Source organism: Xiphophorus maculatus, chromosome 3 (assembly GCF_002775205.1).
Source record: "Xiphophorus maculatus strain JP 163 A chromosome 3, X_maculatus-5.0-male, whole genome shotgun sequence".
NCBI classification, from domain to species: domain Eukaryota; kingdom Metazoa; phylum Chordata; class Actinopteri; order Cyprinodontiformes; family Poeciliidae; genus Xiphophorus; species Xiphophorus maculatus.
Window position 1 is genome coordinate 12,266,818 of NC_036445.1, and position 121,896 is coordinate 12,388,713.

The 121,896-nt window shown below is 37.5% G+C and overlaps 10 protein-coding genes and 1 long non-coding RNA gene across 13 annotated transcripts; 6 read left to right on the forward strand and 5 right to left on the reverse strand.

Annotated features, from left to right (window-relative positions):
* Positions 1 to 11,406: 11,406 nt before the first annotated feature.
* On the reverse strand, positions 11,407 to 15,553 carry LOC111608182 (C-type lectin domain family 10 member A-like). Its single transcript, XM_023331446.1, has 6 exons — positions 15,451 to 15,553; positions 14,088 to 14,171; positions 13,106 to 13,354; positions 12,693 to 12,838; positions 12,497 to 12,600; positions 11,407 to 12,347 (listed from the first exon to the last, which is right to left on the reverse strand). Exons 1-6 carry the CDS (start codon positions 15,467 to 15,469, stop codon positions 12,191 to 12,193), a joined length of 759 nt encoding a protein of 252 aa, XP_023187214.1. The 5' UTR covers positions 15,470 to 15,553; the 3' UTR covers positions 11,407 to 12,190.
* A 13,024-nt stretch (positions 15,554 to 28,577) lies between these two features.
* LOC111608200 (dromaiocalcin-1-like) lies at positions 28,578 to 32,155 on the reverse strand. Its single transcript, XM_023331537.1, has 6 exons — positions 32,129 to 32,155; positions 31,669 to 31,767; positions 29,929 to 30,102; positions 29,680 to 29,831; positions 29,476 to 29,591; positions 28,578 to 29,036 (listed from the first exon to the last, which is right to left on the reverse strand). Coding segments are annotated over exons 2-6 (603 nt in total). The 5' UTR covers positions 31,670 to 31,767; positions 32,129 to 32,155; the 3' UTR covers positions 28,578 to 28,876.
* Positions 32,156 to 36,143: 3,988 nt separating this feature from the next.
* On the reverse strand, positions 36,144 to 43,274 carry LOC106700253. The gene is made up of 4 exons (XR_002752516.1): positions 43,205 to 43,274; positions 42,407 to 42,445; positions 36,463 to 36,651; positions 36,144 to 36,208 (listed from the first exon to the last, which is right to left on the reverse strand). It is a non-coding gene; the product is annotated as an uncharacterized LOC106700253 (long non-coding RNA).
* LOC111608058 (CD209 antigen-like protein E) lies at positions 38,115 to 49,033 on the forward strand. 2 transcript variants are annotated; one of them, XM_023330405.1, is made up of 7 exons: positions 38,115 to 38,313; positions 42,296 to 42,373; positions 43,970 to 44,062; positions 44,137 to 44,310; positions 44,414 to 44,574; positions 46,657 to 46,775; positions 48,367 to 49,033. In XM_023330405.1, the coding sequence occupies exons 1-7, from the start codon at positions 38,244 to 38,246 to the stop codon at positions 48,512 to 48,514; spliced, it is 843 nt and encodes a 280-aa protein (XP_023186173.1). In that variant the 5' UTR covers positions 38,115 to 38,243; the 3' UTR covers positions 48,515 to 49,033. The 2 variants fall into 2 exon arrangements, with proteins under 2 accessions (XP_023186173.1, XP_023186174.1); XM_023330406.1 differs by lacking the exon at positions 42,296 to 42,373.
* Positions 49,034 to 49,810: 777 nt separating this feature from the next.
* LOC106700350 (C-type lectin domain family 12 member B-like) lies at positions 49,811 to 57,680 on the forward strand. The gene is made up of 8 exons (XM_023330340.1): positions 49,811 to 49,966; positions 50,208 to 50,273; positions 51,016 to 51,123; positions 52,974 to 53,168; positions 53,593 to 53,747; positions 53,869 to 53,984; positions 54,340 to 54,455; positions 56,705 to 57,680. The coding sequence occupies exons 1-8, from the start codon at positions 49,900 to 49,902 to the stop codon at positions 56,752 to 56,754; spliced, it is 873 nt and encodes a 290-aa protein (XP_023186108.1). The 5' UTR covers positions 49,811 to 49,899; the 3' UTR covers positions 56,755 to 57,680.
* Positions 57,681 to 58,683: 1,003 nt separating this feature from the next.
* On the forward strand, positions 58,684 to 63,037 carry LOC106700272 (natural killer cells antigen CD94-like). Its single transcript, XM_023330341.1, has 6 exons — positions 58,684 to 58,800; positions 60,230 to 60,337; positions 60,658 to 60,831; positions 61,295 to 61,446; positions 61,576 to 61,691; positions 62,336 to 63,037. The coding sequence occupies exons 1-6, from the start codon at positions 58,731 to 58,733 to the stop codon at positions 62,481 to 62,483; spliced, it is 768 nt and encodes a 255-aa protein (XP_023186109.1). The 5' UTR covers positions 58,684 to 58,730; the 3' UTR covers positions 62,484 to 63,037.
* On the forward strand, positions 62,355 to 73,597 carry LOC102224988 (C-type lectin domain family 4 member G-like). The gene is made up of 8 exons (XM_005816368.3): positions 62,355 to 62,424; positions 65,515 to 65,564; positions 67,050 to 67,148; positions 68,754 to 69,236; positions 69,658 to 69,812; positions 69,926 to 70,041; positions 72,063 to 72,200; positions 73,514 to 73,597. Exons 2-8 carry the CDS (start codon positions 65,516 to 65,518, stop codon positions 73,521 to 73,523), a joined length of 1,050 nt encoding a protein of 349 aa, XP_005816425.3. The 5' UTR covers positions 62,355 to 62,424; position 65,515; the 3' UTR covers positions 73,524 to 73,597.
* A 7-nt stretch (positions 73,598 to 73,604) lies between these two features.
* Positions 73,605 to 84,575, forward strand: LOC111608042 (CD209 antigen-like). Of its 2 annotated transcripts, none has more exons than XM_023330339.1 (7): positions 73,605 to 73,687; positions 76,161 to 76,213; positions 78,983 to 79,084; positions 79,948 to 80,394; positions 80,861 to 81,015; positions 81,122 to 81,237; positions 84,474 to 84,575. In XM_023330339.1, exons 2-7 carry the CDS (start codon positions 76,162 to 76,164, stop codon positions 84,511 to 84,513), a joined length of 912 nt encoding a protein of 303 aa, XP_023186107.1. In that variant the 5' UTR covers positions 73,605 to 73,687; position 76,161; the 3' UTR covers positions 84,514 to 84,575. The 2 variants fall into 2 exon arrangements, with proteins under 2 accessions (XP_023186107.1, XP_023186106.1); XM_023330338.1 differs by lacking the exon at positions 84,474 to 84,575 and adding an exon at positions 82,174 to 82,400.
* Positions 84,576 to 84,600: 25 nt separating this feature from the next.
* LOC111608043 (CD209 antigen-like) lies at positions 84,601 to 93,260 on the forward strand. Its single transcript, XM_023330342.1, has 7 exons — positions 84,601 to 84,671; positions 88,209 to 88,279; positions 89,509 to 89,622; positions 90,489 to 90,935; positions 91,402 to 91,556; positions 91,663 to 91,778; positions 93,054 to 93,260. The coding sequence occupies exons 2-7, from the start codon at positions 88,210 to 88,212 to the stop codon at positions 93,199 to 93,201; spliced, it is 1,050 nt and encodes a 349-aa protein (XP_023186110.1). The 5' UTR covers positions 84,601 to 84,671; position 88,209; the 3' UTR covers positions 93,202 to 93,260.
* A 6,911-nt stretch (positions 93,261 to 100,171) lies between these two features.
* Positions 100,172 to 108,233, reverse strand: LOC102237690 (dromaiocalcin-1-like). The gene is made up of 9 exons (XM_023331377.1): positions 108,202 to 108,233; positions 105,537 to 105,607; positions 103,906 to 103,962; positions 103,525 to 103,623; positions 102,058 to 102,183; positions 101,356 to 101,510; positions 101,149 to 101,264; positions 100,657 to 100,893; positions 100,172 to 100,347 (listed from the first exon to the last, which is right to left on the reverse strand). Exons 2-8 carry the CDS (start codon positions 105,604 to 105,606, stop codon positions 100,746 to 100,748), a joined length of 771 nt encoding a protein of 256 aa, XP_023187145.1. The 5' UTR covers position 105,607; positions 108,202 to 108,233; the 3' UTR covers positions 100,172 to 100,347; positions 100,657 to 100,745.
* A 1,937-nt stretch (positions 108,234 to 110,170) lies between these two features.
* On the reverse strand, positions 110,171 to 121,405 carry LOC102226487 (killer cell lectin-like receptor subfamily F member 1). The gene is made up of 7 exons (XM_005801806.2): positions 121,330 to 121,405; positions 118,548 to 118,618; positions 114,873 to 114,980; positions 113,278 to 113,403; positions 112,605 to 112,759; positions 112,413 to 112,528; positions 110,171 to 110,401 (listed from the first exon to the last, which is right to left on the reverse strand). The coding sequence occupies exons 2-7, from the start codon at positions 118,615 to 118,617 to the stop codon at positions 110,260 to 110,262; spliced, it is 717 nt and encodes a 238-aa protein (XP_005801863.2). The 5' UTR covers position 118,618; positions 121,330 to 121,405; the 3' UTR covers positions 110,171 to 110,259.
* Positions 121,406 to 121,896: the final 491 nt, after the last annotated feature.

Here is a 121,896-nt window from a genome sequence, read left to right on the forward strand (position 1 = left end):
TTAATATTCAGACGCTTGTTCTCTTTCTTCAGGTCGTCCAGCCTTCCCTTATGGCTCATCATGTCAACGCTGACTTTAACGAGAGGAAACAACATGAGACACCAGGGCCGGCCTCAGGGTATCAGGGGCCCCGGGCAGAATTTGACTCAGGGCCCCCTCTATCTGTTGATGACGTCACCAAGGCCAGAGGCGGGTAGGGCAGCCAAAACAAGAGTAGCTCTACTGCAACATGTTTAACTCAAGTAAAAATAAAAATTAGCCGTCAAAGAAATAATTCAAGGGAAAACAAAAATGTATTTGATAAAAGAAAAATTTACCCAAATACTGAGTAACTGATCAAATGATCAATCATTTAATATTTAAGAATTACATCATCAAACTGACCAAAATATAAAGTTAAGTGGAATTTTTTTTTGTCATAAGGACAAAAATGACATTAATTCATATAAGTAACAAAAAATAAACTCAGAAAATGTTTCCAAATCAGTTTCCTTCAATAAAAACCTTATGAAACTTTAACAGCTGTTTCTATTTCTGATGGACTTTTGGTTAAAACATGTTTATTTTTCATTCAGTCGGCAGAAAATCCAGAAACTCAAATAAGATAGAATACTTCATAATAAAATTACTCAAGTAAAAATAAAAGTACAGTGTAGTAAAAGTACTGATAAAAGTATATTTTTTTTCCAAAAAGTTACTCTAGTAAATGTAACTGAGTAAATGTAATAAGTTACTCCTGAACTTTGACCTCCACTAACTCATTTAATACAGATTTAGTGCCTTAGTTTGTCTGACTGAGCTTAAAATGAACCAAGAACGATTGGTTTTTATTTGGATGTACGCACAAAAAAAGATTAAACTCATAGCATCATACTGTAACCATGGTAACACAACAATCAATCAATGAAGATAATTTGTCTACACTTTTACAAAGTAAAATTACCAACATATGAGGGAGTAACTCTAAGAAAATAAATAAAATGAAATCGTAAAATAAAGTCATAATAAAATAAACTATAATATTCTGGTAATATTATAGTTTTATTCTAGTAATACTTTGTTAATACTTTATTCTGGTATTTTTTTCTTACTAATGAAATTATCCCACATTAAAACACAAGCCAGTTTGATAAAGACTGATTTGTAACAAACTATTGTTAATAAAAATGAAAACAGGAAAGTAAAGTTAAAAGTCACAGATATTTAATGGAGTTTCACAAAGTGTTTAACTGGTTTGAAATGGTTTGATTAAAATTCAGTATGAAGAGAAACAGACTCACTCCAGGCGATGACGGCGATGCTGGCCAGCAGCAGGACGGAAACAATCCCCAAAGACAGCAGCTGGAAGGAGCAGTTCGGTTTCTTCCCTGATTATAAGGAGAAAATTATCGTCAAGTTGCTATAAAATTTAGCTTTAATTTTGCCCTTAATGTGTTTTTGGTTTAACTTAAACTTTAAACTCATTTTTCCACTAAAATCTCACATTTTATGGCTTCATTGAACTCAGAAAGTTCAATAAGTTGGAGTTTTATTATTAGTTTTCTTCAGGTCATCATCACAGGACACCAGATTTTTATGGAGGCATATTTGGTACAAAAGTATTTGTTTTCTTTTGCACCAAATTATTATACTGAAGAAAAATGTAAAAGCTCCATGTCAGATATTGTTGCCATGTGGAGTTAACAGCTGTAAATGAGCATTTGCTGTACAAAAGTAATATTTCTCTTGATTTGTGTATAATCTTTAATCACCAGTCATAAAGCCTCAGATGTTGTGCTGGAGCCACTGGGAGGCTGGATGCAGGGACGTCCACCAGAGCAGCAGCTGCACGGCTCGGTTATCGGACCATCGGCCGACTAAGAGTTGGTTTCCAACAGACTGGACTGCTGCACATCGACCTCATCCTCGTCGGCCACGTGTGACCGACACAAGATGGCCACATCCGGCTCGTCCATCTGAGGATCGGTTCTGACACGCAGCTGATGAGATTATCGGTCTGAGCAACAGACGCCTCACACCTCCGACTGTCTTTAACCGCCTTCCAGAAGCCAACTGGGTCAAAATCTAATTCCTCAACCCGACCCCTATCATGACTGTCAATCTGCTACAATCGGCCAAACCACGATGTTATCAATGCCAATATGAAGATCAGTAATTACTGAAAATATAGTTTGATTTTTCTATATATTGCGTAACCCAAATGTTCATAAAACTCTTGTATTTGACGTGGGGAGTTTATATTTTTGTTCAGTGTATATTAAACTCCACAGGATGAGCAGGATTTTCCCAGAGTATGGAGTATGATGAGTTTTTGTGCTAAATAATTAATTCATCTTTCTTTAGTGAAGCCCAGATGAAATGTTGTCATGGAGTCTTACCTTCTTCCAGCTCCTGTGGGTTTTCATAAATCGCTTCAGTGCTCTTGTTTGCATCCATGGCTGGAAAAATGACAGCTGGAAAAAAAACGCAGAGAAAATGAGAAACTGCTGATTTAAAGACGATTAAAAGATCCTGCAGAAACTCAGAGAAGATCGTCTCCTCGTCTTCTACAGCCTGAACTCACAGCCGGTCTGTTTGCTACCTGAATAGTTTGAATTTGAATTTGTTTATTTAAAATATATCTGATGATTTGCATTAACCCCAAATAAATCAGTTAAATGGAAACACATTAATATCATCTTCAGTTCTTATGTGTTTAGGTGGAAACTAGACTATATTTATTCTGTACTTATTCTTTCCTTCACTTCCATGTCCTGATATTTTTCAGCTTTATCTGCATTACCTGTGGTCAGTAGGTGAATAAGTTAGATCATCTTTAAATAAATAACTGATAATAAGCAGGAAGGTGATGATCACTTCATGGCTTCATGTTCTCTAATTAATCTGTTTTTCTCCGATCAGATCCTATGGATCCCACCAGCTGAATCCACTGGCCAAACAAACTGAAACACAGGTGAGTTATTCATGCAGGTTAACTGCAAAAAACAAGATTTGTTTTGTTTTAAATTGGATTTGCTTGTTAAATAGAGTATTTTGCATGAATCCAAATATAAAAAGTTTGATATTAGATGTTTGTGAGCCAGTCAAATTAGTAGTGATGTTGCTATGAAACGTCCCTTTCTTCATGCCATTACAAACTGAATATATTTTTAGCTTAATTTTTAGCACAAGACATTTTTAGATGACAGATTTTCACTTGTAAAATAACGATAAAAAGCTTAAATGCTACACATATTGCATTTTGTTACATGAGTAGTGTCACAACAAAGATTCTCTCCAAAGAGTTAATATCAGAGAGGCATTTGGTAGCAAGTGTATAGAAACAATCTTCTATATTTTATTTCCATAAAATGTAGAAGATTTATTGCATAATTATTTGTTTTGTAAGGATTTACATCCTCTGGTTCTGTTTTAATGCTAATGCTATAAAATAACACTAGAGACACACACTGCCTGCGTTTCCAGTACAAATGTGTGCAAACACAGCTGCAGTGTTTCGGTTCAATAAGAAACGCAATTAAAATCACATGTGAATAAGTTTGTTCACATGCTAAATCATTAAAAAACACGTCGTGTCATCATCCTAAAACCACTTCCTGTCGTTTTCTTTGTGGTTTGCTTTAGTGCCGACATCCAGTCACATGATGCAAAAATGTGTTTCTACAGATTAATTTCAATATGGCCAAAAAAATCATCTCAATTTTAAACTTTTTAATCAAACAACAACTGTTTTTTTTTAATAGGTGTTTTTTCTTTAAGTGAATTTATTTTTGAAATGTCGAATTGTGCAAATATGGCCAATAGAAACGCAGCTAATGTTTCCTCTGCAAATGTATTTATCATAAAATTCATTTTAATGTTCGTCTTTTAATAACAGTACAAATTCTTACATGTTTATCCAGTTTGTTTGCATAATGACGGACGATTGTATTCGTTCACACTGAGGAGGACTTGAGCACAGAAACAGGAGCTGCTGCTTTAAAGACGTAACGTATGTAAACATCTGGTTGATAGTTCACAGGAAAAAAGTTTCCTCTTCCACTTAAATCCAAACTTTCTGTTTGGAAACCAGGAACAAGAAAAACAGAAACTAAATCAGAAGTTGTTCACAGAGGATTTACATGGACTGGAAAACAAATGAGATATTAAAGTACCTGAGTTTATGAAACAGATCATTTCCATCTGGAGCCTATAAACAGAATAATTCAGTTTAATACACAAACAGGTTCTTGTGTTTCTCCAGTATTTCAGTGAGAAATAAAAGTTTCACTGCAGTTTTCCTGTGAAAAGCAGTCATTGTGTCTAAAATCTTCATTTAATACTGCATACAAACACAGCAGGAACAAAATATTTACTGACACTGTTATTATGAATAAGCCATAATTAAAATCACTACAATCATAGAATACAAATAGAAACAGCAGAATATGACTAACTGCACCAAATAAATGAAACCTGAAACACAAACATCTGAACGATGATATGTTGTAGACAAGCTGTTCCAGCACGAAGGAGTGGAAAACTGTTTATTATTATTATTATTTATTATTAATATATTTACTTGGTTTTGCTCCAGCTTGCAGGAGTTTCTTGGCTCCAGCTCTCTGTGTGATGCAGACACACGATATTGTCTCTGCATATAAACCAGCAGAATTAGCATTAAACTTATCTGTCCTTCAAATGAGAAACACAAAAATCATTAAGAATTAAAATAAAATCTCATGAAATGTTTCATAAACCAAGTAACCAAACTAACAAAACAAACATTACTTTTATTAACGCTAATATTAATATCTTCCTTCCAGTTTTACTGATTTGATAAACTTTTATTATTTCAGATATGCAGAAATGTGGCTTTAGATTATTCTCATCTTATATATTTTAATTACAATATTTAAAAAAAAAACAGCTGCACCTGCATTCCTCACCTTCACACTGAAAATGCAGTTTGAGGTTCAGCATAAAGCTCCTCAGACTCCATCCTGGCTGGGCTTCTCCGAAAACAAACATTTCTTCCAGTTTTGGTAAAAACTTTAAACCTAAATATGTCTGGAGTTTTAGGTGGTTTTCACACCTGATAGTCGGGTACACTCGGTTTGAATGAGGACGAATATTGCAACATTTGGCAAATTTTCAGCTGCTGCTGTTTCCCTCCTCACCTGTGGTGGTGCTACACCACAGAACTACTGCAGGAAACGACACGAAAACCTGTGAAGAAATAAAGAAATACTTAACGCACTTTCCTTCTTCACAAAATGAAAACAGAAACGGAGTAGCTTTTTTCAGATTTTAGCTTTAGGATTTCTCTGTAGACTTTGGTAAAAGACAACAAGCCATTTCTCCAAGTGGCCTGCTTTGGTCGTATTTACCCAGAATGCACCACACTTAAGTCCACTTCCTGCTTTTGGAGCGATCTCCAGTCCACGTGGCGAACATGCGACAGTTCACTTTGACTGGAGTTGGATTAAAATGGAGTTGAATTTAAACAGACTAAACCGGGTTGGTGTGAATCCAAACTTAGTCATATTGTGTAAATTTGTAAACTGATGATTTGTGACTCATATCTCCACTAGATGGCGTCTTTGCCTCACACATCCATTCCTTGTCTCTGTACCCACTTTTTTTTTGGTTAGTTATCCAAAGGCTGAGCATAAAACACCCATAAAGATATAATATTACAACAATAATTTATTTCTCAAATAAACCACATAGAAAATCACATTTATAAAATGTACAGAACAGCAGCTTGTCCATGAAACTATGAAGACACAAAAACAAATAAACAGAACAAGATTACCACTTTAAATGTAATTAAATTATCTGGACTTGATGCCAGAGAAACTGTTCAGCCTTTAAATTAAAATAAATCTCCTCTAACCTGTTGATGCAACATGTCACTCATGCTTCACTCCCTTCATACGTGAACCGCTCACATTGTAGTACCGGCTTCAGCCACCAGAGGGAGACAAACCACTTCCTATCCAATGTGCCTTAAAAATCATTTTGACACTAAAATTATGTATTTTACACCCTTTAAATGAAAGAATGGGGTTCCAACTTAAAACAAAAAGAGTTAATTTGTCAAGCTTAATTTATTTACTTTTGTTTAACGTGACAAATTAATAAACTTAATATATTTACTTGGATAAACATAACTAGAGCACTTGTGACATGTTAATTTAAAAAAAAAATTGGATCACATTTTTTCAGTGTTACAATATATAATGAGAATCTTCACAAAATATTAAGCTAAAAAGGGAAAATTATTTTGAGAGTCTGGAGTCAGAAAGAGCCAATAATGTTCTTCCTGTTGTTGATGTGTCAGCAGGAAATAGTTTAACTCTTCAGTTGATTAAACAATCAGGTCAACGGGATTATTGGCATAAAAACAGAAATGATATAAAGCATAATAAAGCCACTCAGGTCTGTAGAGACTCTTCTCACTAGGATGAAGAATATTATTTATTTGCTGATTTGTTTATTTACACTTTTTGTCCAATGAAACTGAGGAAATCCAGAACTGTGACTAAAATAATTGGACATAATTTTGTAACAGATGACAGAAATTCAGGAACCCAAACACCAACAGAATGCAGAGTGATTTCTGTGACATGCATCAGTAAACATCAAACTCTGCATGAAACTCTGCATGAAACTCTGCATCACATGCAAATATCTGCTGCAGTTTCTCCACAGTCCTTGCAGCAGTTTTGTCTCTTATCACATAAGATCCTTTCTGGACATTTTGGGTGTAAATCACATGAAAGATCGTCTGAAACTGATAAGGAGATTTTCTGATAATGTTTGTGGAAAATAAAGTCAGGTTTCATGAAGGGTGAACACAACTTTTATTTCAGAAATGTAAAAAGCAAAACCACGTTACTTAGCAGTGACCTCCGTCATTTTGAGTCATCTGATCACATCTGGGCTTCCTGAGTCTGAGATGTTCGGATCAGACTTTCATGATGTTCAAAACCAAAAAGTTATGTTTTATTTTTAATAATTGCATAAAGTGATAACAGAACCTAATCAAGATCAAGTGGAAAGTTTGTTTACATCATAACCTAATGATTCATTAGCAGACATCCAGACTTATTTGGTACATTATGATCCAAAACTTCAAGTTATAAATCAGAACCGGTTCTGTTCTATGTTTCATTTTCATATTTTTGTTCCTGACTAAAAATAATAAATTATTTGAGCAGGTTAGTTAGATTAAAAGTTAAAAATAAACATGGTGAAACATCTGTTGAAATATTAATATTTATCTTTAATTCTTACAGTTATTAAAATAGAATCGGACCATAATAATTCTGCTGCATCAGGATATAATTACCCACATTTACACTGTTTTCCTCAAGAATTTAATAAAAACAATTTGGAAATAATTCATCAATGTCTCATTATGAACTGATCCAGTTAATAAATATCAGTTATTTATCTAATACATTTATTTAAATTGTGTTTGTGACATTGTTACTAAATTTCTCCCTCATTTTATAAACTTTTTCCTCTTTGGTTCTTCATCATTAAAATATCTCCCAGGAGTTTGTTTCTGTTTTTCTGTAAATCCTTCAACTTCAGATCAGAAGCAACAGAACAAAAAGACAAAAAGGTTTAAAGATGTTTCGTGATCTGGTTGATACTTTCTTTGAAAAATGTTCCTAATTATATTTCTAAGGACAGCAACAAACAGGCCCGTTTCTGTTTGGGGTTGTCATGGAAACCACCAACAGGGAAATGACAGACTGAACCAAAACTTATTCACCATCAGTTTGTCAGTTGGTTATTTTTTATCCAGTCTGTTGACATTTTAATTCAGTTTAATAAAAGTAACCAACAGATGTTTCATGATCCTGAATCTGAGTGAGGATGAGGAAATAAAGTAACAGCTGGCAGCGAAGTCTGTTATCAAACCTGCATCTCTGAACCTGGGAAGTTTTGTCACGACATTCTGTGCATTGCTCTTGGGGAAAGTTTCATGAAAGGACGACCTTTCAGTGTTATCTCCAGATCAGGCATTAATGGCTGCAGGCGGCGCTGGGACTGATGTGCATATCAGTACTGGAGAGGACGGCAGAATTTACTGCATATCAGGATGAAAATCAGGATGGCAAGAAAAAGCAGATCAGATGAGAACAGAAACTGTGTCTCCAAACAAACCTGGTGGAACATCTGATCAACAGGTTTACCCCAGAACACCTGCTCAGCCCGGTGGTCGGGGCACCGAGGCGGTCCACTGGGTTTGTTTTCAAAGATGTTCATTTGACAGGAAATGTAAAATATTTCTGGGTAATTATGTTACTGGAAGACACTGCCGACACTTAAAGCCACAACTACAGAGTCTTAGAAACATCAAATAAAAAATACAATTAAATTATTACAATTATCAATTATTTGCACTTCTGTTAAATCCACATTAATTAATCAGTTAGTGGATCTAAAAACACCATGTAATGCTGATCACATTTAGAACCGGCCCAAGGCATAAATGAACTAAGGCTGCTGAATTTGATTCAATGGTTTCAGCAAAAATAAATTAAAATATTTTAAATAATCATTAAATTTCATATTTTAAGAAGCTGGCAATTTTATAAAAGTTCAAAGAACAATCTTTATAGTTAGATTGTTTTGTTACCATAGCAACAATCTGATGCTCTCATTAATAATTGAGTTTTATCTGTTCATAAATACATCTTAGAAAACTACAATTACATTTGACTGCCCAGCCAACTAAACTTCTGCCAGATTTCACTAAATCCTTGGTGAAATGCTGTTAGAGCTGCTGATGTTCTTAGCAGCAAGAGGGGCCCCTAAATCAAATTCTGCACAAGGCCTCATTGAGCCTTGGACCGGCCCTGCATGCTGAGCTAAATCTGCTGCACTGAGCATCTCTGCAGCTGGATGAACAAACTCTGCTGACTTCAAAAAAATAATGAAAATATAAAAAAATACATATATTTTTATTTATTTAAAAAATATTTATTTAAAAACACCAAAAACACACAATGCGTAGCCTGGTGGGAGGGACACGTAAAGCCTTGCAGCCCGCCAGGCTTATGATGCTCTGGGGGATCAAAGTCTCTCATAAGTCGTTTTTCCACCAAACATTTTTATGCACATTTTGTTGTATCACATTAGAAAAACTTGATGGAGACGACAAAATGCAAAAAACGTGTTAAATTTTACAAACAATTTTCAGGAAGAGAGATCTCATTTGCTGAATAAGTTCTGAAATAGTGAACTTTCATCCATAAGAATTTTTAAAATCCCATCTGAGTCAATTCTGACCTGAAACTTGAACTAAATGCATGTCACTGTCTGGGAACTGACAGCGTGTTGAAGAGTCATGGAGGCTGTGAGAGTTTCTGATGCAGAAGGAGCGGATCCTCCCTCGCTCACAGAGTCTTGTTGATTTCTGATCACTTCAACTTCAGAGATGTTTATTGATTTCAAAACTTTAGTTGCTGCCTGAAATTCCAGCAGCTGCAGAGTTTGGATTAAATATCAAAATCCTGAGCCATTTGATGGATAATCTATTAATACCAAGATCTAGTTTTGGTTGAATAATTTACATCTTTTCTATTTATTGTTGCATTTTTGTCCTGAAATATTTGTTGAAGTTGGAAACATTTGGTCTGGGTCCGGTTTGCTTCCCTGCTGCTGATGATCCCCTGGACTCCATCTTGTGGTTCTCTAGTGGAGTTAATATTTGTTAGTTATGAACCTCATCCTGTCAGGGGGTTTAAGTCGTGATGGACTCAAGTTCAGACATTAAAATGATGAACTCATGTTGAGGGCAAATGAATTTAATCCATGAACAGAAACTGATGAACTTGTTGGAGTTCATTCATTTTTGTCTCTGTTCTCCACCAGGTCTGTTAACCAGTTTCAGAACCCGACCAGAACCCCTCAGTGTAAATTACCTTGAGAAATAATGAGATTTGGTTCTATAAAATGGCTTTAATGCAGAAAAATGATCAAATGTTACAAGCCATACATGTCATACAAGTGGAGCAGAAGCAGAGTTACATTCACCGTCCAGCGCTGGGCCTCACTGAGCACCTGGTGGATGGAACCAGGTGAGACAAAGATTGTAGAGTTTAGCTTTTTATTCTTCTCTGCAACCTGTTCCCTCCCTAAAGAGTAGAGTAATCAGTTCAGTCTGTTTACAAAGACTGTGGCAGTCACACATAAACATGGTTATGTAAGCTGCATTGTGTGTGTAAGCAGTTAGAAGAGGAAACGAATCTACAACAAACTGAAGAAAAACAGCAAAGCAACTTGAAGTCCAGTTTCATTAGAACCAGGTGTGACTGATCAGGACGATGGTTCACAGATCTGTGAGGATCTGGATTTTTGTGTTTTTCTGAGTTTAGTCTCTATGTTGTCCAACCCTTGATTTCCCCCAGCTGCTTCTTCTTTCCCCTGATTACCTCCCTCTATATTTAACCCCACCTGTGTCTCCTGCTCCCTGTAGGATCCTTGTCTAGTCGTCTCCTACCTGCCTGAGTCTTTGTTCGTCTCACCTGAGCTTTCTGGCTTTTGTGAACTCCAAGACCATAAATAAATTAACTTTGCATTTAACCCTAAAGCTACATCAGTTTGAGGGAAGAAGAAGAAGAAGAAGAGTGGAGTCTGTTAGTGTGTGAGGGGAACCGACCCGACCTCAGTCAGGAAACGAGTTTTCTGAGGCAGATCTGGACCCAGACTGGTGGTGTGAACCATCACTGATCCAACTGGGTGATGCTGCCACCCATGAATGAAGAGGCTGAGACACGACATCAGCATTTCACTTTATTTGTAGATAAACAATATTATCATGAAGCTCAAACAGCAGCAGGAAAAATATAAACTATCAACTAATTACAATCATGTAGTGACAGAAAACACAAAAACATTTTAGTAAATAATCAAAGACCCCATGAAATCCAATTTTTCAGATTTTAAATATGACAAAAGTTTTTTATACAGAAAAGTTTAATAAAGTATTAAATAAAAATATATTACATAAAGAAGAAAAAATATCCTTTATTGTCCCACAGAGGAAATTCTGGTGCAACATTAGCAAAGGGAAACAACTAGAATAAAGAATTCATCTAAAATATTTTTCCATTACAAATTGGCCTGATGCAATAAATCAATGAAATGCCAATAAATAAAAATGAGCTCAATAATTTCCAACTGCATGATTTATTATTTTTCTCTTTTCTTTCTCTCTTTCTACCAAAAACAGGATGACAGACGTTTCATTCTGCTGCTTTCGTCTCAACCTTTTATTTCAGGGACAATTTTTGGACGTCTCTGTTTTATTTATTGTTTTGTTTGTATATTTTAATGTCTTCCAGTTGCAGTGTTAAATATTAATTAGAATCTAAAGTTTATTGATCTATGAATGGTTGTATTTGCATAATTTTGCCATTACCATTTTTGGTTTTGATTTTGCAATCCAGGCCAAAGATTATATTGTTGTTTAAGAATAAAACAAAGTTTACACTTTTTACAAAACCCAAACATAAAAACAATGTTTCTAACTGTAACTAAAATCAAGTCGAGATAAAAATCTATAAAAATCAAACTTTCATTGAAGGAATTCACTTGTAGGATAAAAAAATGTTTCAATCATTTTCATTTAATGTGTCAATGAATAAAATATAATCTGTTTTAATTTTCTGAAAATTTTATTAAATCCTTCATCTGGTGGGTTTCTGCACCTTTAATGACACTTTGATTAATTGTTTTAGTAAATTAATAAAATATATTGATATTGACTGAATCAAACATGATTATAGTAAAGAACAGCCAATCTTTGAGGGGGAGGATTTTTGACCACACAGACTTCAATAGTGTCTTTAATAAATATTAATTTCCAGTATCAGTAAATAAATTCAAAAAAATAATCACACTCTAATGAAGCATATTTACAATATGGAAAAATATCAAAACTTAGATCAGATTATAATGAGTGAAATTAATCATTTTAGTCATTTTGAGTTCTTGGAGATTTTTTTGCTAAAGTAAATATATTTATAGAGGTGAAAAACATAATCTGTACTGAATAAACAGTAAAAGGCAACAGAAGTAAAGACTAAAGATATTCATGGTAAAGATGAAACAGAAAAATCTGATTTGTCTCAAATCTGTTGATCTGGAAAAACTGCAGCAGAAAAAGGAGGAAACAGCAACAGAGTTAATTAAGAGACAATTTCAAGGCTTTCTGCTCACAGAGGGGGCGGCGTGAGTATGTGTTTGATCCTGAGCCCCAGCTCGCTGTGGGACTCCCAGTTCGATACATGAATGCATATGCATTTGAATAAGGAGAGTACTGGTAAGACGAGCTCCAGAACCTTTAAATGAGAAACACAAACATCAGAAAAAGTAGAATTAAATAAAGTCTCTTTTGACTGAACTATTTTAACACAATGATATGTAACAGATGCAATAACAACTAATAGTTTAATTTACTTTACTTTGTTTTCTGTGTGAAATCTCTTACCCAAGTGTGTCGATACGACCGTCAACCCAAACCCAGTTGCTCCCAACTTTCCGTAGCCCCAACCAGTAGTATTTGTTTGTGTTTAATTTGTAATAAATGAATTCCTGTTAATTACGACATTGAAAATCATCAAGAAGATAAAGTTTTGTCCCATAGTGAAATGTAGAATTTGTAACATGATTGTGTCATAGCTCACCTGTTCCTGCTGATTATTAATAACAATCAGATCAGCAGATTTTAACTGACAGAAGAAACGACTTTCATTCCAGGTCAAATAATCATTACTGATAAAGTAACATGATTCACTGAAGAAGATCCAACCTGTCTGACACAGCAGACACTCTGGAGACAGAAAATAACAAAAATGTATTAATTTAAACTAAAAACAACAGTTTCTCTTTGTATCGTGTCTCTTCTGTTAGACTGGGATTTTATCTGTACATGTATCAGGTCTTCCTGTCCGATTGCTGATATAATTAGAATTTTTTAAAAACTTTGTACTATTTTACAGTGTTTTTTCATTTTTTCTTTGTTCATAAACATCTCAGATGTTTAAAGACGTATCTCAATGTCTTAAAGAGACAAAACATCTCAGAGTTAGAGACTCACCTGGGCCGTTGCAGAGTTCATTGAACAGGAAGGCCTTGAATTTCTGGATTAACTGGATTGTCTGGTTCAGTTTCTCAGTTTCTTTATGGGATTTATCATCTAGATTCTCAATTTGCCTGCTGAGTTTCTCAGTTTCTTTCTGTAATTTTACATTTTCAGTCTTCAGATGTTCAGTCAGATTCTTTAAATCAGCCGTCTCTTCTGAGTGTTTATTAGTCGCTTCATCCTGTTGGTTCATTTTCCTGCTGCCTGTAAATGAGAGGAAACAGATTATTCAGAAAAAAATCAGTTCAAGGATCTTTACTGTTCATAACTTGTGTTATTTCTATAATCTTCTGACTGTCATCATCTAACATGTTTGAACGTATTAATCTTCAACAAGGAGTCTTTTTATCATCTAAACGTTAATCTGACAAAAAGCAAAGTGTGGACTAGAGTCATGTTACTTGGATCAAGTCATTAATGATTCATCTTTATAAATTCACTAATCATTTATTAACTGACTTGGACTTTTGTTTCAAATCATATTTGTATAAAATCTGTTTGATTTGAAACCAAACAGGAAGTGTGTTCCAGTGGTAAAATGATGCTGGGTGTTCAACGCAGCATGAAGGCGCCTCGTTTGTCAATGTTTCCTCCTTTTGCTCCTAAATGTTTAACTAACTTTAATCTGCGTCCCACAATGACAGGAAACATTTTACAGTAGTAGAGAAATCCTGCCATCCAGGAAATCACTGAGGTGAGCACAACGTTTGAAAAGGAAACAAAATCACCAAATAACAGCTACGCCACCATGCAGCATCTCCACACAATGATCCTGATGATCTTATCTGAGCATCGGCCTAAAGTACGGGAGGCCAGAGCTGCCATAAGTTGGTGGACATTGGGTTGGATGGTGAAGGCAGAGAGCAACTGGGCTGTCATCCCTAAAGTCATACAGGAAATGATGAAAGTGTTTGTTCAGAGGACAAATAGGACTTACCCCAAGAGATTACCCCAATGCACCCAAACAGCAGCAGGACACACAGAGCCCCAACAAACACCAGGACCACATGGACTTTGGTCCCTGCAAAGAATAAAACTAGATTCATTCCACTGCTGCTGCTACGACGGGTTAGACACATAATATTTCATCTTTAAACTAAGAAAATATATCAAAAAACATATAAATAAAATACATTCAAAGGAAATTCAATCAAATATTAATACAAGAAATAGAAAATACTAGATAGAACAGACTTTATGTTTTCAGTAAATATTGAAAACATAAATGTGTCTCATTTTTAAAATAAATTGATTTATTGAAGTTAAATCAAAACAACTGAATTTTCTGAATTAAATAGTTTAATAATTTATCATAAACTTAACATTTGTATTTACAATCCAGTCCAAACATTACATTATTGAATATTAAGACTTGAAAACATATTTTGATATAAAATTCAAATAACCAAATATAAATCAAAAAAGGAAGAAAAAGCTGGAAATCAAGTAAAGTTAAGTGTGAATCTGAAAAGAACTTAAAGAAAAATTATTTGACTTTCCCGAGCTCGCCGAGCAGACTGCCTGCTCCCGGCGATCCTCGGCTCATGGTCTTCTGCCGGGTCCGTGCGCCAAAGGAATTGTACCATTAAATCTTTTTAACTGCTATTTTCTTCTCTGTGTGAGTCTCTCCAGATAGAAATAAGAGAAAACTAAATTATAAGTAACTTTTCATCAAAATATAAGAACTTTGTTTTATGTCAATATTTTGTTAATTTGGATTAAAAAATATTTTAAATGTTTCTTTTTCCTTTATTTTTTTTTATAATTATTGATTTTGTCATTTTGTTAATAATTTGAGGTGAGTAAAGTTACCAGGATTTATACTTTGGACTAGCGTTACATTAAAGTGCTGCAGGTCAAAAATCTCACATTTAATTCATTCATAATTTTAAAATCAGTCAGGAAGTCGACATCCAAACACTTTTATTCTGAAAGTCTGATGACAGGATGCTACCTACAGTTTTAAACATCTGTTTGTGTTTCAACCTTTAATATAAACAACACATTAATTTATGTTAAAAGTCCTAAATGTGGCTAAGAGGAAACAAAGATAAATAAATGGTGTTTAGTATTTTTTGGTGTTAAAATCCAAATGGAGTTTTTTCAAGCAGCCCAACAAACTTCAGTTTTAATTAAAAACACTTTTCTTTAATTTCAGACATTAGACTTTCTGTCTAATTAAGCTAGCTGCTAAATAGTAACATAACAATATTGTGAATGATAATCTGATTCCTGACATAAGTCTTTAATTATTTTCTAACAGAAAATCCAGACTGAAATGTTTTTCAGGACTTTCTTACCCAGGATGTTGATATTCATCACTGACGGCTGAAAACGCTCAGAGAAAATCAGAAACTGCAGCCGATGATTTAAGACGAAGATCCAGCAGCGAAGAACGTCTCCTCTTCCTCTGCAGGAACCAAGACTGAACTCAGGAAACAGTTTCTGTGTTTTATCACTGAAAAACAGGAACTTCAGGAAAATTATTCTGACTTTTGATTTGATTATTCAAGAACTACTGATTTGCATCAGACCATAAGAAAATAAGGCTGAAGGAAAAACATTAGTATCAAATGTTTGATCTTCAGACTTTATCTGATTAAATGGGAAGAATAATTAGCATATTTTCTATTTTCCTGTCCTGTTGTTTTTGGATTTTGCATGTCTTGTCTTGATCAGCATGTAAATAAATAAACATGACATTATATTGTGTTGAGGGAAGAATCCACTGGCAAACATACAAACAATAGTTAAAACATTAAATAGTTAAAAACATTAAATAGTTAAAACATTAAATAGTTAAAACATTAAATAGTTAATGAACAACAAACTACATAGAATGAAATAATTCAGACAATATGTGTTGGGAACGTCAGACAGAGGTGGAAACATATTGGCCCTGTTTTTGGGTCTGTTCTCTGGTTTCACCTCTTTGGATTAAAATCTTGGCTCGGCTCAGAGATCCGTCAGACTCCAGAACTGGGTTCACTAGGAGACGGATCTGAAATGCTAAACACCCCAGAAGGATTCTTTACGGTGGTCGGTGTGGTGACAGCATGCAGGATCATCATCAGACAGTGGAGGACCACAAAGTGTCCCGAGTTAAATGAGTGGATTAAATGGATGCTTCCTGTGAAGCCATGCTCAACAACATGAAGGGGAACCAGGACCGGGGCCGCTTTGGACTCACTGAGCAGAATTTGGTCCTCCGTGTGAAACGTCAGGATGAAGCTTCTTGGATTTCCTGGACAGCTAGTTTTTCCCTGCTAGCTGTTTTTGAGAGCTGGAGCTTCATGATTGGACAAAAATCCTCAGCCTAGTTCAGCAGAACAAGAAGAAGGTCACCATGACAGAGACTCAGATGTTTTAGTATCCATCCCCTGACTGATACCTTTCATTAACCTTGTCTTTGATTGGTTGGAGTGTTCTTTAGTCTTTGTTCTGTAATGGTAGCCAGGGATACTGATTAACCAGTGAATGGACCTTCCAGAACCAGAACCGACTGTCTTTATACTATAATCACTGGAGACACTCAGACGACTAGCACCACTTGGCTGGACCTCTGTTGAATTAACTCACTTTAAAGAGGTTGAATTCACCTTGTTCCAATTTATTATCCAAGTGATATTTTCTCAGATTTTCTGAAATGGTCAATGCAAATGATGGTCAGTATAATTTTCAAGTCATGAACTATTACAGTATAAATCAAATGTTACTGAACAAAGCTCCCCATCAGAACAGGAATGTTTTCAAAAATAAGAAACTCAAAATGCAAAATGTTCCAAATTATTATGCACAGCAGATTTTCTAAACATTTTATGGATTATAAAGAACTGCAAACAGTTAATCTTTGCATGTGCAGCATTAAGTGTTCACATGTACTAAAATAAAAAAGCTAATTCAATCAAAACATCTTAACAGACCCAGTTCCATGTTAACATTGGACCTTCTCTGATATCACAGCACAATTCTTGATCCATTGAACTTGTGAGTTTGTGGAAAGTTTCTGCTGAATTTCTCTGCAGGATGTCAGAAAATCTTCCCAGAGCTGCTGGTTGATATGAACTGGATTCAGATCTTCTGCTTGAGGAAACTCCAAAGGTTCTCAATAGGGTTGAGGTCAGAGGTCAGAGGAGGATGGTGACCACATCAGGAGTTTCTCCCCTTTATGCCCATAGCAGCCAATGACACAGGGGTTTTCCTTGCAGCATTCATTGTCATGATGAAGATGATTTTGCTACTGAAGGTTCGGCTCTTCTTTTTGAACCATGACAGAAAGTGATCAGTCAGAAAGTTCAGATACTTTGCTGAGGTCATTTTCACACCTTCAGGGACTCTGAAGGGGCCGACCAGCTCTCTCTCTCTTTCCCCATGATTTGGCCCACAGCATGACTCCACCAACTCCTTGCTGCTCACAGCCTGTTGGGACGTGGTGGCCGTCCACCACCAATCCACTACTGCGTCCATCTGGACCATCCAGGGTTGCACAGCAGTCATCAGTGAACAAGTCTGTTTGAAAATTAATCTTCATGTCCGGCTGGGCCCACTGGGACCGGTTCTGCTTGTGAGTTCTGGTTAGGGGCCCAATAGTAGGTTGATGCACCGCAAGCCTCTGGAGGATCCTCCACCTTGAGGCTCCAGAGGCTCCAGTAGCTTCAAATAACTGTTTGCTGCTTTAAGGACATTTTAACAGCTGCTCTCTTAATCCCATGAATGTGTCCAACAGAAACTTTCCTCATTCTGTCTTTATCTGAATGAGGAAGATAAAGACATGGTTTCAGAACAAACCATCTTTGTTCTGAATCAGCCACAAATCTCTTCACAGTATGATAACAGACTAACAGACTAACAGACTAATAGACTAGACAAAATCATCAGGAAAGCTGGCTCTGTACTGGGACTAAGGCTGGAGTCCCTGGAAACTGTGGTGCAGAGGAGGACACTGAAGAAGGTTCTGTCTATGATGGACAATAAACAGCCCCCTCTCCACCACATAGTGGACAGACAGCAGAGCACCTTCTCACATAGACTGCTCCAGCTCCGCTGTCGTAGGGACAGATACAGGAAATCCTTCCTGCCACATGCCATCTCACTGTACAATAAAAGCTAAATCATTGTTCTGCACTAATCAGTCCAATTTTGCACAACTGCAATGTGGCACACTTGCTGTACATACAGTATATTTACATATACATACTGTATCTGCATTTTTTGAATCTTTGCAAGGTCTGCTCTAAGTTGCTTTTATATTGACAGCATGTTATATTTTATTTTTATTCTGTCTACAATTGCTACTCAGTGGTGGTTGTTGTGTGTCTTGTCTCTATGCTGCTGTAACTGCGAAATAATTTCCCTGCTGGGATGAATAAAGTAATTCTATTCTATTCTATAACGCTTCAGGTTTTGTTAAATATCTAATGTTTTCATATCTTGCCATACGCAGTGGTGGGAAGTAACGAAGTACAAGTACTTCGTTACTGTACTTAAGTACAATTTTCATGTATCTGTACTTTACTTAAGTAGATTTAATAATGGGTACTTTCTACCTTTACTCCACTACATTTTACAGTAAGTATCTGTACTTTCTACTTCACTACATTTCTACAAAAGTGTCGCGTTACTCGTTACATCCAAGTCGCACTGCTCTCTTTTTGTCCGTTAAAATATGAAGTTCAGGGACTTTAAGGTGGCGCCGTAAAATCCCAGCAATAACGTGACTTGGTGTCTGTTGTCACCCATCGCCTCCCCCTTTACTAGCACGCGGAGCTCCAGACATGCGCAGTGGTTTCCTCTGAGCGGGAGAAGATGTCTAACTAATCGATAATAGCTGCATAAATCATAAGATATGACGACATGTAAAACCAGCAGCGCTTCGCTTTCACAGACGGTGGGACTTTGTCCAACTTTTAGCGTCACTTGGAAGGAAAGCTTAAAGAAAGGTAAGATCTGTGGACGTGATGCTAGCAAAGCTAGCTGTACTGAGACACATGTTGCATCTGCGATGAAAAAAAGTTGTCACTCATGCGCTGAATTATTGTGTGGATTCAGGAACGATCCGATTCTTCTGGACGGATCTTTACTAAGGTTGATGGGACTGAAGCCTCACTGAGAGCCGTTCTTTGTTCTTGTATACACTGCAATAGCTATATATAGCTATATATATATATATATATATATATATATATATATATATATATATATATATATATATATATATATATACACACACACACATTTATTTAATTGCCGAATAAGTAAAAGTTGAAGGTATGAACACAGAGCATGCTCATTGGTTGATTTTGTCTCCTGTCATGGTGGCAAACATGCAGTGGGAGGGAGGATGAGAACAGTCATGGTGCTCCTTCTGACAGTGTTCATAGTGTTGTTGTAATGTTACAATTACAACTGTAATTGTAACATAGCAATTACAGTTAATTGCTATGTTTCATGGTTTAATGGTGCAGACAGTTGTGGTTTCTGACATGGGCAATATGGGCAACCGCCCAGGGCGTTATTTTTATAGGGATGGCAGGCGACCTCTGCGGATTGTAGCACAGCGATGAAAGCAAAACAGAATGAAATGAGTTGTAATTGATACTGGTTAAATATATTTCAGCTCTAAGTATTTATATCTAGGTGTTTTTATGGAAATGTGGATCTTTCAGATCAATCTGAGAACCAGTTTTGATAGGTGCACTTCATTTTATTGTGTCATGTAGCGCAGGGCGCTGGTCTTGGTCTCGTGTTCAGTGGTCTTGACTACAACTCTGCTACGTGGCTCCTCGATTGCATGTCTTCCCCCCCACACCTTCGTTCCATCCCCTTTCAGTTGGATTTCTTTCTAAATAAATGTCACTAATGAAGTTCATGCTACGTTAGGACAGGAAATAAGATGTTTCCATCCCTGAAATTATGATGCATAGAATCACATATCTAAGTCTAAACTCTTACAGAGAATAAACACAATAAGAACATGTTTAATCTGTGACATTGTTTATTAAAATGGCACATTTATGATGTATTCAAATTAAATAGTATCGGCACACTTAATGATATTAGCGATTAGGTTATGTATTCAGCAAGTACTTTTACTTTTAATACTTAAGTATTTTTAAAAGCCAGTACTTTTTTACTTTTACTTAAGTAAAATGTTAATGTGGTACTTTGACTTTTACTTGAGTACATTTTTGCCTGTGTATTTGTACTTTTACTTAAGTACATTTTTTGAGTACTTTCTCCACCACTGGCCATACGGCACTACACTATCTGATGATTTTCGTCAGCAGAGATTTTTTCTTTTTCCCATATTGCTTGAAACCTGTGGCCTGTTTAATAATGTGGAGCATCCTTCTTAAGTAAATTTCCTTTAATTGAGCTCATCTGACAAACTAATCAACCAGGTCTCTGAAATTAATTATAGTGATTCAAAGAGTCCTGACACACAATAGCATCTATAAATTTAATAGCAAAACAAAAAATTATCTTTGACACTTAAATCCAATTTGCATAATAATTTGGAACATGGTGTAGTTTAACCTTTATTATGTTAAATAAGTGCTAAGTATCATTTTAAGTCAAACTGACTTAACATTAACATTAACCTGAGAGAGATTTAATTATAATTAGATTTAAATTTGTCCTGAATGTTTTAGATAAAAATAATTTTTTTCTCCTTGATGACACAAATTTATCAAGGAGAAAAAACAGATTTACTCCCATGAATGTAATTAAATTATATAATTAAACTGTGTGATTGTGAGTGTGAGTGGGAATAAAAATAGCAACAGGTATTTTGTTCCATATAACGCAGTAGGTGTGTAACAGGTAAACCTTCTATGGATGCAAACTCGACTAAAAACCCACCTGTTTAGGATTGTATTTGAAACGTAATCAATTACAAATTTATTGATGGAACCTGAATTAATGTCGTGTTTTGATTGTTGATTCTATCTTGCTTTGTGTTTCTGTGTTTGTTATGATGTAAAGCACTTTGAAATGCCTTGCTGCTGAAATGTGCTATAAAATATGATTGATTGATTGATTGATTGATTGATTGATTGATTGATTGATTGATTGATTGATTGATTGATTGATTGATTGATTGATTGATTGATTGATTGATTGATTGATTGATTGATTGATTGATTGATTGATTGATTGGATAAACTTAACTTGAACACGTGTGACATAATAACCTTTTTTAAAAGGGTTGATTGGATTTAAATCAATAAATCCAATCCATTTTTTTATTGTAACACTGAAAAAATGGATCACATTTTTTCAGTGTTACAATATATAATGAGAATCTTCACAAAATATTGAGCTAAAAAGGGGGAATTATTTTGAGAGTCTGGAGTCAGAAAGAGCCAATAATGTTCTTCCTGTTGTTGATGTGTCAGCAGGAAATAGTTTAACTCTTCAGTTGATTAAACAATCAGGTCAATGGGATTATTGGCATAAAAACAGAAATGATATAAAGCATAATAAAGCCACTCAGGTCTGTAGAGACAGTAGAGACATCCTAGTGAGACTCGTCTCACTAGGATGAATATCTGCTGCAGTTTCTCCACAGTCCTTGCAGCAGTTTTGTTTCTGATCACAGAAGATCCTTTCTGGACCTTTTGGGTGTAAATCACATGAAAGATCGTCTGAAACTGATAAGGAGGTTTTCTGATGGTGGTGTGGAAAATAAAGTCAGGTTTCATGAAGGGTGAAAATAACTTTTATTTCAGAAACGTAAAAATCAAAACCACGTTACTTAGCAGTGACCTCCGTCATTTTGAGTGATCTGATCACATCTGGGCTTCCTGAGTCTGAGATGTTCGGATCAGACTTTCATGATGTTCAAAACCAAACAGTTATGTTTTATTTTTAATAATTGCATTAAGTGATAATAGAACCTAATCAAGATCAAGTGGAAAGTTTGTTTACATCATAACCTAATTATTCATTAGCAGACATCCAGACCGAAACTTCAAGTTATAAATCAGAACCGGTTCTGTTCTGTTTCATTTTCATGTTTAACTCATTTATTTTTGTCCCTGACTAAAAATAATAAATTATTTGAGCAGGTTAATTAGATTAAAAGCTAAAAATAAACATGGTGAAACATCTGTTGAAATATTAATATTTATCTTTAATTCTTACAGTTATTAAAATAGAATCGGACCATAATAATTCTGCTGCATCAGGATATAATTACCCACATTTACACTGTTTTCCTCAAGAATTTAATAAAAACAATTTGGAAATAATTCATCAATGTCTCATTATGAACTGATCCAGTTAATAAATATCAGTTATTTATCTAATACATTTTTCTTAAATTGTGTTTGTGATATTGTTGCTAAATTTCTCCCTCATTTTATAAACTTTTTCCTCTTTGGTTCTTCATCATTAAAATATCTCCCAGGAGTTTGTTTCTGTTTTTCTGTAAATCCTTCAACTTCAGATCAGAAGCAACAGAACAAAAAGACAAAAAGGTTTAAAGATGTTTCGTGATCTGGTTGATACTTTCTTTGAAAAATGTTCCTAATTATATTTCTAAGGACAGCAACAAACAGGCCCGTTTCTGTTTGGGGTTGTCATGGAAACCACCAACAGGGAAATGACAGACTGAACCCAAACTTATTCACCATCAGTTTGTCAGTTGGTTATTTTTTATCCAGTCTGTTGACATTTTAATTCAGTTTAATAAAAGTAACCAACAGATGTTTCATGATCCTGAATCTGAGTGAGGATGAGGAAATAAAGTAACAGCTGGCAGCGAAGTCTGTTATCAAACCTGCATCTCTGAACCTGGGAAGTTTTGTCACGACATTCTGTGCATTGCTCTTGGGGAAAGTTTCATGAAAGGACGACCTTTCAGTGTTATCTCCAGATCAGGCATTAATGGCTGCAGGCGGCGCTGGGACTGATGTGCATATCAGTACTGGTCAAACGTCAGGATGAAACTTCTTGGATTTACTAGAAAACTAGTTTTTCCAAGTTACTGGGAAAAACTGTAAACTCTGCAACATGCATGTGATGTACAGCTGGGGGAGTTTTCAGCTTTTCTGTTTCTGTTTGTGCTTCATATGTGATAATATTCAGAATATCAATAAAAACGTTAATTACAAAAACATTTTATTTATAAACAACTTTATAATTGCCATATGTTCAAGACATACACAGGATAGAAATGGTGTTTCCCTCAAAAAGATTTATATGTATTTAATAACATTACAGTATTTTACAAGAATTAATGAAAAAAAAACTTGGCAGCTGTAAAAGACAAAACTAGTAAAAATATAACAATGCTGTGTAATGTAAGCACAATATTTTAAATCGCAATACAGAGCAAAACAAGTTTAATTTATATGAGCAAACTGTCATCAGAAAACTATATTTTCTTATTAGTAAGTAAAATATTCATCATTTTCCTAGTAATTTCTGTGAAATAAAGTCTGAATCCTAATAGATAAATGGCATAAAATAATCTAAAAATATTTAAATTTAGTTTATTTTTCATTCCTTACACAGTGAGCTGTGATGATAAAATCTAATCTGATTTATTTCTTTACTTTAGGTTGAGTTTATGAAGAACAAGTGGTTTTCCCTCCACCAAACTCTTAATAAAACAAATTATATAGGATAGCGCCCTCTGGTGGCAGCAGGTGGGAGCAGCTCTGCTACATTAGATTAGTTTTGTCTTTTCTAGACTTTAGTAGAAAAGACTAAAGTCTAAAGAAAACTAAAGAAAAGACTTTATACCAGTATAATAACACGTTAACATGCAGAAGTTTCTGTTTCCTGCCTTCAGTTTTGTGTTAAAATCTCATGAAAGCCACAAATATGAAGAATCTGCAAAAGGACAAATTATGTTCACATATTTTACACTAAAAGTAGTAAGAGTAAATAATTTACTGAAAACTATGAGCACATCAAGAGATACACTGTAAAAACAGTAGCTGCGGTTGAAACAAATCCACCAAAAAATAAAGGTAAAACATTTTTCTTTCATTATCATTGTTTACTTTAGAGTTTAAAATGGTGCTGGTGTAAATGTTTTACTGGAAAAGAAAATGTTTTCCCTAAAATGAACATGAATACAACTCATAAAATTAATGTACAATTTACTGTTTTCACCGATTATTTAAGTCTTGGTTGCTGAGATTCTTTTAACTGATATTTTCTGTCATTTTACTGTTTATTACTATTGAATACATATTTTTAGGTGTAGTGGCAAACAGAAAAAAAAACATATTTTTAAAACAACAACAATGCAAATATAATCTATACATGATCATGAACGGATCAATAGCCGATTTATTTCCTCTAATTAGCAGATGAGGTCATTTAAAGCACCAATGAAAGGCAAGATATTTAATATCATGATGAGACTTTAAAATATGATGTGTTTCAGTTTAGATGGTGTAAATATCCCGGTGAAGAGTGAGAACAGAAACTCTTTAATTGGAAACGTTGAAGGCTTCCAGCTCACAGACAACCTTGCTGAAGGTCAAAGGTCAAAGATGTCGTCGGCATCCAGCCGTCTGTGAGATCCCTCCAGCCCAACACCTCCGCATACGAACCCAAAGGGTTGACATCTTCCATCCAAAACCTGTAGACAGAAACACCATCAAAGAAAACATCATTTTATTTCTTTGTTTCTTTATAAACTCTTACCCTGAAGTGTCTTTACATCCGTCGATCCAGACCCAGCTGCTGTCCACGTGCTGCAGGCCGAGCCAGATCCAGCTGCAGGCCGAGGTTACTGATGGAAGCCTGTGGAGAAACATTGTCATTAAAGGCTCAGATTACTTTAGTTTTTAAATTATTCATATTGGTGTTCTAGCTCACCTGTTGCTGAGGATTATTAATAACAACCAGATCTGCAGATCTGTCCTGACAGAACCGACGACTTTCTTCCCAGTTCAGCTCGGTGTCGTTCCTGAACCAGTAGCACTAGCAGAGTTCATCTTGCTGTGCTTCTTAAGGTGACCTATTACGCTGCCAGGTTAGGAGACGTTTATGGGCTACAGAAGATGTTTTCCTCAGAATCACTCTTAGACAATGAGATTTCATTCTGCTCAGTTCTGCCTCTATTGAACTCTTTAAGGCCTCCGTCACTTTAAATCCAAATGAGCTGCTGCTGGGCACACTTACATGTGAAAATGGCTGCAATTACACAACTGTACCTCTTTGAAAAGCAGAAGTGGGACTTCCTGCACAATCAACAAGAATACAGCAAGTGGTAAGTCAACAGCAGCCACTGTACAGCCCATACTCAGGACCCTGGCATCAGCCATCAGCATCTACAAAAACTCTTTGAAGGATCTGAATTAATGAGCTGCATTATTTTACTTTCCTAAACTATTTCTGAATTTGAAAACCAGCTGACCAAATGTGCTGGAGCTCAGCTGGGGTTACTAGGTAACGGGTTGGGCTTGGCTGGAGTTGCTGGGTTACGGCCAGAACTCAGTCGGGGTTGCTAGGAAACATTAGTTTTTTCTTCAATCAGCATTAAGAAAGATAAATCTGTGAAAAGCAAATTTTCCTCAAATAACTGAGTTATGTTCCAGAGAAAACAATGGTGGGCTGCTGCACTTCATTATTAAGGTAACTGTCTTGCCGTATCCACTGTAAATATGGCAAGATATTTTACACTTAAAACTACAGCAACTGTTTACATTACATCAAATTTCAGTCTCCTCCTAGTTTAAACTTTGATTAATCATCTAATCGTATATAATCGAGTTTCTCACGTCCAACAGGACAGAAGTTTCTCACGGAGAAGTTTGTGGATGTGAGGATGAATCTGAGCTTTTCCTTCTCTCTGCACGTCCGCTCAGACGCCAGCTCCAGCCTGCTGACTCTCGCTTTCTGTTTCTCTATTTCCAAACAGCCTTCAAACGACAGAAAGCACCACAACACACTGTCATCATGTGACCTTTAACCTCTCATAACTGCACGACGCTGCAGAGGAGCACTGAAGCTAAAAACGGGATATTAGACGATAAATACGAGGAGAGAGAGACTCACTCCAGCTGATGATGCCGATGCTCAGCAGGACGAAGGTTACCTCCAACACCAGCAGCAGACAGAATCGAGAACAAACTTATTTTTTACTGTCTGTTGGTGGGAATAAAACCAGATATAAATATTACTGCTTTACAACCACTGGTTACGTATTACAGCATAAAAGTTTCCAAAGCAGCAATTTAATAAATCTGTTTATTTCACAAAGCATAAAAGTTTAAACTCTTATTATCTGAATATGACAGCAGATCATTATTTCTGCACCAAATACTGATTTATGATGTTAAGAAATTGTAATAATTTATCTTTCAATCCTTAAATCGTATTTTTTCAGATTTTTCTGGCTGATGTTTAAATCAGAAAAAATATTTGAAGGCTGAAACATGAGCCTGTTTGGTTTCTGATGTTTTTAAAAATATATATAATAATTGTTATCTTATCCCTCCTATTACGTTGTTGGTTGAATTGACCCATTTTAAAGTGAAATTAAAATATTGGAAACATTTCTTCTGTTTGGTTTAATAACCACAATCAGAATTTATAATGAAATTGAACAGTTCATTTAAATATGCAGCTTCTTAAACTGACAAAACAGAAAAATGTTAAACTCATTTTAAATGAAGTAATTTAATGTGCAAGTATTTAGGCTTTTCTACACAAAAAAAGTTAAATGCATTTTAAATAATTTGGTCTGTTATCATTAAGAGGTAAAAAAAAAAACATTATTTCACTAAATATTTACTGTAATGGTTAGAAATAATAATAGTTAATAATTGGATACAAACATGTTTTTGGTAAAAGTTTGGGATTCTGACTACTGATCATTTGACCATAAATCTACGTAACGGTTAAACCCAACAATATTTTAGACAAAACTGAAAAAATTAATTATGAATTAATCATTTATTCTTGTGTTTATTGTTTTTATGATCCGATTGACTGGTTTTAACTAGAAGTCCAGTCGTTCCGGTATTTCTCTTTGGTTTTTAATCATTTGTTGCTTTTATGTTTTTCTGTGTTTGTCATCATAAGCTGTGAAGCTACATCAGGTTTTATCTGTTCATCTGTCATCAGAGTTTACTTCCTGTTTCCAGTTTTTCAGGTTTTATTTTGTGTTTTCTAGTCTTCTAGTTTTTCCTACAGGCTGTTTAACTTTCTCTTGGTTTTCTGCTCATGTCTCTGTAATTAACTAGATTATTAAACCTTTCTGAATCGTTCCCTTTAATCAATCAATCAATAAAATTTTATTTGTATAGCACATTTCAGCAGCAAGGCGTTTCAAAGTGCTTTACATCAGATCAAACACATAATCAACAATCAAAACACGACATTAAGTCAGGATCCATCAATAAATTTGTAATTGATTACTTTTCAAATACAATCCTAAACAGGTGGGTTTTTAGTGGAGTTTTTAGTCAAGACTTGTTGGTTTCCTGTTGATCTTTAGGTGCAAAAACTTTTAGTTCTTCTAAATCTTGCTGATCATTCGTCTGAATCTTGAGTCTTTGTCTTAAACACAAATTAAGACACAAGTCGTGCTGTAAAATCCAATGTCTTTTCATTTCTGCTCCTTAATGTTTACATAAACTGTACAAACATTTTTTTAAGTGAAACCGTGAAAGAAGCAGAAAATAAATGCAGACGTTTTGAATCTGTGAGAGGGTTCAACTTCAGAAATAAATAAATTACTTCCTCATAAACTCTTAGAAACCAACGTCACAAATTAACACCAAGATATATTGACAGTGTGATTTCCTTAAGTGGAATGGAAACTATTCTCAGAAATACGTCAGTGTCCAAACCGACCAAATGGTTTATGAATGTGATGTTAGAAATGTTTTCTCTGTAATGGATCTGGCTGAAAACTCAGAAATGAAATCTACACCAGTTCTGTCAGAAAGAACCGGGCTAAATAAAAACAAAACAAAGTTTTGACCCAAGTCAGTCGGAAAAGTAATTCTGGCAAAAAAAAGAAGAAAAAAGTTTCTCTCCTAAATTTGTGGTATTTAGCAACAAATAAAATTCTTCTGTATAACTGACCCAAAGCAGAAATAATTTTTGAATATTTACGACAATATTTTAATATGCAGCCTGCCATTTAAACAAAATAAATTAAATTAAATTGATGAACTCAGTTCAATAAAATAATTAAAAGCATATTTGGGGGCAGTAAAGTCTGATTATGAGTGAAAAACTTTGAATATAATAAAACAGAACAGAAATTCCTTTATTGTTTGTCAAATTTTGTTACATCAGCAAAGTAAAAAGCAATCAAAGCAAAAAGATTCATAAGAATAAAAACACATTTTAAAAAACTGAATAAAGAACACAATGCTAATCTGTGCAGATATCAGCAGAAATATTATTTAAAATGAGTAGAAGCTGTGAAAACCAGCATGCATGTTAACACATATTCACATAAATACGATGCAACACTTTTTACAAAGACAAATTCAAAGTTCCAAAATGTTAAAATGTTTTTACTTTGTCTCTATCTTGTCTGTGGTTGTAATTTCAAAGCAACACATTTCTCTGTCATAACCACAAACAGACTTACGAGCTGCTGCGCCTAAACGAGCTGCTGCGCCTAAACGAGCTGCAAACTCTGTTTGCTGTTGGAGCAGGAGATCAAGAAAAGCTCATTTAGGTAGCAGACATTTGAGAAATGTTTCTGAAACCCCCAGCGTCGGGTCAAAGGTCAGACAGTCACCCTGCTCTAGTTCCAAGCTTCAGCAGGGCTTCTTGCTCGCAGATGAATTTGTTCAGAAAGGCGTTATCTGATGTGTCCCAACTCTTTGTCGGAGTTTTGTCTGGGATCAGCAGAGCAAACGGACCAGAGAGACCATAATCTGATCCCATCCAGAACCTTCAAAACATTAGTGACTGTTAAATTCTGCTGGTTCTAAACTGAATGAATAAAACAGAAATGATAGAGAAAAATTACAAGGTCACGGCGAGAACTGATATTCAGACTGCCGAAGAGTAGAACCTCACATTTTGTGATTTTTCTGAGGAATGTAACTCCAAAATACTTAAGGAAAATGACTTAATGTGGTACCAAATACTTTTATACTTTTACTTGAGTAAAAGTTTTATTTGCTCTGTCCACCTCTGGTCAATGTTCTAATTATTTGGTTTCAATATAAACTCTGACCAGGTGGATTTAATCTTGATTTAAACATTCATTCAAGTTTTTCCCAAAAAAATGGATTTCGGTGATTATTTGAGGAAGGTGACGACAAACAGTCGGTGTTTTATCTTATTTATTTCTTGTGTTTATTTCACTTTTAATTAAAATTTCTTACCCAAGAGTGTCATTACGTCCGTCAGTCCACACCCATCTGTTGTTAATTTCACGTAAGCCCAACCAGTATCCATGATATTCGTCATAGTAATACTTAATCTGTTTACTGAGAAACTCCTGAAAGTCATTTGGTTTAAAATCATTACAATTATATTTTAAAAGTTAAAAATGTAATTTTAGAAGATGAAGCCGTCCTAGAGCTCACCTGTTCTTGCAGGTGATCAATAACGACCAGATCTGCGGATTTACTTTTGCAGAGCTCATCGCTTTCCTTCCAGGTTTTCCAAGGGTGTTCATCAATAAACAGATAGCACTTTTTCTGAAACTCAACCCATCCTTCCTGACACGGCTGACACTCTGTCAACGTGAAACAAACAGGGAGACGGAGCGACTTTCAGCATCAATTAGGAGTAATTTGTTTTGTTTTCAGGAAGGTCACATGATACCAACTCACTTTCACCATTGCAGTATTTTGAGACTTGAACATTTTTGAATTTCAGAAAAAAGCTCAGCCATAAGTTCAGGTCATTATTCTCATGAGTCAGCAGTTCACTGTAATTTTGTACTCTTCCCATCTTCATCTCCAGCTCCTGGAAAGTTGCTTTCTGTTTGTACATCTGAAGACACACTGCAAATGACGGAGGAGAATTAAGTGAATTTAGTGTTGCAACACAGGCAGGTTGTTTGTTTTAATCCAAATGCAACCGTACATTAGAAAACTCTTAAGTGATTTTTAAGTAAATTGTCAGAGATGTGCAGTTAGGATATCAGAGGATACGTCAAATAGCTGCAGATGCTAAATGCTAAATGCTAACACAACCTGAACCTTTTGTGTCCGTGTTGCAAAGCATGGCTGTCCGCCCAGGGAGCCGGGAATCCTTTTGTTTTTCCATTATTCTTCATATTATTATGTCTCTCTGCTGAATATTGTCAGGTTTAACAACTTTTGACATGCTTTTATTGTCAGTATATTTAGGCTGGTCTGACTTTACATGGAAATCAAAGTTGAAATGAACTAATTAAGCATCATATCTGGCTGCCATCTGCAGCAGTTATACAGTTTGGGTTAATTTCATGGTTTTAAGTTGGTGTAAACAAGTTAAAGTGATGTAAAATATTTTGTGTTTAAAGGTTGTACAAATGTTACCAGAGTGGAACCAATGTTTAATTTGTTGTTTCATTTAGGCACATATTTATAGTTACTTTAGTTCACTTGGTAGAGGGCAGCATGCTTAGTTTTCCTAGTTGGTGGAGAGGTTTGGTGAGGCGCCGAGGCTGTAGCTGGGCTGGAAGAAGACGCTACACAAGGTTTCTTTCTTAACCCTTTCAGGTTGAAGCGGCCAATGAGGTACACATTTTTGTATTTTAGTTTTGTGTGGAAATAAAATATTTGAAGAATTTGTTGAATTTCTTAGCCACGTGTTTTTAAAGGTGACGTAATGCGCCTGTTTCTGGTAAGTCAAGTCACTTTATTGTAAATGTTTTGCTGTGTAATAGTTGTCTATTCTCTATGAGAATGTCTTTCTATAAAACTGTATTTTGTGTTTTGTACAGTTCTCACGGCATCGTTATTAAATACCTGGAGGGAGTTATAATATCTATATAAAGCAATGTTTATTTAGCTGTGGTATGATTTGTATACTAAGTATTTGTCTGTGTTGTCTCATTCCAGTTTCACATATTTTTGCATTAAATCCTCACCCCAGCCTGAAGTGACACAGTTTAGCAGCGGAGGACGCTGGCTCACCCCGGCTCACCCCGGCTCACCCTGGCTCACCCCGGCTCACCCCGGCTCACCCCGGCTCACGCTGGGTGCAATACCACATTTCTTTTAAAGCTGCCCTGCCTTTGAAATCTTTGGTGATGAAAAAGCATCATAAAAAATTCCCGACTCAGTTGACCAACACAGAGCGCCGGCGCAGGGTGGGAGCGGGCGAGGAACCCATTATAACTGCTTGCAGTTCCATTTCAGTTTTGTGTATTAATCAGTTTGAAAACCATAAATAATTTTCCTTCCACTTATGGACAACTTTTCTGCTGGCGTGTCACCAAACATCGGAATAAAATGAGTAAAAATACTGACATAAACACAAGTAATTAGACAGGTTTGTGCTTGTAAGGTGACGGCTGTAGCTGCACAATAATCCCTCTAGTAGATTAAAATGTGATAAAGGAAAAAGAAACGGAGACTTACTCCAGATGTTGACTGCAATGCTTCCCACCAGGAGGAAGCTAATTATCCACAAACACAACAGACGGCTGGAACAAGTTTTTGATGGTTCCTTTTTTCTCGCTGCAAAAAAAATTCAATAATCACAATTTTGCACAGACAGAATGGTTTCTTGCTTTTTAAAAGAAAGAAAAAGCTAAAAAAAAAACACCAACACTAGTTGTTTTAGGTGAAGGATTTCATTATTTTTACCGTAAAACAACATAGATTTTAAAAAAGAGGAAAATGGAAGTTCAGTTGAGAATATTTTTTGACCAAGTTTACCACTAACTTTTAATTACCCAAAAATAGGTTCAATAAGAAATCTAAATATCATACAAAACAGTTTTAATAATCTGCTTTTCCAACAACTTGATTGGTTCTAAACAAAATGTACATTTATATTTTTGTATTTTACAACAAACATTACACACGAGTAACTCACCTTTTGGAATTGTATGAACATTTTCATAAATCATTTCAGGTGAGTCTTTGGCCATCTTTAAAGTCTCAAAGGTCTGCAGATAAATATGTTTTAATAATTTTGTCTATGACCTCGATAAGTCTCTGTCGTTAAACTGGATCCTGATCCCCTGAGTTCAGCAGAGACACTGAAAGCTAAAAGCACTTTTGAGCAGTTTCTCACTTCAACCTCATCAGTTTTCACACTTTTTATTTTTAATAGTGTGATCTCGCCTTAAGCAATGAAACTGCCGTTTAATCACAAGTTCTCGCAAAAGCTAAAGTTACACGAATGCCATTTAAGACTGACAGTCTAAGCTGAAAAACAGCCCAACTATGCAAAGCGTTTTTTGGCCAAACCACACAGGAAAAGGTGAAGGAGAGCAGAAACAAAAACCCAGAGCATCCGTCAGTCTGTGGTCTGAGCACATCCCGTCTACCAGCCTAAAACACACAGAGACTAAAATACACCCTCTCACTGTTAACGTATTCACATGAGCTAACGGTCCTGACTGCTTTATCCACAGGGGATTTCACTTCTAAGGTTCATTTAGTCCACTTGGATAAAACTCCAGTCCGTTTGCATAGAAGGTACGGTTCGTTTTCCGCAGTGTTGTATAGTAACGAAGTAAAAATACTTCACTACTTTACTTAAGTATATTTTGGAGTACTTCATACTTTCCTGGAGTATGAAAATTTTTGATGACTTTCACTTTTACTTCACTATATTTCCGAACTTAATTGCGTACTTTTACTCCGATACATTTTCAATGTGTGGTTTAGTTACTCGTTACAAAAAAGCGAGAGAGAGAAACGCAAGTGTTTTGATCCCACCTACTGATTAGCAAGTAGCAAGCAGGCTACCGAACAAAGTCCGTATCCTACTTGCCTGGGCTTGTTCATCACCACCAATAGGATACACCTGTTTCGCTTCTCCCATTAAACACAAAGCAAGTCTCGCAATCAGCAGCAGCCTGCAACTACGTCGGACACGGCTCCAGGGGAACCACCAGCTGGTGATGAGAGCCCATGGCCTTATTTAAACACAATATACTCTGTCGTGGGTGTTAAAGATTCGTCGTACCGCATGCAGTTTATGTTATTCCTGCACTTGGTTGGGTACATTATTTTAAGTGTATTTGACAAGTTTACCAAAATATAAAAAATGTCATTCAAACTGCATTTGCTTTGTTTTACTTTTTACTTGTACTTTTCATTACATTACTTGAGTACATAAAATTTTAAAGTACTTTCCATACTTAAGTACAAGAAGTTTCAGATACTTTAAGACTTTAACTCAAGTAACATTTCAGTCAGTGACTTCGACTTTTACCAAAGTCATATTTTGGAGAGGTACTTGTACTTTTACTTGACTCTGAGATTTCAGTACTTTATACAACACTGGTTTTCCGAAGGTGTGAATGCAAAAAAAAAAACTGAACTCTGGTCTACCTACAAACTGGGGTTAGTGGGTAAAGTTTGTTCGGTTGAAGTGAACTGTGCTGTAGTTCAAATGCATATCTGAACACCAAACGAACCAGAGACCTCTCCAAGAGCAGAAAATAGGCTACGGTGTAGGGCATTCTGGGTAAATACAACCACAACAAACTTGAGAGCCTAGCCTAGCGAGAGAAATGACTCACCGTCTTTCAGCAAAACAAAAGAGAAATCCTCCAACCACTAAGACGCTGCTCTGTTTTTGCTTATGTTTCATCAATAAGAATGAAGAACATCAAAAGGCTTGTACTCAAGTCCAGAGGAACCCAAAGCACTTCACAATACAGTCATTTACACACACACACACACACCCACACCCACACACACACACACACACACACGCTGATGGTGGCAGGCTACTGGATAGTAGCCACAGCTGCCCTGAGGCAGTCTGACAGAGGAGAGGTCAGCAGCGCTCTGACCAGAGGTCAGTAGACAGAATGTGTACTCAAGTAAGACTAAAAAAGTATTTGGTAAAAATCTTCTCAAGTGCTGCATAACTGATCAAATAATCAATCCTTTAATATTTAAACATTACATCATCACACGGATCAAAATATAAAGTTAAATAGAAATTTTGGTATTTTAAGGATGAAAAGGACAATAATTTATATGACTAAGAAAAAATAATAAAATCAGGCAACAGAACCAGCAACCCCGTCGACTGCGGCGCGAACTCCAACCACCGATGTCCCACTGCGCTCAACGTCTTCAGAGGTTTGGTGTCGAATCCTTCAGTAGTTTTTTTGTACAGCGCCACCACAGGCGAGGAGGGGAACAGGCTTTCTAATGGGTTTTGGTCGTTTGACAGTGCAATGTGAAAGCAAACCGCACCAACTGAAAATTTAACAAATGTTTCCATTTTGGACTGGAATGGAGCCAAGTCTACCGGACCTTCACAGGAATGTTTCACAAAAGGATCAGAGATGAAGCCGGACGTAGTTCATCCCGGCTTTATCTGTTTCACAAAGACCAATTTAATATTCTGGATAACGTCTTGATTTTCCTGTTTTTAACTGCTTGTTTCCAGCATTTAGGTCCTCTGACTTAAAAACAGTTGTGGTTATAAATTTAATAAGACTGACAAAAATAGCAAAAAAATAAAATAGAGTGGCCCAGTTGTAGGTTAAAATATGATTTATTTTTGAAAGGATGATGCTTTTTCAACACATTATGTGCAAAGTGGAGTTTTAAAACAGTCCAGTGAATCCATGTTTTCATCAGGCACCATGTTGCAACATATTTCATCAAGAAGCCGAGTTTTACCAGAAGAGTCAAACCTCTACAGGTCATGACAGAGGACACAGAAACACGGCGATTATAAAACTGGTTTCAACATTTTCAGAACATAGACACAGATTTGCACACATTTGTAAAGGAAATGCTGCCACAGATTAAGTTTTATCTGTGTTACAAAGACTAATTTCTGTTTAAAATAAGCAAAGAGGAAGCAGAAAGGAAACTTAGTTCCTTTTTTAAGTGACACCAAACCCAAATCAAACTGAAACAGCGTTGCACACCTTTTGACCTCCAGTACAGGCAGAACAAGATCTCTGAGTAAATAATTTTCTTTAATTTATTTTATTAAAATAAAAAAAATAAGCAGAACAAGCAACCTGAGGCCAAACAGGAAGTTTCTGCATGACTTTTTAAATGAAAAGTGATGGAAATCCTGATATGTTGAAGCTGCTATGACCTTGTGAGAGCTTTTCCCTCACAGATGAATCTGTTTTAAATTCAGAGTCGGCTTTGGCCCAGCTGGTTGTGGGATTCCTGTTAGGAACCAGCAGCGCATTTTTCCCAGGAAGAAAAAATGTCTTCTGCACCAGAACCTTAGAGAGCGAAACATCAGGATGTCAGAACATTCACAAGTTAGACTAAAATATGAGAAACATTTTCATTTCTCACAGCATTTCTGCTTCATTTTAAAGAAACTCTCAATTTGAGGCTAAAATGAAGATTTTTATGCAACATTTTACTCTCAGTGGCAGCAGGTTTTATATTCCCTTTGTATGAAAAGCATTTTAACATTTAAAACTTTTAGTTTTAATTATAATTCCTTTTTTACTTTTCAATATTTACTCTTTTTAACTGTTTAAGTTGGACTTTTGTAAACATGGAATCCCTTTTTACTGTGCAAACCTGATAAAATGTGATGAAAGTGAAATCAAAATCACTTCCTTACCCCAGAGTATCAACACGTCCATCAGCCCAGACCCAGCTGCCGCCAGTCTGATTCAGTCCCAGCCAGTATCCGTGATTTTGATCAAAGTAGAAGTCTGTTCGATTACTGATAAATTCCTACGAGTTTAAAAAACACAGAAACAATCGGACGAGACGTTTCTCCGTTTTGTTTTGGTTGGTTTTCTGAAGCGTTGGTGGTTAAGCGAACCTGTTCTTGCAGATTATCGATAACCAGGTCTGGTCCCGGTCCCGGCATGGCAGTCCCGGCATGGCGGTCCGGCATGGCGGTCCTGGCATAACTGCTGATCTTCCTGCCAGGTAAACCAGCCGTCTTCATGAAACAAGTAACACCTGTGCTGGACCAGAGTCCAGCCTCTCCACTCTGCTTGGGAAAACACAAAACAACGTTTACACAGAAACACAACCAAAACCGTTTGCATGTTTTCAAACACAATCCCAGTTACAGTTTTCCCCATTAACTAGTTTATTTATTTCAGCTACGGAAAACAAAAACGTTCTCAATTTCAGTTTTTATTTTGTTAGATTTTGTTATTTTGTTAGTTTTTGTTATTTTATTAGTTTTTGTTTCAGTTAGCTGTACTAACCTCGATCTGAGCTCCATATAAACGTACTCACTGTTTTCACGACAGAAATCTCTGACTGGAAACGGGTCAAAGGTCAGGATGACTCCCAGCGTCCAGTTGAGGTCGTTTCTGTCTCTGAGGAGAATCTCGGCCCGATTCTCCAGGATTTCCATCTTCATCTTCATCTCGCTGAGGTTCACTTCCTGTCTGTACACTTCCTGTCTGTACAGAACGGCGCTCACTATGAATAAACCAACAGAAAACATGTCAGAGACTTTATTTACTCAGCTGGAGCTTCAACGGGTTCAGGCCAAAGTTATTATAGTTAACTAAAACTAAAAATAACTAAAACTAACAAAATTACTAAACCTGAAATGGAGAAACACTTTGTTATCTGAAATGGTAATTAATTAGGAGAAACTAAAACTAACTGGAACTATGCTGTGGGTTTATGAAACTAAAACTAGATATATTTTTCATTTTCATGTTTATGAATCTATTTATTAGCAGTTCACTTCAGCTGTCTGCAAATTACGGCTCTACAATTTAGTTAGTTCACAAAATGACAAAATCAGAAGTTGGAGGAACACACCAGAGTCAGTTATTTTAAATTTTATATTATTTATCATTTACTTCTAAAGGCAAATGGTGGTAATTCCCTTTTACCATCATGACTTATTTTGTACTGATCTATCAAATAAAACCCAAATAAAACACATTAGTGGGAGAGTTTGGCTAAGATGCTAATGATAACACGCTAACAGCTCTACATGCTACTGATAGCCCCCATGCTAATGTCAACCTTACAGCTAAAAGAAGCATTTTAGCTAATTTTTATTTGCTAGCAACAGTTAGCATGCTGAATGCAGTAAGCTAATGTACGACCACATGCTAGCTGAAGCTAGCGTTAGCATTTAGCTAATCTTTAGCATCAGAATGAAGGATTCTAACGACACAAACTTTGGCAGGCCCATTTTAAATTTATTTAGAAATTTTCTAGCTTTTCATGCAATTTTAAAACTCTGAAAGCTGATTTAAAAAGTTCAATATTTTACCTTTGTCACAATATAATTAGAAATCAGCAAGAAATCAGATTTAGTACATTCTGACGTAGATCTTTAGGAACAGATCCACCCTACAAGCTGTTGGCTCAGATGTTTTCCTGTTACGTTTGTTTCCTGTTTTATGTTTTTAATAATCAGTAGAGCTGAGACGCATTTATATGATTATAAAATACATGAAAAAACTGAATCCTTCTCATTGTTTCTCTTAAACCAATACATTTTCTAAATCCTTTCTTGTAGTGGAAATGTTCAACTCTGACCTTCTTCTTCTGCAGCTGATAATAATAATAAAAATAATGTGTGCAAAGTTCAAATTGTTTCCTTCCTAAAAACATTTTTGCTTTGGTCATGTTTTGGTAATGAAAATGAGTTATTTAAAATCATTTTTGGTAAAAAAAAAAAAAAAAAAAAAGACTTTAATACTTTAGGAAATGTTTGTTTGGATTGAAATTATGAAAGTTTTTAATGTTCCCTTTAGAGAACTACTAACTATTCCCTCTGATGTCATCCCTAGAATTTGCTGATTTTGTTGCTTTCAGGCCAGCGTCACCAGAAACAGTTTCTTCCCTCCCAGTTTTTCTCTGATGAACATTTAGTCTAAATTTCTCTTTGGTTTCTTAACTTTGTCTGAAAAGAAGAAGTGAACATCCTGTCTCCACTCAGAGCCTGAAAACACTCAGAATGACGTTGAAACGTTTCTGTGGAGGTTTAACTTCGTCCGACTCTCTGGGAGATTTAACGGTTTTCTGCTGGTTGCAGGTTTTTAATCATGGAAGAAGAACTGAATTATGCAAATGTGACTTTTAAGACTAATGGTGTCTCCACACAGATGGACTCAGGTAAGGTTTTCGTTTTACCGGTTTGCTTATTTTGATCGGTTTTATATTCATTCAACACAGCAGAGACGAAAGTTTAAAATAACAGTTTAAGAGCGAATACTGCTATTTTATCATCTATTGAATTTTACAAATAAACTTCTTAATTAGGATTAACACATACAAATATCTTCTGTTAATTAAAAGGCAGAAATAATTATTTACTGCCAGGCACGTGAAGAGGGGGGCAAAAGGGGGCTTGAGCCCCTGCCCCTTTTATCCTTGATGCCCCTAGTGCTGTTTTTGAGGTTTTTTTATTTTTATTATTTATTTTTAATCTGTATGTCAGAAGGCCTGTTTGAGCCCCTCAGCAATAATATTCAGCTAAATATAATAATGTAGTAAAATAAACTAGTCTGGCTGCCCTCAGGCTGATAATGACTCTCAGAGCCTCCATGTTGTTCAGACTCCATGGTGAGGAGGAGGAGGAGGAGGAGGATCTGTTCCTCTATCTATCTAATTATGGGCAAGAATATTTTCATTAACTGGTTTGTGAATAAAAACGTAGGTCTGATGTTGACGTTAGAAAAACTGTTTCTATTTATATTTTTATAATCGTCCTGCAATAGCAGGACAAAACCCGCCTCACCACTAAACTCAGAAATGCTGCAGAGAAACTTCTGACTTTAACTTCATCATTCTGCTAAAAGCCCGGTTCGCTACAGGCAGTCTGGGTCGGAACCACTGACAGATAGAAAGAATGTCTGTCTTTATATCAGACATCCTGATATAAGATACGGTACCGACTGTCACTGCGATAACGCAGCTCAAAGCCCTGGTACCACCCGGTACCACCTGGTACCACCTGGTACCACCCGGTACCACCTGGTACCACCTGGTCTCTGTTCGCTCTGCTTCACCTTCACGTTTCTACCAGGCGGGTTAAAGCCGCTGCTGATCTGGGCTGGAGGTTCTGGGCTGTAAACAGAAGTTACTGCAGAACCTCAACTGTTAAAGGAAGATTCGGCCCAATTAGAGTCACAAAATAAACATCAGAGAAAATATTGTAGCAATAATCAGAACCGCAGCATAAAGCCAAACATGCCGCAATGAAATTAACCAAAATGTCCCAAAATATCGGGGGACTGACAGGGGCCACCGGGGGATTCCAGGTAGATTCCAGGTAGATTCCAGAGATGCTCATCGCAGCAGCTGTTCCTCCAGGGCCGGCCCAAGGTAATATGGGGCCTTAGACAGAACCGCCCTCCCTCCAGAACCCATCCTACTAAGAGCTTCAGCATCACTAACATGTTTAAATCTAGATCAATTGAAACTGTGTGAGGGAGACCAGGTTTATTGGCAGAGTTTAAAATCAATCACTGATTATTGGTTATTGGCTGTCATGTATTTGTGAACAAACCCAAGTCAAACACAAAGATTACACCATATTGTAGCCATGGTAACACAACAATCAAACTATCAAGATGATTCTTTAAACTTTTACAAAGTAAACGTCCTAATTAAATCCTAAATGTAAATTTTTTCTCAGCTGATGCATTAAACAAAATTTAACAACATTGTTATTCTCTATAAATGATGCTACAGGTTTTGATCTATGGTCTGTTTTACAATTAAACCATTTCTAGGGGCCCCTGAAATCTAAAGGAGCAGTTACATGTTTTACAGTCATCTGAAGTCATCTCGGTGGTTTCCAGGCAGCCAACAATTTCCTCTAATAAGCTAAAGTACCTCTCTTATGGAAGTTGGTCCACATGGGAGGGCGAGCTCACAAAGGTGTAGTGTTTTTATTTTTACAGCAAAATGTCTGGGGCCCCTGAGTGACTGGAGGCCCCTGAGTGTCTGGAGGCCCCTGAATGTCTGGAGGCCCCTGAATGGCCCCTACCAGCAGCTACTGAGTTTTCTTTGCCTTGATATCTCAGTCTTATAATTCTAGATCTAGAGGATTAACATCTAACTATGATATAGTTTTAACCCCTTTGAGTTTCTGATCTATAAATCAGTCTGCAGCCAGGTTGTTCTAGAGGTTAAATAGATATTATTAGGGCTTAATTAGTAAAATGGCAGCAAATTTGCTTATTTCATAACTTCATGACCTTTGACCTTCTCTCCTCTGGTCTGTTTAACAGCTACAGTCTCAGATCAGCTCAGCCCTCCAGGACTGTCAGCAGCAGAAACAGAAACTTTTTACCTGTTGGGGAAAATAGAGACTAGATTTGCTTTGCATTTCCTGCATGATGGCGATGATCCAGTAGGATCCAGTTAGATTCTTGGTTAATATGGGTTGTTGCTTTGTTGTTGTACGGAGTTTTTGTTCAATGTGCCGCTTTTTAAAATTTGAGCCCCTGCCCCTCCATAGGTCTCTGCACGGCCCTGTTTACTGGTCACCTCCCAGTAAAACTCAACTGGTTTTAGTGGGAGCTATAATTGTCTCTCCAGTCTCAGCTCAGTGAACAAACACATCAACTTCAACTGAGTCATTTATTTCCTTCTCATTTCTGCAGAAACATGAACAGCAGAAATACACATTGTTCAAACACAGAACAAGAAAACAAAAATACATTTTCTCCTGATATAATCCTCACAACTACAGAGCAAAATGTTTGCATTTTTCTGCGTAGTAACAGTTAATATAATGAATGAAGTTCATTCATTCATCACTTAATGAACTTCAGGTGAAACATCTGATGCAGGTAATTAATCATGATGATCTCTGATCGATACCAGCGGATTTAAAGGAGCGACTCTCCGCCGCTGTCAAACAAAACGGCATCAGGATCACAGCAGATTAAAGATTTCTGCAAAAAAACTCAGAAAGTTTTAGATTAATCTAAAAGAAATCTACCAAAACAAGAATATTTCTTAAGTAAAAAAGTTGAACATTTAAAAGAAAAAATAAATTAATCTCAGAAATTTCTAGAAAAAACTTGGAAATTTCTGAGTTTGAGAAGGTCAACATTTTGAGATTAATCTCAGAAATTGTTAATTTGTGAAACTGAGAAATTTCCACATTTTTGAAGAACATTTCTGAATTAATGTCACAATAGAATTTTTTAAATTGAATTTTAGAACGTTAGATTTCTGGAGCTCAGAAATTTCTATGTTTTTTAGAAAACTCTTGAGGTTAATCTCAAAATCTCAGTTTTTTGGCAGAAATTTATTCTTTTTTATCTACTTATATCTATCATGGCGGTAATTCGCCGTTGTGCAGAAACCATTTGGTTCCATCGGCTCGTTCTCTTCTGCTTTGGCATTCTTTCTCTAAATCATTTTAGAAATTTGCCTTTTTGCACATTTTGCAGCTCTGACCAAGACTTTTGCAGAAGTGTGGCGCCCCTAAAACCGTTATGTATCCATGGCAACGTAGAAACAAACGGCTCACCATTCATGTGAGGTTTTCCTCCAGAAGAAGACTGAATGAAAAATGGCAGTTCCTCTTTCTGCTCCAACAACTGGAGTTTTTTCTAATCACATCTGGATTCTGCCCACTCACTGCCTTCTTAACTGACATTTTAAGTTACATTGATTTATTAGTTTATTGATTTTTTGTTCATACTTTATCATTCAGAAAGAAAAAGAAATAAAAGTTTTCCTTTAGAATGCATTGATCTGTGACCTTCTTTCCCCCCAAAAATGTTATTTTCTTGTTTAAAATTAGCGGCTTTTACAGTAAACGGGTACAGACATTGGATGGAAGTGACTCAAATGACATTAGGAAGCGATTCTCAATGAAAGGCTGAAATTTAACAGAACTACAGTAAAGCTTTAGCTACAGTCAGAATGTTCTTCCTTTAAAGTTTGAAATGTTATTATCGCCACTTACTGTTCACATTTGTCATTAATTTCTAAAACAAACACAATGTTTAGGTATTTTTAGGTTTTAGAGAACAAAAAATATGTAAATGACAGAAAAAAGCAAAACTTAAAAAAAAAAAAAGCCACACATTTATATACTATTGTTTTGTTTTCTGTTTTTTCTTTTTCTTAGAAAAATCGAGCCTCAAAGAAATAATTTATGATGAGGTGAAGACAGAGAAGACGCAGGACACACATCTGATCATAACAGGTCACCTACGTTCCCATGTGACGTCACACTTACCTGAACTTCATAACTGACAGCCATTTTGGCAGGCGGTTGCTATGACAACAATAAACAAGACAAGTTTAGAGCTAGCTCTCGCCTCTCTGTTCTAAACAATACAAGTACATTACAACTGTTGAGTACTCTACCCACCTCTGTATCATACTAGGATAAAAATCTGTGATATTTACTGTAATACTTACTGCCTGCCTGGCAAAATTAGCTTAGCTGATGTAGCTTTTATCTGCTAGCTAAGACGGGCATGTAGCCTATCACAGGAAGAGTTCCTGCATCAAATGTAAATAATTACTTTTACTTGAGCAACTTTAAATGTACTTTTAGGAGTACTTTTTACTTTTACGTGAGTAATGTTATTATGAAGTAGCTCTACTTGAGAAACAATTCTGGATTTTTTACCCACTGAACAAAAAACAAACATGTTTTAACCAAAAATTCAGCAGAAACAGAAACACACCTCCAGTTTCTGTTAAAGTCTCAAAATTTTAACTGATTTGGGAAAAAAATATTTTGCCTGATTTTGTTATTTTTTGTTACTTATATGAATTTTATGAATTATTGTCATTTTGGTCCTTAAAATACTTAAAACTTCAGAATTTGTTCCAACTGACGATGTAATTTTAAAATTTTAAATGATTGATAATTTGATCAGTTTTTCAGTATTCAAGTAGAGTTTTTACCAAATACTTTTTTACTCTTATGTAATTTCTTGGACAGATACTTTTTACTTTTACTTGAATAAAGATATGTTGAAGTAGTACTACTCGTACTTGAATAAAAGTTTTGGGTTCCACCCACCTGTGTGTACGTCCTTTAGAAATGCGATGAAACATTGATCAGGTCTTCATGTTCACTATTAATGTCAGGTTTATGCACCTAGAACATCAAATTCAGACACAAGGAAAAGACAAGAGTTAAATTATTTTTACTCGTGAGGAGAACGGACAGAGACGTTCTCCAGTTACAATCTCTTCCCGCTCTGAAAATATGTCCTGCCGAGGCCCCTCTTTTTATCGAAACAGGGAATGCCCTACCCACAATGCACGTTGCTTCTCTAAGGAAAATAGGTCATGCAGCTGCAACGTGATGCAGAGTTACACAGCATAACTTCTGGAACACATGTCCATGTACGATTAAGCAAAAACAAGTTATACAGCGTCACAATCTTTCATGTCAAGGCTCAGGAACTTCTTGCCGAGCGATTATCTGCTGAATCCGGCTGCAACCGCTCCTTTACTCAAAACATTCATGTTGACCGCTCTCTTCAGTGAGGCCTCCTTAAATATAATGATTAGTGTTTTTATAGGTTATTATTTTAATTCTATCAATTAACCACATCGTCAATATGTTTCCATTCTCCATTTTATGCAGGTCGATCCGACAGCAGAACCTTTTGTTGATATTCTCTTACATATTGGTCAAGAGTGTTAATATACTTCCTTTTTGTTGTCTCAATCGTTGTTTGCCTTGCCTACCAAAATGGCGCGGATCACTTCCAGTTCAGACTTGTATTATGTATTAAAACAGAAAAATGTTTATTCTTTATTTATCTGTTTTTCATAGAAAATGAAAAGAGAGCTCAGTTTCACCCTCTGCTGTTTTTGGGGATGATCTGCTTCACCCTGCTCCTGGCCATCATCATCCTCAGTGTCTACTGTAAGTCTGCCTGTTTCTGTGGACGACTGAGCGTCTACCTGAGCGGGTAAAACATTTTAAACATTTGACTGCAGTCACATACGAGCAGAGGAGACAGTCGGACGTTTTAGCGGAGCAGAATCTGAAGCTGGAGGAGGTGAGTGCAGATTTACAGAGACGAACAGCAGAGAGAAACCGACTCAACTGGACTCTAGACGTCATCCTGGATTACGACACGTTTCCTGCGGCTGATCGCTGCCCACAGAAACGTTAGAAAATACAGATTTTAATAAACCATTACTGCAAAATGTTTTACATCCTTTAAGTATTTGAAGTTTTTTAATCTGTTTTTTTTGTTTGTTTGTTTTCCAGAGTGTAAGCCTTGCCCGAACGACTGGGCGATGTTTCAGTCAAACTGTTACCTGTTTACAAAAGGTGAGTACAGCTACAACTGGAAAACCTGGGAGCAAAGCCAAGAGTTTTGTGTGAAAGAAAATGCGAAGCTGGCGGTGATCGACAGCCAGGAGGAGCAGGTAAAGATTTTAACAATAAAAATCACATCCAACGTTTTTTAACTATTACATTTTTAGAGTGTGAAAACAAATGGATTTCTATGGGATGTCGCTTGTAAAGTTACACAGTAAAAACTTGATAGCAATGTTTTTGTTTATTTAGCCTGTCACAGAGAAAAACAAAAGTTTTTTCTAAGTCATATTTTCATCCTGTTACTCCTACATCTATAAATGTAAGATTTCCAAACTAAATATTAAACTTACAAGCTAAACTAAATATTTAGTTTTCAAATTAGATATTTAGTGAGGAAGCTAAATGTTTTATTCAAAACAAAATGTTTAAGCGTGAGCTAAATATTTAGCTTTAAATTAAATATCTAGCTCTGAATTAAATATTTATTTTGCTAACTAAATATTTAAGTCTCAATCTAAATATTTAGCTAATATGCAAATTGGTTTGCCGATAAGCGGAAGTGGAATATCAAATTAAAAGCTTGGTTGTGTTGACCTCTACATGAACTCCGCTGCTTGCAGGACTGAATTGTTGCAAGTCACGGTTTTTTTAAGTCATAGAAACCCAGCTTTTATTTTGAAATCCCACTTCCGCTTATCAGCCAGCTAATTTATTGTCCAGTGTAACAGATGGTATCAATGAGTCTCGGAAGTCGTTCAGGTGGGTCTCAACCAGATATTTTATTTTTTTTTATTCTGGGGGAAGAAGGGAAAACAAATGAACAACCTCCTCAACTCCTTCTCCCTGCACTCCAGCTCCACAGCAGCGCAGAACAACGCTCTCCTAACATTTTTTCTCTCTCTCAGACTTAACAAAAGTTAACAAAAAAAGAAATCTTCTCACAAAAATCGTAAACTAAAAACAAGAGGAGAAAAACGCCACCTGGTGGCCACAACAACACAATACAGTGGGACAGAGTTAAATAAACAGAGATAAAAAGTATAAATTAAAAATAAAAACACATACCTGGGGGAAGAAGGGAAAACAAATGAACAACCTCCTCAACTCCTTCTCCCTGCACTCCAGCTCTAAAAATGTGAAAATAAAAACAATGTTCAACCGAGCTGTACTGGACTAGCACCGGTCGTTCGCGCCAAAATAAAAAAAGGAAATTATAATAAAACTGTTTATAAAAAAAAACCTACAATGACGGTCAAAACTGCAAAATAACACACTAACAAACAATAATAAACAACATATGGTAAAGACATCAACATGAACAACATCCATACAGAAAAACAAACATATCTCAGCAGCTAACTTTCCTCTGACTTACCCACAGCAGCGCAGAACAACGCTCTGAGGGAAAAAGGGGGGGCAGAGGAGCTATGAGGGCTGGGATAGACTACGGAAGCCCAGGAAACACAAACGAGGCGGAGAGCAGAAGGGCGACCCCCGCAGGCAAAAACAACAAAATAAATAAAAATAACTGAATAAGATAAAATTCACAAATTCTCAATATAAAATGAATAAGAAATAATAATTTAACAAAGAAACACATTTGTAACTCTGTTACACCAGCTCACTTGGACCTAAATATTTAGCAATGACATAAATATTCAGCAAGCTACCTAAATATTTAGTTTTAAAATTAAGCTAAATATTAATCTAGTTTAATTATATACTTTTTATAAAATATATAACTGATGTATTTACACATTAGATATATAATATTTAGCCCAAAATATTTAGCTATCATGCTAAATAAATAGGTGTGAGCTACATATTTAGTTTAGAAAATATTTAGTTTGAAAATTAAATGTTAAATTAGAAAAAGGCATTTAATTTTGAACTAAATATTCAGCTAGCAAAGCAAATGTTTAATTTGGATCTAAATATTGAGCTAAAAATAAATATTTATCTTGGAGCTTAAAAAAAACATTTTGTTGGAAACTAAATATTTAGCTTCCTACATAAATGTTTAATTTGTGAATTAAATATTTAGTTTGGAACTCTGAAATGTATAAATGGGGGAATAATATGGTGAAAATATGATTTTGCTGCTAATTCTTTTACTGTGTAATATTACAAACAGGTTCGTTTTTTGTTTTGTTTTTAAGATTTTTAATTTATTTTTATTTCAAATGCAGGAATTCATAAACAACAAAACATTAAAATACAACGACAATAAGCACGGCTACTGGATCGGGTTGAAGAAAGACACGGAGGACACGTGGACGTGGGCAGGCGGCAGGAACCTCTCTGTGACGTAAGCACCAGCGCAAACACAAGAAAAACTTCTGCATTTCGTAATTTCCTCTCAACCTTTTGATCTCCAGGAGTCACTGAAAACCCAGAAATACCCTCAGTAGTTTTCACAAGTAGGAGGTGAAAGGTTGCAGTGAAGAAATCACTTACGTCACTCATCTCCTTCTGCTTCACTGTACCGCAAACATCTCAACATACAAACTGCAAAACGGAGCAGTGCTGCCACCAAGTGGTCTCACCGCGCACTGCAAGGCCTCTTTTCAAACATACTTAATTCACATAAAATTAAAAAGTTAAGTCAAATTTATGTGAACAGTTTTACCTCCCAGTGTTTCTGTAAATCAAGCTGAACTATTTTTAATGAGGAACATTTTTAAAGATTGTTGGATTTACATTTATACAGACAAACTTCTTCTTTCTTGTAACCTCTAACCCTTTTCCTAACCCTTCCACCTTTAAGAAAATTGTTGTTTAAAACTTTTTGGAAATGGCTGCACAATTTTAGGATAATTTGGCTCCTCTGTGTTGTTGTTTGTTATTAAGGTAAGAACATTTTCACCAAACTCTAAATCAGAATGGAGAAAATTTATCAACTTCAATCGATTTCAGTTCATTTACACCCAAAATATAAACTGGAACAAATACTACATTAGTGTCTTGATGGTTTTAACTACATTATTAATATTGCTTAGGGCTGAAACAATCAGATTAATAATTAATAATCAATTACTGAAGTAATCCTCAACTAATTTAGTAACTGATTAATGCTTAACTGGAGACTACAGACTTAAAAAACAAACTATTTCTGGAAGAACATCACAGTCAGAGCAGCAATTTAGCCAAAACTGTACAAGATATGAAAGGTGCAAATAAAAAATTCTAGGTTGGTTTTAAGTGACAATGCTCCCGATCATAAAAGCAGATCTATTCAGTCTATTTCTATGCTTTGAGCTGTGAGCGACATCATGCTCTATAATTTATTTTAGAATATATTTATAATTCCTCGTTGCACTTTCTGAATCATTTGAAAGGTTTGTTGCAGTTTATTTTTACGTTTGACCAAGACAGACAACCCATTGTTTTGTTTTGGTTTCTCTGTTTATTTCCACTTATCAAATACATTTTTAATTCTATAAATTTATGTTTGTGTTTTAAAAGTTTTAAGTTAATTCAGCCGTCTTTGTGTATTGGATCGATATCAGCCGATACTGAACCTCAGATATCAATATTGCAAGCAAAAAAGTGGATCGTTGCATCCCTACAACAAAATGTTTGTTTTCTTCTTCACAAAATGAATTTGATAGTTTGATTATTTCCATTTGAATCTATTTCTAGTCATGGATTAAAAGGCTTTAGTGGTTAAATGAAAAATCTGCAGAATGTGCCAATTTATCAGTCAGAAAATCATGAATAGAACAATCAATCACTTGAATTGATTGGTTTCAGTCCAAACACTGTTCATTCAAATGGCATAAAGAGCTGCAGCATTACAGAAGGTTTCTCTTCTGACTAGCTTACTAAAACAAGCCGCTGGTTGAAGTGTTTTAGGTTGGAGCAGAACCGAAGTGACTTTATGTGTTTTCACTCTTCAGCTTCTGGTCGACAGAAAAAGCTGTGAATCGGCTCTCCTGTGGTTTAATTAACCCGCATCTCAACCATTCCTCCAACTGGGCCAAAAGCAGCTGCGACATGAAGAACCGCTGGATCTGTGAGACCAGAGTCCTGATCCGACCCGATTAGGATCCACAAACTGAACCCATATTTATAACTATTTAAAACTTAAACTGTTAAAATCTTTCCGTGTTTCCGGTTTGTGTTCAGTGTCGTTATTATTGTTGTTATTTAAAAGGATCTGATGAAACGCCTCAGACAGGATCTCTGGATTTACTTCTGTTAACCATAAATCCCATTTCTGTGTATAAATATTAAACCAGGCACATGATTTATACCTAGAAGATGAAGCTCCCTTGTTTCCTGCAGACACTGATGATGTATTTTACATTAGCTCTGCATGTTGTCCCATCCTAACAGGATATCTGATGCTAAACTTTGGCTGAGTTTCTGGATTTCATCTTCATTCTGACGAAGATCTTCTGATAAAATATGTTAAGTTTTTGTCTAGCTGTTCATTTTGTTCATGTTCATAAAATAAACAATTACATTTTCTAAAAAGCTTCTGAATTTACCTCATAATTGTTTCATGCAGGGAAGTTCAAATTGTGGCTCAGGGGCCATTTGCGGCCCTCTGGATGATTTTGTTTGGCCCCTTCGCCCATAATTCAAGAATGTAGCAATAATTTCTGATTTTGCAAATAAAATCTTCTTAAAACATTTATGTATTTAGGTGCAAGACAAAGTGTTATTCTTTAATTACATTTTTTTTTTTTTTAAATCCTTAAAAAAAGTTGCAAAAAATATTTACCTGCCAATTAAAACAGCAACTCTGCAAGACCCTGTTCATGTTTTGGATCGATGATGATTTAGATTACTTTTATAGAAAAATTTTATAACTTTGCCTTATGAAAATATTGTCTATTTATTATGTTATCGAAGACATAAATGCAACAAAAGTCTTAAGAAATAAATGTGACCCTAAGAGCGAATCAAACTCTAATGCGGACCAAAAAGCGAACTCTGCTTCGTCTAAAAACTTTTCTTCTGAGGTTTTGTGTCGATTCCTTCAGAAGCTTTTGGTGCAGCGCCCCCACAGGCGAGGCGGAGAACAGGGTTTTAAACTAGTTTGGATCGTTTGACACAGTGTAGTGTGAAAGTGAACCACAGCAGCTGAAAATGTAACAAATGTTGATATTTTGATCCCCAATCAAACCAAATCAAACCGCAGTATCAGCTGTGAAAACAGCCTTAGGGTTTGTCTCCAGCAGCTTTGCAAATGTTGAAATGTGTCGGCTTGTTGTATCACAGCGGCGAGGAAAGGCTTGTTAGAGAAGGAGGAAATGTTTCCCAGAACAGCTTAAGCAATAAAACATCCACAGGGCGGTTATCGTTTCGCATCAGACTCTCGGGTTGCTTTAAAATACGTGAAGAGGAAGAGGAACCGTCTGAGCTGCAGCTGATGAGATTCAAAAGCTGCTCTGATCAGTTTTCAGTTATTTTCTGTGTGAAGGATGGAGGACAACGGGAATGAAGTCTGTTATTCTACAGTCAATATCAAAAATAGCAAACCTCCGACAGGTAAGAGACTCCACGTTTCATGAGGGTTAGGGGGCAACATTGGTACCCAAATGCAAAGCGCTTTGTCACCTCTTTAGAAAGTTAAAACTAGATTTTTATTATATTACATGTAATAAGACTTAATCATGTTTTATCAGTGAAATCTCTTATTGTTATACAAAAGAAATCATTTGGTATTTTGTGCCTTATAATTTTTCTGTCATTGTGCGGATGAAGTGAATCATCTGTTTCTGTGCTTCAGGCACTGAGGAGGATTCAACCGTTTACTCTGAAGTGAAACAAAAGAAAGCTGCTCCTGCTCAAACAAGTAGGTAAAACTATAATCCATCAATCCGTGTTTTTCTCCATCAGCACACAAATCCTGAAGGACAATTACAGGGGCGAGTTTACCGAGCAATGGAGGGAACCAAGTAAACACAGGGAAAACATTACAACTCCCTGCAAAACCACACCCAAGACATGAATGAAGGACTTGTTACTAAATGTGTAACTAGTAACATTAACATGAATATCAATATTAAAAAATGAAAAAGAGGAATAACAAGAAGAGGAAGAAGAAGTTAGGGTGGCCCAGAAATCTAAAACATTTCAACAAACCAGAAGTACGGGGTTTATTCATTTGTAATTGTGTTTGGTTAATGTTTTGTGATTTCTTTATTTTGTAGTTGTTGATGTTAATGTGTTTTTGAATATGTTTTTGTGTTCTTAAATTTGTAGTGTGATTTGTTGATGCAGTTTTGCACTTCAGGGCCTCCATACAAAACACACACTGTCACGTTTGGTTTTAAGATGGACAAAATTAAATTAAAATAGCAGAGTAACACATGTATTTCATAGGAAGATGAAACAAACGGTTAAAGCTATCTATTACCTGTGATCTAACTTTGAGTCAAAAGGTTCAATCAAAGAGGTTCAATCTTATTAGCGAGTTCTTAAGGCAGAAGCTTAAATTTGGCACATTTGCTACTGCAGACAAAAATAAAAGCAGGTGAAAACCACAATAATAACCATGTTAATGTTATTAATGTGTCTTTCATTGTTTCTGTCAGGTCAAGAGAAAAAAGAAACAGCAGCGCTCTGTCGTTCCCGTCTGATGCTGGTGTGTTTGGGGATCCTCTGTGTCCTGCTGGTCGTGAGCATCACCGTCATCGTCTACAGTGAGTTTTACCTCAGCAGAATAAACCTCATTTAGCTTCCTGTATAAAGCATGTTCATGGGTTACTCTTTTAGTTTTTGACTAAAAACTAAACTGTTATTGTGACAGCCTCAAGGTAAATAACAGGTCAGATTGAAATCGAGTCAAAGAACATTTGCAAACAACGTTTCATGGATTACGATTAAAGTTTAAGTTTTAAACTTATGGATAAGTTTAAAACAGATCAATTAAAAAACAAAAATGCAATGTGTAAATATACGTAATATTATGATAAATATGTAATTCAAGTATATGTAGATAAAAAAGTGACAAAGTCATCACAGGGCAACAAGAGCTGTGTTTACATTACATCAATAAAAATTTGCTTAATTTAAACAGAAACTTAGATTAAAACGTTTTGGGGCTTGGATGAGGAGGCTTTTCGGTCGAATATTAATAGATGTATTTTGCAAAACTGCAATGGAAACCGGATGTCAGTAAGTGGTAGGAGGAGGATGGTTTGTTTTTATTTGCTTGCTTGTTTGGACAATGTGCAGCTGGCTCCACCAGAGCTTTAAATTCATAAAAAGTTGGGAATAGAGGAATGAAACGGACATTACACCACTAACCATTGGCGGAAAACGTGTGGAGAGGGTAGCTGATTTCCGTTTCCTGGGGGTCCACATTGAGCAGGGCCTCACATGGAACATGAACACCTTGGAGCTGATAAAAAAGGCCCAGCAAAGACTGAACTTCCTGAGGGTTCTCAGGAGGAACAGCATCAAGGAGAAGCTGCTGGTGTCCTTCTACAAGTGCTCCATAGAGAGCATACTGACCTACTGTATCTGCGTCTGGTATAACAGCAGCACTACGGCTCAAAGGAAAGCTCTCCAAAGGGTTGTGAATACAGCCCAAAAAATCATTAGCTGCCCTCTCCCCTCACTGGAGGACCTGCACAGCGACCGCTGTCTAAGAAAAGCACAACACATCACAAAGGACACTTCTCACCCCGGACCTTCTCTGTTCACACTGCTGCCTTCAGGCAGAAGATACAGAGCAACCAGAACCAGAACCAACCGTCTCACAGACAGTTTCTACCCGACAGCAATAACAAAACTAAATGCAATCAAAAACAACCATTAATCATCATAAATGATGTATGTGAGAATGTGGCTGTTCTTATTTATTAGGTTTTTTTTGGGGGGGGGGTTACCAGTTATTTGTTATTTCTTACATTGTGTGTGAATTGTGAGACAGTTATTTTTTTGTTTTTAAGCATATGCACTGACTGATGGCACTTTTTAAATTTCATTGTTCTTGTGACAATGACAATAATGATTTATCTTATCTTATCTTATCTTATCTTATCTTATCTTATCTTATCTTATCTTATCTTATCTTATCTTATCTTATCTTATCTTATCTTATCTTATCTTATCTTATCTTATCTTATCTTATCTTATCTTATCTTATCTTATCTTATCTTATCTTATCTTATCTTATCTTATCTTATGTTGGGATTCAAACTCTGGTATTTCTTCCTGCAAGGCAACAGCAAAAATTCACAGTTAAATAAAATATTAAGTGTCTTTTCCCACCCTTTTCTTATAAAGCAAGAAATTTTCTTAAAATACATAAAAATATTGTTGCTTTGTCCTTATGTCCTCTAAAGTTCTTGTATTTATGGTTTATGACTGAACTCTGTTCAGTATTGAAAACTGAAGTCCAATTCCTTTCTTGTTTGGCCAATAAAGCCGATTCTTCTTCTGATACTAAAAATACTTTCTGATGTCCTGAGAGAAATGTAATGTCTTGAAGCTTCTCTAATTCAGGCAGATTTAATGACTTTCTGACTAATTTATGTTTTTACAGTGAGCAGGAAGACGACCATGCAGCAGACAGAAATCAATAACCTAATCAAAGAAAATGAGCGCGTGACTGAGGAAAATAAAATGATGCAGAACAAAAACAAGGAGCTGAGCCGAGAGAGAGATGACCTGAACAAGACTCTGGGAATCATCCAGACGTTTGACGACTTTCCTGTAAAAGACTACTGTTCTGACAAAGGTGATTAATGTCCTAAATCAACTTTAAACTCTGGATCATTGTTACTTTAAAAACAAATCTTCATTATAAACAAACCTGACCGTTAGGTAAAATCCCTTAAGCTCTCTTGTCAGTAAAATTCATTCATTAGCAACATGTTTACAGTGAAGCTTTGATTTCAAACATTATTGTTTTTATTTTAAGTGAACCGAGGATAGAGCCCTGTGGTACGCCACTTCTAACTCAATAGGAACTCCATCTAATCACCTTCTAATATTACCAAATTGCAATGTAGCCCTGATGTCTTTGCTTGAGTTATTTTGACCATTAAAACATTAAATAAATATACAGGAATTTCTTTTTATATCCTCATGTTTTTCTAGTTTATATTATTTTACCAAAGTCTCACTTCTTTCTGCTCTTTCCTCTCGTCTAATGGATCCAGGGTGTAAACCGTGCCAGAATAACTGGATTCTCTTCCAGAAAAAATGCTACTTTTTTTTCGAAGGACCAGCTCATTGGAAAACCTGGACAGAAAGTAGAAAGTTCTGTCAGGACAATCATGCAGATTTGGTGGTTATTGATGATCTGGAGGAGCAGGTACAATCTGACACCACCTCTACACTAACATAAGAGTTTAAAACAAATCTGGAAGTTTTTGTGTAAAATTGATGGCTTGAAATAAGAAGGTTTATAAAAATCTAAAATAATCTGCTCACAGGAATTTGTCAGCAATCACACCAAACACTACTATGACGATTTCCACGGATACTGGATGGGATTACATCAAACTAACAATAACTGGACCTGGGTTGATGGACGAAGAGACACTCTTGGGTAAGAACTATTATCTAAAAATATAGTATATATTTAGGTAAAAATGTAAATATATTTTGACAAGCTTGAGCTAAATATACTGACTTCTCCAGGACTTCTTCTAAAACCAAACCTGGATAGAAAGAGGACTGAAGATATTTTGCCAAAAACCTAATTTGTTTTTTGTGTAGAATATTTTTTGATGCAGCTGTAAAAACAAGAACATTTAAATGTGTAAAATCTGATCTTTAATACATTTAATACTTGTGTGGCTTCTGTTGAACTCTGTTTTTATTCATATTGTGATAAAACATTTAGTTGCTGTCAGTTTGATGTCGGTACGCTGCTGAATGAGGTTCATGATTCTGTTTTAAAGGTTCTGGATGAAGAAGGTGTTCGGGACGCCAGGTCCAGCTGCACTTCTGATCCCAGGGGGAAATCTCACAGAGAACTGGGACAAAGCAGAGGACAAGTTTAACAACAAATTCATCTGTGAGAATGAAGCTGTTATTTGGCCCATCTAACTCATCTCTTTTAAACTCCAGAACTTTACATGCACTATAAAAATACACATCCATTTTTTTTTTACGCTCTCTGATGTGAAATCAGAATAAACTTTTCCTCTTTTGTCTGTTACGATGACCAAAATATTTTCTACAACCAGAATAATGAGGGTGATTTTTTTTCAGGCAATCTTCCCTGTAAAGAATCAAAAAATATTCTTTACAGTTTATGTAAACTTCTGGTTTCAACTGTAATTAATTTTGTCATCAATTTTTGGTAAATGTCATAAATAAAAACACAAAGCCATCTTTTAAAGGCTGTTAAAAGAATGTTGAATATTTTTAAACTGTCTCCATTTCCTATATGCTCATATGGACAGACTGTTAACATTTAACACCATTCAGCTTTTGATTAGTTTGAAGTATTATTAATTGGATAATTTTTTCCATTTATTTTCAGATCGTTTTAGTTACTTATTGCTGTTTTATTTGACAGACATCATGCAGCGCCAGTAGCTGGAAACGTTCAGTAAAAGTCCAGACAAATATAAAAATTGAAATATGATTTAGAGCTCATGTATTTATTTATTTTATTTTTGTTTGGTTTTTATAACGCACAAATAAAAAGAGCCTAGTAATGTTTAGTTTTCAGGTAAATATTCTGCTGTCAAGTTGTTCTGAACTGAAAATATATTTAACATAAACTCAAACCATCAGTTGATTCGAAGCATAATTTATATAATTAATTTAAATCAGAGGCTGTGATTAAAGGAGAGTCTGATTTCAGAGAATGTTTTTAATTTAATATGAATGAATGAATGAATGAATGAATGAATGAATGAATGAATGAATGAATGAATGAATGAATGAATGAATGAATGAATGAATGAAACTCTTTCAGTAAATGAAGTTAATTGATTTTATTCAAACTGTTGCAGTTTTAAATGAATCATTTGTGATTGAACTCGTTGTTGCCAAAGCTCAATAAAATCACTTTGTTTGCAGGTTTGGTTTGTTAACTTTGTGTGGTTCTGGTTTGTTAACTTTGTGTGGTTCTGGTTTGTTAACTTTGTGTGGTTCTGGTTTGTTAACTTTGTGTGGTTCTGGTTTGTTAACTTTGTGTGGTTCTGGTTTGTTAACTTTGTGTGGTTTTGGTTTTCCAGCTTTGCTCTCCTCAGATATTTCTGCTTGTTATTTCAGCCACTTGATCATGACTTTCTATACACACTCCCTCTGGTTTTTGTTGCTTTTTATATTTATAACTGTTCAGGCTTGCTGTTGCTTCAGTAATAAATTACTGTTCCAGTTCCAGTTTTGAAAAACAAAACCTTCTTTATCTTCCTAATGTAGCTATGAGCAAACTGCAGCTGGGTTTTCTTGTGCCTTTGGGTCAGTGGTTCTGTAGGTGATTGAGTTCAGGCATGGAGACCTTCAGTCCTCAGTCTGTCCTCACTGTGGGACCTGAAACCTCTGTGGCTGATGCCACCAAGCCTTGCTGCTGGTCTTTTGCAGTCAGTCGATGGTTTTTGACCACCTGCCTCCTTGGGAATGTGGCGGCTTTCTGTTTCAGCCACCAGGGGGCGTAGCCATTGTCCCTGTAACTTTAAAGTTGGGTTTTATTCCTCCAGCTGTAATTCTATGAACATTCAGGGCATTTGCTACCTTTGTGTTTCTCTTAATGGGTTTCTCTGAACCTTCTGGAGGCTTCCTTGGACTAGGCCATTATTGTAGCACCAATGAAACATTGAGGTCAGTAATCAGGGCATTTGAAGTGATCTTCCTCAAACAGGATGGGTGAGGGCCGTCATTGTTACATCAGGGGAGATCAAGATAAAACACCTGGTTTACAAACGCAGGCCCATCTGAAGAAATCTGTTCAGAGGGAGGAATAATTTTAATACTGCGTCATTGAAAGTAGGATTTCATGTTGAATTTGGATAAAATATATTTGTTAGATTAGTTCTACTTAAGTGTTTAACATGTTTTAGATTTGTTTTTTGAAAATGTTTATGAAATTTAAAATCACATACTTGCTATTGTGAAAAGAATGAATTTAAATCTTCAAAATGAAATCTTGCAAGTTCATACAACTCCTTTAATTTAATACGAGTCTGGCTTCTTTTTAAATTTGTCTTTATTCATGTAGCATCAGAACATTTATTTGCTGACAGTTATCAGTTTGATGTCAATGAGCTGCTGTGTGATTTTTATTCTGAGGTTCATGTTTCTGTTTTAAAGGTTCTGGACGAAGGAGGCGCACAGTAAACCAGAACCAAGAGCACTGCTGATCCCATGGAGAGACCACACAGAGAACTGGGAGAGAGAAACAGGAGGTTTTCTCTGCAAATTCATCTGTGAGCACGAAGCTGTTATTTGCTCCGTCTGACTGTTCAGGCAGGAATACGGTTCAAACTGCCTTTAACCTCCTGAAGCCTTTAGATGTTTCTTCAGTATTTCCACATAATGTTCTTTCCTCTATTTTATGAAGTTCACCTGCAGTAAACAGCCCCACAACATAATGCTGCCACCTCCATGTTTCACAGTTGGGATGGTGTTCTCAGGATTGTAAGCTTCCAAAGGGCATGTCTCCTTCTATGTGCATCTGCAAACTTCAATCTGTTTTTTAATGTTTCTTTTGAAGTATTAGCTTCTCCCTGGCAGAGTGTCCAGTTTTAAAAATTGTTGGTGCCAACCTGAACCGGTCTCTGTTTGCTTGCTGTCGTTGAACTTGTTGCTGTGATACTGAGCCACACCAGGTTGGTTCCATAAACACGGATCCACGTAACCAGGCAGCGCCAGCAGTCATTGTAACCAGGCGCCATTTCGAAGAAGACTCTTAATTTATAACGAGACAAAACGTGTCTCCAAATAAGCTGAGTGAAGTTGCCGCGCCCCCAACTTCTTCAAATCTGACAAGACTGGTGTCAAATATTTCTGCTGTGAAAGTTTTTGCTTGTGCCGCTATAATTTTAAGGATATTAATAGAGAAGTTGCCAGAGGTCAACAGAGGTCATCATCAATATCTTAAAAGCAAAAGCAGCACAAATGTTTGCAGAGTTAATTGTTTGATTTTATAAATGTGAGCAGGGAGGTTGACCTCTGGTGACCTCTGGAAACTTTTTTATTAACAAAATGAAAGCAGCACAAAGGAACATTTTGCTGCACCAACATTTGACACATTAATATGTTAGATTTGAAAACGGAGGGAGGAAAAGTTCACTCAGACTTCCAAAAACTGGAATGTAAACTTGATTGATTGATTGATTGATTGATTGATTGATTGATTGATTGATTGATTGATTGATTGATTGATTGATTGATTGATTGATTGATTGATTGATTGATTGATTGATGTGGTGAGTAGAGTTCGGTCGTGGTTTTCTGCATTTACTTGAATAACTTTGTGAAATAACTGCTTTGCTACTCTGTGCTTTTTATTTGAGTAATTTTATGATAAAGTATTGATGCTCTTACTTCAGTAAAATTCCTGGGTTTTCTACCCACTGAGTAACTTCACTGAATGAAAAACAAACATGTTTTAAACATGTTAAAAATTCACCAGACACACACCTGCAGTTTTTACTAGTTTCATAAATTTTGTCTTGGGGAAAAAAATGATTTAGAAAATTTTTCTTTTTCCTGATTTGTTATTTCATAATTATAGTATTTATATACATTATTTTCATCTAGTTCTTTAAAATACCAATATTTCCACATAACTTTGTTCCGTCTGGTGGTGTAATGTTTAAATATGAAATAATTTCGGTTTTCATCAGTTATTCAGGCTTTTTACAAAATACTTTTTTACTCTTACTTGAGTAACTTCATGGACGGTTACTTTTTGCTGTAACTGGAGGATAATTTCTGGTTCCTCTGGTTGGTTTCATCCATCTGACTTCATGATGGCAGCATCATCGCTGTGGTTCTTCACCTGTCGGAGGGTCCGGCGCATTTCAGCCTCACTTCTGTCAGACTAGCTTGCAGTCTTCGGAGTGTGAATGTGTGAATGTAGTGTGAAGCGCTCTGGGCTCTGAAGGCCAAATAAAGAGGCATTTCTTGTTTTACATGTTGTGTCTGCATGGTGTGAAGCAGAAGCAGAAATGTTTCTCATAGCAGAAAAAGAGTTGATAGAGTCCTGCTGCTTCACACTCAGGTCGTCTTTAAAAACAGGAAGAGGAACCGCCCAGTTCACAGGCTCTGATCGCTCCAGCAGCTGCTGGACAGTTTTCTCATGTTTAAATCTTTATTATTTTCTTTGTGAAGAATGAAGAGCAAAGAGGACAACGACATTTATTCTACAGTGAATATCAAAAATGAAAAACCTTCTCCAGAAAGTAAGTGACTCCATATAAATTACAGATTTTATGAATATTTAAAAGCAACACTGTAACTCAAATCCACTTAATATGTTTTTATTATCTCTATAGAAAGTTATAATGTGATGTAATAGGAATTGTTTCTATGTCGCATATAAACATAGATCCCAGAGAGCCTTAATCTCATTAAGCCAGGTTTAGCTGTACAGAACATTTCAGCAACAAGTCAAAGTCCTTCACACAAAGAAAACATAAAAAGGAGAGTAGTTACAATGCAGTGGCATAATAAAGGAAAGTAAATACAATTTGGAGTTTGGACTAAAATTAATGATGTTTCAGTTATAAATAAGATTCAACTGCAACTCTACACAAATATGATTTAACTTGGTCGAAATGAACTCAGGGTTTAGTCATTTTTCACATTTTCTGGAAGTTTGTTCCAGATTAGTGAAGTATAAAAACTCAATGCCGCCTCTTCATGTGTGGTTCTGATTCTGGAGATGCAGAGTACACCAGAACTTACAGACCCAAATGGTCTCATAGATGAATCCCACCAGGCAGACCCATGAAGACACTCCTCCACTGATCAGTTCGACTGAAGATTCACACATGGATGAGTTTCTGTCTAGATCTAGTGGGGACATTTGTCTGATAAAGTTAGACGTATTCTTAAGATAAAAGGCCGACTTTGTAATCGTCTTTATGTGTCTCTGAAGGCTCAGGTCACTGAAGCCAGATTAACGCTCTGATCACTAGTTTCTGACTGTAATAACTGAAGCTGTGTGCTGACTCTTGATCGGTCCTGACATTGTAATGTGGAGCTGCATCACCTGCACAGTAATGGAAACTCATCTTGTTGTTTGTTATAACCTGGGTTCGTGGGAACATGTACATATGAAATAGAGTCTTCAACATGGAGCGCTGCATGTGAGGTTTGGAAACTCTGGTCTAAATTTACCTGTTGGCACAAACAAGACCCAAAGAAGAGGAAGTGAAAATCTTCCTAACTCTGATGTTCAGTGATGGTTATAAAGATAAGAAGCTGAACAAGAAGAAAAAGAACAAGTGACAAAATAGCTAGATCCCAAGAAAGTTTGCATGTTTTGATGTTGCAAAGTCAGAGCTAATAACACTGAGTGCTGAAGGAAAATTCAAAGCCAGTAAAGGATCATGTGACTGGACTGCAGAGATCATAACATCGACACCAATCCAGGCCTGAGTGGCACCAGAGACTCAGGCTGGGATCCAAACAGGAAGTAGAGTGAAGGTCAATAAAAAGCTCTTTACTTTCTCTTTCTGTGAAGGGCTTTGAGACGTCCTTTACTTTGAATTAAATTTAACTGAAGTCAGGTTAAAAATACAGCTCCATGTTAGAATGCAAGTCTGTCAAAGGAAATCTAAATTAAACCACATCAGCAGCCATTCTGATCATCATCGTTTCTTTCAGGTCGAGCAGAAGAGGAAGCATCAACACCCTGTCGCTGCTCTCTGATGCTGCTGTGTTCTCTGACTTTTTCTGCCCTCTTAGCTGCAAGAATTGTCATCACCATGCAGAGTGAGTTTCACTTCAACAAAATAAACTCTACACAGCTTCCTTTAGGTAGGAGGAGTTATGACGGTTAATAAGGGACGCGGGTATGACGCCACGAGTCACTTTGACTTAATGCTGCCCAGTTTAAACCTACTGAGATGTTAAAGTTTCAGAAGAAGAAGCTGGGAGATGAGCTGGCCTGCAGATCAGCAACAACAAGCTGAGCAGGGCAGCAATCAGCTCAACATCCTTTGGTTCTAAGAAAACTGTGATATCCTGAAAGACAAACTGAAAATGTTGATGCTTCTCTAGCATTCACTGATTTTTTTTTCTTGTTTTTATAGTTAATGTGATGATGATCAAGCAACAGGAAACTATCAATAATGTTACCACAGAAAATGAGCGACTGATTGAGGAAAGAAAAATAATGGAGGACCAGAACAAAGAGCTGAACAGGACACTGGGACTCATCCTGAAATTTGAAAACATTCCAGCAAAAGACCTCTGCCCTAACAAAGGTCAATAGTTTCCTACATTAACTTTAAACTTCTGGATTAATTATTTTGTTATTTTTTTAGTATGTGCTTATAAAGTGGTTTTCAAGACATACCAGATCATTATTATCACAGGTTTACTTTTAAACGCCCCACCAAAGTGAGCCAGGGCCTGGGTGGGAGCGGAGGGAAAGTGATTTATGAGCAACAGGTTTATTGGTTTTTTATGTCAAACAATATTATTTTTGTTTTGAGTGTACCAAGCATAGAGCCCTGTGGTACGCTGCTTCTATTTGAATAGTAACTTAATCACCTTCCAATACTGTTGGGTTTCACTCCATTTCTAAAGACTTTTGACTAATTTTGACGACTGAAACATTAAATATTTATTCACAGGGATTTCTTTTATATATAGTTTTTTTTAGTTTATTTTATTTTACCAAAGTTTCACTTCTTTCTGCTCTTTCCTCTCGTCTAATGGATCCAGAGTGTAAAGCGTGCCAGAAGAACTGGATTCCCTTCCAGAAAAAATGCTACTTTTTTTACAGTCCACATCCGTGGCTGACCTGGAGTAAAAGTCGAGATTTCTGTCAGGACAAACATGCAGATTTGGTCGTTATTGATGATCTGGAGGAGCAGGTAAAACCTGACACCACCTCTACACTAACATAAGAGTTTAAAACAACCTTGCAAGTCTGGACGTTTCTGTGTAAAGATGATGGCCTGTCGTAAGAAGGTTTATAAAAATCTAAAATAATCTGCTCACAGGAATTTGTCAGCAATCACACCAAATACTACTATGACAACGACCATGGATACTGGATGGGATTACAACAAACTAACAACAACTGGATCTGGGTTGATGGACGAAGAGACACTCTTGGGTAAGAACCAAACAAAACAAAAATGTAAATGAAACATTTTAGTATTTTCCCCTATAAACCAGCACATTTCCACGTTGTCTCAGCACGCCTGCAGTAATCAGGACGGATTATTTCATCTGTTCGTGAGACGTGCTCACAAACAGATTAAACCGATTTGTGAACAATATCTGAGAGAAATAGTAAATAGGAAAAGTCTTGGATCTTTGTGTAAAAGATCTTTTATGTAAAAGAAAGAGAAACTATTAATAAAACATTTTTATATATTCCACCAAGGTTGTAGAAGAGTTAAAGCTACATACTTTTCCAATGGTTGCCCAACAGGCTGTTATTGTGACAACATAATCATCTGATGATGCAGATTTATCCGTCACTGAACTCTGGGTTTGTTCCCAATATGGATATAACTCTGACATCAAGAAAAATGCCAAAAAGTAACATTATGATTGTTAGAAGTAAGAAAAATAATCCAATAACTCCTGACCAGAGTTATAACAGGTTTTAGTTTTCCATTACAGTTTAGTTTTATTTATTGTGACTTTTTGTCTAGTTTAGTTAGTTTTAATTAATTTGAACTCTGTGCCTGAAAATATTACCAATGAGCTGAGATTTTATTTTGTTCTGAGGTTCATGTTTCTGTCTTAAAGGTTCTGGGTGAAGGAGAATCTCCGTACTTCAGGTCCAAAAGCGCTGCTGATCCCGAAGAGAAAATTCACAGAAAGTTGGGCCAAAGCAGGTGATGGTTTTGCAAACAAATTCATCTGTGAGCGTGAAGCTCTTCTCGGGTTCATGTAGCAGGATTCCTGCAGGATTGATACAGCGTGTCATAGATTTTTGGTAAATTTCAGAACTGAACATGAAAACATCTTTATGTTCAAGTTCTCTCACTTTAGAACAGAAAATATATTTAAAATAAACCCAAAGCATAAGTTGATCCAAAGCTTATTTTGACAGGAATGTGGATTCCTGTCCACACTGGGTTCACATTAGGAGAATCTGGTTTCAGAGAATTTATTTTTGGAGTGGACCAAACGGAGCCCTGATGTATGCCACGTCTAGAAATCTACCTTACTAGATTTGTATCACACTCTGCCTTTCTTCAGCAACTTTTGGTATTAAGGCAAATCATATGTCCATCATAATTTATACATATATATATTAGAGATTATTTAACCATTGTGATTATGTTTGTGTTTCATTAGGAGGAGGTTACTGAAAACCAAAAATCCTTTAAGTCTGCAGGACTTCTTCACATTAAGCAAAATATTATTTTGCATGAACAGCCTTTCACTTTGCTCATCAGAGTAAATCATTATTTTTAATGCAGTAAAAGGCTTATGAAAGGCAACACGTGCAATCATTTCTCATGTATCTGTATTTATTATATTTTATATTTTTTCATTTACTTTAATAGTGAACAACTGCATGCTATTTTTGTCTAATAAAATATGTAAAATAATTTGTTGGTTCATTATTTTATCTCCCTTGGTGCCCTAAAGAAAATGATTTTACTAACACAAATTACATGAGTAGGTCAAACTGTAGATCAGCAGGTGAACTGATGCATTTAGACTGAACTCGTCCTCTAGCCGCATGTTGTTTCCAAAGAAATTGACTGAAACTTGATCATTTTCATGTACTTGAATATTGTTGCATAAAAATCCCCAAAATATGAATACGGTACAATTCACTTAATTTGGACCTATGGGTTTTCTATAAAGCACAGTGTTTACAAAATCTGCTATCATTTAAAAGAAGAAGAAAAAGAAAACCTTTGGGCCCCAAATATTGTCTACTGAGCCTGTGAGCCTTTTCTAAAGTCTGGCCCTGTGAAAAACTACTTGTGTAAATTTGAGAAACTGCTTAAACATATGTGAATGTTGAGGTTCACATTTATGCGTTGTGTTACCAGCTATAACACCGATCACATCCTGAAATATGCAGACGATACAATAATTGTGGGCCTCATTCAGGAGAAGAGGTAGAGTATCTTGTGGACTGGTGTAGAGAGAGCAACCAGTCCAGGCCTTGTTCCAACATTCAGATCTTTACTTTAGAATAACAAGGTCAACTGCAAGAAGAGAATTCATCCTCAGAAGCCCGACTGTCTACTTCAGGGATCCTCAAATCCAGTCCTCCATCTTAATAATGCATAAACTGAGATTTTAGAAAAACAGGAACAGGTAACAAAAACCTGACTAATTTGAAGATAGTGTCAAGCCTTGTTACCCGTTTAAAAGTTGAATGGAGTTTCTAGCTGAAAAGTAGTTAGCTGTAAAATAGCACAAAGTTACTTACTGTGGAATTTCCATCAACAAATTTATAAAAAGTAAAATATGTTAAAGAATAGAATATACTTTATTGATTCCCGAGGTAAAAAAAAAAAAAGTGGTAATATATTGTAATATATATAGTGTAATATATATAGTGTGATGTTGTAGTTAATTTATATATGACTAAAAGAAATAACAAGCACACACAATATATGAAATGCACATATGTTAATCTATAAATAAAATAAATAACTGGAAAGGAGCAGAATTAGATGAACGTCTTAATACTTGAGTGGTTAAAATAACTCAAAGCGTAAAAACACGCGGCAAAAAGTGTAGCAACTATAAGGAAGTAGAAAAATAATAATAAAGAATAAAGAGAAACGGAAAATAAAACAGCAAAACAGACAAGTGACAAATTTAACCACTTCTCATCTGCACAGACAAGCACATACTAATTGTTTTATTGTTAGTTTAAAAGAAGTAACGGTCCGCCGCTGGAGACGCTCCCAATGCAGGCGTAACCGAAGAACGGTTCGAAAAGAGCGCGTACGTTGTGCACATCCGCCGAGTGCGCAGCGAGTCCGCCATTAAATAGAACACTATCTAAAGGCCGAGCGATCCGTTGACCTTGCTTGAGGGCATATAAGAGGCTGATTTCTATTTTCACAGGTGAGTTATGTGTAGGACTAAGACATAGGCTGTGTTAGAAGTGTTTATAAGTTCAAGACAGTATTTTATTAACATCAATTATATTCTGAGATATTTAGAAGTGACTGTTTACTGCCCTTAGCTTAAATGCTAACGGCAGTTAGTATTGTGGAGATGCTTGACAACTCAGCACCTCCACACTACAGGACAGCTCAACTGTGACATCATCGTACAATATTTCTTATTTCCCCGGGAACATTTGAGTCATTTCTAGGGTTGCCACCCGTCCAGTAAAATGCGAAACCGTCCTTTATTTGGTACTTAATTAGGTCCATATTGAACCGATACAGGGCGCGATTTTTCCGTATTTTCACAAATATCCGATAGATATTTAACACTAAATGTAACATTAAAATAAAACGTAGGAAAGGTCAGTAAAAATGTCGCGGCGGGACCAACGGCGCTGCCAGCAGGAGCTGCTGTCCTGGTTGCCTAGCAACAGACACTACACACCTTGACGCTTTCTACATCCGCGCGTTTTTTAAATGTCCGCTCGTTAGTCCACCACCTCATCAGAAGAAAATAGGACTGCTCACCATAGAAGTATTTGGTCGATTTTTTTTAAATTAAAGTTTCTTGTACAAGAGCAAAGATTATGAAATATATTAAATGCAATGTACGCAATGGCAGGAGAATTGCAGAAATGTTAATGAGACAGAGTGAGAGTCAGCTACTTCACAAGAAAGGTTTGTTATAGAAGCAGATGTGTTTGTCTGAGCACCCTGACGTCTTTTAAAAAGGGGAAGAGGAACCCGCCTGCTTTCCAATGAGCTACAGCTGAGCTCCTTCAAACAAAAGATATTTTATAATATCTTTTTCTAATACTTATTTTCTTTGTAAAGGATGAAGAACTGCGGGGACAATGACTCCAATCCTACACACAATGACAATCGTAAGTGACTCAATACACGTTTTATGAAGACTAAAAAGTAACATTAACACCCACACTGTAAAACATTTGAGCTGCACTTAGTTATTTCTATTGAAAATCAGTGATCGGCCAGAGAACTGCAATCGGTGCACCCTACTTTCTTTCTGTAACAGTAATCAGTATGTAGAGCAATTGAGTAATGACCATTAATACAAACAAAATCTATTTAACAGCTATTGAATAAGAACTGGATATATTTTGAATATGTCCACATATTTGACAGAATATTCCCAAGGAAAACAAACCCGTACACTAAGGTGCTTATCCGAGATGTTGATAATCGTTTGTCATCCTGGCACAGAGAGGACTTGCTTTGTCACACAGTATCGATCGTCCAAGAACGAGGGGCTGCACAGCTTTTTATTCTACTGGTGTTTATGTTTTGGTCCACGTCTGGTTAAAATAGCGAGAAGAAAAGGGATATTATATTCAAAGGCTTCACTACTAGAGCTCACCACATCGATTTACTGACATCCCTTGATGCAGACTTGTTGTTAATGGCTCTTATAAGGTTCTGTGCACAATGTGGGAAACCAGCTGAAATCTTCTCTTAAGAAGGAACTAATTTCAATGAAAGTGCAGTCCGCCCAAGTGACCGGCGCAGCCACCTCACGCATCACATCTGACCCAGGTTGCCATACTCAGGGGCAAGAGGAGGGGGCCCAGCAGGGGGTTGCGTTTATAGCTATGAGTGTTTTTGTAAGTAAGTCTGCAAACACTGTCCCAGATAGCCCTCCCAGCCTTTGTGTTTGATAAACGACGGAGCGTCTATATGTACAGTTCTGATTCAGGTCCACAGATGTCAAAGGAAGAGAGCGAGTAATGGGACCAGAGCATCTTGTCTACATAACATCCAGGAGAAACTGAGATAGCCAGCCTTCCACCGCCGACACAGGGGGAGCCAATCAGAAAACAATGACTGTAAAGTCTCACTGGTACAATTCAATAGCGGCTCCAAACAGCCATATTCGCTGTCAGGTCGACTCGGCCAAGCTACTCACCGTAGCTAGCCAGTGATCCTGCAAGATCGCATCAAGCTTGTGATTCTGCTCACACAGTATCTGACTCTGAGTGTTGATAGCACGGCATATTTCCTCGCCCTGACTAGATCAGCTGCCGACATTTTCTAGATTTGTTGATATGCCAGGTGACCACAAATTCCATAAAGTAGAAATGCTGTTAACAGAAATACAATTACAGTATTTGTTATCTTCAACGTCCTTGATGGACAATATGGACAGACACGATCCTCCACCTGTCCCAGGAGTCCATCGTGTATCCGGCGTCTGGTTGTGTTTACCTAAACCACTGAGTCACAGCTGATTTTTCATGTTTTTCTGTCCTGTTAAACGGGAACTAAGAAAATAACACATACCCTCTACAGGCATCCAGGCCCTCTGATGAATTATAACTTTTATACCTTAACAAGTTCATTGTTTCTTTCAGGTGAAGCACAAGAAGAAAGATCAGGACTCCCTAACTCTTGTCTGTTTTGGGGGTGTTTGTGGATTTCTTCTATCCTGGTAGCTGGATCAATCGTCTACAGTGAGTTTCATTTCAACACAATACATTTTAAGTAGCTTTTAGAGTTTTTAGAGGTCTAATGCGGAGGAGGAGTTATGAAGGTTGGGAAAAAGTCAAGGGCACTGAAGTGTCACTAAGCATCAATTTAACTTAATGCTGCCCAGCTTGAAACCTGTCAAAGTGTTAAAATTTAATATGGAAGATCTAAAGGCCAAGTGGTGGAGAAGAGGATGTCTGGCTTGTGAACCTCTGGATCTCACCCACGAAGATGCTCTGGAGGCTGACGAGCACTGTGGAGCTCGGCAGACTGGGTAGCCACAAGTTCAGGAGCCAGCAGTGCAGCCCGGAACCATGGAGCCAGCGGTGCAGCCCGGAACCAAGGAGCCAGCGGTGTAGCCTGGAACCAAGGAGCCAGCGGTGCAGCCCGGAACCATGGAGCCAGCGGTGCAGCCTGGAACCAAGGAGCCAGCGGTGTAGCCTGGAACCAAGGAGCCAGCGGTGTAGCCCGGAACCAAGGAGCCAGCGGTGCAGCCCGGAACCAAGGAGCCAGCGGTGCAGCCCGGAACCAAGGAGCCAGCGGTGCAGCCCGGAACCAAGGAGCCAGCGGTGCAGCCCGGAACCAAGGAGCCAGCGGTGCAGCCCGGAACCATGGAGCCAGCGGTGCAGCCCGGAACCATGGAGCCAGCGGTGTAGCCTGGAACCATGGAGCCAGCGGTGTAGCCTGGAACCAAGGAGCCAGCGGTGCAGCCTGGAACCAAGGAGCCAGCGGTGCAGCCTGGAACCAAGGAGCCAGCGGTGCAGCCTGGAACCAAGGAGCCAGCGGTGCAGCCTGGAACCAAGGACATCCAAAGGACATCCATCAAGGAGACACAAGGAGAATACAGGGAAGCACGGGGAAATGACGGCAGAAACCAGCAAGGAGGAGCTGAGAATGAGTTTTATATTCTTGTTCAGGTTGATTACTGAACAAGAAACAGATGCTGATTAGAAACTGGTTGCAGGTGGGAGGAGAGAGAGAAAGTGGGACAGGGGTAGAGGGAGAGTACCTTAGGCACTATAACATAAATGTAACACTAAAGAATAACTAGACTTAAGAAACATAATAAAATAAGAGTAATGGTGCGTTCACATCAAACGCATCTGGTTTACATTCAAAGTCTATGTGGAGGCGCATCGAAGGCCCGTTGCGGCGCATCTGAAGCGCATCCAACGCATCCGACAAACATCAAGCTTCTGTATGCAAAGTTCACGTGTCGAACCTGAAGCGTGGGACCAGTTTTGTGTGAACGCACCATGACTAAGAAAAGGACTAAACACACCAACTAGAATCACTAAAAACTAACTGAAATAAAAGTAGAACCATTGCAGAACTAATAAAAAGAACTAAGGATCACAAATAACAAAACCCAAAACAAACTCAAGCAACTCAAGATCCTGGGATTCAGGACCTTATTGCTGCAAGGCATCAGCCCCCAAAAATAACAACTTAATGAAGTTAAGTTAATTAAATTCATTTGGTTCTATTCTAAGAATACTGTCTGATATCCTGAAAGGGTCTGAGAGAGAAACTGAAAATATTGATGCTTCTGTGATACAGATTTCTGACTAATTTGTGTGTTTTTATAGTGAATGTAAACATGAGCGAGCAGCAGGGAAGTATTAAAGACCTTACAACAGAACAAAAGCAACTGACTGACGAAATAAAGATGGTGAAGCTGAGCCAAATGAGTCGAGAGAGAGAAGAGCTGATCCGAGAAAGAGAGGAGGTGACCCGAAGGAGAGAGGAGGTCACCCGAAGGAGAGAGGAGGTGACCCGAAGGAGAGAGGAGTTGAACCAAAAGAGAGATGAGCTGAACCGAGAGAGAGAGGAGGTGACCCGAAGGAGAGAGGAGTTGAACCAAAAGAGAGATGAGCTGAACCAAGAGAGAGAGGAGGTGGCCCGAAAGACAGAGGAGGTGACCCAAGAGGCGGAGGAGGTGACCCGAAAGACAGAGGAGGTGACCCGAAAGACAGAGGAGGTGACCCGAGAGGCGGCGGAGCTGAAATGGACCCTGGGATTCTTCCAGAAGTTTGACATCTTTTCAATTAATAACTACTGTCCTGCCAAAAGTGATTACATTCATAGATTATCTTTGAAACTTTGATCTTATTATTTTTATTTTTATGTAACCTTCAATTGTAAACAGTTTTTCAAAACATTCCTGGCCATTATTAGTGGCCAGGGTCTGGGCTGGCTCACTTCACAGCACTTTACAGGTTTACAGCAAAGTTTTTATTTCAAAAAGTTATATATTTTTGAGTGAACCGAGCATAGAGCCCTGTGGTACGCCACTCCTAAATAGAACGGTAACTTAATTTAATCGTCTTACAATACTGATCTGCGCTCTGCCTTTGAAATCTTTGCTAGAACAATTTTGACTATTGAAACATTAAATATTACGCACACATTAACTGTTATTTTTTCTACTAGAAATTATTTTTACCAAAGTTTCACTTCTTTCTGTTCTTTCCTCTGGTCTAATGGATCCAGGATGTAAGCCGTGCCTGCATGACTGGATTTTCTTTCAGAAGAAATGCTACCTGTTTTACAACGAAGCAGCTCCTTGGAAGACCTGGGAACAAAGTCGAAGGTTCTGTCAGGACAGACGAGCAGATTTGGTTGTAATTGATGATCTGCAGGAGCAGGTAAAATCTAACGCCACCTCTGCTAGAAATCTAGAGCCAATCTGGAAGTTTCTGGAAAACTGATGACTCAAAGTAAGAAGATTAATGGTGATGTAAAAAAAATCTGTTCACAGGAATTTGTCAGCAAACATGTCAAATCCTACTTTGATATTCAGTGGGGATACTGGCTGGGGTTACAACAAACTAACAACACCTGGACCTGGGTGGATGGACGTGTAGACACGCTCGGGTACGGTCTGCTGTATTATCTAAAAGTATACATTTTATCATGCAAAAACAGCTTTTCCTCATGTTATTCCCTCATCAAAAACATACCTGGAGTTTTGCCTTGATTCTTCCATGCATGTTTGAGGAACGCTGTAATCTCCTGTGGCAACAATTGAGCCGTGCAAAACGTCTGTTTGGACCCGACACCGCCTTCCAGTCGCAGCTCATCCTTATTCTGCCCCTGCTTGTATGTGTAGGCAAGACCAACAGATAATTTATCTTCCAGAAAAGCAGCTGGTTAAGATTCCCTTCAAAGCTTTACTTCAGAATCAATGCAAAACTGTAAAAAAAACAACAAAAAAAAACTAGTACAAATATGTCTCGGTTACATTTGTTTCCTCTGCATGAAAAAATAACATTCATTAACTGAATAAAAACTGGAGCAGCTTTATGCTAACGTCTGTGGAAAAACCCACATAAATGGTAGCTGTTAGTGATTCAAGCAAACAAAAGATATAAAAATGATCTTTGCTCTTATGAAAACCTCAGTATCAGTTATACTGTAAACACAAGCGTATGATGCAGAGTAAGAAAGCTGTTACTGTTTGGCTTTCTCACAGAACTTAATGCCCTTTATGTCCCAAATTTAAAATGTCCGCCTGGATATTTTTGCTTATTCTAATTGTACGCAGCTCTTTAAATGTCCTGTGAGTAAATATATTTTTATCCATAACAACTGGAACTTTCCATATGTAGAGAGTTATTTTCGCAATGTACCATCTATTAAGTGAGTGTTCTTCAGATTAATTTCACTCATTAAGGTGGGAGTGAAATGATCGTAATAATCCGATATTGGCTGGAAAGCGCAACGTCTCCCTTTTCAGAAACTGTTGGACTTTTTCAGATAGCGCAAAATGTGGCAGAATTATGGTACTGCAAATTTGTCTGGATCGCCGGCGCTCCGTTTAGGACTTAAGGGTTTAACTCTATACAGGGAAACACTAAAGATACAAAATAACACTGCTGTGAAAATTGTGACCACTAGAGGTGCTGCTCTACTTAGTGATGTACTGACAGAACGTTATTCTCCCAGGCTAACATAAACCTTTATAACACTGCTCCCCTTTTATAAGTAAAACAACCTCAGAGACAAGTCCAGAATAAACCTTTTTAGAAAGGGGAAGAGCGCGGCGGGTGTCTTTATACAGGCCAGCAGAGAGACTGAACACCTGTCTGTCCGCTGACCTGCAGTTGATGCTTAAGGTATGTGTAGCTTTACAGACAAACAGGAAAATAAATTTCAAATCATCCCGGTCTCAACAAGTGGGTGGTGGAGCGCAGTGTGGCAGTACAGAGCTGGCAGATGTTTCTGTGTGACGAAGGAACCAAATCCAGTCATTCACAAAGAAACGAGCTATAAATGTCTGGGCAAGCTGAGAGTTCATCCATTAAGTCGACTGAAGATGAATAAATAAAATAAAGACTGGACGTTAGACATTTTTATAAGTATCTTTGTGAGCCTACTCCTTTATTATTAAATTGAATATAATTTCAGATTTTTGTATCATTTTTGTCCAGGTTAACTTAGAAACCGAATTATTATTGTTACAAGTTCGTTTTCCAAACTACACAAAGGTAATTGCTCAAATGTGAAAGTTTGAGTCGATGTTGATATTAAATAGTAACACTGCTGTTATGGTAGAACTTACTAATCTTTTATTTGATCAAATTTTATTCAATTACTCAATTAATCATCAGAATAATAGATGGATTACTGGATTACTAAAATAACCATTACCACAGCTCTAAAGATAATGTTCATATAATTTTCATGTTGTCCAATATTTTTTTTTTGCTGAAACTGTCCAATCAAAATAAATCGCTGCGTTTGGTTCACACAGCCTCTGTGTTCTGTTAAATGATAAATAAGGTTTTAAATGTATTTTTGAAGTGTTGCATCAGAACACTGTATCGCCTGACACTCAAAATGAAAGACAGTGATGGGCTCATGCCTATTCTGAGGTTCATGGTTCTGTTTTAAAGGTTCTGGATGAAGGAGGAGCTCAAACCTGCAGGACCAAAAGCCGGGCTGATGCCAGGAAGAAATCCCTCAGAGAGCTGGAACAAAGCAGACAGTTTCTTCCAGAACAAATTCATCTGTGAGCACGAAGCTTTCCAAAGGTGCATCTAACTAACTCTTCTCTTAAAGTTAAGCTCAAAGGAAAGCTCAACTGTGTCATGAATTTCTATACATAAAGTGTAACATCATGACTTTAATAATCTGCTGGTCGTTTTGTCTCTTCATTCTTAGTGTTTATGAACTTTCACCTAATGAACCTGTGTGTGTTGCACAGCCAGGGTTAGATTGAAATAAATTGATCAATTTAAACGAGTTTTTATTTGAATGATTCATCATTTTTTTCTTTTCTCCCAAAAACTGGATGACAAAAACCTTCAGTCTGGTGCTTTGGTCTCAAATATTCCTTTTACGCCTTACAGATCATCATATTTCCGTTTATTTCTTGTTTCTGTTGTTTTATTTATTTTGATATTTAAAATGCCTTCCAGTTTCAGTGTTAAATGTTCATTATAATTTAAAGTTTATGGATCCTTGAGAAAGTGTTCTTGCATTTTTATGGTCTCAAAACATCAATATTATTGTTTACTGCATTAACTTCTGGGACAATTTATCATCCAGCAAACTTTGTTACTGTGACACACCTAGCTGAGCGTTAACTGTTTTTTAGTTTGTGCCACTGGAGTTACAGAGCAAAAACAGAAGCAAAAATCAAAATGTGTCTTACAACTTAAGATTTTTTTTACATGAATAAAAAATATTAATAACTCAATATAAATAACTGGTTATGTTTTTGCTGTTCATTTTAGGTTTCAACCCCAAGATTATAAATGCTGCATATGTAGCTACATCTTTGAAAAATTACTGCTCAATAGTAAATTTGCTAACTCAAGTTAACGTAAAAAGTAGTCATCCATTGAGTTACTCAAATAAGAGTAAAACGTATTTAGTAAAAAGGCTATTTTACTGATGAAAACTTAAATTATTTAATATTTAAAATTGACAACATCAGACAGACCAAAACTTAAAGTTATGTGGAAGTATTTGTATTTTAAAGACCAAAATAAAAATAATTCATATGAATAACAAAATCAGACAAACAAAACATTTTTTCAAATCTTTTTTTAAATACAGAACTTGAGAAATTTTAACAAAAACTGCAGGTGTGTGTCTTTGTCCGGTGGAACAAGATCCTTCTTCTTTCACAGTGGGTATATCCACTATAGAGAATCCAAATATTTTACTCCAGAGTAATACATTTTACTCAAGTAAAAGTAAAAAGTACAACGCAGCTAAAATACTCCTAAAAGTATTTTTTTTGTTTGGGTTTTTTTTTTTTTTTTTACAAAAAGCTACTCAAGTACATGTAACTAGTTACCACCCAACTCTGTTAACTGTTTTAACAATTTATTTACAGTCTCTGGTGACGTAGGGCTACGGCCGTAACCGAAGAACGCTTTGAAAACATCGCGTACGATGTGCACATCCGCCGAGAGCGCAGCGAGTCCGTCGTTAGATAGAGACGTTGGTCAGTTCAGCGGACCTGCCCGGCTTGAGGCCGAATCCATCCCGAAGTTATCTCTTTTCACAGGTAAGTTAAGTATAGAAGTAACAGATAGGCGCCGTTGTCAGAAGTGTTTGTAAGTTCAGGGCAGTGTTTTATTGACATCGATTGCATTTTGAGATATTTAGAAGTTACTGTTTGCCGCCGCTAGCCTAAATGCTAATTACTAATGTAGGGTTTGCCAAAATACAGGACAATTGTGACATCGTTGTACAATATTTCTTATTAACCTGACATTTTAGCTACATTTAGGATTACCACCTGTCCTATTTATCCGTCCGCTGCGTAACGGCGCCGCCAGCAGGAGTTGCTGTCCTGGTTGCCTAGAGACAGACACTACACACCGTGACGCTTTCTACATCCGCGCGTTTTTTAAATGTCCGCTCGACAGTCCACCACCTAATCAGAAGCGAAAACTCACAAAGACAGACGTGAGTTAGTTGGAAGACGCTCATCCCAAGCTGAACAGTGACAGAGAAGTCAGGAAGTACCAGCTTCTGATCTTCATAATTGTATTACTTTTCAGTACGTTGAACATAATGGCTGAGTTCACACTGCAGGCTTTAATGCTCAATTCTGATTTATTGTAAAAACTCCTTTTTTTTTGCATGGTCGTTCATAATTCCCAATAAATGCGACTGTGATTTCCCGTGTGTGAACTGCAAACCAGTACCAGTAGCAAACGATCTTAAAATGTCCCGCATGCGCAGTAGAGTGCGCAGTAACGTCACACGTAAAGAGCGTGCTCAGTGTTTGCGGAAGTAAAAATAGATGCTAATGGTGGAGCCTACCTTACAATTTTGAAGTTGTTGTCCAACCGGAGCCAGCACATTAACAACTTAATCCTCATTATCGTCCGCCATGGTGGATGTTTTTCTTCCCGCTTGGGTTTATCAGGGCGCAGAATAGTGACGTTTGTCGAGCATCAATGACGTCTGAAAAGCTCAGATACAAATTGTCTTCAGAACCAAATATCCAAGATTCCTGGGTTGCATTTGTACAAATCGGACCTGTGCTGTTCAGACTGTCATAAAAAATCAGATACAAGTTGCATTAAGTAAAAAAATAAAATAAATAAATAACCCTCTATGGCATGACTTTTTATTTTTGTGGGGAAGAAATATTTTCCTGCATTCTTTGGGAGCTTGGTGGTCCCTAATTACATGTCAATCATAAAATCGGACTCTGACACCTCCTGGAACCAGATTTGGGTTTGTTGCCTCAGGGTAACATTGGTCTAGAACACCAAGATTGTCTACACTGATTATGAGAAATGAAATACAAATCAAACAAAAACTATATTCATAAAAGAACTATTTTTTGGACAAAAATATGTCAAAAATCATGCCCCCCAAAAAATAAAATAAAGGAGCAATGTGAGGTACAGCTATGTGGTTTGTTGCCTGAGGGCAACGCCATGCCATAGAGGGATAAAAATAGGATTTGGGTCAGTTCGGGCTGCAGTGTGAATGAAACCAATGTCATAATCCTGACCATATTGCGAGCAGGTTTTTAATAATTGTTGAAGACCAGCAACACAAGGACTAAAAATAACCATGTCATCTGTATACATGAACTGGTTAATTATGATCCCACCTACATTCAGCACACCCTCTCCCACAATTTTGTAGCCAGATTGATTAATCATCCCTGTATACTTTAAAAAGCAGAGGACACAGAATGCTTCCCTCCTGTGTAACCCTGTTCCTTATTTTAAAAGGACATGTCGGTCTGGGAACCCCTCTGTTGTATCGCTTATAAAATAACTTTTCATGATTGACATGGTCAAAAGCATTCCAGTTTGAGACATCAGTAGAACATAAACATTATGAAATTGGGTCAATTATACAAATATACGATCTCTCTCAAAGCTAAAATATACAGATCTGTGCCATGGTTTGATTTAAAGCCAAACTGATTATCAGAAGTAAGGAGAAAATGTTCTATCTTATCAATATAATCTTTTCCTGGACAGCACACTGGCTAAAGCTACGGGCCGATCATTTACTTTGCCACCTTTGTCTTTCATAATAGTCTCTAATATAACAGAGGCAGGCAAAATGCCATGGACTAAAAAACCAGAAAAACACAAGGCAGACATAGGAAAGAGTTTTCTGCTTGAGAATCTTAACACTTCATCCATTCCACCAGCCTCAGTGTTCTTTACGCTCACGACTGCATTATAAATTTCTTGAGCTGAAACTTTCATATCTTCATCATTATTAATACTGCCCACCTTAAATGAAGAACTTTTAACACAGTTAAATAGTTCATAATAAGAAAAATCTTACTGGGACTTTAGTGTTTTAATCCTGGAAATGTTCTTCAGGTGATAGAAGACCAACTTTATAACTGTCTTTATGCTCTGATGCTTCATCAAACCCTGATGTTGTCTTTACAAAGGTGGGAGAGGAACCCGCCTGCTTTCCACTGAGCTACAGCTCAGAACAGGCAAGGAGACGTTGGACATTTTCTAATCTTTATTATTTTCTCTGTAAAGGATGGGGAGCAGCAAGGATGATGACTCCGATCCTACACTGGGTAGCACAAATGGTAAGTGACTCAATATATGTTATATATTTTATGAGGATTGAAAGGTAACAGTATTATCCAAATGCTCTTAATTAGTTATAAGTTATAGTGGGATTTTTTTTACATCACTTCATCTCTTTGCATCATCGGAGAAATCTCTTGGCAAGGCAAGTTTATTTTTATAGCCCATTTCATCAACAATTCAAAGTTCTTTACATGGTGGAAACATAAAAATGCAGGATACTGAAAAAGATCCGTTGCTTTTACAACAAAACAACAACAACAAAAAAACGCCAGTTGTGATTACCAGAAACATTAAACAATACAGTAGACATGTAAACAGCTTTTGCTGACCAAACAGTAATTATGGTGTTAAATTGTAAAACAAACCGATTGCCTCATAATTTCCTACAAATCTTAAGTGCGATTTTAAAAGGGTTATTTTCATAACAATTTTATCAAGTAAATTCAACAAACTTTTTCAGTCGAATTATCTCAATAATGTTATTTTACATTTTCTTCTAGTATTTAGAAATAGTTTTTTTTGTTGTAGATCAAATTTCATTCAGTCCTACTGAAAAAATACTTTTAAACAACAAATTAACTGTTAAAACACAATTGTAAATGTTTTAATATTTTTAATAAAGCTGAATTTAAGTTTACTTTAAACGTTTTATTTTTTAATAATTATATTTTCAAATAATATCTATAAACATAAAATTGCAAAGAACATTTATCACTGAAATGCAACTTTTTCCCTCCGGTGGTCTTAAGAGATGGAGTTATTTAATTAGTCAATCAATCAAACCTTTTTAATCTGATGCATATATGGTCCATAATAAACAAAAACAGGCAGAACAACAAAAGGGCACAATAACAATAAAATGATCAGCCATTACCATATAAACTAAGGCGCCAGTGATTCCACAGAGAAGAGAAGAGCCTCGCTGAGCTTTCAGAGTTGGTCAAAGTGTGAATGATTGTGTTTACAGAGTCTGTTGACCAGGTCAGTGGTGATAAAACGTCCCAAATGTTCCTCATCACTGACTTGACTTGACTGCTGCGACTTGACACTCTGAGAGAGTGAAGTCAGGAAAAGATAATTTAGTGTCCTTTTTGCTCTTGACAGTCATGATGTCACTCTTTCTTGCATTATATGTAATATCATAAACCAATCCATGCTGAGAGCAAACCCTGAACAGTTGCTGCAGACCAGCGCTGTCTGGACAAAAGATCACAGCACCGTCGTTGTCATCCAACATATTTAGTCCCAGACGTGAGCAAAATATTTTTTATTTTTTTTAAGGTTTTGTTGGCTTTGGTGGCCTTTATTTGAAAGTAGTTTGACAGGAAACAGGGTAATCAGAGAGGGGGAAGACATGCGGCAAATGTTGCCAGGCCGGGAATCGAACCTACGACCACCGCTACAAGGACTAAGGCCTCAACGTGGGTCATGCTTTGCCCCTGCACCACCACAGCACCCCAGAAAAGCACTATTTCAACATATTTTCCGATATATTTTTACGCAAGTAAATGTAAAAAGTAGCCATCTAAGAAATTGCTCAAGTAAGAGTGAAAAAGTATTTGGTAAAAAAAAAAAAAAAAAGCTACTCAAGTACTGAGAAACTGATCAAATTATCAATCATTTAATATTTAAGAATTACATCATCAGACTGACCAAAATGTAGTTATGTAGAAATATTCTTATTTTAAAGATCAGAATGAAAATAATTAATATAGTCACCAAATAAAATTAGACAAAGGGGAAAAAAATCTAAATCAATTTGTTTCAAAATAAAACTTATTAGATTAGATTAGATTAGATTAGATTAGATAGCATTTATTGTCATTGAACAGGATTCAACGAAATTTCTATTGCAACTCCCGTGCAAAAAGTCAAATATATACAATAAATAAAATAAACAAACACACAATAATAATAATAACAATATATACAACTAAAATTAACTAAAGGCACTCAACCACACCAAAGAAGTAGCAGCAGGTCCAATTATGGCAAAGTACAGATGATGTGACAGTGCAAAATGCAGAACAATATGGCTGTGTGGGGGTGGGGGATATGTATGTGTGACTGCAAGGTTATGATATGTGTGGGAGGGGGGGGGGGGCGGCAGGGAGTAATGGCTCTGACGGCTGTGGGGAAGAAGCTGTTTCTCAGTCTGTTTGTTGTAGTCCATATATTCCTGAACCGCTTGCCTGATGGCAGCGGCACAAACATGAAACTTATGAAACTTGAACAAAAACTGAAGGTTTGTGTCTGTGTCTGGTGAAGTTTTGGTTAAAATATTATTATGCTTTATTCAGTGAAGTTACTCACAGTGAGGATTCAAAAAATCTACTCAAGTAGCAATTTTTCATAAAGTTGCCCAAGTAAAAGTAAAAAGTACAGTATAGCAAAACTACTCCTAAAAGTACATTTTTGGAGAGAAATTACTCCAGTAAGTCAACCCTGTTAAGTTTTTAACTCTGTGCGCGGTCTGGCTGGGTCACACTGACCCCGTGTGCGTTTTTATGACAAGGTTTTTTTGTGTGTGTTTTCGGAAATGGACTATCTGAAAGGAAAACCCCCTGCTTCCCCCCTGTCCGACCGTGACATCTGCGCTCCTCCTGAGCATTGCACTAGGAGCGCGTTGGGGTTAAAAAACAAGGAAGCCGCATATTAAGAGTATCCTCGGTGGAAAAGACAAAACACAGCTGTAGCTTTTTTCTGTGTTGGCTGGAGCTCAGCTTAAAAGGGTTTGATTCAACCACAGTTTCACTGTTTGTCAGGTGAAAAAGAAGAAGATGAACTACCATCACCCTTTCAGTCTCGTCTGTTCTTGGCGTGTTTGGGGATTTTTGTTGTCCTGGCAGCTGGAGCAATCATCTACAGTGAGTTACATTTCAGCATTTAGCTTGTTTTTTCAGCATTTAAAGTGAAGACTTCCGACATAAAAGCTCCACACATGTATAAAATAGTATAATTAGCAATAAAATTGTATAGCACACAATATTAGCACATTAAACATCCATCCATTCACTGGTTGTCAATGCAGGCTTGTTGGGCAGGTTCTACTTCTAGTGGTCACTGTGCAACAGACAGGCTACCCAGGGGTCTCAAACTCCAGACCTCAAGGGCCGCTGTCCTGCAACTTTTAGATCTGCCTCTGCTGCACCACCTGAATAGAATAATTAGGTCATTAAAGCTCTGGAGAACTGATCTACACAAGGAGGAGGTAATGAAGCCATTTCATTCCAGTGTTTTTTACCTGTGGTACATCTAAAAACTGCAGGTCAGCGGCCCTTGAGGACTGGAGTTTGACACCTGTGGGCTACACCTTTCATAAGCCGCCAGTCCATCACACAGCAACACGGATACCATCAGGGCAAACTATCATGCACACACTCAGACCTGAGGGCAGTTTAGAGACACCAATTGGCCTGATAGTCATGAGTTTGGTCTCTGAGAGGAAGCCGGAGTACCCAGAGAAAATCTGAGGATATGCAAACTTTATGCATACAGACTCCAAGGATTCAAACCCTGGACCTTATTGCTGCAAGGTAACAGTGGTAGCACCACGCAGCCCCCAAAATAAGCATGTTAATGAAATATTGAATCAGTTTACTGTTCTGTGGTTCTAAAGTGAGAATACTGTCTGATATCCTGAAAAGATCTGAGAGAAACTGAAAATGATGATGCTTCTCTGATACAGATAAATTCACTGACTCTCTGACTAATTTGTGTGTTTGTATAGTGGGCATAACGATGACAGTGCAACAGGACAGTATCAATTACCTTACAACAGAAAAGAAGAAACTGATTAAGGAAAAAAAGATGATTAAGTTCCGCAGGTTGGACCAAATGAGCCAAGAGGGAGAGGAGATGTTCAGAAATAAAGAGGAGCTGGACCGAGTGAGAGCTGAGATGAGTCGGGCGATGGAAGACATAGGACATCTGAGTGCAGAAAAGGAAAATGTTTTGCTCAAGAGAGACACTCTGAGTCAACTGAGAGCGGAGCGTACCAAAGTGAGCCAAGTGAAAGATGAGCTGAGCCAGGAGAAACATAAGCTGAATCTAGAGAGAGATGAGCTGACCCAACAGATTAATAAGCTGAGCCAAGAGAGAGAAGAGCTGAGGGAGAGTCTGGAATTCATCCAGAAGTTTGACACATTTTCAGTTAAAGACAACTGCCTCAACAAAAGTGATTAGATTTATACATTACCTTTGAACCTCTGGATTATTTATTTTATTTTTTTAAGTGTTGTCATAATCTTCAGTTATAAATAGCTGTTCAAAACATACCTAACCATTATAATCACAGGTACGGTGCTGATGTCTGACAAGGTGAGCCAGGGCCTTGGCTGGGGTGGAGAAAATTTGATTCATTAGCAACAAGTTTAGAGTTTATACAGTTATACAGTTGTTTTTGAGTGAACCGAGCAGCGAGCCCTGTGGTACGCCACTTCTAACTAGAATGGTAGCTTAACCTGATCACTTTCCATTATTGATCTGCACTCTACCTTAGAAATCTTTGCTTAAGATATTTTGACTATAGAAACATTAAATATAGACACTGGGATATCTTTTATACATTTATTGTTCTTTTTGATGTTATGTTACTAATGTTTCACTTCTTTCTGATCTTTCCCCTTGTCTGATGGAGCCAGTATGTAAGCCCTGCACAGGTGACTGGATTCTCTTCAAGAAAAAATGCTACCTGTTTTACGACAAACCAGCTCCTTGGAAGACCTGGGAAGAAAGTCGAACGCTCTGTAAGAAAAGAGGAGCAGATTTGGTTGTTATTAATGATCTGGAGGAGCAGGTAAAATCTAACGCCACGCTAGAAATCTGAAGCAAATCTGGACATTTCTGGAAAATTGATAACTCAAAGTAAAAAGGTTTATGAGAATCTAAAAATCTGTTTTCAGGAATTTGTCAGTAAACATATCAAGTACTACCATAGTGAATACCATGGATACTGGATGGGATTACAGAAAGTTAACAACACCTGGACCTGGGTTGATGGACAAAGAGACACTCTAGGGTAAGAACTATGATTTAAAAATATACATATTTAGGTCAAATATGTATATTTATGTATATATATGTATATGTATATTTTGAAAAACAAAACCTTCTTTATCTTCCTAATGTAGCTATGAGCAAACTGCAGCTGGGTTTTCTTGTGCCTTTGGGTCAGTGGTTCTGTAGGTGATTGAGTTCAGGCATGGAGACCTTCAGTCCTCAGTCTGTCCTCACTGTGGGACCTGAAACCTCTGTGGCTGATGCCACCAAGCCTTGCTGCTGGTCTTTTGCAGTCAGTCGATGGTTTTTGACCACCTGCCTCCTTGGGAATGTGGCGGCTTTCTGTTTCAGCCACCAGGGGGCGTAGCCATTGTCCCTGTAACTTTAAAGTTGGGTTTTATTCCTCCAGCTGTAATTTTATGAACATTCAGGGCATTTGCTACCTTTGTGCTTCTCTTAATGGTAATGGGTTTCTCTGAACCTTCTGGAGGCTTCCTTGGACTAGGCCATTATTGTAGCACCAATGAAACATTGAGGTCAGTAATCAGGGCATTTGAAGTGTTCTTCCTCAAACAGGATGGGTGAGGGCCGTCATTGTTACATCAGGGGAGATCAAGATAAAACACCTGGTTTACAAACGCAGGCCCATCTGAAGAAATCTGTTCAGAGGGAGGAATAATTTTAATACTGCATCATTGAAAGTAGGATTTCATGTTGAATTTGGATAAAATATATTTGTTAGATTAGTTCTACTTAAGTGTTTAACATGTTTTAGATTTGTTTTTTGAAAATGTTTAAGAAAGTTTCAGTTTAGTCAAAAATGTAATTTTCTGTTTAAGTTGAACAGTTTGGTTTCAGTGACAAACATGTAGATGCTGGCAGTTATCAGTTTGATGTCAGTGAGCTGCTGTGTGATTTAATTTAATGTTCTGGAGTTCATGTTTCTGTGTTAAAGGTTCTGGGCGAAGAACACGGTCACCAGTCCGGGACCAAAAGCTCTGGTGATTCCAAGTCAAAATCCCTCAGAGAGCTGGAAGAAAGAAAACAATGTGTTTATGAACAAATTCATCTGTGAGCATAAGGCTCGACTGAGGTCCAACTGACCGACTGTCCTCTGAAAGTTTCATGCAGGAATGCTCAACTCTGTCGTGAATTTCTATATACAAGTCACCATCACCTTAATAATCTGCTGGTCGTTTTGTCTCTTCACTCTTAGTGTTTATGAACTCTCACCTATTGAACCTGTCTGGTTTGCACAGGCAGGTTTAGATGATGTTTTTCTGCAGCTGCTCAGGAACCAGGCTGTCTCTCCATTGTTCAGGATTCCTTATCTTTGGTATAAACCCATGTGTGGACTGCCTGACAGAGCAAACACACATCATGTAGTTATGTACTTAATTCAAAATACAAAAATACTTTTATTGATCTGAACGGGAAATTAATCGTTGTTGTAACTCATATTAATTCAAATTCTTCAAATAGTTATTGTAGATAGTGATGGCTGTTGGCAGGAAAGGTTTTATAGCTGTCTGTATTACAGCAAATTTGAAGAAGCCTCTGACTGAAGACACTGTTTTTCCAAGACCAACCAGTCATGAAGAGGATCAGGGCTGTCCATTATTTTCTTGATTTTGTTGAAAGTCTCCTATTTTGCAAATTCACATTTTCACATTTCACATGTTTCCATCTTTCCATTTGGGCGTCTCCTGTTTCTAGAGACAATGCAAGAGCAAGAAAATAAAACAAAACACCCAGCAGGTTTTTGGGAATAAATGTTTCGCAGGTCGTTTTTGAAACAGTCTGTTTCAAAAACCTCTAAATTGATGCATCACAATTTTATACCTAGCAACCCTGAGCCAAACCCAATCCCTCACCTGGCAACCCAAGTGGAGCTCCGCCCACTTCAGTCCAAGTTATCTCTGTACAATGGCTGCTGGGGTCTCTAAAGACCAGATACATCAGTGAGCGTGAAGCCAGTAAGGTCCAACTAACTCTCTTAAAGTTATAGTCAGTTAGATAAAGGAATACTCAACTCTGTCATGAATTTCTATACCAAAGGTATAACACTATGACTGATAATCTGCTGGTCATTTTATCTCTTCATTCTTAGTTTTTATGAACTCTCACCTCATGAACCTGTCTGTCTTGCACAGCCAAGGTTACATATTGTTTTTCCGCAACTCCTGTGGAACCAGACTGTCTCTCCACTGTTTAGGATTCCTTATCTTTGGTATAAAACCCATGTCTGGACTGCCTGACAGGTCAGACTCTGAGTCTGACCGGGAGCTTTAATCTGACCTGTTCATGAGTTTCTCATCTTGTGGCTCTCATCTCTTGCGCATGGCATTAAATAAACCTGACTGAGTGATTTTCACTTAACGGAGCTTGGAAATTTGTCTTTTTCCACAACAGTCGTCTTTATGGTGTAATGTCAGACATGCATGCATCTTGCAGAGTGGCACAGTTGGTAGTATGGTAGCCTTGCAGTGTGGTTTCGCTCTGGGTACTCCAACTTCCTGCCCCAGTCCCTATCACTGTTAGGTGAACTGGTCTCTCTGAATTCACCTGAGGTGTAAGTGGGTTATTTGTCCTGTCTGTCTCTGTGTTGCTCTCTGATGGACTGGCGGCATGTCCAGGCCGTACCCGCCTCTCGCCTGATGACCACTGGAGACAGACGTGTTGGTGATGATGAACGGTTCTTTATGCGTTTAAAATATTAAAAGGATTCAATAAAAGAAGATATATTATTCTCTGAATAAAACACATTCAAATATAAACAAAGTTCAGTGATTTCATTCAAACGGTTGCAGATCATTTTTTATTTAACTCATTGTTGCGAAACTTCAAAATGAATCTGTTATCTTGCAGGTCTAAGGGCATTTTCCCAAAACGTGGATAGCGGATTAAGCCGGGATTTTAGGCATCCTTGCTGAATTAAGCCTCTAGTTGGTTTTCACAACAGCACTTTATCCTGTGCAGCTAACCTGCTTCAGACAAGGCTGACAGTCAGGCTTAGTTAATCCTGGAGCGTCTGCTCAGTCAGCGGTCACGTCGGTCAGAAACCAATGTGGTTTTTCCGTGATCCCGTTTTAGAAAAGGGAGATTGGCAAAAGAAAAATATTCAAATTTAAAATAATAATAATTTGGCATTAAATATTTTTTGTTATTGTGCAGTTGAATTGATTAAAGGATAATTAAACGTCTTAATCAGTTGAGGTTAAATTTGAAATATAATTTGTCCATCTGACTCTGAAGGATTCAATATGTCACAATAAGGGGCCGAAGAACGGCTTGAAAAGAGCGCCTACGATGTGCACATCCGCCTAGAGTGCGCAGCGGTCCGCTGTTTGGAGGCGGAGTGATCCGTTGGTCAGTGCAGCGGTCCTGGCGGCGATTCCGTCCCGGAGTCCTCGGCTATCTGGGACCAGAGAGGAAGCTGGTTTCACTTCACAGGTGGGTCCAGTGGTAATATGTACCACTGTTAGAAGTGTTTGTTAGTACAGGGTAGTTTTTATTTTACTTAAATCGATTGTATTTTGAGATATTTCTGTGTATTAGAGGTAACTGTTTACCGGGCTAGCCTAACTGCTAACTACCGTTAGTAAAGGATTGCCAACTCAGCTTCTCCAAAATACGGACAACTCAACTGTGACATTATCCTACAATATTTGTTTATTTCGCCAACATTTGAGTTGAATCCATGTAAAAATATATATATTTTTTTCTTACATTTTTCCAGCTGGTGGTGGCCTCAGTAAAAAGAAGGATGTTTGAAAAGCAAGACTGCAGCTTCAAGCAAAGTGTAAATAGATTTAAAAACAAATGGAATACCAATCCGCATTTTTACTCAGAACCATATAATTTATTTATCATTAAGCTTTACTTCAATCTTAATGATAAATGAAGATTGACATAAGCGTATTTATTAAATATGCTTATTGTAAGGTTATTCTCAACGAGAACGCTTTCACGGAGATTAAATTCTTCTCTTGTCCATTTGAAACCTTTATGGCATAATTGCTAAAAGCTTTATTGACGTCACAACTGATATGTTTAACCCATCGACTCTTTTGTTCCCATTTCTTTCTTCCTTTTGTCTCATTTTCGTTGTTGGAGTGCCATCTAGTGTTTGTAGGATGCAGTTAAACACGAACAACGTTGGTTACTTATTGTAGCCCCGGATACTCGGCGCAGCCTGAACGACAGAGCACAGCTGGAAACTACCGCTGTTAACTGCCGCTAACCTAAATTCTAACCGCTGTTACTCGGAATGTTATAATGTTGGCATATTTGTATAAGAAGTACGGCCGTAACTGTTTACTGCCGTTAGTATGAAAGCTAACAACCGTTAGCAGCTTTGTAGAAGTTGAGGAGCTTTGCTGTTACCCCGTCCTTGATTTTTAGGCTAGAGCACATATGTCAGAGTCAAGGCCCGCGGGCCACATCCGGCCCGCGAGAAGGTTTTTTACGGCCCCTGGAATGATCTTGATTTATTATTAGAACCGGCCCGCAGACCGCAGTAAGCCGGCACCCCGTCTGAAAAAAAAATACCTTCCTTATTTGAACTGTAAGTAGTTCTTTAAATGTTCTGTGAGATGATGTACTTACCCATGTATCCATAACAACCGGAACTTTCAATATCCACCAAGTTATTGCCGAAATATACCATCTATTAAAGGAGTGCCCCCCGGATTAATTACACTCTCTGCAGCTGCAGCTGCGAAGTTACAGTATTAACCCGATACTTGCTGGAAAGTGCAACGTCTCCCCTTTCAGAAACCGTTGGAATTTTTCCACTTAGCGCTACGTGTGGCGGAATTACGGTACTGCAAATTTAGATGTGTCGCCGGCGACACGTGTAGCTGCGCATCCAGGCTGCTCAAACGTTGTCTATGTTTGGCAGCACATACCTGTGTGAACAACTGTTTTCTTTGATGAACCTGAACAAAACATCACACAGAAGTCGACTTACTGCTGAACACCTTCACTCAATTCTGAGGATTTCCTCAGCTCAGAGCCTTACCCCGAACATTGATGAACTTGTGGAAAAGGTGGGACACCACCAAGTATCACCCTCAACCTCAAACAAGTGAACATTACTGTGCAATCACATATTTAGAGTTTTTACTCAGTTCAAGTTTAAAAGTTAAAGTTTAATATTTGTTTTCACTGCATGTTACTTCTCCTTGATGAAAGTGCTGTTTTTGATTAATAGATTTTTGCACTTTATTTTATTGTATTTCAATCCAATTATATTTTTAAAATATTTCAGTTGTGTCTGTTGAAAATTAAAGATTACTGACAGAGCCATAAGAAAATATTGCTTTATTTATCTGATCATATTGGAATATATTTGTTAGGTTTTCAGTAGGTTCAATTAGGTTCACTAGACTATATGCGTCATTTAAAAAAATTTCAATGAACATTCGATCAGTCCGGCCCTCGGCTTGTAGCTAAATTTTTTATTTGGCCCTCCGTCCATTTGACTTTGACACCCCTGGGCTAGAGGATAGTTAGAAGAGATGTTATATCTTAGTTCAAAGGACTTGATAATTATACGTATAAAATAGTGATTTATTTCTATTAGTGTAAACTAAGTTTATACTAATTAACATGTTTTATTATATTTTCAGTTTGTACAAACTGTAATTATTAACATTTTAGTCTTATTAACATTTTAGTCTACCTTGTGTAAACCCACAAGGTTACTGAAGAAACTGATTCCAGTTTTCACTGAATAACAGATACTTTCTACCAAAATCAGTCGTCTGCAGTGTGTAACAAAGACACTGACAGGCAGTCCTAGCCTATTCAACATGCTGTGTTTTATCAACCTTCCAGATCTCTCAGGTCTTCTGGTTCCGGTTTGCTCTGCATCCTCAGAACCAGAACCAAACACGGAGAAGCAGAATTCAGTTTTAATGCTTCTCTAATCTGGAACTAACTTCCACAAAACTGTAAAACAGCTGAAACGCTGAGTTCTTTTAAAGTTGCAATATGAAACTTTTAAAAATATATATATTTTTTAACATATTCGTTACAAAAATACAACAAGCATTAAACATTACATTTTGTCAAATCAATGTTCCAGTTATTATTAATCAAAGACAACTCCAAACAGGTGGGTGTTTAGGACAGTCTGATGTTTAGACTGTTTCTGAGGTACATAAGATCTGTGGATTAATTTGAAGCTGCAGTTTGTAACTTATTAAAAATATATATTTTGTAAATATTTGTTAAAACTCTCCATGTTGTGACAGTTTGTCATGAGACAGATATTCTGTGAAATCTCCCTGAGCTGCAATTGCTGTCTGAAAACAAATGGCTGTTCCCAACAAAAACAACCCATCAGAGCCGCCAGGAGGGAGGTCCTAGTGTTGTTAATAAACCTCATGTACTCGCTGCTCAGTGTGCTAATGGTGAATAAACACTTTACCATTTTTCCACTCTCATTGGTGGCCATGCTAACTATACTGAGCATTCACAAAATTCTCTGCTAACTGCAGCTTAGCAGAAAGCAAGTGGGGGAAAGGAATGAGCAACACCACGCAAGGTTGTGATTGACAATGCTAAGACACGGCTCCTGGTTCTGATTTTTTGTTCATAGTTGGCACTCAGAGAAGGTAGAGGAGATCAATTTCTTTCACAGGTTATCTGTCTCATGCCATACCGTCAGGGCAGAGTGACGCAGTTGCATCTGTCTGAATGATTAGATTTTTTAGTCAGACCTGTGAAGACACAGTTGCAGTAATCAACACAATGAAAGATAAATACATGGATGAGTTTCTCTAGATCTTGTTGCAACATTAATCCCTTAAGCCTGGAAATGTTCTTCAGGTGATTTAAGGCCGACTTTGTTCTGATGCTGCATCAAACCCTGAAGTCTTTTGAAAAGTGGAAGAGGAACCTGCCTGGTGCTACAGCTGAGATCATTCAAGCAGATGTTAGACATTTTCTAAAATCTGAATCTTTATGATTTTGCTTTTAAAGGATGGACGACAGCAGGGACAATGACTCCTATCCTGCAGTCACTAGTAACAATCGCAAATATTCTCGTGAAAGTAAGTGACTCCATATATATTCTATGAGTATTAAAAAGCAACAATACTGCCCAAATGTACGTAATACATGACTATTTCCTCTGTAGGAAGCTGCAGTGTTTTTTTACATCACATGTAAACCTTGAGGCTTAATCTCTTTGTATCATTGGAGAAATCTCTCGGCAAGGCAACGTTATTTGTACAGCACATTTCACTAACAAGACAATTCAAAGTCCTTCACATGATGAAAACATAAAAAGGGGAGTAGCTACAATGCAGTGGCATAATAAAGGAAAGTAAATATGATTTGGAGTATGGACTAATATTAATATTGTTTCTAGGGGTGAACCAGTTTATCGGCCAAGAAAGTATTGGAAATGATTTCTTTAATTTTGGGAGGTTGATGATCGGCCGATACTCACATGTGAAGCCGATCTTATCCACTGATGTTATGGATCTCAGAAACGGTTTAAAAATCAGCCACTGTCCTCTTCTGCTCTACAGTGACAGAGGTTTGACTGACAGACCGACCCACCAGGTCATCTTTGCACGTTTGCAGTTAACAATACTCACCACACTGTTGCCAACTCAGCGACTTTCTTGCTATATTTAGCAACATTTCAGACAAAAACTTTAGTATCGTCCAGAATCGGAATTGGTAGGTCAGGCTTTTTAAAGATTAGTAATCGCCAAACCATCTACCAATTGAACAGTAGACCTTCTTTGGTCTATATGGTTGGTCTCCAACAGCTGGTTGCAGCTCTTGCTGCAAGCCAAAAGAGCTACCAACCGCGCCACTGTGCAACTCATGTTCAAACATTCAGATCTTAATCTTGAACCTTAGAATGACGTCAAACAAGACAAACACAGTGTGTTAGATCCATACTTATTTCTTGCTCTCTCACTGATACATAGCAGGATCCATGTTATTACCCAAGTGGTGGGTGTCCTAAATAGATACTCCATTGATGCTCCTTATTATCAATATAAATTGTCTAGCCACTGTTCAGTACAATCCAGAAGGAGTCGTCGTCTCTCTGCCATTGTACGGCTCAGAGGCAGATCGGCTGTCCGGTCTGGTCTGACCCAGCTGGTTGTGTTTACCTAAACCACTGAGTCACAGCTGATTTTCCATGTTTTCCTGTCCTGTTAAACTGGCGCTAAGAAAATAACTCATACCCCTCTACAGGCATCCAGGCCCTCTGATGAATTATAACTATATACCTTATCAAGTTCATTGTTTCTTTCAGGTGAAGAAGAAGAAGCAGAGGAAGAAGCAAAAGAAACATCACCCCTTCAGTCTCATCTGTACTTGGCGGGTTTGGGGGTTTTTTGTGTCCTGCTAGCTGGAACAGCTATCTACAGTTAGTTTAATTTCAGAACAATATATTTTCATTGTCTTCTTTTATGACAAGTTTTTAGAGGTTTAAAGCATCAGGATACAAGTGTCTAACAGTAGGCAGGGTTATGAATGTTGATAAAAAGTCAGGGACACTGAAGTGTCACCAAGAATCAATTTAACTTAATACTGCTCAGCTTGAAACCTGTAAAGGTGTTAAAGTTTAATGGAAGATCTAAAGTTGTGGAGAGGACGATGTCTGGCTTGTGAACCTCAGGATCTCATCTTTTTCATAGACGATGTGTTTCTGCTAGTTTCTTCAGCCCATGGTTCCAGTAAACTCTAAGTCTGAGGCCATGACTGTACTTTACCCTCTGAGGTGGCAGTAGTCTCTGCCTGAAGTGGAGGAGTTTAAAGACATTGGTGAAAATCAGCCCAATTAAAGTGAAGACTTCCGACATAAAAGCTCCACACATTCATAAAAGAGCAATAAAATTGCAATAAATGTAAAATTATATAAAACATAGTATTACAAAATTAAACATCCACACATCCACTGTCTAAACTTAGCTGTCAGTGGAGGGTTGCTGGGCAGGTTGGTGTATTTCTACTGGTCACTGGACAAGAATGTCCATTGGTAAACTTTATGAATACAGACTCCAAGGATTCAAACCCTGGACCTTATTGCTGAAAGGCAACAGTTCTACCGCCATGCAGCCCCCAAAAATAAGCAAGTTAATGAAATATTAAATCAGTTTACTGTTCTTTGGTTCTAAAGTGAGAATACTGTCTGATATCCTGAAAAGATCTGAGAGAGAAACTGAAAATGATGATGCTCCTCTGATACAGATGGAATCACTGACTCTCTGACTAATTTGTGTGTTTTTATAGTGAGCATGAAGGTTAACAAGCAGCAGGAAAATATCAGTAATCTCACAAGAGAAAAAAAGAAACTGACTGATCAAAGAAAGATAATAAAGAACCAGGAGCTGAGCCGAGTGAGCCGAGTGGGAGAGGAGCTGTTTCGAAAGAAGGAGGAGCTGAGCCGCATGAGAACTACGCTGCAGCTAGTGAACGGAGACAGAGCGTTGCTGAGCCGAGAGATGGAGCAGCTGAGCCGAGAGACGGAGGAGTTGAGCCAAAAGAGAGATGAGCTGAACCAGTTGTACAAAGAGAAAGATGAGCTGAGCCACACAAGAGATAAGTTAACCCAAGAGATTAAAAGGCTGACCCAAGAGAGAGACAAGCTGAGCCAAGAGAGAGAAGAGCTGAGGGAGAGTCTGGAATTCATCCAGAAGTTTGACACATTTTCAGTTAAAGACAACTGCCTCAACAAAAGTGATTAGATTTATACATTACCTTTGAAACTCTGGATTATTTATTTTATTTTTTTAAGTGTTGTCATAATCTTCAGTTATAAATAGCTGTTCAAAACATACCTAACCATTATAATCACAGGTACGGTGCTGATGTCTGACAAGGTGAGCCAGGGCCTTGGCTGGGGTGGAGAAAATTTGATTCATTAGCAACAAGTTTAGAGTTTATACAGTTATACAGTTGTTTTTGAGTGAACCGAGCAGCGAGCCCTGTGGTACGCCACTTCTAACTAGAATGGTAGCTTAACCTGATCACTTTCCATTATTGATCTGCACTCTACCTTAGAAATCTTTGCTTAAGATATTTTGACTATAGAAACATTAAATATAGACACTGGGATATCTTTTATAGATTTATTGTTCTTTTTGATGTTATGTTACTAATGTTTCACTTCTTTCTGATCTTTCCCCTTGTCTGATGGATCCAGTATGTAAGCCCTGCACAGGTGACTGGATTCTCTTCAAGAAAAAATGCTACCTGTTTTACGACAAACCAGCTCCTTGGAAGACCTGGGAAGAAAGTCGAACGCTCTGTAAGAAAAGAGGAGCAGATTTGGTTGTTATTAATGATCTGGAGGAGCAGGTAAAATCTAACGCCACGCTAGAAATCTGAAGCAAATCTGGACATTTCTGGAAAATTGATAACTCAAAGTAAAAAGGTTTATGAGAATCTAAAAATCTGTTTTCAGGAATTTGTCAGTAAACATATCAAGTACTACCATAGTGAACACCATGGATACTGGATGGGATTACAGAAAGTTAACAACACCTGGACCTGGGTTGATGGACGTGTAAACAGTCTTGGGTAAGAACTATGATTTAAAAATATACATATTTAGGTCAAAATGTAAATATATTTTGACAAGCTTGTAGAAGAGTTAAACTGTGACAACGACTCCAGGATCTCCAGGACTTCTTCTAAAACCAAACCTTGGTGGACTGTGAGATATGTTTGGGTTCATTGTTCTGTTTGGACGTCCAATGATGTCAAAGCTTACTGGGCTTCCTCAAGCTTCAGGCGTCCTCACAGACAGCAGGACAGTTTCTCCCAGGATATCCTGATTCCTGATTGAATCCATCTTGACCTTCACACTCTGCAAGTTTCCAGAGGAAGGGAAGCGGCCCCAGAGCATCATTGGGTCCCTGCCGTGCTTCACAGTGGGCAGGTTGTTCTTTTCAGCAGGAGCTTCAGACGTCTAATCAGACTCATGAAGTTTTGAAAAAAAAAAAAAACCTTCTTTATCTTCCTCATGTAGCTCTGAGCAAACTGCAGCTGGGTTTTCTTGTGCCTTTGGGTCAGTGGTTCTGTAGGTGATTGAGTTCAGGCATGGAGACCTTCAGTCCTCAGTCTGTCCTCACTGTGGGACCTGAAACCTCTGTGGCTGATGCCACCAAGCCTTGCTGCTGGTCTTTTGCAGTCAGTCGATGGTTTTTGACCACCTGCCTCCTTGGGAATGTGGCGGCTTTCTGTTTCAGCCACCAGGGGGCGTAGCCATTGTCCCTGTAACTTTAAAGTTGGGTTTTATTCCTCCAGCTGTAATTCTATGAACATTCAGGGCATTTGCTACCTTTGTGCTTCTCTTAATGGCAATGGGTTTCCCTGAACCTTCTGGAGGCTTCCTTGGACTAGGCCATTATTGTAGCACCAATGAAACATTGAGGTCAGTAATCAGGGCATTTGAAGTGATCTTCCTCAAACAGGATGGGTGAGGGCCGTCATTGTTACATCAGGGGAGATCAAGATAAAACACCTGGTTTACAAACGCAGGCCCATCTGAAGAAATCTGTTCAGAGGGAGGAATAATTTTAATACTGCATCATTGAAAGTAGGATTTCATGTTGAATTTGGATAAAATATATTTGTTAGATTAGTTCTACTTAAGTGTTTAACATGTTTTAGATTTGTTTTTTGAAAATGTTTAAGAAAGTTTCAGTTTAGTCAAAAATGTAATTTTCTGTTTAAGTTGAACAGTTTGGTTTCAGTGACAAACATGTAGATGCTGGCAGTTATCAGTTTGATGTCAGTGAGCTGCTGTGTGATTTTATTTAATGTTCTGGAGTTCATGTTTCTGTGTTAAAGGTTCTGGGCGAAGAACACGGTCACCAGTCCGGGACCAAAAGCTCTGGTGATTCCAAGTCAAAATCCCTCAGAGAGCTGGAAGAAAGAAAACAATGTGTTTATGAACAAATTCATCTGTGAGCATAAGGCTCGACTGAGGTCCAACTGACCGACTGTCCTCTGAAAGTTTCATGCAGGAATGTTCAACTCTGTCGTGAATTTCTATATACAAGTCACCATCACCTTAATAATCTGCTGGTCGTTTTGTCTCTTCACTCTTAGTGTTTATGAACTCTCACCTATTGAACCTGTCTGGTTTGCACAGGCAGGTTTAGATGATGTTTTTCTGCAGCTGCTCAGGAACCAGACTGTCTCTCCATTGTTCAGGATTCCTTATCTTTGGTATAAACCCATGTGTGGACTGCCTGACAGAGCAAACACACATCATGTAGTTATGTACTTAATTCAAAATACAAAAATACTTTTATTGATCCGAACGGGAAATTAATCGTTGTTGTAACTCATATTAATTCAAATTCTTCAAATAGTTATTGTAGATAGTGATGGCTGTTGGCATGAAAGGTTTTATAGCTGTCTGTATTACAGCAAATTTGAAGAAGCCTCTGACTGAAGACACTGTTTTTCCAAGACCAACCAGTCATGAAGAGGATCAGGGCTGTCCATTATTTTCTTGATTTTGTTGAAAGTCTCCTATTTTGCAAATTCACATTTTCACATTTCACATGTTTCCATCTTTCCATTTGGGCGTCTCCTGTTTCTAGAGACAATGCAAGAGCAAGAAAATAAAACAAAACACCCAGCAGGTTTTTGGGAATAAATGTTTCGCAGGTCGTTTATACTTAGCAACCCTGAGCCAAACCCAGTCCCTCACCTGGCAACCCAAGTGGAGCTCCGCCCACTTCATTCCAAGCTACCGCTTTACAATGGCTGCTGGAAAAGGAAAATGTTCAGAGAGCTGCAAAGCTTCATTTTATTTTTGCCATCAATGTCATTGTGATGTTCTCAAAGAAAGTTGTAGTTTGCACCAATCAGCTTAGGAAGGATTCCTCTAAAACCACCAACAGAACAGACAGGATTTACCACAAAACCTGGACACAAGGAAAACTCTGTTTCTACGGTTTGTCACAAATCTGCAGTCTTGTGTGTTTTGTATTGTTGTTCAGCATGAACATGATTTGTCATTTAGCATCAGCTAACGCTGAACAATAGCCTCTGCTAGTCCTGTGTCTGACGGTATTGTCGGAGTTGAACTGGAAGTGATGGTCTACATCAGGGGTCTCAAACACGCGGCCCGCGGGCCAACTGCGGCCTTCGGGGCGATAGTTTGTGGCCCCCGCCTTAATATGAAAGTTTAATGTTAGTGCGGCCCGCGAGTTTGATATAATTGGCACTTTTCAGTGTTGTGTGCGGAGCTGAACAAACTTACCAATCACGGTGGAGTATATTGCTCTCGGGGGCGGGACATCGGCCGGGCCTATTTGCATTTTCTATTTGTCATTATTTGCATGCGGTACATGCGCAATTTCCGCGGCCGCTCTCGCTTCACGTGCTTCAGCATCCAGTCTAGACCTGGAAGTTGCTGGTCAGTGTAACGTAATTAAGGTTAGGCGCTGTAACGCTTGGGTTGTGTTTAAGGGAGGAGAGGAGGCGGCAGATTCGTCAGGACGGTCAAAAACTCCCAACCACACTGGTACTGGGAATTTCCCAGTGTTGTCCTTTAATAAATACGCTCTTCACCAAACTTACAAAGCTGGTTGAACGGCTGCTATATTATCAGACATGAAAATTGAGCAGCGTCCAAACAACCCGTAACATTACTGAAAAGTTAGGGAGCCAACATGTCCGTCCAGCACGTTTCTCCCACGCTCTCTACAGAGAAGCCGTGGCGCATACTTCTGACATCATTAGCAATACTAAAGTATTTTAAAGAGACACACAATTACGGCTGTTACAGCGCCTGACTACGGCCAAATATGGTAATAGGCAATCAGAAAGGTTCTGCTGAGGAGGCCGTGTGTGTGAAAGCGGCCCAGCCTCACCCAGACTCTACCTCCAGCGGCCCCCGGGTACATTGAGTTTGAGAAAACATGCTGGACACTCAGATATTACCAGCAAACATTGTCTGAATTTTTTTTTACACGTTGACAGAAGTGCTTCTCATCTAACCTGACAAATATATTTTTTAAAAGTTTCATTTGGAGATAAAGATGGTTGTTTTGCTGAAGTGAAGCAGAGTCCTCAGAGTTTGAACTAATAGCCATATTAATGTCCACCAAATCCACAGCGTTTAATCCTTCAGCGTTTGTGGCTGGATGGATGTTCAGGAGGCTCCACTTCTTCAGCCTGTGGGTCAGGAAGTGTGTTAGTGCCACTGTGCGTCTGCCTTTAGCCATTTTCACGTGTCTGAGATGCCAGTGATGTAAACACTGAGTTAGGAGGGCTTGGTAACGCATCGCATTCCTAAATGAGCTCAAAGCCTGCAGAACAGATGGGTTGAATCTCAGTATCTGAGAATGATTTTCTGCTTGAAATGTAATGAACATGTTTGTATTTCCCACAGACCTGTCCTAGCTTGTTAAAAGAAGCATAATAATGGACCTTTAAGAATCCTTCTTTGCATTGTCAGAACAGAACAGGCTTTTTAAACCTGATTTTCACCTAACAGTGATTGGAAATTAATAATTTTCCACAGCAATAAGGTGCAATAAGCCAGATCCCTGGACTGAGCACAAAGCTCCAGCCTCAAACATCACTGAGGCTTTAAGAGAGAAAAGGGCTGGCTCATCTGCTGCAGCTCTGCGATCAACAAACTCAAAGAAAATCCACTGTTACCTGGTGAGACGCTCACTCAGTGCAATAAATTATCAAATTATAGGCTAATTTAAAAAGAAACTAAACAGATCTAAATTAGAAAAGGATCCAATAAACTTTAACAACTTGAGAAACAGACATCAGCCATTTATTTGCAAATAGTATTGTTTGTTTTTGTGAGATACTTGCAAGGGTTTCTCTCAAAGTATATAAAGCTTTTCTATTTAGCTCAGAAAAGCTAAAAGTACCTTTAATGGTTTTAGTTGGAACCACAGGCATGAAGGTTCATTTGTATAAGCCAGATATTTACTAGAGTTCAGGTTTTCTATACCAGGAACCAAACCTGTAGAGAATCCTAAAGATCTTTATCAGACATAAAGGCCCCTCTTAAAGGTTTAAGAGCAAATCAACCACAAAGCTGATTTGTTGGATTCTGTGAAGACGTTTGCAGTCTAAAGAGGACATCCGACCCAATTCCAGAAGAAATGGGTCAGAGTGGTTCCTGGGCCTCATCTCCTCTTGAGGTAATCGTTTAGATTTATAAATGTGAAGCTACAGGTGTTTTTAATGTTTTGAAATGATGAAACCTTTCCATTCAAGGACTAATGTTTGGTCTCCTGTTGGCGTCACTAAGCTGACCTTAGTGACCCCTGCCTGTTCGGTTTCCTGTGTGGAGAAGGAAAAGATGAAGATGCTTCAGAGCAGTGAGACAAGAAGACACCACACTGATCTGTCTAAAGCTGGTTGCACCTGTGGACAACGTGGACATTGGCTGAGGGACGGTCAGGAAAACCCACAGAACCAACACCGTGACCCAGCTGGGGAGGATTACGCTGCAGCAGCAAGAGGGCAAGCGAGGCGATCCACGAGCCACAGGCTGAAACTGCAACCACTAAGTTCAGCAACGAGCCAATAAAAACGAATTCCACCAACTAGAAATGTAGAGACACAAGTTATGAATCCTAGAGTTAAAACCGGTTATTTTCAAATAAAGGTGTTGAAATAAATATTTTTAAAAGATTAAAATGTTAAGATCTTTTCCCACTTTTGAAGCTGGGGATACAGGCATGTGCAGAGAGAGGGGGGGACGTGTGGGGGCTTGGGCCCCTAGTGAGTTTTTTGAGTTTGTTGGGTTATTTTTCTCAATTCTTTTTTTATCTGTCTGTGAGGAGACATGCTTAAGCCCTTCAACAATATTTAGCTAACAATAACAATTTTGCAAAATAAATGAGTCTGGCTGCCCTCAGTCTAATAATGATTCTCAGTTCCTCCATGTTGTTCAGACACCAGGCCCATAGTGAGGAGGAGGGGGGGATCTGCGCCCTGTAACTATCAAATTATGGGCAAAGAATATGTTTTGTTCCTAACATACACTTGTTTGTAAATAAAAATGTAGATCTGATGTTTGGAGTCTTGGGTCTAAATGGCCGTTTTGGTCTAATTTTGAATTTACCCTTATATTTTCACCATAAAAACTATTTACCTTACCTTGTTTGGTATCATTATTTTCAGAACATCCTAAACTTTGTGATTTTACAGTGTTTGTTTCATTTTGACAAAATTTATTATCACATTGGAGCAAAAAACACACAGAAACATGACGTCATGCCCGCCACAGGGCGGGCGTCGACCTCAAAAGGTTAAGTTAGAAAAAGTGTTTGTATTTATTTTTTGTAAAAAAAAAACCGCATCGCCCCTAAACACAGAAATGCTTCAGCTGCAGAGAAAACTTGACTTTAACTTGATCAGGCTGCTCCAGTTAAATGCAGCCTGAGTCGGTCCCATTGACAGATGTAAAGAATGCCCCATATAAAGAAATGGTACCGGATTGTCACCGCAACCCTCAGCGGTACCGCAGCTCAAAGCCCCGGTACCACCCGGTACCACCTGCTCTCTATTTGTTCTGCTTCACCTTCACGTTTCTACCAGGCGGGTTAAAGCCGCTGCTGATCTGGGCTGGAGGTTCGCGGCTGACAATAGAAATTACTGCAGAACCTCAACTGTTAAAGGAAGATTCGGCCCAATTAGAGTCACAAAATAAACATCAGAGAAAATATTGTAGCAATAATTAGAACCGCAGCATAAAGCCAAACATGCCGCAATGAAATGAATCAAAATGTCCCAAAAGCACCGGGGGACTGACAGGGGCCACCGGGGGATTCCAGGTAGATTCCAGGTCAGAGATGCAGCAGCTCTTCATGCAGGGCCGGCCCAAGTAATATGGGGCCCTGGGCAGAATCATGATTTAGGCCCCTGTCCCTCCTACTAAGAGCCTCAGGATCTCTAACATGTTTAAATATAGATTTAGTGAAGTCTGTGATAGCAAGCCCAGGTTAACTGGCTGAGTTTAAAATAAATAACTGATTATTGGTTATTATTTGCTGTGAGGTATTTGTCAACAAACCCAGCTCAAACACAAAGATTACACAATATTGTAGCCATGGTAACACAACAATCAACCTATCAAGATGATTCTTTAAACTTTTACAAAATAAACTTCCTAATTAAATCCCAAATGTACTATATATTTTTATTTTAATTTTTCTTTGAATGCATTAAATAAGATTTAATAGCATTATCATTCTCAGTACATGAATGCTACAGGTTTATATTTATGGTCTGTGTTACAGTTCAACCATTTATAAGAGCCCTGAATGTCTTAACACAACTGGGTGAATATCGTCTCAATGGCATCAGCAGGTATGCAGAACAAAGGTTTTCCACATCTGTACTGTTAGAGGAGGCAGACATCAATGTAAAGATGAAAGAAAGAAGCTTAAAGGTCCAAAATGTTCTTTAGTCGAGCTGAATGTGGTCTAAAACAAAAAGAAAATAAAAATCAAAGGAAAACTATTAGTTGACACTTTATAAAGTTATTTCTGATTTGTCCCAAACGGAAAACCAACCACGCTTTTCTGTAATCTGAACTCTTAAAGTTACTATATTTATAGATTTAGGTTGCAGATTTACAGACTTACTTTTCTTCATCTTTACACATTCAGCCTCCAACAATTTTCTCCATCAACTTGATGAACCATGATCATACAAAAACAGCTATTAGCAGCATGAGCTTAGCAGAAAACAGTTACACACACTGTTAAACTAGGCCATTTTAAACCTCAGTGTAAAGGCATGACTCATTCATTCATTCATTCACTCATTCATTCTGGAGTGACAGCCACTAATGAGAAGATCCTACAGGTCACATGTAATGTGGAGTTCCTGACTTGGAACTTTGTGAGACACCAAAACAAAACGTAAGAAGTTCCCAGTTTGATTAATCCTGTTAGTCTAAGCTGCATGTGAAATGCAGTTGACAGCCGTTTAACCTGTGCTGTGAATAAAATATTCCATAAACTTCATCTTCAATAAATCTAATATACTACTAATTTATGTCTTTATGTACCTAACTTGTCTACCTGTAGTTTGAAAACTGTTTTGCTTTTTTTTTTAATAAAGTCTAACATTTTATTTCCATGAACACCAAAAATAATCAGTTCATCTGTTTCTTTTGCATCCTGCTCTGTCACCTCAGACCTTCAGACTGTACTGAGCCTGGTTCTGGTTCTGCTGGAGGTTTCTTCCTGTTAAAGGGAGCTTTTCCTCTCCACTGTCACCATGTGCACCATGTGCCGCTCGGTGTGAGCGGTTGCTGGTCGTCTCTGAATGCTAAAAGTCGTTGATGCAATCCGCTGGGTTTCCTTAGGAACCTTTTAAAACACTTTGAATAATTAAGTGAGCTTCCTGCTTTGAGAACTTGAATCAACTGGAATGTTTTGTACGACTGAACTGAAATTATTTTTTGCAAAGTGCCTTGAGGTGACATTTGGTCTGAATTGACACTGTGTAAATAAACTGAATTGGATTAGTGGTTAGTTTGTTTTTTAAACTGTGAAGCTTTATTAAACTTATTGCACGTTTCCAGTTTTAACTTATGTTTGTATTTTGCATCTAATTTCATGTGTTTCTGGTCATTTTAGCTGGTTTAAATGTCCAAACTGTTTAGCGGCTCAGGTTTATGTTTCATTTTAGTTGAATCTAAATGTATTTAACATTTAGCTATGCCACTTCTCTGCCCTTTGGAAAGACTTTGTTACTCTGACGCTGGAAGTTGTTACTCTGTATTTCTGTTTCACATTAAGCCTCGGTTTTCATTTTAATGTTGACATTCTGCATAAAAATGTTTAATTAAAGGATTTTCATAAGTCTTGTTTTCTCTCTCCACTTAGAATAATATAAAATGACCGTCAGATAATTAGAGTGATGATGTAATGCCTTGTATACAGAAGTTAATGACACAGCTGATATTCCTGCATGAATCTTTAAGAGAGCAGATAGACAGAATAAGCCAGGCGGGAGTCACGCTCAGATGAATTTGTTCAGAAACACATTATTTTCTTTCTTCCAGCTCTCTGAGGGATTTTGTCTTGGAATCACCAGAGCTTTCAGTCCTGGAATGGTGACCGTCTGATTCATCCAGAACCTTTAAAACAGAAACATGAACCTCAGAACATTCAATTAAATCACACAGCAGCTCACTAACATCGAACTGATAACTGTCAGCATCTACATATTTTGTCACTATATAAATAAGAAGCATATAAAAAAAGAAGCCAGACTAGTATTAAATTAAAGGAGTTGTATGAACTTACAAGATTTTAGCTTTAAATGTCTTTGTTTTCACAATTGCATCTAAAACTGTTGAGAAACTTTCTGATATTTTTTAACAAACAAATGATCTAAAAAAGGATAAACACTTAAGTAGAACTAATCTAACAAATATATTTATTACCAGCAGATTATTAAGGTGATGATGACTTGTATATAGAAATTCACGACAGAGTTGAACATTCCTGCATGAAACTTTCAGAGGACAGTCGGTCAGTTGGACCTCAGTCGAGCCTTATGCTCACAGATGAATTTGTTCATAAACACATTGTTTTCTTTCTTCCAGCTCTCTGAGGGATTTTGACTTGGAATCACCAGAGCTTTTGGTCCCGGACTGGTGACCGTGTTCTTCGCCCAGAACCTTTAACACAGAAACATGAACTCCAGAACATTAAATAAAATCACACAGCAGCTCACTGACATCAAACTGATAACTGCCAGCATCTACATGTTTGTCACTGAAACCAAACTGTTCAACTTAAACAGAAAATTACATTTTTGACTAAACTGAAACTTTCTTAAACATTTTCAAAAAACAAAAAGCTCTTCTACAAACTTGTCAATATATATTTACATTTTGACCTAAATATGTATATTTTTAAATAATAGTTCTTACCCAAGAGTGTCTCTTCGTCCATCAACCCAGGTCCAGGTGTTGTTAACATGTTGTAGTCCTATCCAGTATCCATGGTATTCACTTTGGTAATATTTGATGTGTTTGTTGATAAATTTCTGTGAACAGATTTTTTTGTACATCGTCATAAATCTTATAACTTTAAACCCTCAGCTTTTCAGAAACTTCCAGATTACCATTAGATTTTACCTGCTCCACCAGATCACCAATTGCAAGCAAATCTGCTCCTCTGTCCTGACAGAACCTTCGACTTTCTTCCCAGGTCTTCCAAGGAGCTGGTTCGTCGTAAAACATGTAGCATTTTTGTCTGAAGAGAATCCAGTCATCCGGGCACGGCCCACACTCTGGATCCATTAGACAAGAGGAAAGAGGAGAAAGAAGGAAACATAATATTAAGTAGAAATAAAGTATATTTATATATTTAAAGTATACATTTTTAATGTTTCAATTGTCAAAATTTCTCAAGCAAAGATTACAAAGGTAGAATACAGATCAATATTGGAAGCTGATTAAGTTAAGCTACCATTCCAGTTAGAAGTGGCGTACCACAGGGCTCTATGCTCGCTTAAAAAAATTATTATTCCAGAATCAAATGTTTGCTGTAACCCTGTTGCTAATAAATCAGTTTTACTGGATCAGTTTGTTGTCAGACAAGTGGTCATCTGCTCTCTACCGGTGGTAATAAACATCAGGTAAAGAAGTATTCATACGCCTTAAACTGTTCCATATTTTGTCACATTACAACCACAAACATAAATAAATTGAATTCATTGGAATTTAATTTGAATCCTGAGCACATTATGGGGTGTGAATATTTTTGCAAGCCACTGCAAGTCTTGAAAATTGTTTATAATTGAAGATTCTAACAAAAAAATGAAGAAATCTAATCACCTTTGTCGATCTCTAGGGTGAGTGCGTTGATCTGTCTCTCCATTATCGTAGTTTCCAGAAGCAGCTGACTTTTTTTCATTTTAAGGTCCTTGATATTTTCCAGCACCGTGGCCATCTTTACACTCACTAAAGAAAAACACAAATTAGTCAGAGAGTCAGTGATTCCATCTGTATCAGAGGAGCATCATCATTTTCAGTTTATCTCTCAGATCTTTACAGGATATCAGACAGTATTCTCACTTTAGAACCACAGAACAGTAAACTGATTTAAGCCATCGTCTATGAAAAAGATGAGATCCTGAGGTTCATAAACTAGGCATCGTCCTCTCCACAAGTTTAGATCTTCTCATTAACACCTTGACAGGTTTCAAGCTGAGCAGCATTAAGTTAAATTGATTCTTGGTGACACTTCAGTGTCCCTGACTTTTAATCAACGTTCATAACTCACCTACCAGGCCTGCACAAGTCAATTAAGTGACAGCTTAGGGCCACTAGGGTGCCCCTAGTGGAACTGATTTATTTTTTTGTAATAATTTCCATGTGACTATATTAACAGAAACACACAATTTCATTGTAAAGTTGTGATTGTTTTTTTACAATAACATATATTTGATCGTGTAGAAATCATTGTTTATAATTGCTCTTGCCCAGGTAGGTAACGCTTCACTGGTAATATGGGCTACAATGAGCATTGCTCATTCAAACTGCCAAAGCAGCGGTGGAAGATAAGTTAGCAAAACAATGTCACAAAAAGGACAAAATCCTTCAGGGACAGAGAAAAGAAAGAGGAAAAAGAGAAAAACCCAAGATAAAGGATAAACCCAAGATGTTTTAATGTGTCTTTGTAATGAAATCCAGAAGATTTGTGGAGCAGCTAATAGACAATTAGCCTGATAGCTACCTTGAAAGGTCCAGTACAACAATAAAAAAATTATGCTAACGTCTTTGTGCTTGTGTGAAACTGAGTTTTAACTTTAAATGAGCTGATTCTGGTGGTTGGCTCTTTATATTTCTGAGTTTTTTTGGGTTCAACAGTAGTGCGACTCTTGTTAACTGCAAACGTGCAGATATGACCTGGTGGGCTGGTCCGTCTACAGTCAAACCTCTCTCACTGTGGAGCAGAAGATGACAGTGGTTGATTTTTAGACCTTTCTTGAGGAAGATGAGATCGGCTTCACATGTAAGAATCGACCGACCACCAATTTCCCAAAATTCAAAAAGGTGGCCCTGATTATATGATACATGCATATAGGATATAATGTAAACAGCAATGTCTGAGATGCAGTGAGTTTATAGCAGGTGTGAGGATGATTGAATTGTTTGACTGTTGATCGCAGCAATCCACATTATTAGCAGAAATAGAGGGCCCCCTGCCTCCTACTATTAGGCACTTACAATATATCTTAATGCTTTAAACTGCAAACTCTTCATATAGGAAGATATATATTTTGTTGAAATGAAACTTACTGTAGATGAGTGTTGTAGTTACCAGGGCAACAAAAATCCCCAAACCCACCAAATACAGACGAGATTTAGTGAATACTGTTGGTTCCTCTTCTGCTTCACCTGGAAGAAACAAAGACGACTTCTGCTGGATTGTACTGAACAGGTTAGACAATTTATATTGATAATACAGAGCATCAATGGAGTATCTACAGTATTTAGGACACCCACTACTTGGGTAATACCATGTATCCTGCTATGTATCAGTGAGAGAGCAAGAAATAAGTATGGATCTAACAGAGTGGGTTTATGTGTTTGATGCCATTCTAAGGTAAATAATTAACATCTGAATGTTAGAACATGGCCTTCCTTCAGCCTGGGACTGTTCAGCACTTGAACCTGTACCTGAATTCTGATCTTCATGAATAAATGACCAGACAGAAATCAGCTGACCCTCGTCTCCTTAAACAGAAATGAACAGAGTTTTTGAAATTGAACAAAATCAGTATCATTGATGTCATTTTCAATCAGATTTCTTTTGACAACTTTACATTCCAACATGTTTTTTGAACTTTGCCAGGTTTATAAATAACTGTAACAATTTTAGATTTAAGTTTGTACCTTAAAACCTTCCAGTAAAATCTTACCTTTCTGCTGAAAGTTAGATTCCAATTAAATGCAACAAGAGTATTTTGCCTGCTGCTGCCTGATGCATTGCTACTTTGAGGAAAACATGTACATAAAACAGTAATAATCATCAATTTGTATTGGCATAAGAAGCGCAGGATTCAGAGAAGGAATTATAGAAATGCTAATTTCTGCTGGCTAGTCTGAAGGAGCTGAGAGGGGATGTTTTCGCTAGGCTGAATGGTTGGCATGGGAGAGCAAAGGATTTCTCAAACATTCATGAAAGAATGAAAGCAACCCTCCAGGCATATTTTGGACGAAACAATAACAGTATTACTACTAATAATAATTTATTTTATTTATAATGCCCGTATATGTATCTAATTGAGATGTCAAAGGGCACAATCACATGCTGATGAAGGACATAGCTACTGGATTGTAGCCACAGCTGTCCTCGGGCAGTCTGACAGAAGCGAGGCAGCCATTTTGAGCCATCAGCCCTTCTGACCACCGTCAGCAGCAGAGTCTGGTGAAGTGTCTTGCACAAGGACACAAACGACAGGGACAGGCAGCCCGGGAATCGAACCGGCGACCCACCGATTGCAAGGCAAACTTCTACCGCTGTTGCCCTATTATGTAAAGTTCAAAAAAGTTGATTTTACAAAATACTGGCCCTTTAAATATAAAGTGTGCAGTTAACAAAAACTATAACAGACTGTAAGTGTATCAGTGGTAGCATAATTGGTTGCAGTGGGAGATTTTCGCCTTCTTTTCTTTGGGGCTTGTTTGTGTCAACAGGTAACTTTACATTGGAGTTTCAAAAACTTGCGATGTTCCATTTTCTGGACTCTTATTTAATATGTACATGCTCCCTTAATTAATATGTTATAATCTGACCTCAGGTTATAACAAACAACAAGATGAGTTTCCATTACTGTGCAGGTGATGCAGCTCTGCATTACAATGTCACCAGGTGACTGTGAACCATTGAAGCTCTGAGCAGATGCACAGAACAAATCAATGAGTGGATGCGCCATAACTTTCTTCTGCTGAATAAAAACAAAACTGAAGTCGGTATTTTTGGGCCAAAGGAGGTTTGACCAAGAGTCAGCAAAACAACATTGATTTAAGTCCACTCTCCAAATCGCATTTACTTTCCTTTATTATGCCACAGCCAAATAGCTTTTCCACTTTTTATGTTTTCATCATATGAAGGACTTTGAATTGTCTTAAACTTGATTTGCCGAGAGATTTCTGTGATGATACAAAGACATTAAAGCTCATCTGTGATATAAAAAAGAAAAAGAAAAACACTACAACGTCCTACACAGAAAAAAAAATTAAATGCATTTGCCTAGCACTGTTACTTTTCAGTCCTCATAAAACATACAATATATAGAGTCACTTACTTTCAGGAGAAAGTTTGTCTTTGGTGACAGGGACTGTAGAATAAGAGTCACGGTTCACTCTGTCCTCCATCCTTTACAGAGAAAATGATAAAGACTTTAGAAAATGTCCAAATGAATGAATGATCTCAGCTGTAGCTCACAGGAAAGCAGGCGGGTTCCTCTTCCACTTTTTAAAAGACATCAGGGTTTGATGCAGCATCAGAACATAAAGATAATTACAAAGTCGGCCTTCTATCACCTGAAGAACCAAGGGAAGAAATCATTTTTCATTATTGGGTGGACAATAAACAGAGAATTTTTTAAAGAGCAATTTGGGGATTCGGGTCAGCAAAGTTACAGTGAAATGTAACATAAAATGTGGTTAAAAAGTTTTAATGTGTTCAAGTTGCAAGACCAAAAATGACTTGTAAGTGATGATGCACATGAAACATGTAATTTTCCTCAGTAAACAAACTGTTGAGATCCATAGAAGTCAAACTAAATTTAAATGTTTAGATACGAGTTTGATTCAGTGTCAGAGATTTAATTTCTGCTACACCTTTACAAAAATTTAAGGTTCAAAATAAAAACAAGCTTTAATGAGTAACTCCATTTGATAAAATTCCTCATAAATATAGATTTACTGAAGTGGCTCTCAATACAATTTATGTTATTTACTTAATCTATAAGTAGGTAGAAATAATGAAGATCTGGGAAGTATCACAAGTTAAACTTAACGCTCAAAGCACCAGGGTTTTTATAGAAAAATATTTAGATTTTTTTGGTGTACCTGTGTGGTTTTAGAGGCTCTGTGTTGAAGATGGTAAGAAATAAAGGCATACATTTCTGTTTTTCTCCATCTCTCTCTCTGCTCTCACCTCCCACAAACTGAGCTGTCGGCTACTTGTAGCGCTTAGCTCCTCCCGTTTCAAACTCTTCTCATTAATGTAAGAGTTGGAGAGCTAAATATAATTGAGATATTTGCTACCTTTTACAAAAAAGCTTGTCTATCAAAGCAATGTAGCCAGTTTGGCTAGTTTTGATTTCCAAGGCATAACGAGGCAGTTTAACATTCAGTCAAAGTAATGAAATAAACTGCAGCCGGATTTTTATTTTTAATACGTTTCTTCCTATTGAGCAGTGAAAATAAATAAAAGGTCTTACATGACTTTTGCTTTAAGTATTTTCTTACTGGAGGGTTTTTTGTTTGTGCTGCAGAGCCACAACTTCCTCTTGACTTCAGCCTGCGCTGCTGTTGTTGCTCATCCTACACTTTGGACTAAAATATTATTCTAACAGTGGCAGGGGGCATAAAAAATTATTTTTTTCTTTGATGGATGGCAGATTTATTTCGTTCTTTGTTTCTTTTGCCTTTTCATATTAATATTTTTTAAATACAAGGTTTCTTGTATGATTTTTTTTGGGGGGGGGGAATTCTAGACTTTTCCTAAATTGAGGGGTCTGGACTCACCAAGCCCCCCGGGATTTCCCCCCACGCGAAGAACATTTCCAGGCTTAACCAATCCTCCAGCTGCAGCTGACCCAGAACTCTGCTGCTGGTGTTCTGACTAAAACCAGGAAGCTAGAGCACATCATCCCAGCTATAAAGCCCTTACAATGGCTCCCTGTAGCTAAGAGAATAAACTTTAAAATAATTTTGTTAGTTTTTAAATTACTGAGTGGCTTAGCATCAAGATACATTAAAGATCTGCTGCTGTTGTTTCAACCCTCCAGATCGCTCAGGTCTTCTGGTTCTGCTCTGCATCCCCAGAACCAAACATGGAGAAGCAGCATCCAGCTTCTATGCACCACAAATCTGGAACAAACTTTCTGAAAACTGTATAACAGCTGAAACATTGAGTTCCTTTAAATCAAGGCTCAACAACCACCTGTTGAGAGTTGCCTTTGATCAACAATAACTGGTATTGATCAAAGGCAGTGATATTCTGAACCTTCAGAGACTCTCATTTAGCCACTGACAGGTTTAACCCATTTCTTTTTGCAGTTATAGAAATGAATATATTTGGTAGATTTCTATAAATTAATCTTCAAAGTAAATGTTTCGAATTAGCTGTGACTGACTGGAAAAGCCTTTAGCAGATGAAGCACTGCTACGCCGCGCTTTTTACTTCATATATATGTATCGATGTCACTGTTTGAAAGGAGCAGACTGCCATCTAGTGTTTGTAAACACAAATTGCAGGCTGCAGTCAAACACGAGAAACAGAGAATCCCGAACAGAGGACTTGGTTTAAAATACGGGACGTGACGGTTAATACGGGTCAGTTGGCAACCCTACATGAGACCATTAACTGCCGCTAGTCTAAATGCTAACTACTGTTTCTCTAAATGTTAAACGTTAGCACATTTGTAGAGGAACTTGGGTCGTAACTGTTGACTGACGTTAGTATGAAAGCTAACAATTGTGTTAATATTTGGTTGGAGTTTCACAGCTCTCCTCGTGTTCTTTAGGTGGTTGTCGCTATATCTACTACTGAACTACCAACTCTTCTGCTTCTCCTTTTAACAAGTTAGCATTTAGGCTAGCGGCAGTAAACAGTCCCTTACAATACACAAAATATCTCAAAATACAATCAATGTCGGTAAAAAAAAAAAAAAAAACCTGGACTTACAACACACTTTTAACAGTGGTACATATTACATATTACTTGTGAACTTGAAATACCTGTGAAAGTATAAACCAGCTTCTTCACTAACCCCCGGCAGCCGAGGCCGTTAGGACCGCTGCACTGACAAGCGGATCCCTCCGCCTCCAGACCCCGTTCTATCAAACAGCGGACCGCTGCGCACTATAGGCGGATGTGCACATCGTATGCGCTCTTTTCAAGCCGTTCTTCGGTTACAACCGCAGACAGCGATATTTCTCCAGCGGAATAGAAACAGTCGCGTAAATTACAAAACGCAAATAAAAGCAATGTGATCGTTCACGAACGATTAGATTCTTTTGAAATGTTTTTTACTATGAACATAGGACTGGAGTCTCAGTGAGAGCAGTTTTCGTTTTAGTACGTCTCTTCACACACTGCAGTAGCTCTTATTCTATTTAATTTAGAGTTATATTTATTTAATCGGGGAATAAATAAAATAGAATATGAGAGCTCACAGAGCGCATGCTCTATTGTCTCTAGCCGTTAAAACTGCACAGCCTGTTTTCAGCCAACTCTTTGGACAGGTGCAGAGGAAAGGATAATCATTAAAAAAAATAAAAGAAATTAAAAAAACATGAGCGACGATTGAAGCGATTCAGTCCTGCTAGCAGTTGAGTTAAAAGTTTTACAAAGCCCAGCTTTTATTTTGATATTCCCTTTTCCCTAATCTAAGAGCTAATTTACTGTTCAGTTCACCTGAAATCAGCAGTGTAATGCATACCCACCACAGGACTCCATATTTTCTCAAAGAAACTCCAACCGATCACCATTGTGTTCCAACTCTAGGACAAGCCTTGGAACATACACTATATTTCCAAAAGTATTTGCTCACCTGCCTTGATCCATTGGGTTCAATGATGTTGGTCCACCATTTGGAGCTAGAACTTCAACTCTTCTGGGAAGACTGTCCACAAGGTTTAGGGGTGTTTTAATGGGGATTTTTGACCTTTCTTCCAGAATCCATTTGTGAGGTCACACACTGATGTTGGATGAAAAGGCCTGGTTCTCAGACTCCGCTCTAATTCATCCCAAAGGTGTTCTAAAGGGTTGAGGTCAGGACTGTGCAGGCCAGTCTAGTTCGTCTACATCAGACTCTGCCATCCACATGTTTAAGGACTTTGCTTTGTGCTCATAGTCATGTTGGAAGAAGAAGGGGCCAGCTTCAAACTGTTCCCACAAAGTGTGGAGCATGATATTGTCCAAAACGTCTTGGCATGCTGAAGCATTCAGAGTTCCTTTCACTGGAGCTAAGGGTCCAAGCCCAGCTCCTGAAAAACAACCCCGCGCCGTAATCCCCCCGCCACCAAAACTTTACACTTGGCACAATGCAGTCAGACAAGTACTGTGCAAATGATTCACTGGGATGTGCATTTTAATACAGTAAATCTTTTTACAACTATAAGCATTGGTTACTTATCAGCTACTTCAGTTTAGTTTTCCACAAGTTTTAGTTCTTAACATTTATTGTGGAAAAACTTGCAGCAATATTGCTATTATTTCAGCTTGTCAGATGAAATGAAATGAAAAGTGTATAACATTTTGCATTAACAATAAAAAGATAGGTTTTGTCTATTTCCTGGGCTTTTTCTGCGAGCTACAGTTACTTGCTTATGATGGAGAATAAAGGCCGGGCTCATGTGAGGTCCAGCCAAGGGATCCGGCCAACGCACCGTATTGTTGTGGAAAATAATTAATTTCCAAACACTTTTTAAAACGTGCATTTTTAAATACGCGCATGGTGTGAGAGCCACAAGATCTAACATTTCAGACCAAAGCCAGGTCAGCGTACGCTCTGAGTCTGCTCTGTCAGGCAGTCCACACATGGGTTTATACCAAAGATAAGGAATCCTGAACAATGGAGAGACAGTCTGGTTCCTGAGCAGCTGCAGAAAAACCCATCCAACCCTGGCTGTGCAAACCAGACAGGCTCATTAGATGAGAGTTCATAAACATTAAGAATGAAGTGATAACATGACCAGCAGATGATTAAAGTCATGATGAAATTCATTGTATAAACACATTCATGACACAGTTGAGCATTCCTGCATGAAACTTTAAGAGAACAGTCAGTTACATTAAAATTTGCGAACGTCACGCTCACAAATGAATTTGTTCTCAAACACATTCTCTTCTTTTGACCAGCATTCTTTGGGATTTCGTTCTGGAATCACGATTACATGCGGTCCAGGAGTAGAGATCCAATTCTTCGCCCAGAACCTTTAAAACAAATACAAGAACCTCAAAACATAAAATTAGGCCACGTTGACAGCAAAATGATAACTATCAGCATCTAAATGTTTTGTCACTGTCAATCAATCAAATTTTATTTGTATAGCACATTTCAGCAGCAAGGCATTTCAAAGTGTTTTACATTATAAAAAAAACAAAAACCCAAAGTCATGCAACAAAGAATCAACAATCAAAACATGACATTAAGTCAAGTGCCATTGTTAAATTCCTAATTGATTATGTATCAAAATCAACTCTAAACAGCTGAGTTTTTAGTCTAGATTGAAAGGCACTCAGTGTTTCAGCAGTTTTGCAGTTTTCTGGAAGTTTGTTCCAGATTTGTGGCGCATAGAAGCTGAATGATGCTTCTCCAGTGATTTATAAACTAACATCAGTATTTTAAAGTCTGTTCTCTGAGCTACAGGGGGCTAGTGGAATAAATATAGAGCTGGTGTTATGTGCGCCATCTTCCTGGTTTTAATCAGAACACGAGCAGCAGCGTTCTGGATCAGCTGCAGCTGGAAGATTGATTTGTCTAGTCAGGCCTGTAAAGACAGTGTTACAATAATCAGTGCGACTAAAGATAAACGCATGAATGAGTTTCTCTACATCTTGCTGGGACTTCAGTCTCATTAGACACTATGAATAAAGACAGATTTAAAAAGAAGCCAGACTAGAAAATAAAGGAGTTGTAAGAACTTGTACGATTGGATTTTAAAGATTTAAATGTTTTCACAAATGGATATAAAGCTGTTCAACTTAAACAGAAAGTAAGGTTTCAAGAAAACTGAAAATTTCTTTTATTTTTTTAATAAACAAATTATTCTTAAAAAAGTTAAACACTTAAATAGAACTAATCTAACAAATACAGTACAGATCAAAAGTTTGGACACACTTTCTAATTGAACTCAATGAGAAGGTGTGTCCAAACTTTTGGTCTGTACTGAATATTCTATAAAATTCAACATGAAATCCTACTTTCAATGATGCAGTATTAAAATTATTCCTCCCTCTGAACAGATTTCTTCAGATGGGCCTGCGTTTGTAAACCAGGTGTTTTATCTTGATCTCCCCTGATGTAACAATGACGGCCCTCACCCATCCTGTTTGAGGAAGATCACTTCAAATGCCCTGATTACTGACCTCAATGTTTCATTGGTGCTACAATAATGGCCTAGTCCAAGGAAGCCTCCAGAAGGTTCAGGGAAACCCATTGCCATTAAGAGAAGCACAAAGGTAGCAAATGCCCTGAATGTTCATAGAATTACAGCTGGAGGAATAAAACCCAACTTTAAAGTTACAGGGACAATGGCTACGCCCCCTGGTGGCTGAAACAGAAAGCCGCCACATTCCCAAGGAGGCAGGTGGTCAAAAACCATCGACTGACTGCAAAAGACCAGCAGCAAGGCTTGGTGGCATCAGCCACAGAGGTTTCAGGTCCCACAGTGAGGACAGACTGAGGACTGAAGGTCTCCATGCCTTTAACTCAATCACCTACAGAACCACTGACCCAAAGGCACAAGAAAACCCAGCTGCAGTTTGCTCAGAGCTACATGAGGAAGATAAAGAAGGTTTTTTTTTTTTTCAAAACTTCATGAGTCTGATTAGACGTCTGAAGCTCCTGCTGAAAAGAACAACCTGCCCACTGTGAAGCACGGCAGGGACCCAATGATGCTCTGGGGCCGCTTCCCTTCCTCTGGAAACTTGCAGAGTGTGAAGGTCAAGATGGATTCAATCAGGAATCAGGATATCCTGGGAGAAACTGTCCTGCTGTCTGTGAGGACGCCTGAAGCTTGAGGAAGCCCAGTAAGCTTTGACATCATTGGACGTCCAAACAGAACAATGAACCCAAACATATCTCACAGTCCACCAAGGTTTGGTTTTAGAAGAAGTCCTGGAGATCCTGGAGTCGTTGTCACTGTTTAACTCTTCTACAAGCTTCTCAATATATATTTACATTTTGACCTAAATATGCATATTTTTAAATCATAGTTCTTACCCAAGACTGTTTACACGTCCATCAACCCAGGTCCAGGTGTTGTTAACTTCTTGTAATCCCATCCAGTATCCATGAGAAGGATCATAGTAATATTTGATCTGTTTGTTGACAAATTCCTGTGAACAGATTGTTTGTAGATTGTCATAAATGTCCAGATTAGCCTTAGATTTCTGGTGTGGCATTAGATTTTACCTGCTCCTCCAGATCATTAATAACAACCAAATCTGCTCGTCTTTTCTTACAGAACCTTCGACTTTCTTCCCAGGTCTTCCAAGGAGCTGGTTTGTCGTAAAACAGGTAGCATTTGTCCTTGAAGAGAATCCAGTCAAGTGGACACAACTCACACCCTGGTTCCATTAGCCAAGGGGAGAGAGCAGAAGGAAGTGAAACTTTGGTAAAATAATATCAAAAAGAACAACAAATACAAAAAATATCAAAGAAATCCCAGTGTCTATATTTAGACACAGACACAGTGTATATATTTAGACATATTTAGTCTATATTTAATGTTTCTATAGTCAAAATATCTTAAGCAAAGATTTCTAAGGTAGAGTGCAGATCAATAATAGAAAATGATCAGGTTAAGCTACCATTCTAGTTAGAAGTGGCGTACCACAGGGCTCGCTGCTCGGTTCACTCAAAAACAACTGTATAACTGTATAAACTCTAAACTTGTTGCTAATGAATCAAATTTTCTCCACCCCAGCCAAGGCCCTGGCTCACCTTGTCAGACATCAGCACCGTACCTGTGATTATAATGGTTAGGTATGTTTGGAACAGCTATTTATAACTGAAGATTATAATAATATTCTAAATATAACACAAATAATCAAAAGGTTCAAAGGTAATGTAGAAATTCTAGCACTTGTGTCTTTCTCTCTTATCAGATAGTTGATGTCTTCCATCAACGTCATCCTTCTCTCCATCACGTTCTGTGCGTCTGTTGTAAGGTCATTGATACTTTCCTGTTGCGCAGTCGTCTTTACACCCACTATAAAAACACAAATTAGTCAGAGAGTCAGTGAATCCATCTGTATCAGAGGAGCATCATCATTTTCTGTTTCTCTCTCAGATCTTTTCAGGATATCAGACAGTATTCTCACTTTAGAACCAAAGAACAGTAAACTGATTTAATATTTCATTAACTTGCTTATTTTTGGGGCTGCATGGCGGTAGAACTGTGGCTTTGCAGCAATAAGGTCCAGGGTTTGAAAAACTTGAGTTCATATGCAGAGTTTGCATGTCCTCAGATTTTCATGCTAATTATACTATTTAATGCATGAGTGAAGTCTTTATGTTGGAAGTTTTGAAATAATTGTGCTGATTTTCCATCCATTATGAACAAGACACAAAGATCCTTAAACTCCTCCACTTAAAGTGGTTTTAAATAACGTTTTTTACATGTAAATCATTCCCTTATGGCTTAAGTAAAGTAGAACTGCAATGCTTTGGTCTGAATTCCTCATTATTGTAGCTCCACTGACTCCATAGCGTGTTTTAAAGCAACTTGTTTTAATGCGGTCTTTTTAGATGTGAATGAGACATTTCACGCTCCGTCCCCTCCGTAGCGTTCTTCTCCACCTAATTCAGCCACTTCTGTAGTTTGATAGCAGCAATATCTTTAATAAACTTTGGAGATAAAAGTGTCAACAACTGAAGACTTTACATGTTGGAGCCAGAGTTTGAAATGTGGCTTTGGGGTCCTCCATTTCTGCTCAAAATGTGGATTGCTGTGATCAACAGTCAAACAATTTGATCATCGTCGCACCTGCTATAAACTCACTGCATCTCTGACATTGCCGTTTACATTATATCCTATACGCATGTATCATCTAGTTGATGTAAAAATAATGTTTGTTTTAGCCTCATAAATTATCATCCTCTGCAGCAAACAACATATCACCAGCTACAGCTTAGAGTAGCTCATTGGTATGTTAATGCAATGCAGCCTGATGCAAAAACATTTTGTTAGAAGTTTTAATTATTGTTAACAATTGTTGTTAAACAATATGAGGCCAAAATGAGGAGCTTACAGTCAGCTGTAAGCTCCTCAATGCTGAGTGTTTCACACTTAGCACTGAACCACTCCAGCGCATGGTGGGAGTCATGGCCTGGAGGAACCAACAGAAACACACCGTCTATGAAAAGCAAAGACGAGACCCTGAGGCTCACAAGCCAGACATCGTCCTCTGCACGACTTTAAATCTTTCATATTAAACTTTACCACCTTTACAGGTTTCAAACACCTTGATATGTGGTTAAACTAAAGCTGGACAGCATTAATTTTAATTTATTTGTGGTGACACTTCAGTGTCCCTGACTTTTTAATCAAATTTTAGAACTCAGACGCTTGGAGGTATAAAGGATGCATTAGGTTTAAAGCATCCTAACGCTTTAAACCTCTAAAAGCTCATCATATAGGAAGATAATTAAAATATACTGTGGTAATGTGAAACTCACTGTAGATAGCTGCTCCAGCTACCAGGGTACATAAAACCCCAAAACCCACCAAATACAGACGAGACCTAGTGAGTGCTGTTTGTTCCTTTTCTGCTTCTTCTTCTTCACCTGAAAGAAACAATGAACTTAATAAGGTGCAGAAGTTATAATTCTTCTGCACCTTTCTGCACCTCTACAGGCATCCTGAAATTTACAGGATGCCTGTAGAGGGGTATGAGTTATTTTCTTAGCGCCAGTTTAACAGGACAGGAAAACATGGAAAATCAGCTGTGACTCAGTGGTTTAGGTAAACACAGCCAGCTGGGTCAGACCAGACCGGACAGCCGATCTGCCTCTGAGCCGTACAATGGCAGAGAGACGACGACTCCTTCTGGATTGTACTGAACAGTGGCTAGACAATTTATATTGATAATAAGGAGCATCAATGGAGTATCTATTTAGGACACCCACCACTTGGGTAATAACATGGATCCTGCTATGTATCAGTGAGAGAGCAAGAAATAAGTATGGGTCTAACACACTGTGTTTGTCTTTTTGTCATTTTTACATCATTTACAGGTGTGTTTCTCAATGGGGGTGGCGCTGCCCCATGGGGGTCGTTCAGAGGATAACAGGGGGCGCTGACAGAAATATTTACAAAAGGGGGAAGCTGTGTTTGGTAGAAGGTGATGTTTGCACCTAAGATACAACAATAACAGTTTAAAAGTTGAATGAAACATGCATGGCTGCAACTGTATCGATGAAACTCTTCTTCTCTTCAAGGTTTCTATTAGCTTCTTGGTGCTCCTGCCTCTGATAGCTTGACTGCTCCCAGTATCAATGAAATTAAATGAAATTTGTACTTATTTCAAACATGTACATTGTCAGAGAAAAAATAAAATCCCTACATGTACATAACAATAATCAAACATAAAAAACAAAACTTTCATATCCAGTTCAAAAAGCAGGAGGATATTTCACATATTTTTGCTGATCAAAATTTCTACACTCTCTAAATTATATCTATTTATTACGCAGCCTTCACCATGCAATATTCAGCTTTGAGAAAACAAAAAAAAGATAAAACCTTTCCTTTTATATATAATCCATCACATAGACACACAACACCGCTCAGTGCCGTCATGTTTAATCTGCAGAACTACACCACGTCCCTTATCATGTTCCAGCAGATAAAACTGGTGTAAAAGTTAGAAATATGTGCAAGTGATTTTAACTCCTTCAATTACCTTTTTTGTACTATTATACCAATATCATCACAACCAGTTGATGCTTTATTTTTACATTGTAGGACAGTGTTTAAAATGTCTGTTTTTAATGTTAATCTAAGAGAAAATAAGGTGGGATTAATATCCACCTGATTTATCCTTCCATTAGATTTTAAAACAGTCTCTTGAGCTACCCATGGCCTGAAATTTAAAAAGAAATTATTAACTGCTTCATCCCCGTCTTTCATGATTTTTTGTTGTCTGTGTCAATAGGCAACTTTTGTTGCAAACCTTATTTAATATATACATGTTCCCATGAGCTCAGGTTATAACGAACAACAAGACGAGTTTCCATTACTGTGCAGGTGATGCAGCTCTACATTACAATGTCACCAGGTGACTGAACCATTGAAGCGCTGAGCAGATGCACAGAACAAATCGATGAGTGAATGTGCCATAACTTCCTTCAGCTGAATAAATGAAGTAATATTTTGTACCAAAGGAGGACCGATCAAGAGTCACAGCTTCAGTTATTACAGTCAGAAACTAGTGATCAGAGCGTTAATCTGGCTTCAGTGACCTGAGCCTTCAGAGACACATAAAGACGATTAGAAAGTCGGCCTTTTATCTTAAGAATACGTCTAACTTTATCAGACAAATGTCCCCACTAGATCTAGACAGAAACTCATCCATGTGTGAATCTTCAGTCGAACTGATCAGTGGAGGAGTGTTTTCATGGGTCTGCCTGTGTAACGCTAATTAAGGCCAGACGTCTGACCACGCCCAAATATGGTAATAGGCAGGCAGAAAGGTTTGGCTGAGGAGATTGTTTGTGTGAATAAAACACCATCAGACAGGTAGTAAGTTCAAGTTATTGTATTCAAATTTATATATTTAGAAAAGTATTCAATAATAATATTTTCCTAAACACAACAGGAAAAAACAACAACAAAAATAAACCCAGATGACACCCAAGAGTTTTTTTTTTCGCTTATTCAAGTCAGTTCTTTTGTATGCAGGATGATTAATCCTCCATGAATCAATAATCCAAATGTTTTTAGTCCATGATCCCAGGGCAATACGTCCGGAAAACAAATGTAGTTTGGTTCAATGAAGTCCTACGGCAAAGCTGCGGTGATCCAGTAGCTCGCCATCCTGGGTTGAAACAGGGGGTGGAAAAAGAAACCTGACCTAAACAAGGTCATAAATAAAAACAAAAATTAGCATTCACATTTAAATAGGGTTAAAGTACTATCCAAAACAACTAAACATTCATCAAAGAAATAGGTTCCATATTCCATAAAGCATTTTTCAAATTACAGATCAAATTAAAATTACAAATCAAATTAAAGTGCATGTTCAAGTTATATCCAAGTTTAATTGACATTAAAGTCCATTACACTTAATTGACTTAAGTATTGTTTCAATAACCAATTAATTGGTTTTTTGTTTTGCTGCGCAACTCCAAATAAATGAACCAATTCCAAAGTTCTATAGGCCGTAAACAAAATCAATGAAAATTATTTAATACTTTGAGGATATATCTTCTATTCGGCCACAAAATTAACAAAAAGAGAATGATCTTTGATCTTTAAGACCATTTTTAGGCACCAATACATAAGATTTTGAGTGGGTGTGTCACCACCGCATTTTTACTACTAAAAAAAACAAAGTACGTAAAACAAATGACTCACCGTCGAGTGGTTGCCAGAAAACACATAATATAATCCTTCGGCTGTGTTAATTTGGCTCGATCCAGAAATATTCTTCAACGATTTTGGAAAACAACAAGCACAAACAGCTAGCCATAGCGACAGCAGCAACAGCAATGGAGGAGATTAAAAAAATTATTATTATTCTTCTTTATGGCGGTTGGCAAGCAACTTACTGATGTGCCTTACCGCCATCTACTGGAATGGAGTGTGGATCAGGAGGAGATCCGGGATCACCTCTGACCCCGAACTTAAAGTGTGCTGTCAGTTTGACCCGCCAAAATAAAACATGAGTTGGTTATTTTACGCAGGTTACACCTGGTGGGATTCATCTATGAGACCATTCGGGTCTGTAGGTTCTAGTCTACTCTCCATCTCCACAATCAGAACCACACATGTAGACGCGGCATTGAGTTTTTATACTTCACTAATCTGAAAAAACACAAAAGCTTCTTGCAGAGGAAATTAAAATTTATTAAGTGCATTTGGATAGTATTGTTACTTTTCAGTCCTTATGAAACAAGGGGGCTCAAAGTCGGTCCTGGAGGTCCGGCATCCTGCATGTTTTAGTCTCTCCCTGGTTTAACGCACCTGTGTTAAATGATGGCTCATTAGAGGCCTAAGAAGAAGATTGACATGCTGAGGAGGTTGTTACTACCAGTAGGGAGAGAACTAAAACATGCAGGATGCCGGCCCTCGAGGACCAACTTAGGGCACCCCTGTTATAAAACATATAATATATATACGGAGTCACTTACTTTGAACAGGAAGTTGGACATTGGTGACAGCGACTGTAGTTTTGATGTCTTCGTCCTTGAATTCCTCCATCCTTTACAGAGAAAATAATAAAGATTTAGATTTTAGAAAATGTCGAACGTCTCCTTGAATGACCTCAGCTGTAGCTCACAGGAAAGCAGGCGGGTTCATCTTCCATTTTTTAAAAGACAGCTTCAGGGTTTGAAGCAGACAACTGGAAGAACCACATGGCAACATTTATTTTTCATCAGAGGACATCTCCTTCTCTGAACAGGAACAACTCACATCTCTTGTGCACTGCAAGAGCGCCCACCAACAGCTTGTTGCTGGAATGTGCTGCTATAAGAATAAACTTTATTCAGTTGTTTGTTTAACCAAAAGTGCATTTCCATGTCTTACTAGCAGTTTTACTGTTTCTGATGAATGAGGTTATGCATTAGATCGGGGGTCTCAAAGTCCAGTCCTCAAGGGCCGCTGTCCTGCAACTTTTAGATGTGCCTCTGCTGCAGCACCTGAATAGAATAATTAGGTCATTAAGGTTCTGGAGAACTGATCTACACAAGGAGGAGGTAATGAAGCCATTTCATTTCAGTGTTTTGTACCTGTGGCTCATCTAAAACCTGCAGGACAGCGACTGGAGGCCTGGAGTTTGACGCCCCTGCATTAGATAAAGTTGGAAAGCTGCATATAGCATGTAAATATTCTGCAGTGAATCGAGTTCATCATAAGTTTGCAGAGAACAATTGTATTGTTTTACGCAGGTTTGTTCGCCTGAAATGGTGTTTGAATTCTGGTCGAATGTTATTGGATCGACAACGGAGTGGATGAAGTTAAAAATAAATATTTTTAATCAACTTTATTCTCTGACTTTTACCTTTCGACTCAGCGAAGCCATAACATAAAGTTAAAAAGTAAAAAATTGACAGTAATATTTTGGTTTATTTAGCCTGTCACAGAGGAAGAAATGCAGGAATTCATTTTTCAAAGTCATATTTTCACCATGTTATTCATACATTTATAAATATAGGAGTTCCAAACTAAATACTTAATTCACAAGCTAAATATTAGGTTTGCAAACAACATATTTAACTTTCAATTTCAATATTTAGTTTGGAACTCTAACCCATATGAATGTATTAGACCACATGTGTCAAACACAAGGCCCAGGGGCCAAATCTGGCCCACCGTAGCTTTTTATGTGGCCCTCCCTCCGGAGGCATTGCATAATACAAATCAAGATAATAACAGTTGTGTGCTGAAATATTGCTATATTAATCAAATCAGAGCATTTTTGTGTGCTTACTGCCAAATTACTTTAGTCAATAATTCCAGTTTGATTGTGATGGCAGAAATTAACGTAAAATCAACAAATCATGTCATTTTTTTGTGTGTGCTTGAGCATAACAGTTTCAAGTCATTGGTTTTAAGAGATGCCAATTCCCACCTGCAGGTGGCAGTACATTTTCCTTCGACACTTATTTTCAAGTAATAGAAAGTCACATTTATTATCATACCTAAATGCAAATATTGTAACATTTCTTGCAAATATATCTAAATTAGCACCAGAAAAGTTTAGATTCTTATGGCAAAGAGTCACAAAAAAAAGCGAAATTCTGGAGGGACTGATCGATGTGAAAAAATGTTCAATACTATTTCATTTTAAGAAGAACTAATCGAATCCAGAGACAGTTCTGTTTGTTTATCAGGTTTATCGATATATTCTGGCCCAACCGGCCCTTTAAGAACATCTGTGATCTTAATGTGGCCCAAAATCAAAACGAGTTTGAGGCCCCTGTATTAGACAGACAGCTCCCTCCTGGAACAACGACTCAACAGTCTTATATTTATAGGAGGTTTTCAGTGAAGAATCTTACAAATGTACATCATTCCTCATTGCGATAAATAAATGTTCCTCAAAAGTACCCATGCCTCCTGCAGGTATAAAAACAGGCTAGTGGACGCGGCCTAGTTGAAGAGAAACATCAACATTTCCGCATAAAGCACAGAAACAAGCTTCTGACCAATCAAACATTTAGCATTTAGACTAGCAGCAGTTAACAGACACACTATGTAGGGCTGCCAACTGTCTCCTATTAACTGTCATGTCCCGTATTGAGCCAAATTTAAATCCTCCGTACGGGACTCTGTTTGCAGCCTGCAATATGCATTTACAAACCCTAGATGTCACTCCGCTCCTTATCTACCAAATAAAGCAATGTAGCTGTGCCTCATCTGCAAAGACATTTTCCGGTCAGAAATCGCGGCTAATTCGGAAATTTTCTTTTAATGAGGAGAAGGATTTATAACAGCTGTTTAAATAAAGCTTAACGACAAATAAGTCATATGATTTTGAGTAAAAATCCTGGTTGATATTCCATTGATTTTTAAATCTACACTGTGTTTGAAGTTGAAATCTTGCTTTAAAAACAACATCCTTCTTTTCACTGAGGCCAACCACCAGCTGAAAAGATGTAAGGAAAAATAGAAAAACATTGTGTTGATTAAATCCCTCTATTAATCCATTATGTTGCATGGAAATAAAATAAATATTAAATGTTGCGTAGGCATATGATGACGTCACAGTCGAGCTGTCCTATATTTTGGAGATGCTGAGCTGGCAAGTCTACAGTAACGGTAGTTAGCATTTAGGCTAGTGACAGTAAACAGTTGCTTCTAATACACAGAAATATCTCAAAATACAATCAACGTCAGTAAAAAATTGTTAGTGAACTTATAAACACTTTTAAGAATGGTGCCTATCTATTAATGGTGAGCTGGACCCACCTTTGAAAACAGAAATCGGTTTCTTCAGAGATCCCCGATAGCCGAGGACTCCGGAACGGATTCGCCTTCAGGACCGCTGTACTGACCAGCGGATCACTCCGCCTCCAGAAAGCGTGCTGGCAAACAGCGGACCGCTGTACTGACCAGCAGATCACTCCGCCTCCAGAAAGCGTGCTGGCAAACAGCGGACCGCTGTACTGACCAGCAGATCACTCCGCCTCCAGAAAGCGTGCTGGCAAACAGCGGACCCATCGTATGCGCTCTTTTCACACCGTTCTTCTGTCTGCTAGCTGCAGTCGGAGTTCTACAGTGAAATTCTCAAGCGGAATATAGTCAAATTAAAGACAAAAGAATAAATAATAGTAATTGTTCACCTATAATCCGATTCTTTTGATACTATGAAAATAGGACTCGAGTTTCAGTCGAAAGCCGTTCTTTAGTTTTGTAATGTACTACACACAGTGCAGTAGCTATGATTATTCTAAATAAATTAAGAATAATATTTATTTGATCGGCAAATAAATAAAATACAAAACGTAAGAGGACAGAGTGCATGCTGAGGAGGGA

What these genes read in the sequence shown, in the direction of transcription:
- LOC102224988 (XM_005816368.3), top strand. Translation starts at nt 65,516, where the DNA reads ATGAAGAACTGCGGGGACAATGACTCCAATCCTACACACAATGACAAT. An exon ending in TCCTACACACAATGACAATC is followed by an intron (nt 65,565 to 67,049) that starts GTAAGTGACTCA and finishes TGTTTCTTTCAG; the next exon opens with GTGAAGCACAAGAAGAAAGA. An exon ending in AGCTGGATCAATCGTCTACA is followed by an intron (nt 67,149 to 68,753) that starts GTGAGTTTCATT and finishes GTGTTTTTATAG; the next exon opens with TGAATGTAAACATGAGCGAG.
- LOC111608200 (XM_023331537.1), bottom strand. An exon ending in AAAATACTGCAATGGTGAAA is followed by an intron (nt 29,832 to 29,928) that starts GTGAGTTGGTAT and finishes TCACGTTGACAG; the next exon opens with AGTGTCAGCCGTGTCAGGAA. An exon ending in TTGATCACCTGCAAGAACAG is followed by an intron (nt 29,592 to 29,679) that starts GTGAGCTCTAGG and finishes AATGACTTTCAG; the next exon opens with GAGTTTCTCAGTAAACAGAT.
- LOC106700272 (XM_023330341.1), top strand. Translation starts at nt 58,731, where the DNA reads ATGAAGAGCAAAGAGGACAACGACATTTATTCTACAGTGAATATCAAA. An exon ending in TTGATGATCTGGAGGAGCAG is followed by an intron (nt 61,447 to 61,575) that starts GTAAAACCTGAC and finishes ATCTGCTCACAG; the next exon opens with GAATTTGTCAGCAATCACAC. An exon ending in GGACGAAGAGACACTCTTGG is followed by an intron (nt 61,692 to 62,335) that starts GTAAGAACCAAA and finishes TCTGTCTTAAAG; the next exon opens with GTTCTGGGTGAAGGAGAATC.
- LOC102226487 (XM_005801806.2), bottom strand. Translation starts at nt 118,617, where the DNA reads ATGGAGGAATTCAAGGACGAAGACATCAAAACTACAGTCGCTGTCACC. An exon ending in GATAAGAGAGAAAGACACAA is followed by an intron (nt 112,760 to 113,277) that starts GTGCTAGAATTT and finishes TAATGGAACCAG; the next exon opens with GGTGTGAGTTGTGTCCACTT. An exon ending in TTAATGATCTGGAGGAGCAG is followed by an intron (nt 112,529 to 112,604) that starts GTAAAATCTAAT and finishes ATCTGTTCACAG; the next exon opens with GAATTTGTCAACAAACAGAT.
- LOC106700350 (XM_023330340.1), top strand. Translation starts at nt 49,900, where the DNA reads ATGGAGGACAACGGGAATGAAGTCTGTTATTCTACAGTCAATATCAAA. An exon ending in CATCACCGTCATCGTCTACA is followed by an intron (nt 51,124 to 52,973) that starts GTGAGTTTTACC and finishes ATGTTTTTACAG; the next exon opens with TGAGCAGGAAGACGACCATG. An exon ending in AGACTACTGTTCTGACAAAG is followed by an intron (nt 53,169 to 53,592) that starts GTGATTAATGTC and finishes TAATGGATCCAG; the next exon opens with GGTGTAAACCGTGCCAGAAT.
- LOC111608182 (XM_023331446.1), bottom strand. An exon ending in CATTGGGGTAATCTCTTGGG is followed by an intron (nt 13,355 to 14,087) that starts GTAAGTCCTATT and finishes TCTCATTTACAG; the next exon opens with GCAGCAGGAAAATGAACCAA. An exon ending in TGAACTCTGCAACGGCCCAG is followed by an intron (nt 12,839 to 13,105) that starts GTGAGTCTCTAA and finishes TTCTGTCTCCAG; the next exon opens with AGTGTCTGCTGTGTCAGACA.
- LOC111608043 (XM_023330342.1), top strand. Translation starts at nt 88,210, where the DNA reads ATGGACGACAGCAGGGACAATGACTCCTATCCTGCAGTCACTAGTAAC. An exon ending in AGACAACTGCCTCAACAAAA is followed by an intron (nt 90,936 to 91,401) that starts GTGATTAGATTT and finishes TGATGGATCCAG; the next exon opens with TATGTAAGCCCTGCACAGGT. An exon ending in TTAATGATCTGGAGGAGCAG is followed by an intron (nt 91,557 to 91,662) that starts GTAAAATCTAAC and finishes ATCTGTTTTCAG; the next exon opens with GAATTTGTCAGTAAACATAT.
- LOC111608058 (XM_023330405.1), top strand. Translation starts at nt 38,244, where the DNA reads ATGGAAGAAGAACTGAATTATGCAAATGTGACTTTTAAGACTAATGGT. An exon ending in CTCCACACAGATGGACTCAG is followed by an intron (nt 38,314 to 42,295) that starts GTAAGGTTTTCG and finishes TCTTTTTCTTAG; the next exon opens with AAAAATCGAGCCTCAAAGAA. An exon ending in TGATCGCTGCCCACAGAAAC is followed by an intron (nt 44,311 to 44,413) that starts GTTAGAAAATAC and finishes TTTGTTTTCCAG; the next exon opens with AGTGTAAGCCTTGCCCGAAC.
- LOC102237690 (XM_023331377.1), bottom strand. Translation starts at nt 105,606, where the DNA reads ATGGAGGACAGAGTGAACCGTGACTCTTATTCTACAGTCCCTGTCACC. An exon ending in AGACAAACTTTCTCCTGAAA is followed by an intron (nt 103,963 to 105,536) that starts GTAAGTGACTCT and finishes TTTCTGTTTAAG; the next exon opens with GAGACGAGGGTCAGCTGATT. An exon ending in TCATGAAGATCAGAATTCAG is followed by an intron (nt 103,624 to 103,905) that starts GTACAGGTTCAA and finishes TGTTTCTTCCAG; the next exon opens with GTGAAGCAGAAGAGGAACCA.
- LOC111608042 (XM_023330338.1), top strand. Translation starts at nt 76,162, where the DNA reads ATGGGGAGCAGCAAGGATGATGACTCCGATCCTACACTGGGTAGCACA. An exon ending in TACACTGGGTAGCACAAATG is followed by an intron (nt 76,214 to 78,982) that starts GTAAGTGACTCA and finishes ACTGTTTGTCAG; the next exon opens with GTGAAAAAGAAGAAGATGAA. An exon ending in AGACAACTGCCTCAACAAAA is followed by an intron (nt 80,395 to 80,860) that starts GTGATTAGATTT and finishes TGATGGAGCCAG; the next exon opens with TATGTAAGCCCTGCACAGGT.